A 144,179-nucleotide genomic window follows, 5' to 3' on the forward strand; every position below is an offset into this window, starting at 1 on the left:
GCTCCCTTCTAAACCACTCCTTCCCTTTCGTGCCTCTCAACTCTTATAACTGCCATCTGGTTTCTGTACAAATTGAAAATAGCCTTTTACTCCCTGTATTTTACCCCTGCCACCTTTAGAATTTGAAAGAGGGTATCCCAGTCAACTTTGTCAAAAGCTTTCTCTAAGTTTAGAAATGTAGTTTTGCCTTTCCTTAACCTATCTTCGTCCAGAAGTCATAGGGTCAGTATTGCCTCACGTGTTCCTAGATTTCCCTGGAATCCAAACTAATCTTCCCTGAGGTCATCTTCTACCAGTTTTTCCATTCTTCTGTACAGAATATGTATTAGTATTTTGCAACCAATACTTATTAAGTTGATAGTTTGGTAATTTTCACATGCCAGCACCAGCTTTATTTGGAATTGGAATTATTACATTCTTCTTGAAGTCTGAGGCTATCAGTAGTTGTAACAAAATGTTGTCTACTCCTGGGGCCTTGTTTTGACTTAGGTCTTTCAGTCCTCTGTCAGATTATTCACGCAGTATCATATCTCCCATCTCGTCTTCATCTACGTCCTCTTATTTTTTCATAATATTGCCCTCATGTACATCACCCTTGTATACAACCTCTATATACTCCTTCCACCTTTCTGGTTTCTCTGCTTTGTTTAGGACTGGTTTTCCATCTGAGGTCTTGATACCTTTTCTCCAAAGGTCTCTTTAATTTTCCTGTAGGTGACATATATCTTACCTCTAGTGGTATATGCTTCTACATCCTTACACTTGTTCTCTAGGCATTCTTGCTTAGCCATTTTACACTTCCTGTTGATCTCATTTTTTAGATGTTTGTGTTCCCTTTCACCTGCTTCATTTAATGCATTTTTATATTTTCTCCTTCCAACAATTAAATTCAATATCTCTTGTGTTACCCAAGGATTTCTACTAGCCCTCATCTTTTTATCTACTTGATCCTCTCCTTCCTTCACTGTTTCATCTCTCAAAGCTACCCATTCTTCTTCTACTGTATTCCTTTCCATAAATCTATCAAACTTCCTGGTAGCTGCGTCCATGTTAGCTGACTAGACGGACCTTCTCCACTCTGCAGTGTCACTGTGCATCTAGTTCCCTTGCTGCATGCAACATAGGGTGTTATTTTTCTGGTACCAGGTGTGAGATTAGATCATGGAATTAGCATGCAGTTATCATGCCACGAGTTGTAGGAATAGGTTGCCTCTCTTTGGAATATCGAACCTGCTCAGCTTGACATCATGACGGAATAGCTTCAAGAACTCCTTTTGCAGTACTTGAATAAGGCCAGCGGCAGAGCCAGCAGCCAGGACAGGAAAGAAAGAGGATACCTCTCTTGCTTTCAAGATGAAGAAAAAGAAGTAAGAAGAAGGTGCCCAAAGAAAGAGGAGGAGACTGGGACTAGCCCAGCAACAGACAGCACCTCAGACCAAGGAGGACACCCCAGAAGGAGGCCAGCAATGTGCAGCCTCAGTAGCAGTGGACGACGGCGTGCAGAGTCAATGAGGACATCTGGGAAAGCAGCCAGGGGAGGCTGACAGCACTACGAGGATACAGACAATGGTGCGAGGGCAGCCGGCAGCCACACCAGGCAGCGCGTGTTTGCTGGACAGCGTGCAGAGGCAGTGCATAGGCAGCTGCATTTGCAGAATGCGGCGCAGGATGCAGGCAGTGTGAGGGTACCCAGTAGCAGTGCAGCCACGGCGGGTAGTGCGGAATTGTAGATGCTACAGAGGTGGTGCACTGGCACCACCGTTGACAGACAGCAGTGTGAGTAACACTTGGCATGAGGGCAGCCAGCAGTGGCCACAGCACAGGCAGATGCACCAGGTCCCAGGTGGAAGCATGAGAATTCCAGTGATGAGTGAAAAGACTAGCAGGCACATCAGAAGATGGAGATAATGTTTCTACTGCAGGCTCTGATGTGCCCGAGTCGCAAAGTAGGCAATTTGTTAGTGTGTTAGATGTGCTAAAATCAATGCTGCAATCATTTGATGGCACTAAGAACACTCTAAATGAGTTATTTGACAATTGTGATCTCGAATTTGAACTTTTAGACCCAGAGCAGCATGATACCCTTTTGAAATTGGTTAAAACTAAGTTAGTCAGCTCAGCATGTAGCAAGTTGTTAGTCAGAGATCTAAGTGCCACTTGGTGAGGCGTGTGCCATATTAGTAGAGAACTATGCTAGTAAAAGGACACTTAACTTCTATTCATGTTAGATGTTTGCAATATTCCAAGAGCAAGGGGAAAGTACAGCACAGTGGGCCTCAAGGTTAGATACCATGCAGCACCATTTCAGGGAAGCAATCAGAGGTACCATGTGAGATCTGAAGCTAGGAGGCAGCCTTGGTCTCATTTGGCGGTTAAGCCAAGTAGTGTTTACTCAAGGGATTTACAATGACTTGATAAAGAAAATAGTGCTAGCGCGAGGTGAGCAGCTAATGTTAGCAAGGGCTATAGAGGTAGCTCTGACAGAGGAAAGTGTGATAGCCACAGCCTGAGAAAAGTTAAGAAGCCGAGGTGGTGGTAGATGCTGTGGGAGAGGAAAGCCACCAAGTGTTTCACATGTGGGAAGCCAAGCCATATGGTGCGAGAGTGTCGTGCAGATTGGGTGTAGGAAGAAAAGGCAGGGAGATGGATCTATCATGAGTAGTGAGGTGCTCACAATGTAATTCACCTATTCATAGAGCCCCATGAGTGCATCTAAAGCCGGTAAGGTGTTTTAAGTGCGAACAAAATGGTCATTATATGAGAGACTGCCCAGAAAGCGTTTCCCAAGCAGAGAATGCACATGGGAGAAGTAAAAGCCAGACAAACTAAGTAACAGCATAAGAAATCAGTTGCCTTGTGCCTTACTTGGAAAGATATTAACAGTTGGCTGTGAAATTAAAAATGGGTTTATACAATTGGAATGTCAAGATGGCATTACCAATTACCTGATATTTCTTGTGGATAGCAGTGTGCAGATAAGCCTAGTTAGGAGTAGTAGTTTGAGAAACGGCAGAAAGTATAATACAGCTGAACATTTAAGGATTTGGGAAATCACTAATACAGCTGCAAGGACAGAGGAAACTGTTACTCTCAAATTGCAAACAAGAAACAGAATGCAAGTGAGGCACCATTTGCACGTAACTGGGGAAGATGTGGATCTTCCATTTGATGGGGTGGTGGGCTGAGACTTTTCAAAGAACATGGAGTTTTAATTGATTATGTCAAGTGTGAGCTCAGCCCACTGCGGATTGGTATTAGAAATTGGAAAAATGCTCAGACGGTTGTGCAGGTAAAGAAAGAGAAGGCTCTTTCAGAGAAACCTCAGGTTCAGAGTGAAAGGTGTGTAAGGAAAGGAAGGTGGAGTCACAGGGTGAGCTCTGCATAGTACATTCAAAGAAAATGGAAGCTTCTTGCGAGAGACAAACACACAGCGAGAAACATGTGGAAAAGCGAGAGCGAATAGTGGCAAAAACTCATTAACTGTCTGAATGCAACAGATGCAGACAACAGACAATGCTAGAGAGAAGCAAAAAGAGTGCAAACAAATTGTTTCAGCATTAATAATAGGACCCCAGGAGGAATGGGCGTCTTGAATAAAAATAGAGGTGAGTGAAATGAAAGAGGCTATCATTTCAAAACAGGAAATCACCAATAGCGTGAATACGCCCGGGTTCCCGGGTTTGATTCCCGTCGGGGTCAGGGATTTTCTCTGCCTCGTGATGGCTGGGTGTTATGTGCTGTCCTTAGGTTAGTTAGGGTTAAGTAGTTCTAAGTTCTAGGGGACTGATGACCATAGATGTTAAGTCCCATAGTGCTCAGGGCCATTTGAACATTTTGAATGGCGTGAATTTACCTGAGGCATCAGTAAAAATAGGATCAGGAGAATGCATAGCGAATGTGCTGAACAGTACAGATGAGAGTGTGTCAGTAGACTGCCCATGGGTGGCAGCAGAAGCACTTCCGGAGCAGACATTGTTGCAGCAGTTGTTCAGTGTTGTCAGTAAAAGTAAACCACAGCTGAAATAAGGAATAAGTATACTAAAGGAGACCATGTGTGCGAGTCGTTTGAATATGGAAGGGAAGGCAGCAATAATAAAGTTACGCACCACGTACAGTGACATTTTCCACTTGCCTAGAGACATATTATCTTACATGGATAGTATCAGGCATGAAATTAAACTGCTACCAGAAGCAGAAAGTAGGATGATATATTTGCACCCTTACATGATACTGCAAGGACAAAAAGAGTAACTGCAGTGGGAAACCGAAAAGATGTTGAAGGATGACATTGTAGTACCGAAGTAAAAGTGGTTGGAATTTTCCTTGATTTTAATTCTGAAAAATATGGATGCCAGCGGAAAGCCAAAGTGGTGATTAGTCATGGACTGTAGGTGACTTAATGAGAGCTCTCTAAATTCAGTGTATCCACTTCCAAGAATAGATGACATTCTTGACAGTCTAGGAAAGGGAAAGTACTTCTCGACACTCGACTTAGCGAAGGGCTTTTATAAAGTCTTATTAGATGAACAGGATCAAGAAAAGATGGCTTTCAACATGCCATATGGGCATTACAAGTACAAAAGAATGCCTGTAGGTCTTAAAACAGCTTCTAGTACATTTCAGAAGTTAATGAACTCTACATCTACATCTACATTTATACTCCGCAAGCCACCCAACGGTGTGTGGCGGAGGGCACTTTATGTGTCACTGTCATTACCTCCCTTTCCTGTTCCAGTTGCGTATGGTTCGCGGGAAGAACGACTGTCTGAAAGCCTCCGTGCGTGCTCTAATCTCTCTAATTTTACATTCGTGATCTCCTCGGGAGGTATAAGTAGGGGGAAGCAATATATTCGATACCTCATCCAGAAACGCACCCTCTCGAAACCTGGCGAGCAAGCTACACCGCGATGCAGAGCGCCTCTCTTGCAGAGTCTGCCACTTGAGTTTGTTAAACATCTCCGTAACGCTATCACGGTTACCAAATAACCGAATGACGAAACGCGCCGCTCTTCTTTGGATCTTCTCTATCTCCTCCGTCAACCCGATCTGGTACGGATCCCACACTGATGAGCAATACTCAAGTATAGGTCGAACGAGTGTTTTGTAAGCCACCTCCTTTGTTGATGGACTACATTTTCTAAGGACTCTCCCAATGAATCTCAACCTGGTACCCTCCTTACCAACGATTAATTTTATATGATCATTCCACTTCAAATCGTTCCGCATGCATACTCCCAGATATTTTACAGAAGTAACTGCTACCAGTGTTTGTTCCGCTATCATATAATCATACAATAAAGGATCCTTCTTTCTATGTATTCGCAATACATTACATTTGTCTATGTTAAGGGTCAGTTACCACTCCCTGCACCAAGTGCCTATCCGCTGCAGATCTTCCTGCGTTTCGCTACAATTTTCTAATGCTGCAACTTCTCTGTATACTACAGCATCATCCGCGAAAAGCCGCATGGAACTTCCGACACTATCTACTAGGTCATATATATATATTGTGAAAAGCAACGGTCCCATAACACTCCCCTGTGGCACGCCAGAGGTTACTTTAACGTCTGTAGACGTCTCTCCATTGATAACAACATGCTGTGTTCTGTTTGCTAAAAACTCTTCAATCCAGCCACACAGCTGGTCTGATATTCTGTAGGCTCTTACTTTGTTTATCAGGCGACAGTGCGGAACTGTATCGAACGCCTTCCGGAAGTCAAGAAAAATAGCATCTACCTGGGAGTCTGTATCTAATATTTTCTGGGTCTCATGAACAAATAAAGCGAGTTGGGTCTCACACGATCGCTGTTTCCGGAATCCATGTTGATTCCTACATAGTAGATTCTGGGTTTCCAAAAAATGTCATGATACTCGAGCAAAAAACATGTTCTAAAATTCTACAACAGATCGACGTCAGAGATATAGGTCTATAGTTTTGCGCATCTGCTCAACGACCCTTCTTGAAAACTGGGACTACCTGTGCTCTTTTCCAATCAATTGGAACCTTCCATTCCTCTAGAGACTTGCAGTACATGGCTGTTAGAAGGGGGGCAAGTTCTCTCGCGTACTCTGTGTAGAATCGAATTGGTATCCCATCAGGTCCAGTGGACTTTCCTCTGTTGAGTGATTCCAGTTGCTTTTCTATTCCTTGGACACAACTCCATTTTGACAGGGCTACAAGGTGAATTGTTCATGTATTTAGATGATGTATTTCTATTTGGCTCCTCCTTAGAGAAATATAATGTGCAGCTGACGGAGGTATTCAAAAGACTTAGAATCCACAATTTAGTTCATAACTTGCAATAAAATGGCACATAGGAAAAATAGAAAAGGCACTGTATCTGACTAGTCAGTTGGCACAGCATGAATCCCTGAAAAGGAAACAAGGAATCTTAAGCTTTGTTGGCGAGGTCAGTAAGATTCTGTTCGGAACACTAGAGAAAGGTGACACCAAGTACTTCAAGGTGAAGATAGATGTCTCAGAAGAAGAACAGAAACACATATTCTGACTTAAAAGGAGCAAGTGACAATAGTTAAAGCAATCTTGACTAGTTTCAATGAAATGGTAAGCTCTGTAGCGAAAAATGAAGAAATTATCATGCACAGAATGAAGCAATTAAGCCAGCACACAGTAGAGTTTAAGAACAGTAGTGACAAACAGTTACAGGGAGCCATGATTTTTCTCGCTGTTAACAAACAGCTGATACATTTTAGTGACATAGAATGGGAATACGAAATGTTAATATCAGTGACATTCTGGAGCCGCACCTGATCAATCCAATTCAGATTGTAAAGTCTCTGGAACTAATAAAAGACAAGCAGTTCCTTGTCGACCTTAAGGTAGACAGAGGATACCAGTTAATCAGAATTGTTGATCTGGATGTTTTCATTGTTGGCAACATTTTAAGTTGCATGTTAAATGTCCTGCTAGTAGAGTACGATGTCTATAACCTCTACAAAATACTACCATTAGCATCTGAAGTGGATGGAATGAGACATTTATTTACGTATATTGCCCCAGAGAAACAGCTACTGCTAACTGATGACACAAAATGTGAATATGTGAAGTTAAATAATGAGCAGTTAGAGCATTAGACAGTAGATAAGAGCCTCACAATATGCAAGCAGGTATTTATACTAAAGTCTGTGGACACCTTTATTACTTAATGAATGGCTGTTCGTTGCCACAGTAGACGAAGGCATTGCAGTCACCTGTCATGACAGAAGTCCCACAGATATCATGCTCAGAGCCACAGGGTAGATAAAACTTTTAGGTAAATGTTGTGGGTATGTGGCTTAGATGGTGATACAGTCTGAACTTACAATATGAACAAATGTCCCCAGTGGTGACATTGTGCCAAACTTAGGCATGGAAATAGATAGCTGCATAGTGAATAATGAGAGGAAGAATATAAGTGAAGTTAAAATGGAACTGCCAATACAACCTGAACTTAGGCAATTAGATGACATAACAGACGCAGGTCATAAGTTGAACAAGTTGCAAAGTGAGATTGAAGAGCAAGCAGCTTCAGCAACTTCTCGGTAAGTCCTTTCTTTTTCTGGAGTTTCCTTGGCTCTGGTGTAGTGGTTATAGAAATGTTATGGTATCTGTGCAGATATCATAAAGGTTGCTGAGATTGTTTTAAATTTGTGTTCAAAACAGTAGGTAACGATTGTTGCAGAAAAATATGTGTTAAAAACACTATCGTCAATCAGTGCCCAGAGAGGGATATAGTCAGCTACCGTCCTATGAGGAGTACATCTGAAGACTGTGAAGAGAGAATTTTTAACAGATCTCTAGTGCTGCTACACACGTTAGAAGTGGTGTCTATCATAGTGTGAAGACAAAAATGGACAAATGCTGAAAAATGGCAACACTGGTAGAAAAAAACTAATGTACAGAAATTGTAATTATCTTATGAAGAGTACATCGGTGTATCAAGTGTAGTTCATTGTAAAGTTGATTGTAAAATAGTATATATACCCATCCTATCAGAAAAGAGAACTCATAAGGTAATACAAAATGTCTCACATTGTAAAATAAAATTTATCTTTATTCCACATATTAGAATAGTCTGAAGTGTAAAAGTGTAAATCTTGCTCTTACAGAATATGATTGATTTATATGTGGACGGTTGTAAAATAATTATGTGTGTCTTTTGGACCTTATTGTAAAGTAAATGTGTATGTTTTCCCATTAATGGATTAAAATTTGTGAAAAACTGTGTATAAAAATTTGTAGCTGAGGACAGTACCTACAAATTTTTCCCTAATGGGAGGAGGCATTGTATATTTAAAAAATGTAATCCCTGAAAGGCAACAGAACAGCATCCAGAATGAATAAGTTTTCAAGAAAGTAGTCAGAGTGCAAAGGATGTGCCACAGGAATGGCATTGTTTGGGCACTTGCCAGAAATGTTACGTAGACTCACAAGGTATCATGTGACCTAATGGGGAAAGCTGCAAGGCATGGTACTGCACTGGCAGTGATCACATATGATCACATGAGGCCCCGCAGGGCTGTGTTCAGAAGCGCCAATGGGGAAGGGGCAACACAACCTGACAAGCAGATAAAAGACAGGGGTGGCATATACTGAAAGACAGTTCAGTACTGACAGCGGCCCAGGAGGGACGTGTATGTATGTTAGGTCCAGGGCCTGGACTTGCAACATTCACACTGGCTCTGCTCACACTCATACTTTGCCATGTTCCTCCCTCCATGGGATTTTGCAGTCAGGAGTAGTGAACTGTCATTCGAGACATTATACAATTCTTGGTGAGCAATTAAAGATGGTAGTTATTCAAGTCTTGTCTTTGTTCAGTTTTTTCCCGACCGAATTCCATAACTCTTTTAAACTTTCAGTTAGTCATCTTCACCCTTTCAAACTTCCAGTTAGCCATCTCCACGGACTGGACTGGGCGGACCTTCTCCAGTTTCCAACATTATTAAGCATATAGATTGCTTGCTGGATATGACAAGTGGGCATTAGATGTCTAAGAATTATTATTACTGTTTACTGGTGTTTTTATGCCTGTAGGGTGACCATTCTGTTATATGAGGTGGTTTGCAAATGTAGCGTAGGCCTGGGTGTTTCCACTTTTCATTGCTTTTGTGTCCAGATTATCTTGCTCTAAAATTTATGTTTGACTTTCACACATTTGCTGAACCATAGACATTGAGGGTAAACTGACATGTCTGTTTTGATGAATTTATTTGATATTGTGCAGAGTGTAACCTTGCTTTTGCTATCTTTATGAATCATCTCATAGTATGTAATAAAATTTCTTCTCTCCATCTCATTTACTCTTAAAACTTGCCTGGTTGCCCTAATACCTGAGGATAGTCTGTGTAGCACTGGTCACGTTCTCGAAACAGATATAGCTCATTCACATACATTCAGCACGTTGTTAAAAGCAAAAACCACCATGTCCAAGCACACAGAAGTGTTGTTCCATCCAGACTGCCCAAGGAAGTTAAAATAGAGTCTAACCTCCTTGATAGAAATGATTCCAAAGGGGTCTGCACACATTCAACATTTATTGACAATACAGGTTTGTGAAACCTTGAACATATTGAAGCGACTTCACACCATCAATAATTCTGACAAAAATCGTCAGCTGACAACATGGTTTTAAAAGGCTAAAAGATATCAAACACCCAAAAGAAATCATGCACCGCAGTTGTATTAGCTATAGTTTGCAAGCAACATAAGAAAGTGAAATAGAGGAAACGTGTCCGAAATGGATGGAAAAAAAGTCACTGGCCTTATGATAGCTTACTGGCAATCATAATCGTGCACCCGAAAGATTTTATATTTTTTTCCATTGAGTCCTGCACCATACCAGTACAAGTTGAAATGGTATAAAACAGAGAACCAAGATACAGTAATGAGAGAGGCAATCACAGTCAACAAGAGATTAGGAGTCACTTTGTAATGAGATAAAGCAGAGAAGCAAGATACATTAATGAGAGATGCAATCACACCAAAGAAGAGGTTAGCATTAACTTTGAGATTTCTGGCGACATGTAGATCGTTTGAATGCTCAAAGTCTAGGTCTGTAATATCAGCAAAGACAGTTACTAAAATTCTATGGAAACCTGTGAACCAATTATATCCGCATGTCAAAGATATGTCCAGGCAACTGATATAAAACTTTTTTTTTTTTCGTTTTGTAATGATTTGGTGAAATTGACACACATTTTGCAGACCGCTTTCTAGTCATTGCATCTATATGACAAGTTTTTGAAGTGGAAGCATTTCTTCCAAACTGCTATGTAATTCACCAACCTATACTAAATTAAACAGTGTCATAGAGAATACTCTGTTGACCATCCTGAAGTGGTATATATAATGATTATCCTCACATGGGTCTATTAAAATTGTTTTATGTGAAAAGACCACTTGAAAAATTGGATCTCAGGAACAAAGGTGAATTGACAACAGTGCACACTTATGCCATGTGGCTGATATGTGAAGCTCTGTCAACATCTGAGTAGAGAATATTGTCAAATTGTCACACATTCAGTATGTATTGACAATACTGAGAATGTTTTGAAGGCCATCAGTACTGCTCGACAATATTTCTGCTGTTGACAATACATCAGTACGCACCCTCAGACAGTCAGTATATTGACGGTCGGACAATACTACTGAACATATGGGGGCTGTGGTGAAGGAGATTGGATGCACTTTGACCTAGCTGTCAAGCAATGTTATTGGTTGGCCTGTGGCAACTGCATCTGCCGACCATTGTCAGTGTCGCTCTGAACACAACCTAAAGCTTTGCTGTGGCTGCCAGTAGCCTTGTGGCAGTCAGTTTGTGAAAGACAAATTTTAATGGCTTGTGCTATGTAAATTATCTGCCTTCTGGAAGATAACGAAAATGTTTAACTACCAAATATGCTGCCAACAATTCATGGTTGTAGGTACTATAGTCACATTGTGTGTTGGAGAGAGATGTGCAGAAAAATTCAAGTGGTTTTGGTTTTCTTCTCACAATTGGTGTAAAGAAGCACCTACAGCATAGTCTGAAGCATCAACCATCAAAATTAAAGGATGAGCAAGCTCATTGCGTTAGCTAGTTCCTTTTTTAGTTTCTTGAATGTCTTGTCTACTATGTCAATTTATGTAATAGGGCAATTATCCTTCCTTTTGGTATTCTTGCACAAGTTAAACAAAGATTATTGTAATTCTACAGTAAGTGGTAACAAGCATCTGTAGGAATTTATGGTTCCCAAAAAATGGCGTAGTTCTGCTACTGTGTTAGGATCAGGAGAGTATTTTATTACTTTCACTTTTTCTTCAAATGGTGTACACAATAACCTAAGAATTATATCTTTTTCCCTCGAAAAATGCATTTCCCCATGTTAATGCTAGGCTCATAATCATCCAGCCATTCAAGAAGCTATTACAGATGCATTGTGTGTCCTCACCTGATACTGAAGCTATGAGAATGTCATCTAAGTAGGAATACCTGAAAGACAATTCATTCAAAATGCTTTGAATAAATCGCTGGAATGTTAGTACTGCACTGCAGAGACCAAATGGCATTTTGAAAAAAGTGAAATGTTGCAATCATCTTAGGAACAACTTTTGGCATGACAGAAGTGTGGCAATAAGCTCAATTAAGGTCAGTTTTAGAGCATATCTTTCTGTTGTAGCATTGGCAATTGAAATCTTGTAAATGAGGTACTAGATAGCAGTCAGGCACTATGATAGTATTTAACAAGTTGACTACTTCAAGCCAAGTTTCACCACCAAGCCATTGGGCACAGAGCCTGAGGCATGAGTGTGGCTCTGTTGTGCCTGCTGGTGGGCACTTGGTGTCAGATGTGTTACTCTATAATGCTGTGATATCATTTAATACATCGACATCCACACACGTAATGATGGAAGTTTCACTGCCAGGCCAACAGGAACATGGTGCGAGGCATGAGTGCGGCTCTGCTGTGCCCAGCAACTGGTGCATTGCATCAGGCTCTGCTGTGGCTGCTGGTTGTGCCAATCAACTTGTTAAGGCTCTATGATCTTCACAGGGACCCAGGTTCCATCTTTCATTGGAATGAGATAGAGAAGACTAGACCAGCAGCTTTTAGAAGGATAACAGATGCCAGGATTGATTGTATCTCGAAATCCAAGTTTTGCTTGACCTAATTTTTCTGCTAATATGCATCTGGCTCATGCATGTGCTGGAGGTGTGGTAGTTGTGATGGTGTGTTGCACATAAACTTAAGGATTTCTCTGTGAGAATGTTAGGATATCTCTTCATTAGGTCATTAGGTTCATTAGGCATGAGTGTGGCTCTGTTGTGCCTGCTGGTGGGCACTTGGTGTCAGATGTGTTACTCTATAATGCTGTGATATCATTTAATACATCAACATCCACACACGTAATGATGGAAGTTTCACTGCCAGGCCAACAGGAACATGGTGCGAGGCATGAGTGCGGCTCTGCTGTGCCCAGCAACTGGCGCATTGCATCAGGCTCTGCTGTGGCTGCTGGTTGTGCCAATCAACTTGTTAAGGCTCTATGATCTTCACAGGGACCCAGGTTCCATCTTTCATTGGAATGAGATAGAGAAGACTAGACCAGCAGCTTTTAGAAGGATAACAGATGCCAGGATTGATTGTATCTCGAAATCCAAGTTTTGCTTGACCTAATTTTTCTGCTAATATGCATCTGGCTCATGCATGTGCTGGAGGTGTGGTAGTTGTGATGGTGTGTTGCACATAAACTTAAGGATTTCTCTGTGAGAATGTTAGGATATCTCTTCATTAGGTCTCAATATTTGTGCTTATGGTCAATCAAAAACACTAAACTGTCATTAGGTAAATCTGCTAAGCTTTTACTAGGAATTTAAGTTTGTCAGCCAAGAAATGTTTTAGACTTAAACTCAAACAATAGACCATAATAGCTCATAAACGTGGCACCAGTAATTGGCTGGCTAACATCTACAAGAAGAGTGGACCATGGAATTCTTCTTCAAAGGCCTGTTTCAATGTTCAGTAGGCATTCATCATACATGTTGTAGTGATGCATCCTATTCCTTCAATGAAGGGTATCACACCCTTAAATACATATGTCAGAGAAAAGGTTTTTGTGACAGAGAGTACTCAATAAGTGGTGAGCATCCTCATTGTCGGGAGGCATTTTAAATCGTAGGTGCTGATACCAGAGCTAAGGATCCAGTGACTGTATGGAAGTGAGTAGCATTCAGATACCATACATGCTGAAGTGCAGATAGGAGTTCTGTGGAGTGGGCTGTGCGGAAGAAAAAGCTCCATGAAATCTAAGAACATGAAATGTCAAAGATATTAAATGTGTTATAATTGTTATTCATCAATTTGAATGTCAGATCTGTTGTGTACGTGGTGCAGAGAGGCAGTAAATGAGTTGGTAGCTGTCCTCATTTATCGTGTATTGAGCTGTAATTTTGAAGATAATATAAAAAGGTTATTGAATCTCACTTTTTATTTATGTGGTGGAGTGAATGAGAATGAGAAGTTAATTTTCAGCAGCTTTATCTGCAGCAAAATCTGAGCTAAGTTGGAAGGAGAAAGCACACGGATTCAGGGCACAGAGTAGATGGACCCTGATTAATAATACTTAACAGCAATCAAATATTAAGTAAGCAACATTCACAGAATATAAAAGGAGGGTTCAGGTGGGTACTTATATAAGTGTTTGGTGCATGAGATGAAGTACAACAAACCATCACGCAGCCCAAGCTGAACTGAAACACTTCAGTGTGTATTTCAGAACCGTTTACAGAGTGGAGATGCAGTTTCCAAACATTTTTGCAATGCAGTACGTCTGCTTTGGAATCAACCAAAACTCGAAGATGTGTGTTACTACCAGTTATGAGCCTGCTCATACTGTTGAGAACACAAATGAACATAGTGGTACACCTTTCTCCATGTACTACTTGAATTTATAATATCATTGCATGCCCCCCCCCCCCCCCCCCATAACCATGAAAAGAAGGGTGTCCTGAATGCCTCAGCAATACAGCCAATTGTGGTGCAGTCAAACAGGGTGGTGTCTCTGGCCTTTTCAGTAGCTGTAGAGGCAGCAGTCTAGATGACTGATTGATATAGCCTTGTAATGTTAGCCAAAATGGCCTCACTGTGCTGGTATCGGGAATATCAGAAAGCCAAGGGACACTACAGCTGTTATTTTTCCCAAGGGCATGCAGCTGTTCTGTGTAGTTAAATGATGATAGTATCCTTCTGGGGAAAACATCCCAGATGTAAAATAGTCCCCCATTAGGTTCCTCGGGTGGGGACTACTCAGGAGCATGTCTTCATCAGGAAAAATAGAACTGGTATTCTATGGGTCTGACCATTGGATCGTTGGGTCTCTTTAACAGGTAGGAAGTTGAGAAGAAGTAAACATACAGTGGGAAAAAGTGAAGTGCAGTGGCACAAATAACAAGACTTCTGGTCAGGTGAGTAGCGTGTTATACACACAAAAATCAACTAGTGACAATAATAATGAATAAGAAAATAGAAATGTGGATAAGCTACTATGAGCAGCATGGTGAATTCATTATTGTTTGCGAGGTAGACACCAAACCAACACCAACTGCTGTAATACACATTTGTATGCTAACTAGCTCTGTAGATGATGAAGTGGTTGAAGAAATGTGTCATAGATAAAGGAAATGATTCAGACAGTTAAGAGAGGTGAAAGTGTAATTGTGTTGGGAGACAAATTTAATTGTAGGAAACGGAAGAGAAGGAGAAATATGCTAGTAGGCCAGTATGGACTGGGAGACAGGAATGAGAAAGGAAACACTCTAGTAAATTTTCCGCACTGCATAATTTAACCATCGCTCTAATACTCAATTTAAGAATCATCAAGAGGAAATGGAAGAGACCAGGGGACACTGGAAGGTTTCTGATTAATTATACAGTGGTAAGAAGGATATTTCAAAACCATATTTTAAACTGTAAGACATTTGATGGGCAGATGTGGACTCTGACCATTTGTTATCAGCTGTAAGTTAAAACTTAAGAAATAGCAAACAGGTGGGAAATTAAGGAGACGGGACCTGGATAAGTTAAAAGAACCAGAGGTTATGAAGAGCTTCAGAGGGAGTATTAGCCAATGCGTGATCACAATAGGGAAAGGGAATACTGTAGAAGATGAATGGATAATTTTGAAACATGAAATGATGAAGGCAGCAGATAATTAAACAGGTAAAGACAAGACCTATTAGAAATCCTTGGATAACCCAGGAGATATTGAATTTAACTGATCAAATGAGAAAATATAAAAATGAAGCAGGTGATAGCGAAAAGAGACAGCTAAGAAAATTAAATTGTCAGAAAGTGCAAAGTGTAAGAAGGAATAGCTAGAACACAAATGCAATGCTGTAGAAGCATCTATAACAAGGGGAAAAAATAGATGCCGCCAATATGAAAATTAGAGAGACCTTTGAAGGAAAGGGAAGCAACTGTATGAAATCAAGAACTGAGATGGCAAGCCAGTACTAGGCAAAGGAAGAAAATGTGGAAGGAATTTATATATAGGGACCTTATAACGAAAGTTAACTTGAAGGCAATATTATAGAAAGGGAAGCAGAAGTAGATGAAATATGATACTGTGAGAAGAATCTAAGTCGAAAAAGAGTGCTAGGAATAGACGACATTTCCTCAGAACTACTGATATCCTAGGGAGAACCAGCCTTGACAAAAATATTCCACCTGATGTGCAAGCTGTATGAGATAGGAGTCACACTCTCAGACTTCACGAAGAACGTTGCAACTGAGAATGTAATAATTCCAACTCCAATGAGAGCAGGTGCAGACAGATGTGAATATTACCAAACTATTAGTTTAATAAATCATGGTTACAAAATACAGGCATGAATTACTTACAGAAGAATGAAATAATTGAAAGAACTGACCATGGGGAACAACAATTTGTTTTCCGGATAAATGTAGGAATACATGAGGCAATACTGACACTTTGATTTATCTTATAAGGTAGGTTCATGATTGGTAAATCTACGTTTACAACATTTGTAGACTTAGATAAAGCTTTCACAATGTTGACTGAAATACACTCCTTGAAATTCTAAAGGTAACAAGGGTAAAATACAAGGAGTGAAAAGTTATTAACAGCCTGCACAGAAACCAAATGGGATTTATAAAAGTCAAAGGGCATGGAAGGGAAGCAGTGATTGAGAAGGAAGTGAGACAGATTTGTAGCCCACCCGTGATGTTATTCATTCTGTACATTGAGCAAGCAGTGAAGAAAACAAAAGAAAAGTTGTATAAGGAATTAATGTTCAAGGAGAAGAACTAAAAGCTCTGAGGTTTGCTGAAGACAATGTGTTTCTATCACAAACAGCAAAAGACTTGGGAGAACAGTTGAAAGGAATGGACTGTCTTGAATGGAGGATGTAAGGTGAGTATTAACAAGATTAACAGAATGCAGTCAATTTTAAATCAGCTGATGCTGAATGAATCAGATAAGGAAATGAGACACTAAAAGTAGTTGATGAGTTTTGCTATTTGGTCAGCAAGAAACTGATGATGGCCTAAGTGAAGTGGATATACAGTTTAGATTGGCTATAGGAAAGAAAGCATTTGTGGAAAAAAGGAATTTGTTAACATCAAATATAAATTTAAGTGTTAGGAAGTCTTTTCTGTAGCTACATTTGAAGTGTAGCCTTGTCTGGAAGTGAAATTTGGAAGATAATTAGTTCCGACAAATAAAGAATAGAGATTTTTGAAATTTAATGTAGATTATGTAACTAATGAGGAGATAACTGAATGGAATTGGGAAGAAAAGAAATTTATGGTACAACTTTGGACACATTCAGAAGTGTAGGGGCGAGGGATGGTAGTGGGAGGGGGGGGGGGGATTGTAGAGGGAGACAAATGTATGAATTCAGTAAGTTCAAATTGTTGTAGGTTGTAGTAGTTAGCTGGTAATGAAAAGACTTGCACAGGATAGATCGGAATGGAAAGCTGGATGAAACCACAACCAACACATGGAAGATTTCTTTGCATGCCACAGCGATTACGATCTGGTTCTCGATTATGTCAAAGTTCATAGCTTTGGGATCTGGCCTGGTAGTTCTGAAAGTTGCTTTACCAGATGAAAATTCTGTCATCTGATGATTGTACTAGTGTATAAAAAGTAACTTAAAGGAAATATGTCCTTGTAGGAATATGAGTTCCCTGGATTGAGTTTAAGAAACTAAGGTTTTAGAATTAAGAGTGTAATTGAGGAACTATGTTGTTTGAACTAGATGAAGTGGGAGAGGAACAAGGAACATTATATATAATTATATTCTTTGCATGTCTGTGAAGACTGTTTCAAAGGCTCCTCGGAGAAATCTGTGGTGTATTTCTTAGAGGCAGTTTAGTACAGCAGAATACTGTACTTGGAGCAGCTAGAAAAACTTCAAAGACCTGTCCTAGCAACACACAAAGTAGGGCAAAATGTGTCAATAGCCAAATGGAATACCAGAAAGAAAGGAGCATAGGTGGTGCAGCAGTGAACACAGAAGCTATTGTGACACACTGAAAGAGCCTGGGCAGTCATGCCAGTAACATAGCAGAATGACATCTGGTGACGACATAGTGTCACAAGAAAGCATTAGTTGGATACAATAACAACTTCTCAACGCACTGACTTTGCAGAATACACCCATTGTCACTCGTGGAAGGTGGAGTTGGGACATCTCTCAGCTGCTGACTGAATAAGAACAGCGGAGTGAATGATGTCACTGCTGCCTTGCAGGTGCTGAGCCTCCTTTACATCTCAATGATTTTTTATGTGTGAGCCTGAAGAAAAAGAAGGTAGTGTCACGTGTATCCTCCTTCCTGTCTCAAGGCAGACTCCAGTGGATTCACAGTCAGGTAACAGCAGCACCAATAGATTAAAAAAGCAAGAGGAAGGCTTCTCTTCCTTCCATCAAAATATGAGAGGCCTCTTAAGCAAAACAGACCAACTTCTTATTAACATTAAGGAAAAGGATTGTATAAATAATGCTCAGATTTTGTGCTTAACTGAGCACCATATTACTTGTTAATGTGCCTTGCCATCCATAGTAAGTTGTAGTTTATTAACATACTACTGTAGGGAAAGTAAAGACAAAGGTGGGCAATTTATGTTAAGACTAGTGCAGCATACAAACCTATAGCTGTTAAGAAATATTGTGTGGAACAACAATTTGAGGCATGTGCAACTGAAATAATAACTAATTTGTGCACAATAACAGTGCTGCCACCTTCAGGTGGCATAAAAACTTTTCTGCATATAATGGTACTCCTGCTGTCAGGGTCACATGCAAAAGCAAAGGATATTGTAATTTTAGGTGATTTCAGTATAAACTTTATGACAGAAAATCAGAATAAAATTGACTTTGAGGTTGTGATGACCTTATGTAATCGGATACCGGTAATAAACTTTCCAATAAGAATTACATCTGAGTCTCAAACTACGATAGATAACATTTTTTTAGATGTAAGTAGACATCAAAATTAAACTGTCAGCCAAGTTATAAATGGGCTTTCAGATCATGATGCACAAATTCTCACTCTTTATATGATGTTAATCGGTCCAAAAAACAACTTCCTCAATGGAAGTTCATAAGAGTAATGAACAAAGAGGTAAAGGAAACTTTCAACCATAGGTTGCAGCAAATGGATTGGTCTTCAGTACGCAGCCTTGACAATATTGATACCAGATTTAACTGTGTTATAAATGAATTCTGTGCTCTTTTTGAAGAAATATTTCCAATGAAATGGGTCAGAAACAGTGCATCCAATTCAGTAAGTAAGCCTTGGATTACAAAAGGTATAAAACAGTTGTGTAAAACCAAAAGGGAAACTTATGCTGCAATAAGATTATCTAAAGATGTAGAACAATGGGAACACTATAGATAATACTGTAAAATTTTAAAGAAACTAATACAGAAATCAAAAGTCCTTTATTTCGAGAAGAAAATAGATAATTCTAATAATAAAACAAAGACAATTTGGAAAAAAAAACAGGAAGAGATACAACAAGCAAAGAAGATGTAGATAAAATCAGATGTGAAGGTACCATAGTAGATAACCCCAAAAGTATGTTTGAGATTTTTAATAAACACTTCCTATCAGTAACTCAACAGATTGGTTGCAAGCCCAATATTGATGAAGCCATAACTCTTTGTCATCCTGTATAGTCAAACACAATTCCAGAAATGCACCTTAATCCTGTCACTGTAGATGAAATTCAAAAAATCATCATGTGTCTAAAAATTAAGAACTCTTTGGGGTTGATAATATTTCTAGTAATTTATTGAAATATTCTTGTGTGTGGATAAGGGACATTCTCTGTCATATTCTCAATGCTTCCCTTCAGAAAGGTGTTGTTCCCAGCAGACTTTAAGTATGCCATTGCGAAGCCCCTGTACAAAAAGGGTGATAAAACTGAATTAATTAACTATCGACCTCTCTCTTTGCTGACAGCTTTCTCTAAAATTCTAGAAAAGCTAATACATGTAAGAATTACTGATCATCTCATGAAGGAAGAATGGAGTTCTCAGCAAGATCCAAAAGGGCCATTCAACACTAGACACAATCTATGTACTTGCAAACGAAGTCCTAGAAACCCTGAAATACTAAACGCCTCTTTCCAAAGCTGTTTCACAGAGGAAGACCGCACTGCAGTTCCTTCTCTAAATCCTCGCACAAACGAAAAAATGGCTGACATTGAAATAAATGTCCAAGGAATAGAAAGCAACTGGAATCATTCAACAGAGGAAAGTCCACTGGACCTGACGGGATACCAATTCAATTCTACACAGAGTACGTGAAAGAACTTGCCCGCCTTCTAACAGTCATGTCCTGCAAGTCTCTAGAGGAACGGAAGGTTCCAAATGATTGGAAAACAGCACAGGTAGTCCCAGTCTTCAAGAAGAGTCATCGAGCAGATGCGCAAAACTATAGACCTATATCTCTGACGTCGATCTGTTGTAGAATTTTAGAACATGTTTTTTGCTTGCATATCGTGTCGTTTTTGGAAACCCAGAATCTACTATGTAGGAATCAACATGGATTCCGGAAACAGCGATCATGTGAGACCCAACTCGCTTTATTTGTTCATGAGACTAAGAAAATATTAGCTACAGGCTCCCAGGTAGATGCTATTTTCCTTGACTTCTGGAAGACATTCGATACAGTTCCGCACTGTCGCCTGATAAACAAAGTAAGAGCCTACGGAATATCAGACCAGCTGTGTGGCTGGATTGAAGAGTTTTTAGCAAACAGAACACAGCATGTTGTTATCAATGGAGAGACGTCTACAGACGTTAAGGTAACCTCTGGTGTGCCACAGGGGAGAGTTATGGGACCATTGCTTTTCACAATATATATAAATGACCTAGTAGATGGTGTTGGAAGTTCCATGTGGCTTTTCATGGATGATGCTGTAGTATACAGAGAAGTTGCAGCATTAGAAAATTGTAGCGAAATGCAGGAAGATCTGCAGCGGATAGGCACTTGGTGCAGGGAGTGGCAACTGACCCTTAACATAGACAAATGTATTGCGAATACATAGAAAGAAGGATCCTTTACTGTATGATTATATGATAGCGGAACAAACACTGGTAGCAGTTACTTCTGTAAAATATCTGGGAGTATGCGTGCGGAACGATTTGAAGTGGAATGCTCATATAAAATTAATTGTTGGTAAGGCGGGTACCAGGTTGAGATTCATTGGGAGAGTCCTTAGAAAATGTAGTCCATCAACAAAGGAGGTGGCTTGCAAAACACTCGTTCGACCTATACTTGAGTATTGCTCATCAGTGTGGGATCCGTACCAGATTGGGTTGATGGAGGAGATAGAGAAGATCCAAAGAAGAGCGGCGCGTTTCATCACAGGGTTATTTGGTAACCGTGATAGCGTTACGGAGATGTTTAGCAAAGTCAAGTGACAGACTCTGCAAGAGAGGCGCTCTGCATCGTGGTGTAGCTTGCTCGCCAGGTTTCGAGAGGGTGCGTTTCTGGATGAGGTATCGAATATATTGCTTCCCCCTACTTATACCTCCCGAGGAGATCACGAATGTAAAATTAGAGAGATTTGAGCGTGCATGGCGGCTTTCAGACAGTCGTTCTTCCCGCGAACCATACGCGACTGGAACAGAAAAGGGAGGTAATGACAGTGGCACATAAAGTGCCCTCCGCCACACACCGTTGGGTGGCTTGCGGAGTATAAATGTAGATGTAGACGTAGAATGAGAAAATGCTAGCACATGGTGTCTTCTGTGATTTGTGTAAAGCATCTGATGTGTTGATCACCAGATTCTCTTGCAAAAAGCAAAATTAGTAGGTATAAGTAGTGATGCAGGCAATTGGCTACAGTCGTATCTCCAACACAGAAAACAAAAAGTTGTCTTGAATAGCTCAGTTGGAGTATGTGATGTTTCCTCACATTCTGAATGGAGTTCCATTACATGTGGAGTGCCTCAGAGCTCAATTCTTGGGCCACTATTATTCCCGATTTTTATAAATGATCTGGCAACATGTACAAGCCTGCTGTTATAACTTCACATTATTTGCTGATGATACCACAGTTTTCATGAGCAGTAGAACAGATAGCAATCTTGAGAAATCTATTAATCACATACTCTCAGATGTGGTTAATTGGTTCAAGGTAAATGGTCTCTCATTAAATTCCAGTAAGATCAGCTTTATTCAGTTCTGTACAAAACCAGAAAAAGAGAGAGAGATAAGTGTGACTTGTGGTAATCAGCCAGTAGAATTCTTGGAGTGCACACTGAAAGGAAAATGAATTGGTTGATGCATATTATGGATCTCTGTAAGAGGCTTAGCTCTGCTACGTATGCTTTATGGGTTGTCACTACATGTGTTGAACCTAACACTGAAAAAGTGGCAAACTATGGTTATTTTCACTCACTCATTGAATACGGCATTATTTTTTGTGGCAACCAGCCACTATCAAGGAAAATGTCCATTGCTCAAAATTAAGCTTTAAGAGTTATATGTGGATTGAGCCCTAGAGACTCATGTGGAAATGACTTTCAAAAACTTAAAATATACACAACTACATGCCAATATATTTTTCTCTCATGTGTTTTGTGTGTAAAAATGTAGACATATTTCAACCAAATAGTAATTACCATGAGCATAACACACGGAGGAAGAATGACATACACAGCGAGCACAGAAATTTAAGCTTGGTGCAAAAGTCTGTCCACTACACTGGAATGAAACTCTTCAATGCTCTTCCTCCTGAAATAAAGACAGAGATTCATAAAAAGAGTAAGTTTAAGAAAGCACTAAAAATATTTCAGCTAGAAAAAGCTTTTTACAGTCTAGATGAATTTTTAAGTAAATAAATTGTAAAATTTTAATAATGCCAGTAAGAATGTCATTTAACTTGAGCTCGGTATCTGTTTGTTCTCTGTATCTGTTTTTTTCCGTAGTGCTTTAAATATTCTAAGAAAATATGTACAGTCTTTTTCTGTATTGCTGCTCAAAGAATTTACTGTATACATTTTTATATAATTATGTACTCAAATTGTATTTGTAAAAAACTGACATGTTCCACATCCATGTGAACCCAACACAGTTGGTCCTATGGAAGGCAAAATAAAATCAATCAATCAATCAATAACAGAGCAATCAATTCCATCCCATGTAAATACTAAACTGTAATTTACCTGGAAATGAGCTGCCATATACAAAGGCAGTGCCAGTTACGTGTGATACCTGTAGAAGGGTTGACATGAAGCACAATAACATTCTGAAGCTCGTTGGGCCATGATAATGTGTAAAGATGACCCCTGTAGTGTCTCTGGCTGTATATTTGCAACAGTAATCCCTCACAATTTGTGGATTATCACAGATGGAGTCTACACAAGTACCAGAAACATGTGCAGCATGGACGCATGAAGCAACTGAGCTTCTGAAGGGGCAAGTACCTGCGCTGTTAGAAAACAATACCACATTACAAAAAACAGGTAGACATTTTGCAAGTCAAGAGTAATCAAGTACGATTCAAGGCAGTAGAGACAAAATCCTTATTGAATCTACTTATGCATTCTGTAGGTCTTTTGGCAGCTAATTTAGTAACTACTTTATAAAAAAATGCTACTGAGGATGTGTATTTATTTATTAATTAACTGAAACCTGCCGCTAAGTTAGATAATTCACCAAATGGGACATACTTGCATACGGCTAAGTTGGTAAGTGACAAAAAAAAAGGATATCATGTGTCATGAAGATTTAAATAAAATGCAGACATTGGAGCAACTGGCTGACAGGCTTTACCAACAGTACCAAAAACAGAGCAGTGCAAGACTTTCTAGCGAACAGCTTAGTGAGTTTTTGCGAAAGTGCAATGAAAGGCACTTTCAGATAAGATTAGAAAAATTAGTGCAGGAACATATGAACACCTATGAAACAAAGACAGATGCAGAAACAGGCAGAGTTATTCTGCAAGAGGACAAAAACAGAGCATTGGACGTATTTTTGTGGGGACTTCCAGCTGGCATATTGAAAAGGGTCAAAATTGAAAACTGGAGTGATTTAGCAGCTGATATTAGAGTTGCCATACAACTTGAGCAAATTGTCATTGCTGCCCAAAGATAAAATGACTGAACTGTGTTCTCAAATACTAACAAAGAGATAGAGGGGCTGGCCAGTACTTACCTCAGCTCAGTACAGCCGATAGATACACATAAAACAGAACTGAAAATTTACATTCCTAGCTTTCGGAACTTTGTTCCTTCATCAGGGAGGAGAGAGGGGAAAAAAGGGAAGAAGGGAAAGTGGTTTCAGTTACTCACAACCCAGGTTATGAAGCAACAGGGAAAGGTAAACAGGGAGGGTAGCAAGGATGGAGGCATGGTTGTCAGAGGGAAGCCAAAGATATTCTACTGTAAGTACTGTGCCAGCTTCAACCAAAGAGGATGCATACAGAAGTAAAGAGGTATATAGTATAAAGATAAAGATAAACACAACTATGTAGGATGAAAAGATGCGTGAATGGCTAAAGAGGAAAGGGAAAGAGGAGAAGACTGAAGAGTGAATGGGAGTGAGGTTGTTTAACGTAGGTTCAGTCCAGGGGGATGGCGGGATGAAAGGATGTGTTGGAGTGCAAGTTCCCATCTCCGCAGTTCAGAGGGACTGGTGTTGGGTGGGAGAAGCCAAATGGCACATACGGTGTAGCAGGTTCCTAGGTCCCTAGAATTATGCTGGAGGGCATGCTCCGCTACTGGGTATTGGGCATCTCCTAGGCGGACAGTTCGTCTGTGTCCGTTCATGCGCTCAGCCAGTTTGGTTGTTGTCATGCCGATGTAAAAGGCTGTGCAGTGCAGGCATGTCAGTTGATAAATGACATGTGTAGTTTCACACGTAGCCCTGCCTTGAATTGTGTATGTTTTACCAGTAGCGGGGCTGGAGTAGGTGGTTGTGGGCGGATGCATGGGGCAGGTTTTGCAGCGGGGTCCTTCTGCCACATACTCCACACGGTCAAGTACGACAGTTGTGGAGCCTTTATCCGCCAGGAGGATAACAATAGAGTGGTCTATTTTCAGCTCTTAAATGGCACGGGATTCAGCTGGGGTGATGTTGGGGGTTGTCGGGATGTTCTTCAAGAAGGACTGGGAGGCAACACTGGATGTGAGGAATTCCTGAAATGTCTGCAAGGGATGGTTTTGGGGGAGGGGAGGAGGATCCCTTTGAGAAGGCAGTCGGAACTGTTCTAGACAGGGTTCAACACTGGGTCTAGTACTTGGGGGGGGCTGTGTTTGGGTAGTGAAGTGATATTTCCAGTTGAGGTTCCGGGTGAATGAGAGGAGATCTTTAACCAAGGCAGTGTGATTGAATTTAGGTGTGGGGCTAAAGGTTAAGCCTTTTGATAGAACAGATGTCTCTGGAGGAGAGAGGGATCTGGATGAGAGGTTTAGGACTGAATTGGGACTGGTGATTTGTGGCATTTGACTGTGGTTATAGTTGAGATTTGGTCTGTGTGGGGTATGTGCTGGGATGGGGAGATTGAGTAGGGTGGCTAGGCTAGGTTTGTTGGCTATGAGGGGGGTTTGTTGAAGGTTCTGTTGTGGTTGGTGTTTGTGAGGGATAGGGAGAGGGACCCCACTTCTTAGGTGTTGCACTAGCACTGTGGATAGTTTTTTCAGGTGTTGTGTGGCATGGAACTCAAGTTTGCAGCTGGCTTCTAGGATGATGTTCCTCAGTGTGTTCTCCAAGCAAGGGTTTGAGAGGTGGAGGACTTTGAAGAGAGATAGGAGCTGTTGGGAGTGGTGGTTACATGAAGTAGTGTAGAGATTCAGGACAAGTTGGGTAAGGGCTAAGGATTGAAGGTTCTGGAATTCCAGGAGAGACTGGTGGAAGGAGGAATTGCACCCAGAGATGGGAACTTTTAAGGTAAGCCCTTTAGGGGTAATTCCAAAGGTTAAGCAGGACTGGAGGAAAAGTATGTGGGATTGCAGTTTGGCTACAGTGAATGCATGTTTCCGGAAAGAATGTAAATAATGTGGTATAGGATTAGGGTACATAGTGGGTAACTGGTGGGTAGGGAAATTAAATAACTAAAGTTGAGATAGTAATCATAAGAAGGAGTAAAACACGGAGGGAAGGACGAGAAGGAAAGAAATTGTGTGGGTAACGTTCAATGCCAAAGGAAGACCAGTAAATAAGAAAAATACGGAAAAAGTTGACCAGACCAAGCAACTATGTCCAGATCAGGGAAAAAAAGAACACAAGTAGCTCAAAAACAGAGAGAGCGAGTGGCGAAAAAAGATCGCGCGTGCCGCAAAATCGATCGCGCGTGCCGCAAAATCGATCGCGCGTGCCGCAAAAGCGATCGCGCGAGCCGCAAAAAAGATCGCGCGTGCCGCAAAAAAGATCGCGGGTGGGGCAGAAATGTCCCAAAATTTTTTCTTGTGGCAGAGAAAGATAGCCAATGGCACAAAAGTATCGCCAGCAACAAAAAATCGACGGAAATGGATGATACTGGTAGGTGTGGAAGAGATTGTTGGCAGTGATTGTTGGCTGGGAAACAGCGAATAACGAACGTTAAAACTATGGAATGTTGAATAAATAAATCAATAAATAAAAAAGAGAAGAGGACTATAAACGGAACAAGATAATAGGAGGAAGATGAAACTAGCACAGTTGGTGACGAAAATATTTATTTATGTATATATAAAACACTGAAGGAGAGAAAGTGTTAAGATGACAGACGTAATGATAGCTAACAAAAGGGACAAAACAATGAAGAATGTGGACCATATAGGTGATCTAAATGATTAATGGAAAATCTCATATAAGATGTGAAACAAATACTAACAAAGAGATAGAGGGGCTGGCCAGTACTTACCTCAGCTCAGTACAGCCGATAGATACACATAAAACAGAACTGAAAATTTACATTCCTAGCTTTCGGAACTTTGTTCCTTCATCAGGGAGGAGAGAGGGGAAAAAAGGGAAGAAGGGAAAGTGGTTTCAGTTACTCACAACCCAGGTTATGAAGCAACAGGGAAAGGTAAACAGGGAGGGTAGCAAGGATTGAGGCATGGTTGTCAATACTTCTGCCACATACTCCACACGGTCAAGTACGACAGTTGTGGAGCCTTTATCCGCCGGGAGGATAACAATAGAGTGGTCTATTTTCAGCTCTTTAATGGCACGGGATTCAGCTGGGGTGAATACTTCTGCCACATACTCCACACGGTCAAGTACGACAGTTGTGGAGCCTTTATCCGCCAGGAGGATAACAATAGAGTGGTCTATTTTCAGCTCTTTAATGGCACGGGATTCAGCTGGTAGCGTAATGGTTAATCATACTGTGGTAATGGTTAGATCATACTGTGGTAGCGTAATGGTTAGCAGACCCCGCTGCAAAACCTGCCCCATGCATCCGCCCACAACCACCTACTCCAGCCCCGCTACTGGTAAAACATACACAATTCAAGGCAGGGCTACGTGTGAAACTACACATGTCATTTATCAACTGACATGCCTGCACTGCACAGCCTGTTACATCGGCATGACAACAACCAAACTGGCTGAGCGCATGAACGGACACAGACGAACTGTCCGCCTAGGAGATGCCCAATACCCAGTAGCGGAGCATGCCCTCCAGCATAATTCTAGGGACCTAGGAACCTGCTACACCGTATGTGCCATTTGGCTTCTCCCACCCAACACCAGTCCCTCTGAACTGCGGAGATGGGAACTTGCACTCCAACACATCCTTTCATCCCGCCATCCCCCTGGACTGAACCTACGTTAAACAACCTCACTCCCATTCACTCTTCAGTCTTCTCCTCTTTCCCTTTCCTCTTTAGCCATTCACGCATCTTTTCATCCTACATAGTTGTGTTTATCTTTATCTTTATACTATATACCTCTTTACTTCTGTATGCATCCTCTTTGGTTGAAGCTGGCACAGTACTTACAGTAGAATATCTTTGGCTTCCCTCTGACAACCATGCCTCCATCCTTGCTACCCTCCCTGTTTACCTTTCCCTGTTGCTTCATAACCTGGGTTGTGAGTAACTGAAACCACTTTCCCTTCTTCCCTTTTTTCCCCTCTCTCCTCCCTGATGAAGGAACAAAGTTCCGAAAGCTAGGAATGTAAATTTTCAGTTCTGTTTTATGTGTATCTATCGGCTGTACTGAGCTGAGGTACGTACTGGCCAGCCCCTCTATCTCTTTGTTAGTATTTGTTTCACATCTTATATGAGATTTTCCATTAATCATTTTGAACTGTGTTCTCCTCAGAGGTAAAATGTTATATCTGTGGGCATATGAGCCATGCTCCAAAAAAACCTCAGCGTTGCGAATGCAGGGAAATAGAGCATTTGGTGTGTACTTGTCAAAATAGGAAAAAGTATAGACAACACTGGTACAAGCATTCATTAAGTGGCAAAGGGAATGCACCAACCACCAGACGGTGTACACAGTAAAAGGATATACTGCAGAAACTTATGCAGAGAATGAATGCTGCTTGTGGGACATAGTAAGTCGAATGCAACATAAAATTTTGGCGGGAACAGGGACCATGTATCAGTCAATGTGTCTGGACCTTGTAGACAGGCAAAGACTGAAGTCTCCACATTACAGTTTACATGAAGCAGGTGACAAAGATGTGACATCAGTGGGGACAAGAGTGCTTTGTTTTAGCATGAGAACAAGAAGATTTCAGAAACATATGGAAGTGTTGCTTCATATCAGTGAGTGATACATGTGATCCTAGAATTTGACGTTCTGGATAAGCATCACACAAAAATTGACCTTTCACGGTATACAATTTAGCTCAGTGGGGCATTGTTTCCACTGGTCATGACTACAGCAAATACTACATTGTTATATGGCTTACCAGTCATGAAGGTGATATCAAATAAACAGCAGATGTGCACTTAAGATCAATTTGCATTTGCCGAGTGGTGCATGAAAGTTAGTCTGTGCGATTGTGGATACTGACTTAACAAGTGAGGTATAGTATATTGTACAGTCATTGGACTGCAATGATGAGCTGGATAAGTTGTATTGTTTTGTAAGTAGAAGTGTAGTACGCCTGAGAGAACTATATGCTGAGTATATGGTTCTGGTGAGCAAAGATTATTTTGGTGTGAGTGAGGTAAGCCTGCCAGTGGGTTTACTAGTTGCCAACTTAGATGTCATAGAGGAGGATGATCTGGATGGGTCTACTGGAGACCTTTGCCACAAACATGCGTCTGCATTATGTGTAAAGGTGAAGAATTTGGAAGGAAGAGAGAGAGCAGTGTCTGCATTATGTGTAAAGGTGAAGAATTTGGAAGGAAGAGAGAGAGCAGTGACAGGAACTTTGTTACTGTGGTTTACAGATATTTTTAATCTTAAATGAGATTTTCACTCTGCAGCAGAGTGTGCGCTGGTTTGAAACTTCCTAGCAGATTAAAACTGTGTGCCAGACCGAGACTCGAACTCGGGACCTTTGCCTTTCGTGGGCAAGTGCTCTACCAACTGAGCTACCCAAGCATGATTCATGCCCTGTCCTCACAGCTTTACTTGTGACCAATGGAAACAATGCCCCACTGAGCTAGATTGTATACTGTGAAAGGTCAATTTTTGTGTGGCACTTATCCAGAACGTCAGGTACACACGAAATGCTCTATTTCCCTGCTTTTTAATCTTGGTGGGCCATTACCAGTGACACAAGGCACTCTGCATATAATATCAGTAGGTAATAACACACCATTGTACAGGAAACTGTACAGAGTCCCAAAACATGTACAATCAATAGTGGAGGAATTTACTGATCATCAGTATTGAACATAGTGATAGCCCAAGGGGGATAGCTGTTGCAGTTATTCCCAAAAAGTCATCAGATTGTACAAAACAGTTCAGGTTTTGCTGTGACTACAGGTATCTGAACAAAGAACTATAATTGATGTGTATCCTCTATCAAAAATAATGGAAACTTTGGACAACTTAGGTTAGTACAAATACATTTCTACAGTGGATTTAAAAAATGGTTATCACCAGTTGGAAGTAGTTTCAGCAGACTGCATTTACAGTCCCATGGGATCATTACCAATACTGTAGAATGGTGTTTGGTCTCAAGACTGTGCCAGTCACTTTCCAAAGGTTATTATATGGAATACTTGGAAGATTAAAACCAAAACATAGCATGGTTTATCTCAATGATATAATTATGTTTTCTAAAAACATGGAGGTGCATATACAATGATTGGAGGAGGTGTTCAATAAGCTACTTGCAACACAATATTTTGACACTGAGTGTTGATAAATGTCACTTTGCAGCAACAAAGTGAATTTTCCAGGTCTTGTAACCAGTCAAGATGTGGAAACTGATCGGTGTTTAATTTCTCCAGTACATGATTCTTTACCATCAGAGACAATGTAATAGCTTCAGTCACCTCTTGTTATTTGTAATTATTATTGAAAATTTGTTAGAGGTTTTGTCGAAATGCTGAGCTGTTGAACTATTTGCTTAGGAAGGGACTGAAGTTTCAATACTCTACCAACTAGCAGACTGGATCTGATAAACTATGAAAAAGAGTTTATTTTATTGTGTGATGCAAATAATTGGACAATTGGATGTTTTCTCAGCAGAGCGAAATAATTCTGCTAGAGAAAGGGGTGTTGGTTTTCATGTATGGTGTTACTTACTTCTTTTGCTACGTCTATGAAAAAAAAAAAAAAAAAAAAAATAAGGTAGTGACAAACCATGCTACTTTGAAATAGTTACTGCGATTGCAAGACCTGTCAAGCTGATTAGCATATTGAGCTCTGAAATTAAGTGAATTCAAGTATGAGGTTGCACATAAATCAACAGTAAGCATGACAACACCAATGGCTTAAGAATGTTGGAGTCCACGAACACTAGTTAGGAATGCAGGTTAGCTGCAGCATGCACAGTCTGTCGATGCTGATTGTAAAGTATTTAAGACACAGATGCAGTCTGCAGTAAACTAAGCCTTGCTATACAGAACAACTAGATGTAGACCATGAGTGGTGGTGCCTGCAGCTTTTAAAGATGAAGTTTGAGAGAACTGCATGATCATGTTCTGGCAGGTAATGAAAGACGGGGAACAAATGATAAATACATAGACGAAATTTTGCTGGAGAACGAGGAGACAAGATGTGGAACAATATGTTAGAAAATGTAGATCTCAGCCATCAGTGGGTTTCACTGCAAAAATTGCTGGAAGAGTCCAAACCATTTGAAATAATGGGTCTTTATATTCTCATACCATTCAGCCAAACACCAAGGAGTAACCATTATGAAAGGTGATTATAATTAAAGTTAAACTTTCAAACTGCTGTAGAAATAACACCACTGGTCAGAATGACGTGAAATTGCATTGGAATATTATTGGAGATGGGGGAAAACGAATGGCAGAAGAAAAATAAATAGTTACAAAATGTAGCAATAGACGGCGCTGTAAGCATCATAATTTAATACTGGTCGACTACAAATGACAAATGAATCATAAACAATGCCTAAGGTGTATGTTTGACATTAAACAAGCTGTACTACTCAGTGTGCATGGGTGTACAGGTGTGATACTGTTAGTTATGTAAGCCCATCCACCAAAGCAACGTCATATCACATCAGATGGGAAAAATTGGTTTTTAATTGTCCTCAGGCTAAAAACTGTATAAAAAGCGTCAATCAAAATCAAATTGGATTATTAATTTCCATGTGACTGGTGCAAAATATGTTCAATATGCTGTCCCCCATTTCCTGCAATAAGTTGAAATCAAGAAACAGCATGTTCTACAACTCATTGAAGTGTTTCTGGGGTCATGTTAAGAATGTGTTGCACAATGTGTGCATTCAATGTAGCTAAGTTTGCAATTGGAACACTGAGCACATCATCTTTCAGATAGCTCCACAGCCAGAAATCACACGGGTTATGATCAGGTGATTGGGACGGCCAGACTATAGGGAAATGGTGGCTGATAATTTTAGCATTTCCGAAATGGCGCTTCAGCAGCTGCTTAACTAGATTTGCAATGTGTGGAGGTGCGCCATCTTGGGTAAAAATGATCCCATCCACACATCCATGCTGTTGGAGAGCTGGAATGACATGGCTGGGCAAAAGACACTCATGGCACCTACCAGTGACGGTACAGGTAACAGGACTGGAAGCACCTGTCTCTTCGAAAAAAATATGGGCCTATGATAAATGATGCTGAAAACCCACACCAGACAGTGATCTTTTCAGGAACAAGTGGTACTGGTTGATTTGCACATGGATTTTCCATTGCCCATATTTGACAATTCTGTGTATTGACATATCATATCAGATGGAAGTGGGCTTTGTCTGTCCACAAAATCTTCCATAGCCAATTGTTCACTACCATGCAAGTAAGAAATTCTAACGCAAAAGTTTCTCTTGCTGACAGGTCAACAGGAAGCAACTCGTGCACAAGGGTAATTTTTAATGGATAGCAAAGAAGGATGTTTTGTAGGATTTTACACACCATGCTCACCAGTCTGTCCAATGTTCGAGCAACTCTCTGTGCGTTACATGTTTGCACACCATCACTCGTCTCCTCCTGCTATGCTGTGGCCACTGTTTCCACTGACATCAAATCAATTCATTTCGTCCCTCTACCAGGTTGCACACCTAAAGAACCCTTGTATCTGAATTTCCAAATCCTTTTCTCCAGGCCCACGGCAGTCATCGGACCAATGCCTTTTTACAAACCCTTCAGTGTCTGGACCTTCTGCAGAGTGACATATGCACAGTCATCATTCTTGTAATGCAGCTTTACAAGCAGAGCATGATCTTGTATTGAAACAGTCATGGCGAATGTCGCAGATGTGAAAGGAGGAAAAGCCATGTGCTCAGCATCTTTATATGAACTTCAGTGGGTCATGCACATGACAGGTGTTTCCATTTATGTATTCTGACACATACAGCACCATCTATTGATCAATTTTCACACTATTTTTTTTCTTCTGCCATACGTTTTCCCCCATCTCTGATAATATTCCATCACAATTTGACATCATTCTGACCAGTGCTGTTATTTCTACAGTGTTTTGGAAGTTCAACTTTAATTATAACCACCATGTATATTGACTATGATAGATTACTTTTCACATTTTGCTGGAGTGCTTGCAATCCCACTTCAACAGGCAAATACAGTGGCTCAGGTCCAGGTGAACAATTAAGCTCTTAAAATTCTGTGTTCCTTACACAAAATCACACATCAGAACACTAATTTTACGTTCAGTCTGATGAAACAGCTATGCCATTTGCCATATTTTCCTAAGCTTAGGACTAGCCTTTCCCACCTTCAATTGTCTGGATGAACAGAATGGGTTCATTGTACAATTTCCAAAATCTTATTATTTATGTAAGCACATGTCACAATGACTGGCATGTGAGTCTCCCATTCATTGTATTCATGTATAACTCTAAAATACACAGTGATATTAAACTCTCGCCCTATGAAGCAGTAAATGGTAGGAAGGTGCCGTCACCTTTTGACTTAATAAAGCATAAACTGTGAAAAAAATAGATTCATTCCAGAAATTTGTGAATATGTTGCACGATGTTTGCAGAAAGGCAAAACAATTTTATTTATTTATTTATTTATTATTGGTCCTGTAGATCATACAATTTGTACAGCAAAGCACATCATGATATAGGACAAGTCAATTTGAAAATTATGTTGAGACGATGTATGATGAGAGATGATGGTAATGCTACATAACTCACATAGGAGAATACATATAGGATATATAGACAAGATATAAAAAGGTGGTGTGTGATGAGAGATGACAGTGGTGATACATACTACACATATTTTATTTTAAATTCAGTGCATTAGTATTTGTAAAATGACTCTTAGTGTTCATTAAAAAATGACGATCATTCCACTTGGGACCTGTGGAATGGTACATTTGCTTATTTGTTTTAGTTGTAAATATTTGTCATGTATTGTTGTTTTTCTGACATGTTCCACATCCTGGAAGACCTCCTCACTACGGATCAATTGGAATGAAAGTAAATCTAATCTAATCTAATCTAATCTAATAGCAGAATACATATAAGAGATACAGTCAGAAAATCGATAACGTACAATGAAATTCCTAAGCAATATCAAGGATTGTATCAGGTCATAGAGATGATATTGCCTGTCAACGTCAAGTTGCACCTGCCAATGAAAACCTCTTTTACACAAGTAGGCAGTGTTGCGTTATTTAAAGGAGCTGTAGATGCTTTGCTGTAAGTACCAGTGCCTTCATCAGTGCAAGATGTTAAGTCACAGAAAAAGAAAATAGATCAAAGGTCAATGGTAAAGGTATGACATGGGTTTGGGAAATATTGTTGTCAACAATATGTGAGATAATTATTTTGTGTGTCATTGTTTAGTTAAATTCGAGGTATATTCCGTATTTATTTTGTTATTATGGAATGCTGTGTTTTTGTTTTTCCTTTCTTGATAGCGTCACGTATAAATGTTTATGTAGGGGATTGTGTAGAAATTTTAAGTAAATCAGCTAAGAAATTTTAAAGATTTTTGGTAACAACCTTCCATCCTGAAGAAAATTGTGCAAGATCTACATAAGATTTCATACTCTTGCACACTATATCTTCAAGACAAAAGGAAGACCATTGCCTACATAAGACTTCGTAATTTAACTTGAAACATGCAGTGTATGTATGTAATATATAAAGGGGAAGGGTTGTTATCAAAAAATCTTTAAAATTTCGTGGCTGATTTACTTCAGATTTCTACACAATTCCGTAATGAACATTTGGGCAGTCATAGGCTATATATTTTTTTAATATTCACAATCTGTAAATATAAAAGGCAATGTACTGACTGACTGACTCATTATCGCCCAGCCCAAACTGCTAAGAACAGAAACTTGAAATTTGGAGAATGTGTGGATCTTATACTGTAGGAGTCTTTTAAGAAGGGATTTTTTGAAAGTCCAACCCTAAAGGGGTGAAACAGGGGACATATTGAAGCTAGACCTTTGAAAATTGGTATTTGGTTTCCTGGTCAAAATAAAGAAATACGTGTTTCAGCACTTTTGGAAATTTGGCACTATGGGGCTGAAGTAGTGGGTGAAAGCTCTTTTTGAAAATGTCATTATTAAAGAACTACTAAAATATTTTTAAAGCTACATCTATGAACACTGGTATTTGACTTCTCAGTTACAAATTAAAAAAAAAACCTTGTATTTCAGTGTTTCTGGAAATTGAACAACTATGGGGGTGAAATAGGGAATGAGGTTTTTTATGAAAATATTTTATTATGAAATCATTTTCAAAGCTAGATTTATGAAAGTTTGTATTTGGCTTCTCTGTTAGAAACAAAACATAAGCATGTCACTCTTTTCGGAAATTCAACATCTAAAGGGCAATTCACACTGTCTGTCAGAGCATCATCACATCACGGCACTGTCACATCTAAGTGTGTTCACATTGTCTGTCATGTCATGACACGTCAAGTCAGTTCAAGTCACATGAGTTCAAGTTGCATGGGTGTCCTCAACTGTTGTTCTGCAGGACTTGTGATCTTCGTAAGATCGTTTCCAAATGTTTTTATGAGTGAAGAGCATACATAAAAGACGGTAGGATATACAGGGTGTTACAAAAAGGTACGGCCAAACTTTCAGGAAACATTCCTCACACACAAAAAAAAAAAAAAATGTTATGTGGACATGTGTCCGGAAACGCTTACTTTCCATGTTAGAGCTCATTTTATTACTTCTCTTCAAATCACATTTATCATGGAATGGAAACACACAGCAACAGAACGTACCAGTGTGACTTCAAACACTTTGTTACAGGAAATGTTCAAAATGTCCTCCATTAGCGAGGATACATGCATCCACCCTCCATCGCATGGAATCCCTGATGCAGCCCTGAAGAATGGCGTATTGTATCACAGCCGTCCACAATACGAGCACGAAGAGTCTCTACATTTGGTACTGGGGTTGCGTAGACAAGAGCTTTCAAATGCCCCCATAAATGAAAGTCAAGAGGGTTGAGGTCAGGAGAGTGTGGAGGCCATGGAATTGGTCCGCCTCTACCAATCCATCGGTCACCGAATGTGTTGTTGAGAAGCGTACGAACACTTCGACTGAAATGTGCAGGAGCTCCATCGTGCATGAACTACATGTTGTGTCGTACTTGTAAAGGCATATGTTCTAGCAGCACAGGTAGAGTATCCCATATGAAATCATGATAACGTGCTCCATTGAGCGTAGGTGGAAGAACATGGGGCCCAATCAAGACATCACCAACAATGCCTGCCCAAACGTTCACAGAAAATCTGTGTTGATGATGTGATTGCACAACTGCGTGCGAATTCTCGTCAGCCCACACATGTTGATTGTGAAAATTTACAATTTGATCCCGTTGGAATGAAGCCTCATTCATAAAGAGAACATTTGCACTGAAATGAGGATTGACACATTATTGGATGAACCATTCGCAGAAGTGTACCCATGGAGGCCAATCAGCTGCTGATAGTGCCTGCACACGCTGTGCATGGTACGGAAACAACTGGTTCTCCCGTAGCACTCTCCATACAGTAACGTGGTCAACGTTACCTTGTACAGCAGCAACTTCTCTGACGCTTTCATTAGGGTTATCGTCAACTGCACGAAGAATTGCCACGTCCATTGCAGGTGTCCTTGTCGTTCTAGGTCTTCCCCAGTCGCGGGTCATAGGCTGGAATGTTCCGTGCTCCCTAAGACGCCGATCAATTGCTTCGAACGTCTTCGTGTCGGGACACCTTCGTTCTGAAAATCTGTCTCGATACAAACGTACCGCGCCACGGCTATTGCCCCGTGCTAATCCATACATCAAATGGGCGTCTGCCAACTCCGCATTTGTAAACATTGCACTGACTGCAAAACTACGTTCGTGATGAACACTAACCTGTTGATGCTACGTACTGATGTGCTTGATTCTAGTACTGTCGCGGGTCATAGGCTGGAATGTTCCGTGCTCCCTAAGACGCCGATCAATTGCTTCGAACGTCTTCGTGTCGGGACACCTTCGTTCTGGAAATCTGTCTCGATACAAACGTACCGCGCCACGGCTATTGCCCCGTGCTAATCCATACATCAAATGGGCGTCTGCCAACTCCGCATTTGTAAACATTGCACTGACTGCAAATCCACGTTCGTGATGAACACTAACCTGTTGATGCTACGTACTGATGTGCTTGATTCTAGTACTGTAGAGCAATGAGTTGCATGTCAACACAAGCACCGAAGTCAAAATTACCTTCCTTCAATTGGGCCAACTGGCGGTGAATCGAGGAAGTACAGTACATACTGATGAAATTAAAATGAGCTCTAACATGGAAATTAAGCGTTTCTGGACACATGTCCACATATAATCTTTTCTTTATTTGTGTGTGAGGTATGTTTCCTGGAAGTTTGGCCGTACCTTTTTGTAACACCCTGTACAGGGTGTCAACGGTATAAGGCGCCAAGATTATACAGATGGCACATCTCGCAATGCTTGACAAAAAAGTCTAGTAACGTGTTTGCGTATTTCCTACGGTTGTCCCAGAAAAAAAAAACAGTTCATCTCAGGATAATGCTTTTAGAAAAGTAGATACTTGGCCGTGCACGTGCGTAAGCAATCGGTTCCTGTTATTGCCCACTGCGCGTATTGACATCGCGAGCGTAAATCGTAAACACATAGGCAACTGCGGCCTGAGTGGCTGCGTCATTGTAATACACCGAGCGACGACAGTAGGCGAGTAACTTGTGTAGATGTTATTGCAACTCTGTTAACTGTTAGGATGGAAAGGAGATTTATTATAGCTGAACTATGCGATATGCATTTAATTTATGGCGAGGCAATAGGTGTTGCGAGGGCAGCTGCACGAATTTATCGAGAACACTTCCCACAACGACGACTTCCTGCACGAAAGACATTTTGCTGCTGTGCACCAAAGCTTTGTGTCATTGTAATTTTCTACTTGTATGCGATTATTACGCATTTACATCTTAATAAAGTACGGTAGTTATCTGCACCTTTGTAAATTTTCGTCCGTATGCGAAACGTATCTTCTGTTCTGATATGCTTTCCGTTTTTGTTACATCATGACAGAATACGACTGACGAGTACGTATTTAATTTCCTTAGTTTGAGAGATACTGGCTCTTTACTGCCCCGCGCAGAAGGCAGAGGCCCACAACGCGCCGACCGTACATCGGAAGCTGAGGAAAGAATTCTGGACCGCATCCAGGAGGATCCTTCTCAGAGTACTAGAAGCATCGCCGGCCACGTGGGTATATCGCACACTGTCGTTCATCGCACTTTGCAAGAGGAGCGTCTGCGGCCTTACCACATTCAACGCGTACAAGCATTGGAAGAACAAGATTTCCCTCCACGACGTGAATTCTCAGAGTGGTTTTTGTTACACAGTGCGCAGAATGATTTTGTCAAAATACTCGTCACAGATGAAGCGTGTTTCACTCGCGACGGAATAACTATTTTCCATAACATGCACACGTGGAGTGCACTCAATCCTCGCCACGTAGTGGCAACACATTTTCAGTGATGATTTTCCGTAAAAGTGTGGGCGGGTATGCTCGATAATTACATTATTGGGCCCTATGTTTTACCTGCACGTTTGACTGGTAACTATTACCGAACGTTTCTAGAGGAAACATTGTTATCAACGTTGTTAGAAGACATTCCGTTAGGCATACGTCATAACATGAGATTCCTCCACGATGGTGCTCCATCCCACATTGGTCACAGAGTACGCAGATTTTTGGATAGTCGATTTCCAGGACGATGGATCGGACGTTCGGGTCCACGTCGATGGCCAGCACGCAGCCCTGATTTAAATCCACTGGATTTTTACTTTTGGGCCCATATGAAGGAACTTTTTATGCTGAGCCAATAAATAATGTGGGCGAATTGACGCAGAAGATTTTAGATGCTGCCAATACCATAAAGGCCAATGTGAATGTGTGTGAACGAGTGCGACGAAACTGGGTTCGCCGTAGTAAAGCATGTGTAGAAGCGAATGGTGGTAATTTCGAACATTTATTGTAGTATTGGTGTAAGAGGAAACGAAGTAATGGCTTTTCTTTACGTTACGATGTTGTTGTACAGAAGGAAAATAAAGTGAATTTAGTATTCGTTATGGCATTGCCCTAAAAAGGTGAAACAGTTGACTGTAATTAATGTATAACTATCTACTTGGTGATGATTGAATTTGTACTAACGGAAATGCATTGTGTTTGATATTAGCTTGTCATTACTACTACGACCTACGTTATCGACTTGTTGAGAAACAGACTAGTTGTATTCAATTCACGTAAAGCGAATTACACATTCTTGACAACCCAAAAACCGTTTACATTCCTTTTTTCGGTACCACCTGATTATCACACCACGTCGTTGTACACGTCTAATGATTTCAGTCCTCTGGTCGGCTCCTTGCCTTTCTCTGGCCGCCCCGTCATTGTAGGCAATAAGCTCGGTACGCCGTGTACTGTCGGTTCACCACATAAACAGAAATGCGTATACTACCTATCCTACGAACATTGTTGTTGTTGTGGTCTTCAGTCCTGAGACTGGTTTGATGCAGCTCTCCATGCTACTCTATCCTGTGCAAGCTTCTTCATCTCCCAGTACCTACTGCAACCTACATCCTTCTGAATCTGCTTAGTGTATTCATCTCTTGGTCTCCCTCTACGATTTTTACCCTCCATGCTGCCCTCCAATGCTAAATTTGTGATCCCTTGATGCCTCAAAACATGTCCTACCAACCGATCCCTTCTTCTAGTCAAGCTGTGCCACAAACTTCTCTTCTCCCCAATCCTATTCAATACCTCCTCATTAGTTACGTGATCTACCCACCTTATCTTCAGCATTCTTCTGTAGCATCACATTTCGAAAGCTTCTATTCTCTTCTTGTCCAAACTATTTATCGTCCATGTTTCACTTCCATACACGGCTACACTCCATACAAATACTTTCAGAAACGACTTCCTGACACTTAAATCTATATTCGATGTTAACAAATTTCTCTTCTTCAGAAACGATTTCCTTGCCATTGCCAGTCTACATTTTATATCCTTTCTACTTCGACCATCGTCAGTTATTTTACTCCCTAAATAGCAAAACTCCTTTACTACTTTAAGTGTCTCATTTCCTAATCTAATTCCCTCAGCATCACCCAATTTAATTTGACTACATTCCATGATCCTCGTTTTGCTTTTGTTGATGTTCATCTTATATCCTCCTTTCAAGACACTGTCCATTCCGTTCAACTGCTCTTCCAAGTCCTTTGTTGTCTCTGACAGAATTACAATGTCATCGGCGAACCTCAAAGTTTTTACTTCTTCTCCATGGATTTTAATACCTACTCCGAATTTTTCTTTTGTTTCCTTTACTGCTTGCTCAATATACAGATTTAATAACATCGGGGAGAGGCTACAACCCTGTCTCATTCCTTTCCCAACCACTGTTTCCCTTTCATGCCCCTCGACTCTTATAACTGCCATCTGATTTCTGTACAAATTGTAAATAGCCTTTCGCTCCCTGTATTTTATACCTGCCACCTTCAGAATTTGAAAGGGAGTATTCCAGTTAACATCGTCAAAATCTTTCTCTAAGTCTACAAATGCTAGAAACGTAGGTTTGCCTTTTCTTAATCTTTCTTCTAAGATAAGTCGTAAGGTTAGTATTGCCTCACGTGTTCCAACATTTCTACGGAATCCAAACTGATCTTCCCCGAGGTCCGCTTCTACCAGTTTTTCCATTCGTCTGTAAAGAATTCACGTTAGTATTTTGCAGCTGTGACTTATTAAACTGATAGTTCGGTAATTTTCACATCTGTCAACACCTGCTTTCTTTGGGATTGGAATTATTATATTCTTCTTGAAGTCTGAGGGTATTTCGCCTGTCTCATACATCTTGCTCACCAGATGGTAGAGTTTTGTCATGACTGGCTCTCCCAAGGCCATCAGTAGTTCTAATGGAATGTTGTCTACTCCCGGGGCCTTGTTTCGACTCAGGTCTTTCAGTGCTCTGTCAAACTCTTCACGCGGTATCTTTTCTCCCATTTCGTCTTCATCTACATCCTCTTCCATTTCCATAAAATTGTCCTCAAGTACATCGCCCTTGTATAAACCCTCTATATACTCCTTCCACCTTTCTGCCTTCCCTTCTTTGCTTAGAACTGGGTTGCCATCTGAGCTCTTGATATTCATACAAGTGGTTCTCTTCTCTCCAAAGGTCTCTTTAATTTTCCTGTGGGCAGTATCTATCTTACCCCTAGTGAGACAAGCCTGTACATCCTTACATTTGTCCTCTAGCCATCCCTGCTTAGCCATTTTGCACTTCCTGTCGATCTCATTTTTGAGACGTTTGTATTCCTTTTTGCCTGCTTCATTTACTGCATTTTTATATTTTCTCCTTTCATCAATTAAATTCAATATTTCTTCTGTTACCCAAGGATTTCTATTAGCCCTCGTCTTTTTACCTACTTGATCGTCTGCTGCCTTCACTACTTCATCTCTCAGAGCTACCCATTCTTCTTCTACTGTATTTCTTTCCCCCATTCCTGTCAATTGTTCCCTTATGCTCTCCCTGAAACTCTCTACAACCTCTGGTTCTTTCAGTTTATCCAGGTCTCATCTCCTTAGATTCCCACCTTTTTGCAGTTTCTTCAGTTTCAATCTGCAGTTCATAACCAATAGATTGTGGTCAGAATCCACATCTGCCCCTGGAAATGTCTTACAATTTAAAACCTGGTTCCTAAATCTCTGTCTTACCATTATATAATCTATCTGATGCCTTTTAGTATCTCCAGGATTCTTCCAGGTATACAACCTTCTTTTATGATTCTTGAACCAAGTGTTAGCTATGATTAAGTTAAGCTCTGTGCAAAATCCTACAAGGCGGCTTCCTCTTTCATTTCTTCCCCCCAATCCATATTCACCTACTATGTTTCCTTCTCTCCCTTTTCCTACTGACGAATTCCAGTCACCCATGACTATTAAATTTTCGTCTCCCTTCACTAGCTGAATAATTTCTTTTATCTCGTCACACATTTCATCTATTTCTTCATCATCTGCAGAGCTAGTTGGCATATAAACTTGTACTACTGTAGTAGGCATGGGCTTTGTGTCTATCTTGGCCACAATAATGCGTTCACTATGCTGTTTGTAGTAGCTAACCCACACTCCTATTTTTTTATTCATTATTAAACCTACTCCTGCATTACCCCTATTTGATTTTGTATTTATAACCCTGTAATCACCTGACCAAAAGTCTTGTTCCTCCCGCCACCGAACTTCACTAATTCCCACTATATCTAACTTTAACCTATCCATTTCCCTTTTTAAATTTTCTAACCTACCTGCCTGATTAAGGGATCTGACATTCCACGCTCCGATCCATAGAACGCCAGTTTTCTTTCTCGTGATAACGACGTCCTCTTGAGTAGTCCCCGCCCGGAGATCCGAATGGGGGACTTAAATAAATGTTCAAAGACGATAGTAGGAATAGTTTTGCTAAATGCTTTCTCTTAAAATTATTTTGAGTCATTGGTTCAGTAACCCACTCAAAGTGTAAATGGTTGCGAAAACATACTTTACTTCTTGGCAACAAATAATCCTGAGCAAATAGTGAACATCATGACTCTTAAAGCCCGTCCGCACGCAACGATCTGTCTGCGCAAATGTGTGTGCACATCACATCTCCGCAGACAGAGCGTTGCGTGTGGACAGGAGATTTGCACCGACATGAGGTGTGTGCAAAGCTGGAAGTTGGAGTTGGAGGTTTGAGCGAATCGTCTCAAATCTGTGGGTTCAAACCACATCTGCGCAGACGAGTTGGGGCGTGTGGACAGGAGATCGCCGCATATCTGGCGCGAAACAGCTGCTTTTTCAGTCTAGTGTTTGTGCGCACGGAGCATTAAAATGGCTGACGCTCGTCAGAGTTCCAGATACAGTGTGTTAACTGTAAGACGGCTGAGTTGTGAGGGGAGTGCGGGGAGAGGAGGAAGCAAGCATTGGCTGGCGAGGGGAAAGGAGCCTTGGGGGGGGGGGGGGGGGAGACAAGGCACGCCTACCAGTTGCAGTGCTGGCACTACAAATTGGGCGTCATGCTCACACGAAAGCAGACGAAAGGCTTGGAAGTACAACTCGCTTTAAATGTTGTTCGTAAACGAAACTGAAATCGTCATGTACATTAAAATCTGTATATATGAAAATGAATGTATGTATGTTTGTCTACTATGCACTCACAAACCATTCATCCGATTGCAATGAAACTTTGGTGAGTTGTTCTCCGAACTGGACGCAGTGTTCGCAGCCTTGGCAAAATCTTCCGCACTGAATAAAATTCCGCTATCGTGTCGCGACTGACACGGTGGTTGAAATCATCGATCATTACTTCGATTTCTCCACTTCTTTTCCTAAGTTAAAAGCGAGAAAGATTTATAAGAAAATGCCTTCTGCACTGCATGTATTTTTTTGAATCTGGAAATGTACTGTAATATGAATATCTTTCGAAATAATACAGTAACCAGTGGTGTTTCCATACAAAGCAATACCGTAGCAAGGAAAAATGAAATATAAGGTAATTCGGACGAAATAGGGGGCTCCTTCAAAGTGCTCGCGAACAAAATATCTGAAATGGCAACTCACCTTTTCTTGCCAGGCGTTTGTGGTGATACGCCAGGATGATTCTTGGAAAACTGTTTGAATTTTCCAATGCTACGCATGCTTTGTCCTGTGTATGTAGCAGCTCTCACCGAAGATTTGTAAATGGGGTGAAGCAATTTTTTCTGCTCCCTTTCCCTTTCGCAGCATTCAATCACACGCAATATAATTTTGCGAGCATCGCTACGTAATACTGGTTTCCTTCTAACCGTAGGCCTACCGGTAGGGGTTGTTGGCGACTCCCGAGATGGGCCAGCAACTGCCTCTCCACTCATTTTGATGTTTAGCACAACTGCACAATAAAAACATGCAGAGCAGTACAGCACAAAACAATTACGAAGCAGACGACAATGGCTACCTTGTACAACACAGTCAGCTACGCAATGTTGGCAGCAGTCGAAACTGCGTGCCTACCGAAGCCTTCCGACGTTTACCGACTTCTACCGATTCAGGACTAGGGAGAGGTCTGCCATCTAAAAGTTTACACACTGTAGTTTATCAGTGAATTCATTGAACTTTATAGAAATGACCCATGTTTGTGCATGATTAAAAGTAAAGAGTACAGTGACAGGAACAAAAAGACAGCTCCATACAATGCATTAATTGAAAAATTACGAGAAGTTGACGCACGGACGAACTGAGAAACGGTAATAATAAAAATCGTTGTGGACTGTTTACTGTAAATATTTATCAAAAGTTCAAAAATCTCGAAGATTTGTTGTTGGAGTGGATGAAATATACCAGCTAAGTTTGTGATATTTTGTGATTCAAACACGTCTAAAACAGCAAAAATATTGTGATTGTTCATCAGCAAAAATATTATTTGTAGCTTGACAGAATTAATGTACTTGACTTGCCTTCATGAACTATCCTTCAGGACAGCGTAAATAGCTTTACTTGTGTTGGGTATAATTTCACTCAATGCTTGTTTAGAAATTGCAGTTGAAAATTTAAAGTCCTTATAGCTCCTTCCTGTTACCAGGAATCCTAATGTCACCGTCAGCCGTTCATGGAAAGAAATTGCTCTTCTCATTCAAGTATTATTTCGTATGATATGAGAGGTTACGATCGTTAAGAGACAATTATAAGTTTCGACATCCATCTGTAAATAATTACGCCAGTCGGGGTGGCCCTGCAAGTCTCGCAGTAAATGTATATGCGAAAAATGCTTTCGCTTTAGCAGCCACTACGTATACCATTTTGACAGCTCTCTCTGTTTCCTGCGTTTTGTCTCAATGTTTTTTGCAACACAAGTTGCGAACGCAGACCACAACAGAATTTCTTCAATTCCTAAATTTCAAAATAAATTAATTAAACTTCTGACGTTTTCGGCGAGCGTAGTCGCTTGCCACTGATATTTCTTTTCTACGCCGACAGTTGGCAGGCGAGTAGTAGATTGGAGTTTGTGTCGTGTGAACACAACACATTTGCAGCGATCTTTTGCATGTACAGACATCTGCGCCGATATCTGCGCAGACAGATCGTTGCGTGTGGACCGGCCTTTACTGGGATTAGTGACCACATGGTTGTTACAGTGAGACTGAATACCGTTAACATCCAGACCTATAACAAATAGTTGTAAAAGTCAAACAAATAGTATCGGCAACGACTGAGGAATTTATAAGAAGTGAGTTGATAAAGAGACGGAACTAATCCGTCATGGTGTACAAAGCAGGTCAGAACAGGGTTGCAGAACCATTGGAAAAAGCATGCCAAATTTAAAGAACTCAAAACCCTCAAGATTGACGAAGTTTTAAGACGTTCGAAATTTATTGCAGATTACAAAGCGCGATGCTTGTAATAGTTTCCATAACGAAACTCTCTCACGAAATCTGGCAAAAAAACCAAAGAGATTATGGTCATATGCAAAGTACACCAGTGCCAATGCACAGTCAGTACCTTCATAAGCCAGTCTTCATTCCTTCGTAATGAACTGTGTGATGTTACTTTCGATAGTGCCACTAAAGCGGAGTTACCAAATGCGTTTTTCCGAGATTCCTTCACCAAAGAAGACGAAGTAAATATCCCAGAATTCAAATCAAGAACGGCAACAAACATTAGTAACTTAAAAATATCTGGTCTAGATTGCATACCAGTTATGTTCCTTTCAGAATATGCTGATGTAATAGCTCCATCTTTAGTATTCATATACAACCGCTCACTTGACGAAGCGATCCGTACCTATTGACTGGAAAGTTGCACAGATCACACCAATAGTCAAGAATGGAAATAGGATTAATCCTCTGAATTACAGGCCCATATCACTGATGTTGATATATCCTAGGATTTTGGAATACAGGGTGTCCCAGCTATCTTGTCTACCCAAAATATCTCTGGAACAATAACAGCTATTGGAAAACGACTTTCACCGGTATCAATGTAGGGCTGGGGCCCATGAATGTACATATTTGGAAACATTCTAAAACGAAAGCATATGTGTTTTTTAACACAAACTTATGTTTTTTTAAATGGACCTCCTATATTTTTTCTTCAGCAATCCATAGCATGACAAAGCACATACACAATGACGTCGATTGCATCGCAATATTCCCATTACATCCCGAGATATTAAGACGCGAAGTTGACGCTTGAAACACCCGACATGCGCTGCTACCGCACGTCCTGAGGCTCAGGCGTCAACCCCATGCTGCCCGTAATCGCGATGTGATTGACATGCGTAATCACACTTCCATACTTATCAAGAGGTCCGAAACGAATCATACGGTCTGCTGCCATCCTGCATTAACGTCGTACATTCCAGCAGGTATTTATCCCATAGGCTAGGGGTGATGCGGTTCTGTAACATATCTGTGTACCGCAACGTTAGTCACAAAGCTAACTTCGCTTATCGTTAATCCTTTACTAAAAAGGTAATGCCGTTCAACGTTAAAACTTTACTTTACTGTAGATCTAGCGCAAGTGACAGTTAATCATTCACTCGTAATAGTAAAATTCATGTTGATGGTTTTAGTGAAACGATCAAGTGGACTAAAAGTTTTACCGTTGTTTAGGCAAAAATGTTTTGATTTGGGAAGTTCAGGTAGGACATAGAAGATGAATGTAAACATGTTTAACCAATTATTTTTATTATCACATAATTATCAATGTTATGTTTATCTAATGCGTTAAATGACAAATTGTTGCAAACAAATGTTTCTTAACATCACTGGGTAAAATTGCCCTTTGTAGAAACTTCCACTGTGATACCAGCACTACATACTAAACAGAGCGTTCACATCTCATGCTCAAAGTGATGCCCATTGACTTGCGTACATAGGGTCACTCTGCGGATGCAGGATGCCCTACTTCGTGCTACTGTTTCCTCTTTGATGGCTGTACAAGCATCAATAATGCATTGCTTCATGTCCTCTGGTGTTGTTGGTTCATGTTGGTAAACAGCATCCTTCACTGCTCCCCAAAGATAATAATCCAGCGGTGTAAGGTCCGGAGATCGGGCAGGCCACCTAACTGGGCCACCTCGTCCAATCCACCTACCAGGGAACTTACGGTTCAGAAGTCGTCGTGCTCGTAAGGCGTTATGTGCAGGGCATCCGTCATGCTGATACCACATGACCATTCTCCGGTTCAGAGGTACGGTGTCCAAGAGAACAGGAAGATTGTGTCGTATAAATCTGGAGTATTGTCTGCCATTTTGGATGCCATTTATAAGGAAAGGTCCGATAATGGTATCTCCAATAATCCCACACCAAACATTAACTTTCCACGGACGTCGATGCTCTACCTGGCGGACCCATTTTGGATTGTCTGCGGACCAATAATGCATATTCCTCATATTGACAATTCCTTTGTTGGAGAATAATGCCTCGTTGGTAAGGAGAACATCTGCAAAAAAATTTGGATTAGTCAGAAGTTTTTGCTGAGCCCACCGACAAAATGTTACCCTATTGCGGAAGTCATTTTCATGAAGATCCTGGTGTAAATGAACATGGTAAGGATGAAATTTATGACGTTTAAGAATACGCTGTGCACTTGATTTCGACACACCAACTTCACGTTCAATTTGACGTGTGCTGATTTGAGGATTGACAGCTATGGTAGCGAGCACAGCAACTTCAGCACGTTCATCTGTGCGTGTTCTAGGACGATGTCGAGGTGTTGGATTTAAGCTTCCCGTTTCACGTAGACGAGATGTGAGGCGACCAAACATACGGCGCGAAGGCGATGGCTTGTCAGGGAATCGTCTACTGTACAGTCGTTCTGCCTGAACAGCATTTCGACCACCTACAACAGGGTACAGTACAGGTATGTAGAGTAGGGTAGAAAACAGACATATTAACTTAATAATCATAATGTTCGCTAACAGTACTATCAACAAACAAGCAATCTCATAACGTATTTCCCGTCAACGTACATTCTCCATAGATCAGCAGCATTTATACCACATCTTCATGTGTGAACATTATACTGTACAGTATAAGTTCCACAACACAACGTTTGTTCACAATTTGTACTACCTCCGCGCCGTCACTAGATTACTCTGATGCACGACTACACTGGCAAGCGGTGTACTGCACGCCAAAGCAACAACAAATGGGAAGCTCGGAGGGTGGTGAAGTACAGGAGTTTGCATGGGTTGCAAATCATAAACAAGGCGAAGTGGTAACTGTGGCAGTAGTGGGAACTACGTTGGACACTTGACTAGGTAGAGCCAGGCCCTGCGCGACAGGCACAATGGGTCATATAACGCATTAGATAAACCTTATTTTGGGTATGCAGGATAAATAAGATAACCTGACGGGTGTACACCGATCGGTACTGGTTCATATTGTGTACGTACATACGTAAAACGTGCAAGAGGGAAACCATTATGTGCTTATGAGAGTTGATGGCAGCAGACCGTATTATTCGTTTCGGACCTCTTGATGAGTATGGAGGTGTGATTACACATGTCAATCACATCGCGATTACGGGCAGCATGGGGTTGACGCCTGAGCCTCAGGACGTGCGCTAGCAGCGCATGTCGGGTGTTTCAAGCGTCAACTTCGCGTCTCAATATCTCGGGATGTAATGGGAATATTGCGATGCAATCAACGCCATTGTTTATGTGCTTTGTCATGCTATGAATTGCTGAAGAAAAAATATAGGAGGTCCATTTAAAAAAAAACATAAGTTTGTGTTAAAAAACACATATGCTTTCGTTTTAGAATGTTTCCAAATACGTAAATTCATGGGCCCCAGCCCTACATTGATACCGGTGAAAGTCGTTTTCCAATGGCTGTTATTGTTCCAGAGATATTTTGGGTGGACAAGATAGCTGGGCACTCTGTATATAATGTGTTGGAACATTAGAATACATCGTTCTTGTGAAACACAGCTAGCTATTTTCTCACTCGAAATGTTGAGTGCTATCAACAAGGGATTTCAAATCGATTCCATATTTCTAGATTTCCAGAAGGCTTTTGATGACATTCCTCACAAGCGACTTCTAATCAGATTGTAGGGTATTGTTTTGTTTGTGCAACTGGATTCATGATTTTCTGTCAGAAACGTCACAGGACGTAGTGAATGATGGCGAGTCATTGAGAAAAACAGAAGTGATACAAGGCGTATTTCAGGGACGTGTTATAGGCCCTCTGCTGATCCTAATCTATATAAATGATTTGGGAGGCAACCTGAGCAATAATCTTAGATTGATTGCGTATGATGGTATGTATAATTTTCCGTATAGCAAAGTCTTGAGAAGATCAAAACCATTTGCAAAATGATTTTAAAAAAGTATCTGTATGGTGCAAAAAGTGACAGCTGGCACTAAATAATGAAAGAGTGTTGTCATCCACATGAGTACTAAAAGGAATCCATTATCGGTTACACAATGAATCACAGAGCTCTAAAGACTGTCAGTTCAACCAAATACCTAGGGATAAAAATTACAAACAACTGAAATTGGAATGATGTGGGGAAGGCGAAACAAAGGCTAAATTTTATAGACAGAGCACTTAGAAGATGCAACAAATCCACTAAAGCGACTGTCCACACTACGCTTATCTTGTCCTTTGCTTGAGTATTCCCGGTGGTATGACGTCCTTACCAGATAGGACTGATTGATGACATCGAAAAAGTTCAAAGAATGGCAGTCCGTTTTGCATTATCGCTAAACAGGGGAGAAAGTATTATGGCTATGAAACAAATTGGAATGGGAATTATTAAAACAAATGAGTTCTTCATTGCAGCGAGATCTTTCCTCAAATCTCAATCTTCAGCTCTCTCCCCTGAATGCGAAAATGTTTTGTTGACATCCGCCTACATAGGGAGAAAAAAATCATCGTAATAAAATAAGAGTAATCGTATTTCGCACGGAAAGATTTAAGTTTTTACCATGTGCAGTTGGAGAGAGGAAGGGTAAAGTAATGGTGTGAAAGTGATTCGATGAACCCTCAGCTAGTCTCTTAAGTCTTAACTGCAGAGCAGTTATGCAGATGTGTATACAGGGTGTTACAAAAAGGTATGGCCAAACTTTCAGGAAACATTCCTCACACACAAAGAAAGAAAATATGTTATGTGGACATGGACGCTTACTTTCCATGTTAGAGCTCATTTTATTACTTCTCTTCAAATCACTTTAATCATGGAATGGAAACACACAGCAACAGAACGTACCAGCGTCACTTCAAACACTTTGTTACAGGAAATGTTCAAAATGTCCTCCGTTAGCGAGGATACATGCATCCACCCTCCGTCACATGGAATCCCTGATGCGCTGCTGCAGCCCTGGGGAATGGCGTATTGTATCACAGCTGTCCACAATACGAGCACGAAGAGTCTCTACATTTGGTACCGGGGTTGCGTAGACAAGAGCTTTCAAATGCCCCCATAAATGAAAGTCAAGAGGGTTGAGGTCAGGAGAGCGTGGAGGCCATGGAATTGGTCCGCCTCTACCAATCCATCGGGTCACCGAATGTGTTGTTGAGAAGCGTACGAACACTTCGACTGAAATGTGCAGGAGCTCCATCGTGCATGAACCACATGCTGTGTCGTACTTGTAAAGGCACATGTTCTAGCAGCACAGGTAGAGTATCCCATGTGAAATCATGATAACATGCTTGAGCGTAGGTGGCCGAAACTAAAATGAGCTCTAACATGGAAATTAAGCGGTTCCAGACACATGTCAACATAACATTTTTTTCTTTATTTGTGTGTGAGGAATGTTTCCTAAAAGTTTGGCCGTACCTTTTCGTAACACCCTGTATACATAGATGTAGATGCGTAGAGAGGAACCCATAACATTGTATACATTTGTATTCTCTGCATGTATGCCAAGACTGCTTCAGAGGCACATCAGATAAATCTGAGATGATTTCTTAGTGGCTGGGGAGTGTAGTACAGCAGAATAGTATACTTGGTTCAGCCAGAAAACTCCAAAGACCCTGGCAACAAAAGATGCAAGGCAAAACAGGTCAATAGCCAGGTGGAATTCCAATGAGAAAGGACAGCTGATGGTGCAGCAATGAACAAATGGTTCAAGTGGCTCTGAGCACTATGGGACTTAACATTGGAGGTCATCAGTCCCCTAGAACTTAGAACTACTTAAACTAACTAACCTAATGACATCACACACATCCATGCCTGAGGCAGGATTCGAACCTGCAACCGTAGCAGTAGCGCGGTCCCGGACTGAAGCACCTAGAGCCGCTCGGACACCGCGGCCGGCAGCAGTGAGCAGAGAAGACATTCTCACGTACTGACAGAGCTAAGAGACCAAGCCAGCAACATAGCAGAATGATATCATTGTGACAGTAAGACATCATAATAATGGTCACTGCTCAAAATACCACAAGAGAGCTGAAGTTGGACACTATAACATCTAACCAGCGCACTAATTCTACAGATTACACACACTGCTGCTCCTAAAAGTTGGAATTACAACATCTTTTAGCGGCTGATCGAAAAAGAAAATTAGAGCAAACGATGTCATTGCAACCTCGTAGTAGCAGTGCACACAGGCCCATCCCAAATAAATACTACTTCTATTCTGATAGAGTTCCATTTAGTTACCAATCATCCAGCTGGGAGTAGAGACCTATGTTGGCCAATCCCCTGAACGTCTAGTCACATTCGACCTTCTATGGAGGAGCAAGTTCTTTCTGGAGGGACACAGAAGCTTTGAGCTGCAGTGCCAAGTACTAAACTGAGATCAATGGGGAGCTGTGGCCGCAGTGCCAAGTACCAAACTGAGATTGATGGGGAGCTGTGGCTGCCACCATTTGGCAGTCCTTCTGGGGGCTTACCTAGGAGGGCCTGGAAACAGATCGTCATCTGTCATCGTGGGACATTCTGCTGCTGCCATTCCTGTGCTACCAGTCTCTCTCCTATCGGGAGGCCACAAAACATCTCTGCACTATTTCATGTACTCAGGGCAGAGCTGGTAGATGCCTCCTGCGTGTGCAGTCTGTGATGGGGTCATGAGAGTCCTGGCTATTGTCTCCCAGAAGCGTCATGCAACCTCACTTGGCGTGGACACTGCTGTGCAGTAACTCAGGTGGGTCTGTAGGCATCGCGTTGTCACTGTAGCTGACCATACATGTCATCCCACTGCATGCCACATACTAATCAGTGAATTTTATGGGGGAAAAACACTGCTTTCCGCACCAGCTCCGGCTGCCCAAGCAGAGGTATCTCAGCTGATGCATTTTGTGAACAATATGAGGCGTGTAAGAAAAGTATCTGACTTTTGTTCGTGAAAAAATCTGGATTACCTGGAGTGTTGGACACCTAATCACCGTCAAAGTAGTTCCCTTGGGACTCCACACCCTTCTCCCAGCTATGCCGCCATTGTTGGAAGCATGCTGAAAAAGATTCTTTCGGAATGGAGTTTAGGTCAGCTGCTGTTGCTGTCATAATGTCCTCTCTTGTCTGAAATCACGTTCCTTTCAATGTCCTCTTGACGTTGGGGAACAGCCAGAAGTCGATAGGGGTCAAATCAGAAAAGAAAGGGGCCTGCTGAAGCACAGGAATCTGTTTTTTCGCCAAAAAAGTCTTAATCAAGTGCAAGGAATGTCCTGGAGCATTGTTGTGATGGAGGTGAGAATTTCCTGTTGACCATAAGTCTGGTCTCCTACACCACACAGCATCACGTAAGCGATGGAGGATGTCTTCATAGTACTCTTTGGTGACTGTTTGTCCCCGTGGTGCGTACTCGTGGTGTACCACACTGCGAGAGTCAAAGAAAGTACTCAGCATAACTTTGACATTGCTGTGAACTTGGTGGGCCTTCTTTGCTCATGGTGATGATTAATGCTTCCACTGTGACGACTGGGATTTGGTTTCAGCGTCATACCCGTACAATCAGGACTTGTCACCAGTGATTATGGTGTTCACAAAGTTGGGATCTCTATTTGTGCAGTCCATCATGTCCTGTGCCTTTTCTTGCAACGAAAGAATTGGCACCTAGGTGCCACCACATTCACTCGTTGGTCTTAATAGCTAGCTAGAGAACCTACAACCTGATCATAGGAAAGTTCACTTGGAGTAGCATTAGGGAACAATTTCTGAAAGTGGCGAAAGAGTGCACTTCCTACCGCTGACAAAAAGTAATGTAGTTTCACAGTACCTGATACTTTGTGAGCAACGAAGTGGGCTTCATACTGTTGCAACCAATGGAGCCATTCCTCTTCTTTTTCTTTAAACTGGCGAAAAGGCAGTATGGCATTTGGAGCTACAGTTGTGGCATGTTGGTCACGTGATTGCGCTGCATTTCTTGCTTGGTTGGTGAGTACCGTGTTTAGAAGGGTTGCAATCTGCTGCGCCTGAAACTGAAACATCTGTGTTAGCTGTGTTGCATCTATCGCTTGCAGCTGAGGAGCCTGAGCAGGGGTTGGGAGAGATGGGTTGCTCATTTTGGAATAGGCAAATGCAGTAAATAGAAAATGCAAGCAATAAAAATAAGCACACTAGCAAAGAAAATTTCTGCAACGCCCAGGTGATAACACTGAATAGAAATAACTCTGCAAGAGACACTTTTCAAACATGTAACACACCCCTGCAAAGAAAAAGACTGGGTAGAATCAAGAGGCCAGTAAAACACAAAAGCCCATGACAAAACAAAACAGAAGCAATCTATGGCAGCTGGTGGTTCAGGGTTAGAAGCATTAACGGATTGTCACTGTTATTTGAACAAGTCGTCACCATGCTGTTGTGTCTAGGAATCCTGCATACTTTGTTCGCTAGACAAACAAACAACTCATATTAATGAGTTTTATTACTACAAGACAAGTACAAATACTTAACTTCAAAATAATCGGTCTTCTTCAGAACAGACAAACGCAAGTAACATTTTTGATCCTGGCGACTGCTACAAACAAAAGTCTGTAATTGAATTGCAGTGACTGCTGATCTCTAACTGAGCTACATAGGGATTACTAGTGAAGAGGCTACGATCCATCGGCTAACGTTGAAGCAGTTACCGAAGTGAGCTGCCACCAGTCGGGCACGGCACGTACGTCCTCTTCACCTAGAGCCGCTGCTGTCACATTGTCGTCCTGGAAGGAGGTTGGTCAGCATGCGATTGGCTGACCTCCCAGCCGTCCCTTCTCTGTCGTTCCCGACTGGCATGTCAGCGCTTACTTTCAGCTGAAACAGAGATCTTTGAAGTAATTGTGTTTGTCCTGAAATAATATATTCAGGTAATTAGCATAAAGTAAAGTTTTACCTTTTGAGGTGATTTGGTGAGACACGTGTTTAACAAACCTCTTATCAGTCATTGCTTTATAGGGTGTCCACGAAAGCTTTAAGAATTTTATATAGAAGTTTCGAAAAGCTGCTAACAGATGGCGCTGTAACCGCAATATGTAGTACGATACCTCCAAATACTGCGCCAAAGCTTACAGCGATCCGTTCCACTGCTGAAACGTGAAAGGAGCTTAGTGTACCAAAGGAAGAGGTTAAAATCGTGTATTCCACTGCACAAGGTGTCTTCCCAGAACTGGAATACTATAGGATAGATCACAGTCCTACAGTTTTTTAAACATGATTTAATATTCCAAAAGTGCCCAGTGTAGAAACTATTCACAAGCTCTTTGCCAAATTACAACGGACAGGCAGCATGGGTGATGATGTAGCAGAGAATGTCGGCCGAAGGCAAATGATAGTTACTTCTTAAAATGTCGCCACGGTTTCTGGAATTATTCAGTAAAAATCCAAGCTAATCTGTTTGAAGAATTGCAGCAGAAACTGATTTGAAGCATTCGAGCAAGCAGAAAATACTGAGACAGAGAATGCCCATGTTTCCAATCAAAATCCAAATCTACCAGGTCATACCTGTATGAGCTGTGAGATAGAGGGCCAACTTCGTGAACCAGATGATTGATAATGAAAGGTTTGATGTTGGCTGCATCCGATTCACGGATGAAACACGCTTCCTCTTGAATGGAGCGCAAATAAACAAAACTGGCGATTTTGGGCTTCCAAAAATCCGCATTTGTGTGAAGTGAAACCTCTACATTCTCCCAAAGTCACTGTTTGGGCTGCGATATGAGAGGCATTACTTGCCCTCTTTTCGTGTGAGAAACGATCACCAGCGAATGTTACGTTACAATTTTCGAACAATTTGTCACCACACAGCACATTGTTAGGATCAACCAGGCACCGAGTGGTTCGTGAAGACAGGGCCAACTACATCACACTGAACAGGTGTTTAGCTTCCTTGATGAATACTTCGGTAATAGAGTCATTGCATTGGATTATTACAAATTTACTGTTGCGGGAAAGACCTTGATATTTGCCCGATTTAACTCTTTGTGACTACACTGTGTATCGGAGTCATCCCAACACGCTGAACGAGCTTGAATCGGCGATCTGTGTGATGCACATTTCCGACGAGACACTACAAGATGTGACGGCAAATTTCATTGTTCGTTTGCGCCACCTCTATACTGCGAGTAGTGGACATAAGAACAGATTACGAAATGACTGCAAAGACTACTGCAGAGTACGAGTTTGATTATGCACACTGATACTGTACAAGGTACGCAACGTACAGCGCCATCTTTTAGCAGCTTTTCGAACTATTTCGAATCTGCTATATAAAATTCACGAAGATTTTTCAATAACCCTGTCTTCTGGTGCACTCACCTAGGGATCTTAGTTTTTGAGACATTTAATTTTAAAAACAGGGACGGCTTTGCTGGGCACATAGTATATGACATACTTTTTGACGTTAAGACTTTTTCTACATTGCTGCGTAATTCAGAAAGTTAACAAGCCTACTATGTTTTGAAATTAATAAAGAAAACAATGCCGTAGTGAGTGGTCCATTGACCGCAGCAAAGTGGTAAATACAACGATTACCGCTGTATACCCGAAATACAAATATTTACTGTAGAAAAACTGCTTGAAAATTTGAATCTGAGGAATGACATGCACAAAGAGAACTGAAAACATAAACAGTACACACTAGGGTAAGAAATCACATATCTGTTACAAATCACAGTAATTGGGGATTCACAGTTTTCATAATGACCACTTTACAGTTGCTGGTTGCGATTTGAATCATAATTAGAAATCACAAGTAGCAAGCAGCAACTAGAAGCAGCATTTAACATTCAACACCCTGCCATCTGTGATGGAAGCTTATACTTTTTTCTAAGAACCTTGAGTCTCATGCTGTAAGTTACTTACAGTTGAAGGAATGCGCCAAGAAGATCCTATGTTCTGAGAAAAATTTTACACTTGATGCTTTACCTGGCAACAGCAGTGATATGTTTGGATATATGTGGTTCTGGACATCCTCCCTGAAATCTTGGTTATATAATGTAGCCCGATGTCTAGGTTAGACTGAGAGGTGATACACAGTTGAGAGTTGATGAAATAACGAACGTGTATGCCAGACAAAAGCTGTGGTGACGCACTGAGAATTGGTGTTTCCTAATGTTTACATCTGGGCCATATTTAAACACACTTAACCCATTTTTCATCATAAAAACTAAAACTGCAAGATAAATTCAGAAAAAAATTCATTAGATAATAGACGAAGCTCTGACAAGTGTTCTGATACTTATTATGCACATATATCGTACACGACACTATTGAAAATGTAAGGATGGGTCTACTATGTAACGTGTACAAAATGTTCAACTGTAGGGCATCTACAAGACGGATATTTTTTCAACAGCACAGTTGATAGATAAACTTCCGTGTGTATCTTCAAGTATTGCACTTAAACTCCTTCCAGTGCCAATGCTTAACTGGAAGATCCATACATCCACTCTTTTCACTTGTATATCATGAACCTTAAACACGTAATCCAGTCTTTATCAGTAGCTACGTAACACAAAATTTAGGGGTATGGAACGGTTTTAACAAAAGGAGAGTGGAATTTTCATATTAACTTATAGTGTATTTCACATTTATTTATCATTCCTTTCTTATTACATAATGCCTTCAGTGACGCACTGTTCAAATGCTCAGTTTCCACACCTTACAGGTGAGACACACGTCATTTCCACTTCATTGACACAGTTCTTTTACCAGATACACTAGTTAACAGATACTAGTAAACTCCCGATACTTTGAAGAATCGAATTCCTGTGTACAAAACAGCTTAAAATGTCTGATTACTTTACAATGAGTTAATGAGATAAATATTTTATATTAAGCATGTAAGTGAAAAACAGCTTAGAAAAAATTTGAAGTTAAGCCTAATGTTTGTTGGAAGTCTCTAAATGCTTTCATTAAGAATGAATGTAGTCAGGGTAATTTGCGCTTCGTATTAAGCAACAGCAAATTTTTCACGCACCACAATGTTTATCACTTCATATTTCCTGAACTGTGTGTCGAACAGTGACATAATTTTGCATGTAGATTCTGTGATATACGTAGATAGTATGTTGCGAATAGAGTTGATAGTAAAGGAGTAATAAATTAAAACTTCATGAGTGATGTAGCAGTTATACTGAGCGCTATTTCAAGCAGAAGCTAGTTTATCACTCATCTAAAAGACCGTGACTCATATCTCCTGAACTATGATTAGTACAACGATATAATTTTGCAGGTACATTCAGTAGTATAAGTGGATACTGTGTCACGAACTGCGTTACGAGTAGATTCGGTAGTAAAGAATTAGTGAATTAAAACGTAATGTCTGTCGTTGAAGTTTTACTGTAGGGAATCCAAAATGTTGTAATCGATAAACTTTTTTCCTTTCATCATTTTTTTGATGGCCTCGGTGAGAAAAAGTTTCGTTAAGGGTTTAAATTATGTGTAGGCTTGTTCGAAGACGTTATGTGCTCTCATTCTCAAACACTGGATGAATAAAGTCTGGGTGCTTGTGCACCGTCAGTTAAGCGGCCTCAAGACAAACACACACTTCCTAACTGTAATACTTGTCTTATTGTGTTAAACCTTTAACATAAAATTATGTCTCTTTATAACTTGATCATTACAACATTTAAAATTTTTGAAAGTCGGTCAATAATTATGTGAACTATTGAAAACCAAATTGTTGTTGTCCCTGGAAGCCATTAGATAAACAGCCTGCAGTTGGTACTGGGTTCCAGGTTCGAGGTCCTTGGATAGTCGTTTAGTAATAAAAATATGCCAGTACCTTTAGTTGCTACATGTGACTAATCACAGTGACAAATTGCAGAAATATTATTTTAACGTTGAAGAGAGGTCCAAATTTTCAATTATGCGATTTAAACTGAGACAAATCATAACTAAATATCAGCCACCAAAAGTTGCATTCACAGAAATCGCTGATAGTAGTGAGACAAAGAGAGATTCAGCACAGTCTGCATTGTTGCTAGATCCCCTAAAGATCAAGGGTCAAGGTGACATCGTTGCCAGATCTCCCCCAAGGGTCAATGTCCTCCTTTGTCAATGTCCTGAAGCAATTGTCCTCTTTACCTTCAATGTCCTTGATCAGTGTCCTCGCTGGGACAAGTGATCCATTGTTCCCTACAGCCCCTTGGCCTTGTTACTTTTATTAATGATGTATCATAATTTATTGTCCAATTAGTATAATTGATGAGCTATCACTTATATCACAGTTATTTAATGCCCAATTACTATGATTCATTACCCAGACAAACTCCTCACTCATGTTCTGTCATGTGCCTCAGCCTTTTACGCAATTTCAAGGTTTTTTTTTTTTTTTTTGCAGTTTCAGTGGAGTAATGTACCCAATAATATTTTTGCAATATATGACTGTCTTCTTCCATTGCTATCTACAGTTTGCTGCAATATTACTGATTTTAGAAAATACTTTCTTTTCTGATAGTATAAACGAATGTTTATAAATAACACAATGCATTATTTAAACAATTTACATATGCAAATAATTGAGAGCATACTGCAATCTTGGAAATTAATATTTAACATCGATTAGATGAGTATTAACCTGATGCTTAAATGTATTATAACCAGCGACATCATACAGGTAAAATCAGGTGATGCTGTGCCTCTACAAATCTAGTGTTAACTACTATCAAGGCCATCCAACTACACATTTGTTAGCGATAAAATAGGAACTTTTAGAAATGTAAGGAACTACACCTTATATCACAGAACATTATCAGCACAGGTGAGACCTATATTTCATGTTTAAACAACTGCCACTGCTGTTGGGATAAGATAGAAGTAATTGCAATGTCTTTATTTAAGCAAACAAAACACTATGGAGTTCCCCCACACAGACAGAATCCCACACCACCCCTCAGCATTGTGCTCCTGTGTTGCCAGGACAGTGTGGACCAACTGAGTAGGCAACTCCTTGCACTGCTTGCCGCGGCCTTATAAACCATTTATCATACCCACCTGAATGTCTTGCATAGCAAATGCACTGCAGAAAATGGCTAAAAAATTATGCAGTGATGACACCTTTTTACAATTACTGCAGGTGTTATTTTAATCAGGTGCGAAGTACCATCAGGTGTAGTAGTAGGATATGTTTGGAATGGGTGACTTATAAAACAATCGTAGCAAACACTGCTGCCTCCAGTCCACAATGTGTTGGAGAGGAAATGAAGTAGCACTGAGTAAACTGATGGCCACAGTCATCTGGCTGGGAGCCCCAAATACACACCACAATATGCTGATATTACAAGAGATCATGTTTCCGTCCTGATAAGGTTGGCCACAGTGAGGTAGTAGTACATACACCTCTCCTATTAGTACTGACTGAACAGCTTATTATCTGAGCGAATTTACCACACTCTAGGCAATATGCAGTTGGATCAAAAGTATCTGGACACTTACTACTAACGCTATAGAGCTATCTTAGCGATTGCAGATACATCTCTCTCGTAACAGTTTGTCAGGTGCATTTTATCAGCTGTTCGTCAGACTTTTGCAGCTTTTAGATGGAATCAGCACAGCCAAATATTGCTCATCACGTTTTTGATGCAGCAGGAAGCGATGGTTTGTTTTCCATCACAAATAAAACTATTTTTAAAGTGGAATTTGACATGGTCATTCGATACGGAGGTCGCAAAGTAGTCCAATCCGACTTTCGTTTAACCTTTATGTGTAAACAGGAGCCTGCTTAAGGCTACTCCTAAGTCATATTGTAGTTTAGAGAACCTAGTATGCAACCACGCTCTGATTAAACCATCATGTGGTATAGAAGGGTTTTTCAATAAGTAACGCGACACATTTTTTTCCTGAAAACAGGTTGGTTTTATTCAGGATTCGCATACACCATGTTATTTCCTACTCTTTTGGATACAAAACCCAATTTTTCAAAATAATTTCCATTCAAAATGGTGGCCTTATATCACCTTTCTGGGAGGGCCTGTATGTCTCCATGGTACAGCTACATCTACATTTACATTTATACTCCACAAGCCACCCAATGGTGTGTGGCGGAGGGCACTTTACGTGCCACTGCCATTACCTCCCTTTCCTGTTCCAGTTGCGTATGGTTCGCAGGAAGAACGACTGCCGGAAAGCCTCTGTGCGCGCTCGAATCTCTCTAATTTTACATTCGTGATCTCCTCGGGAGGTACAAGTAGGGGGAAGCAATATATTGGATATCTCATCCAGAAACACACCCTCTCGAAACCTGGACAGCAAGCTACACCGCGATGCAGAGCGCCTCTCCCTGTGACGAAACGCGCCGCTCTTCCTTGGATCTTCTCTATCTCCTCCGCCAACCCGACCTGGTATGGATCCCACACTGATGATCAATACTCAAGTATAGGTCGAACGAGTGTTTTGTAAGCCACCTCCTTTGTTGATGGACTACATTTTCTAAGGAATCTCCCAATGAATCTCAACCTAGTACCCGCCTTACCAACAATTAATTTTATATGATCATTCCACTTCAAATCGTTCCACACGCACACACCCAGATATTTTACAGAAGTAACTGCTACCAATGTTTGTTCCACTACCATATAATCATACAATAAAGAATCCTTCTTTCTATGTATTCGAAATATATTACATTTGTCTATGTTAAGGGTCAGTTGCCACTCCCTGCACCAAGTGCCTATACGCTGCACATCTTCCTGCATTTCGCTGCAATTTTCTAATGCTGCAACTTCTCTGTATACTACAGCATCATCCGCAAAATGCCGCATGGAACTTCCGACACTATCTACTAGGTCATTTATATATATTGTGAAAAGCAATGGTCTGATAACACTCCCCTATGGTACTACTCTACTGGTCAACGTTGGAGCCAATGTCTTGTTACATCAGTAACCACCCCATAATCCATGTACTATTTCCAGTGGAGTACATTTTTCACTGGGCCAAATAGATTGTTGTACCATGAGGGAGGATCTCAAATAGAATAACAGCTTTAGGGTCCCATAAAGCCGTTGCCATGACTTTAGCGGCTGAGGTTGTGGATTTGAACTTTTTCTTTGGAGGAGAGGTGGTGTGGCGCCACTTCATGGGTTGCAGTTTCATTTCTAGTTCAGAGTCATGAGCCCATGTTTCATCACCTGTGACGATATTAGAAACAAATTGTCACTACCAGCCTCATAATGCACAAGCAACTCGACACAGATGGTCCTTCACTGCTCTTCATGGTCTTCTCTTAGGCAGCGAGGAACCCAGCAGACACATCCAGTTGAGCAGCAAAGTGATTGACTGTGATCTGTCAATCACCACGAATGAGAGTATCTGCACGTTCCAACATTCTAGGCGTCGCAACTGTGTGCGACTGGCCGACATCTACACATACTCCGCAAGCTACCTAATAGTGTATGACGGAGGGTACTTTTTGTGCCACAAATTGTGTCGTCCAATTTTGTTCCACCCGCGAATAGCGCGTGGGAAGAATGATTGTTGGTAAGCTTCTATATTGCCTCTAATTTCTCGAATTTTCTCGTGGTCATTACGCGAGATGAATGTGACGGGAAGTAACGTGTGTTCCGACTCTTCCCGAAAAATGCTGTTGCGAAATTTCAATAGTAAACGTGGGAGATCGGAAAGGTTTGTGCAACCTCGTTGCGATGACGACAGATGTCTCACCCAACGACTCACCATGCTTCCATTCACTGCCGGGTCTCCATAGGCATTCTGCAAGCGCCTATGAATATCTGTGGTGCTCTGGTTTTTCGCCAAAAGAAACTCAGTGACAGCTGGCTGCTTGGAACGCACCTCCACTAAAGTAGACATGCAGAAGCTGCATATTACTTCACGCAAAGTGGTATAATTTCTTCTTGTGGCCATTTCGCGAAACTGTATAATTGTTGCTGTTGTGGTTTCCAATCTGAAGACTGGTTTGGTGCAGCTCTCCAGCCTATTCTATCCTGTGCAAGCCTCTTCATCTCTTACTCCTATACCTTTCTTAATCTGCTTACTGTACATGGTCTCCCTCTACGATTTTTACCGCTCGCACTTCACTCCAATACAAAATTGGTGATAGCTTGAAGTCTCACAATGTGTCCTACCAACCGATTCCTTCTTTAAGTAAGTTGTGCCACGATTTCTTTTCTCCGCAATTCTATTCAGTACTTCCTTGTTAGTTACACAATCTACCCACCAAATTTTCGCCGTTCTTCTGCAGCACCACATTTCAAAAGCCTCTACTCTCTTCTTGTCTAAACTGTTTAGCGACCATATTTCACTTCCATACATGGCAAAACTCCAGAAAAATACCTTCAGAAAAGACCTCCTAGCACTTAAGTCTCTAGTCAATGTTAGCAAATATCTCCTCTTCGGAAACGCTTTTCTTGCTATTGCCAATCTAAATTTTATATTTTCTTTATTTCAGCCATCATCAGTCATCTTGCTGCCAAAATAGCACAACTGTACTACTCTTAGTGTCTCGTATCCTATTCTAATTCCTTTAGCCTCATCTGATTTAATTCGATTACATTCGATTACCTTCGTTTTACTTTTTTTGATGTTCAGCTTGAAGCCTCCTTTCAGGACCCCGTCCATTCTGTTGAACTGCTTTTCCATGCCCTTTGGCGTGTCTGACAGAATTACAAAGTCCTCGGCAAACCTCACATTTTAATTTGGTCTTTCTGAACTTTAATTCCTACTCCAGATTTTTCTTTGGTTTGCTTTACTTCTTGCTCAGTGTATAGACTGAATAACATCAGGAATAGGCTACAACCCTATCTCATTTCCTTCTTAACCACTGCTTCCCTTTAATGCTCCTCCTCCCAACTCTTGTAAACACCATCTGGTTTCTGTACAAGTAGTAAATAACTTTTCGCTCCCTGTATTTTACCCCTTTGAAGAGAGTATTCCAGTGAACATTGTCAAAAGCTTTCCCCAACTCACTAAGAGAACTCACGGGGGCAGTTTTGCCTTGTGCGAGCCTACATTGTTCCTGAATCCAAACAGATCTTCCCCAAGGTCAGCTTCTACAAGTATCAGTTTTCCCATTCTTCTGTAAAGAAATCGTGTAAGTAGTTTGCAACCATAACTTATTATACTGATAATTTACTTTGAAGTAACGATTATTACATTCTTTTTGAAGTCTGAGGGTATTTCGCCAGTCTATACATCTTGCACACCAGGTGGGACGGTTTTGTTGGCTGGCTCTCCCAAGTTCTGATGGAGTATCGACTCCTTCAGGGGCCTTATTTCTACTTAGGTCTTTCAGAACCCTATCAAATTCTTTGTGCGGTATCATATCTCCCATCTCACCTTTATCTATGGCCTCTTCCCTTTCTATAATATTGCCTTCAAGTTCGTCTCCCTTGTACAGACCGTCTTTATACTCCTTCCACTCTTCAGCTTTCCCTTCTTTGCTAAGAACTGATTTTCCATCTGAGCTTCTGATATTCATACAGCTGCTTCTCTTTTTTCCAAAGGCCTCTTTAATTTTCCTGTGGTCGGTACCTATCTGTCCCCTAATGAAGTATGCATCCAAATCCTTAAATTTGTCCTCCAGCCATTCCTGCTTAGCCATTTTGCATTTCCTGCCAATCTCATTTTTAGACGTTTTTATTCCCTTGCGCCTGCTTAATTTGCTGCATCTTTATATTTTCTCTTTTCGTCAGTTAAATTCAATATCTCCTGTGTTATCCAAAGATTTATGCTAGGTCTTGTCTTTTTACCTTCTTGATCCTTTGCTACCTTCACTGTTTCGTCTCTCAAAGCTGCCCATTCATGTTCTGCTGTATCACTTTCCCCTGTTTTAGTCAGCCGTTGCCCAACGCCTCATCTGAAACTCTCAACAGCCTTTGATTCTTTCATCTTATCTACGTTCCATCTCCTTAATTTGCTACCTTTTTGCAATTCTTCAGTTGTAATCTACAGTTCATAAGCAATAAATTGTAGTCATCGTTCAATCTGTTCTTGGAAATTTATTACAATTTAAAATCTACTTCCGAAATCTCTGTCTTACAGTTATATAATCAATCTGAAACCTTCTGGTGTCTCCTGTTACTTTTACTTGTTTTAGGTTTAAAAAGAATCTGTCTACTTCACTGAACATTACGTTTATTTCACATTGTACAACCACACAAAGACACATCGTCAAAGACCTAGTTTCTAGTACTTGTCTCTCCAAAGACTCTAGAGCAGAAGTGCTTCCAATTTTTGTCTACCACTTAATTAAATACAAACACATATAACTGTAACATTTTCCCTTATTTAATTAATGAAAAGGGAATACATCAGCATGAAAGTCCCATCTTATGACATAAATCTAATAGTCTTGGTTTTGCCAGCGGCTTCGTCAGTATATCTGCTAACTGGTCCTCAGTTGAAATGTGTTGAATGCCTAATTCTCCTTCCAATACCTTTTCTTGGACGAAGAAATATTTTTATATGCTTAGTGCGATGATGGAACTCAGGGTTTTGTGCGAGCTTTACTGTTGCCTGATTGTGAACCTTAAGGACTGGAACTTCACTCAACTTTCTCATTCCTCTAAAAAGTCTACACAGATAGATTATCTCCTTCACAGCTTCTGATGCAGCTACCAGCTCTGCTTCTGTTTTAGATGTTGCAGTCACTGCCTGTCTTTGGCTGGAGCTAGCTCCACCTGCATGTGTAATAAGTACACCAGATGTTGACCGTCCAGTTTTGTTGCACCCTCCACAGTCTGCATCGCTGTAGCAATCTAATATGCCACTCCACAAATTTGGACGATAGATTATGCCTAAGTCACGTGTACCTGCTACATACCAGAGTACTCGCTTTAGTCGCACTACATCTTCTGTTGATGCCATGTCAAGAGTTCGAGACAGGAAGCTCACGCTATAAGCCAGGTCAGGTCTCGTTCCAAGCATCAGGTACATCAGTGTCCCAACTGCTTGCCGATAAGGAAAGTTACACTTCTCTGCATTCTTTCCTTCTACCTGTAATGTATCTGGTTCCTTTATAATTGGTATTGAGACAGGTTTGCACTCTTGAATACTGAAACGCTCCAGAATCTTCTTTGCATAGGCTTGTTGACTTATCTTGATTGCACCATCATCAAAGCGTTTTATCTCAAGTCCAAGGAAATATGATGCTGGTTTCACAGTGATCATCAACAAACTTTCTGGCATCCAGCTGATCACTTACCATAACTAACCCATCGTCTACATAAAGAGCAATCAGTAGTTTCTTGCCACCTTCTTCTCTGATATGTAAACAAGGATCTGCATCACTTGCCTTGAAACCTGCTGACATGAGAAATGCTCCAAACCGTTTACTCCAACATCTTGGGGCTTGCTTAAGTCCATACAAACTTCGCCTTAATTTGCAAACTCACTCTGTGCCATCATTATACGCTTCTGGCTGTTGCATGAATATTATTTCTTCTAGTTCTCCACACAAGAATGCTGTAGACACATCAAACTGTATTAGATGCATCTTTTCAGCTGCAGCAACACTTAAGGTTGAACGAATTGTGCTCAACTTAGCTACTGGACTGAAGGTCTCACTGTAGTCTACACTGTAGCGTTGATTAAATCCCTTGATGACAAGTCTTGCTTTATATTTCTCAACACTTCCATCAGGGTTAGTCTTTACACGAAGAACCCACTTACATGGTATAGCTCTGCTCCTTTTGGTAGAGTTGTCAGTTCCCATGTCTGATTCTCTTGCAGTGACTTCATTTCATTTTTCACAGCTTGCTTCCAGTAAACACTTTGTGTACTATTTACAGCTTCTTCATATGATTCTGGTTCTTCATTTGTTTCATTAATCATCTCTTCAGTGAACATTACAAAGTCATTTAGCCACGAAGGTTTCATTAATGTTGAACGATTTCGCAGTTGTCGATAAGGCTGGATAAAGATTTCCTCTTCTCTGGTATCAGCACTGCCCTCTTCAGTCTCCGATTCTTCAGACTCTTCCTTGGTGGAGTTTACCTCATCTTTTTCTTCAGCTACATACTTTCTCTGATTACTTTGCTCAACATCCTGCAATGGTAATTTGACTTGTTCTTCACAACTTGCAGGCTTTTCATGGAAGATTACATCTCTGCTGAGAATGACTTTGTTTTCCTCTTTCACCCAAATTCTGGAATGCTCATCTCCATCATACCCCACGAAATAACCCTTGACAGCTTTCTTATCCATTTTCAATCTTCTTTGAACTGGAATGTGGGCATAGCATGTAGAGCCTATTATACATAAATGTTTTATTCTTTGCTTCTTGCCAAACCACAGCTCAAGTGGACTAATTCCTTCCACAGATGATTTTTCAGTTCGATTCAAAATGTACACCGATGCTCCAACGAATTCTGCTCATATGGTTACTGGGAAATTAGCTTCTTTATTTGAATACTTGAAGGTTCTTGCCATTTCAACTATAGTTCACATGTCCCACCCACTTCCACCATTTTGTTGCTGTGTGTAGGGTGCTGTCAGCCTCTTAGTAACACCTTCTGCTTGCAGTATGTCCTTAACTTCCTTACTGTCGAGTTCTCCACCGTTGTCACTCAGCAGCTCGTTGACTGTATGATCCAGCATCTTTCAGTGTTGAAGAACATATTTCAATGCATCTTTAACTTCAGACTCTTGCCTTACAAGGAAGCAATACCGAAATTTTGTGTAGCTGTCTTTGAACACAACCATATATCTCTTCTTCTGAAAAGGTTCATTGAATGGTCCACAGACATGAGCTGACATTAGTTCAGCTGGCCAGGTTGACTTCTCTCTGTGACCAAATGGTAAGCGATGTGCTTTGCCAGAAATGCATGGCTCACAAAGTGACTTCTCCAAGGGAACATTTATGCCTAATTCCCTTTCTAACAATCCTTTGACATGGTGTTTATCCTGATGTCCCCACCTCTCATGATACAGCTGCAATAATGAAGTTTCTTCAATGGCATTTACTTCAGCAATTTCTCTGGGCAAATTTGGTTGAACGTCTGCCTTGTACAAGGTACCAAAGGGCTCACAGGTTCCATGCAGCACTACCTTGTCGTCAATTTTAAGCCAACACTCTCTTGTTGATGACTTAAATTCACTATTAGGATTCTGGTGCTGTGCAGATAACACTGAAAACAAATTTCTAGATAATTGTGGAACATACCACACATCCAACAACATCACATCTTGCCCATCAGTCAGAGATGATAACTGAATATTGCCTTTTCCCACTGCCATTAGAGTTTCTCTTCCGCCTACCTTTACACCACATGGTGTGTCAAATTTTAGAAAGTCTGTAAAGTACTCTGAACAGTTTGTTACATGCCTTGTAGCTCCATTATCAACCCACCACGATGCTGAATCTGCCTCAACTGTATAGGCCTCTTCACACACAGACATTAGCACAGCACAAGCAGCAGCACAACTTTCTTGACTGCAGTTTCGATTTTTATTTGGTCTTCCATCAGAAATCCACTTTTTGCAGTCATTTACCCAGTGGCTCTTACACTTACAATAATTGCAAATGTCACCTTTTCTTGTTTCATTCTTGATGAACTTGCCTTTGCCATCTGGTTTTTGATAACTTACATTCACCATTAATGCTTCCTATGGTTTTTTGTCACTGTTTGGATCCTTCAAGAAATTCTTTTCAAACATACATAACTACATTGTTAACTCATCAAATGTTTTACTTTTTTTTCGTCCTGTGTTAACAACATCCAACTTGACTGAAAAGTTTCAAATTCACTTGGCAGAATATGCGACGTTTTGCACACTAACATAAGGTTTGGTAAAACACTTTCGTTTTTAGCTTTGAGTCCACTGTTTAACTCATTCCACAAACTCTTCAATTTTGCTATGTGGGTAGAAACATCATCACCTGGTATCCAGCAGAAGGAGAAGAAGTCTGTGCAGATTTTGAACAACTGATCCTTGGCTGAAGCTTCAAACTGCTGACTTAAGGCATCCCACATATCACTGTTTCCTTGTCCATTACCTTTTGATATAATTCATCACTGATGGCACTAGTTATCATACACTTTGCATAACTATTTGCCTTTCGATACAAATGAACTGTTCCTTGTGTTTCTTAGCTTGTGCATCTGCTGCGCCATCTTCCAGTGTCTTGGGCTTAACTAACCTCTTGTCAATAACATCCAATGCACCTTCATGGTAATCCAGCAAGTCTCTTATTTTTCGTTTCCAAATTGGCCGGTCCATTTGTCTGCTAAGTGGTTTTATATTTTTTGACATATCCATTTCTGCTGAATCTTTGCTTCAAAATAACAATATATGGCCGAAAGTTACTTACTGAAAACAAATCTTAAAACCTAAAACTCATCTGTCGATGTTTCTGATCTCAATTCTTAGCTGGCTGTACTCCACTCAAAACTCAGTTGACGACAATTTAACCTCAAATTCTGACTACTGTATCTTCTACTGGGCGTAAAAACTCTCGTTTTTGGCGCTTACTTACACTAACACAGTTCAGCAAAAGGTTTTACAACCACGGTTTTCACTCTCAAGCATACGCTATCGTATTTTGTTAACTTTTCGTCACTGTTTCGAGTCTTTAATTCACTTACGACACTTAAGCGAAACTGGATCCATAACCTGTTACTTTTACTTGTTTTAGGTTTAAAAAGAATCGGTCTACTTCACTGAACATTACGTTTATTTCACATTGTACAGCTACACAAAGACACACATCGTCAAAGACCTAGTTTCTAGTACTTGTCTCTCCAAAGACTCATTAGCAGAAGTGCCGCCAACTTTTGTCTGCCACTTAATTAAATACAAACGCATATAACTGTAACATCTCCATGTCTGTTCCACGTGTATATTCTTCTTTCATGATGCTTAAACAAAGTGTTAACGATGATTAAATTATTCTTTCTGCAAAATTCTATCAGGTGGTTTCCTGTTTCACTCCTGTACCCCAGTCCATATTCACCTTTTTTTCTTGTCCTCATTTTCCTGCTATCGAATTCGAGTCCCCCATCACTGTTGGATATCCTTCTCCCTTTCCTGTCTGTGGACCTAGTTGCCATATAAACTTGGGTTACTGTGATGGGTGTGGATTTCCAGTGCATCTTGACTAAATAATGCCTTCACTATGCTGCTCATAGTAGCTTACCTGCACTCCTAATGTTTTAATTCGTTATGAAACCTACTCCTGCGTTACCCCTATTTAATTTTGTATTTATAACTTTGTATTCACCTGACGACAAGTGCTGTTCCTCCTGCCACTGAACTTCTCTAATTCCCACTATATCTAGTTTTTTTTTTTTTTTAATTTTCTAACCTGTGTGCCTGATTAAGGGTCTAACATTCCATGCTGCGATCCATAGAGTGGCAGTTTTGTTTCTCATGATGACGACATACACCTGAGTAGCACCTGTCTGGAGATCCGAATGGCGGACTTTTTACAGCTGGAATCTTTTACCCAAGATATGCCATCATCGTTTAATCATATAGTAGAGCTGTATGCCCATGGGAAAAATCGTGGCTATGGTTTCCTTTGCTATCAATCATTTATAGCACTGGCACAGCTATGCAATTTTAGTTGACATTGAGAGGTGGCACTCCACTCTCCAATGTTAACAACATTGTCAATCAGATTAACGTTCATGTTTTAGGTCATGATCTCGGTGTTCCCCAGTAATACATTTGGTTTGTGTGGTTTATGGCTTTTCTATTTGAGGAAATTGTGGGCAGAATGTTCTTATAATTGCATGTGTAACCTCTAGAGAACTTGTATCGAGGGACTGTAGCCCGGATGATGGAAAACAGGGAGAGATATGGATTGGGGGCCATAAATGCTGAGAGCAGCGACCAGGCTGAGTGAGTGAGTCTGGGAAGCAGCGCTCAGTGGATCGTATCTGCAGAGGGACTTGTGGCAGTAGCACTGTCCTCCTTTCACTTAGGGTCAGACAGGAGGGCATTGGTTAGCAAAACGTTTTACCTGGGCCAGGTGATAATCCACTTCAAAGACTGACAGTTGGCAGAAAGTAGGTGAAGAAAGCCATTTAAGAGAGAAGGCTGTAAACTGAAGCTTTGCGCAAACGGCGAGAAGATGATAAAACTCCGTGTATTCTGATATTAGAAGCAGGGATGATGCAGACAGTGTGGCTGGTGCATCTGTTTATGGAGGCAACGCTGTAACCCCACGGCCCCTAGAAGTTGCCAGGTTCTTTTACTGAGTGGTAAAAGCATATATTTCACGGGGATGACTGTCTGGGAAGCTTAACAGCCTTCTTTCAGAAACTGGGAATAGTCAGCCTGGGAAGATTAGATCTCTCCATAAATGAGGGACTGTGGTCCCATCTAGGTAGATGTTTTTTGCCAAAATGTGTCCATGCTTACGATGAGACTGACGCTTCCTTAATTTAAAATCTTCTTTTTTCAGACATGATGAATTGAAGTCGTTGATTGGCTCATCTCAGACTATGCAAAGTGCAGGCTTGCTACCCCGGCGTGGGAACTCCGGTGCTGTGTCTGGATTGGCTACCAGGCCCACAGAACAGTCAAGAGGGGAAATTCAACGAGAAGAGGGTAGTTCGATTGAGTTGTGTAATGTGGGGACAGTTTTGTTTTTGCTAATTGGACTCCCATGCCGAGGCTTGGTGGAAAGTGGTCGTGATTCTTTGCCTTCTTGGTCTTCTAGTCCTCCCCTGGTGGAGAACCCTAGTGGGTGAGACTTGTGATTTGTATCTTGTGGTGTACTTAGAACCAGTGGAGTTTCCAGCTGTACCAACAGTAGAACTGCATATTGTCTTGGATATATCGTGTGACATTCACAATTCCAGAATTCACCATCGTGCCCGTGGGTCAAATTGGTCTGGCCAGACCAACGAATGGGTGCATCTCACACTGAAATCTGCTGGGATTTCAGTGCTCTGACAATGAAGTTTCTCGCATTCTGATAATCAGAACGCCAGACCGCGTAGTTTTCAAATTTTCCTGGATGCGTCAGAACCGCCGTTTTCTGCTGCCGCCTGAGTCAAGGTGAAAATACTGGAGTAAAGTATTTCTGCACTAGCGTAAGGTTGTTAAATGATATTCACAGCTCCCTGTTCCCAGATGAAACATAGTTTGTGGTATACTTGATCTTCGTTGGGTCTCACAGTGGATTCGTGTAAACAAAGTCAGATTGCGCTGTAAAAGGAGTTAATTCAGGGGAGAATTTGTAAGTTTCCACCCCAATGAAGCCTTTGCCAATCAAACACCATTTCGTTTCTGATTTGTGTTTGTCATTTCTGTGTAAGACTTATAAGCTAGTTGTAGTTATAAAAGGATTAATAAAACTTGTCGTTATTTTGTAATTCGCCACTGTTCTCATTCATACTCCCTCAACTGTTAACTGTTTTTATTATATTGTGGTGGTAAATGGGTACACCAGCAATTTAAGGTTCAGTCTTATTAAATGAGTTATTTTGATTATTAATTTGAGTTCTGAAAGTGACCTTAGGTAGAGGCAACATAAGTGCCATGAGTAAGTTCACTAATTCATAAATAAAAATTAAGGGCGTAGCTCACAATTTGAAGTTAATTGAGAAGATACTTATCTTTATGTAAAAATAATAACATATAGCATCACTCAGACTCATATTTGTGTAACCTGAAGAAAGATCAGTCAATCTGTCCATGCAACTACTGAAAAGACTGCTGCCCCTCTTCAGAAACCACGCGTTTCTCTGGCACCTCAACAGATATTCTTCAGTTGTGGCTGCGCTTACGGTACGGTACGGCTGTCTGTATAGCTGAGGCACGCAAGCCACTCCACCAATGGCAACGTCCATTGGACATGGGGGATATGTATAGTAGGAGATAATATGTGTGTTACCAGGAACGTACTGCCTCGAATTATTTAAACTGTGAAACTTGCCCGTCTTGCAACGTATACCACAGAAGTCCCACAGCCTGAACGAGTACGTTAGTATGAACAAGTACGTATCACCCCTTATCGAAACTTCTGTTAACATGATTTGGTTAAGTGTTCCAAGCTGAGGAGTAATACTTAAAAATCGGTCGAAAAGGTATTTTCTTTCATTGATGGATTGTATCTCCTTTAAAATTCATCCCTACCAGATTCATGTAGCCATTCCACTTTACTCATTCCTAGGTAGTTTTAAAGCAGTTACTGGTTCCAGAAGTTGTATAATAAAAGAGCATTACATTTATTTAATCCAGGCTCTGCACCAACCACCGATCCCTACAGGCAGTGCTATCTTATACTTATAGACAATCACATCATCTTTGAGTAGCTTTTGCGTGTTACGACAATCAACATGCATCTCTTTTGTGCGCACACTGTTACTCTGCACCACCGAAACACCTCTGAAGGTGGCACATTTAGTGGCGTATATGTACTAAAATGACACTGATATTGCGTCTTTACGCAGTTAAGCAGTACATACTGCAAACCACAAAATCTACTTGCAACGTTCCTTTTATGATTACAATCCCATACAGGAATCATTGGCCGACAGACGAAGTGTTCTGGTGGTTCCTTGGAGAATCACACCCCCACTTTTTCCACGCTCGCTCTCCATATCCTGATACAATACACATCGGATAAGGCTCTCCCCTCCAAACGATGCTAATGTAGCGTGTACAGAAAGTCAGATGCCACGATACAACATGTTATTCCTAGGTATTTTACTGTAGTCACTGTTTCCGTCTATTGCGTAATCGTACAGTATAGGATTTCTTCTCCTATATATGCATAATATATTATTTAAGAAAAATCAGTTTCTGCATATACAAGTAGATCTTCGTATGTACTCTGCGAATAACTGTAAACATAGTATCAGCGGACAGTTTTTATTGAACTATACATTAAAGTCTGTTCCTGTTCCATTCGCAGGTGAAGTGTGTGAAGAATGAATGCTTCTGTGCGTCTCTAGTGGATTTGGTGTGTCTGACGTTATCTTGGTACTCACAGAACAATTTTTTAAAATCATACCACCGTAGGTGGACAAAAAATTTGTAGATCTTCTCCACTGTCCCGAAATTAGCGCTATTTTTTGACTAGTCTCTTAGGCTCTTCAGCGTCGTTAAAGAATAAATCTAAATTTTAACCTCTTTTTTCTACAACATTGTGTAAACCACTTGTGACAGATGCTTCATCATAGCCTTGGTCAGAGCACTTGCTTATAGCTAGTTCTATAGATTCATTTAACTGATGTTCAAGTCCTAATATTTGACCTACGTGAAGCAGTTAAATGATTCGCTTATCTTCGTGTCAGAATGATTACCAAAATAATCTCTGATTATTTTAATCTGGTGAAAGTCTTCTCTTGACTGATTTTATTAATTTTTCCGTTTTTCCTTCCCTTTTAATTTTTCTTTTTTTCCCATTTTTTCTTCCAAGGGCACCTTATGCTCAATGGCATTGCCCTTGCTCTCAGCCTTGTTACACCTCTGCTGTTATCACTGATAATTTCCTGATGTCTTTAACTATGTTTGGCAGAAAATCACAGAAAAAAAAGAAACTCAATACAACAAGCTTACTGCTGTCAATATTTCATTAATAGTATGGTGATTGTTTTCCGCTTATCTTCTAAGGCGCCGTTCATACTAAGGCAACGTAAGATGAGCGATATGTAGTAAGAAATATATTGCGACGATATATTGCTAGTAAGGTTCATAACAACGAGCGATAATTCGGCGTGACATGGGCGATAAAAATGCGATGTGAACGCAAGTCTCACTACTTCAGTTAACAAATATGAGCTCAAGTGAGGAAGACGTTGTAGTGGCTTATTGGTTCAGGTGTAGGATGAGAAAAAGGAAATACTGGGTACATTCGTGTAGGATGAGAAAAAGGAAATACTGGGTACATCCCTAAAATCTTACCAATGTACACCACAGCTCGCTGTTTCAACATGAATCAAAATTCTGGGAGTTTTATCGAATGTATCCTGAAAATTTCCATTTTCTGAAGCGCCTAATGTCACAAACCCTCGAAAAAAAAAAAAAAAAAAAAAAAACACACTTCAGGAAGGCTACTTCTCCAGATGAAAAACTTCTGATTTCTATAAGGTAAATAGAAATAAAATAAATATAAATAGTAGTATTACTAAAATTGAGCAGTTTTATTTTTATAATGGTTTATGATATTTTACAAATTGTACCTATTAGTTTCACTTTCTTGTGACAGAGGGGTAATCAGATTGAAACCCGAATTCGTTGCAATATTGCACATGTTAGACTGAGTTTGTAAGATGTCATGATGGGATGACGAACTTCAAATAGAAGGACAGGAACCAGCTGAAACATTCGATTCCACATTCTCTCGTTCGTCCTCTTCCAACAACCAATGTAAAAGAGACAGTTCTTTTCTGATACAAGATTCTAAAAAGTAGACATCAATAGGATTTATTTGAAAATGCGGTTTAATAAAATGAAAACACAATGTTGTTTGTACATATGAAAACACAGTGAGACTTATGCAACTATATACGATTTAAAACCCTCAATTTAGTTATTATTGTAGTGTAAAACTTGTTGAAAACGAAGACACAAAATTTTTTTAGCTTTTTTACATTGTTCATTCGACTTGTGCTGCTGTATTGCCTCACTTACAACCGATGTGTATGCCACAATCAACGGAGGAAACTTGGAGGCAAATATGAAAACGTTATTACGAGTTATGGAATTTACCCAACTGTATTGGTTCTCTCGATGGCAAACATTTCCGTATTCAGTGTTCCACAAATACTGGGTCCACAGATTATAATTATAAGGGATTCCTTTCAATAGTTCTAATGGCTTTGTCTGACGCAGAAGGAATGTTCACCGCAATAGAGATGGGAGACTACGGACGGGATAGTGACGGTACTGTGTTCCGCAGATCAACACTCGGAGAATTATTGCGCAGTAATAAATTGAGAATACCCGGAGCAACTCCCTTGCCAGGCGAGGGAAATGACAATCCTTTTCCGTTCTATGTTGTGGCAGATGAAGCATTCCCTCTCCAGCATAATATAAGGTGGCTCTTTCCAGAAAGTTTTAAATGATGCCAATTTTCGACTGTCAAGAGGCAGAAAAATTATGGAATGCTAACCTCAAAATTTCGTCTATTTGACCGACCAATTTATACCAACAGAAGTAACGCTGTGCACACTATTAACGCAGTATGCGTGCTTCATAATTTTATACGCAGACGAGAAGGTCAACCGTATGTTCCACAACAATTTAATAAGTGTTCTGTGATACCAGCATTACCAGGTAACAGTGCGTTCAGTCAGAGCAACAATTTTAACGAAGCAAATCGCTTACGAAAGAAACTAGGTGAATACTTTCTGAAACCAACTGGTGCAATCCCTACACAATGGAGTTGTGTAGGTTTACAAGAGCCAGCCATTCTTTATATACCTGTAAACAGTTCAAATTAAAATAAAAGAAATACGAAAATTTAAAATAAAACAGTTGGGCGTACTTCATTATAGAACACCATTTGTTAATTTGAGATAATGTTAAGTTCTTAAATTTATCACGTTAATGAAAGTTTAATTTGAAGCAACATTTTTGTAAATGACAATTCTGTCAAATTGAATTACGAGGGTCACTCCAAAAGAAATGCAATCTATTTTTGTAAAAATACAGTTTTCATTCTGCATGTGTGAAAGTTTCACAGTGTGTAGATACATCCTTCCCGCTTGTTTTCAAACTTAGTTCAACCTGTTCCTGTGAGTAGCGCCGTCGCAGCATGTCTTCAAGATGGCTGCTACACTTGACGTTCGTCAGAAGCAACGTGCTGTGAAAACGAGACAGTGGGAAACATCCACAAGAGGTTGAAAAAGGTGTATGGAGATGCTGCTGTCGATCACAGTACAGTTAGTCAATGGGCAAGCAGGTTACATGATGAAAGCGGGCACGGCAATATTGAGGATTGTCCTCGCAGCAGCAGGCCTCGTACTGCACACACTCCAGACAATGTGCAGAGAGTTAACGAAATGGTTGGTGACTGCTGACAGACGCATCACAGTGAACGAACTGTCACGCTACGTTGGGATTGGGGAAGGAAGTGTTTGCAGAATACTGAAAGTGTTGGCGTTAAAAAAGGTTTGTGCCAGGTGGGTTCCCAGGATGCTGACAGTGGCTCACAAAGAAACAAGAAAAACGGTATGCAGCGAACTTTTGGAACAGTACGAGAATGGTGGAGATGAATTACTTGAAAGAATTGTGACAGGTGATGAAACATGACTCCATCAGTTTTCACCAGGGACAAAGAGGCAATCAATGGAGTGGCATCATGCAAATTCGCCCAAGAAAAAAAATTCAAAACCACACCTTCTGCTGTAAAAGTTACGGATACGGTGCTTTCGCTTCCGAAGGGCTCTTGCTTGTGGACATAATGCCAAGTGGAACCACCACAAATTGTGATGCATATGTGACAACACTGAAGAAACTTCGAGCTCGACTGAGCCGTGTTCGACCACATCGGCAAAAGCAGGATGTTTTGCTGTTCAATGCACGGCCACATGTCAGTCAAAAAACCATGAAAGTGGTCACAAAACTCGGATGGACAACACTGAAACACCCACCTTACAGTCCTGACCTGGCTCCATGTGACTATCATCTCTTTTGGAAACCGAAAGATTGTCTTAGTGGATCAAGGTTTGAAGATGATGACTCCCTTGTGCACGCTGCCAAACAGTGGCTCCAACAGGTTGGTCCAGCATTTTACCGTGCGGGTATACAGGCGCTGGTTCCAAGATGGCTTAAGGCAGTTGAGAGGGATGGAAATTATGTGGATAAATGAAAATATTGTTCCTACAGGATGTATCTACACACTGTAAAACTTTCAAACATGTAGAATAAAAGATGGATTTTTAAAAAAATAGTGTGCATTTCTTTTGGAGTGACCCTCGCATAATTAATCTTTGCAATATAACTAAATTACTTATTTCGTGTGAGGGTTTCAAAATATTTACGGTATATGCTAATAATATTACAATTTAATTAATTGCTTGTCTTTTACATCATAAATAAATAAATAAATCACTTACCTGTGTCCTTTATTTCTGATAAAATTTCCCTCCATATGGCATTCGTCACATCTGTCTTCTGTATGTGGCAATGGAATAATTCCGGTTACACCGATTAGCTTTCACTATATTAATGAAACGAAGTTCAGAATTGTCTTCTTCCGTCACGTTAACAGTTCGAAGTATCGTGCGCTACTAATCGCTGCAGAGACCTTTTCTATCGCTTCGTTTTAGACTTCAAGTATCTGTTCGTGCGTGTCGCATATCGTATGTCGCTTACGATATATCACTTATCTTATATCGGAACGGCGCGCCACGCGGTCTGGCGTCTTGTTACGGTTCGCGCGGTTGCCCCCCCCCCCCCCCCCCCCCTCTTCCTACCCCCTCCACTCCGTAGCAGGTTCGAGTTTTCCCTCGGGCATGGGTGTGTGTGTTGTCGTTACTGTAAGTTAGATTAAGTAGTGTGTAAGCTTATGGACCGATGACCTCAGCGGTTTGGTCCCATAAGACCTTACCACAAATTTCCTAAATTTGAACGGCGCCTTAGAGTAAGCAGCATAGCGCCACGTGACGCCGTCCTCAACAGTAGAGAGGCCTCTGTTGCGGACAACACAGTTGCTCAGCATCAGTTTGAGGAGAGCCGATTGACGAGGAACATGAATGTGTCCAACATCGGTCAGCAAAATCTTAGGCAAACCGTGAAACACAGCAATAACGGGGAGCAAAGCTAGCAGTTAGAAGGTAAGCTATAACCACACATCAGAGTTCCGTCAGGCAGTGGCACCCAAAACAGAGGAGTCAAATCGACTACACCTTCCCGTGGAAACATAACGTAACTCCCCACAGGCATGTATAGTTAGTGAATATGGACATCTTAGACACTGCGGTTATATTCAGAGTATTTAATTGGCGAACCAGTCATCCAGACTATTTATCTAGGTGCGCCTGAGGCAGTTTGTGTTGGAGGAGTAAGAATTTTATAAATATTGCAATTACTGGAAAATCAGAATACTGCAAACCACAATATGAAGTTTCTGTGCCAAGCGATATCTGTATTTGGTCTTGTAGAAATTGTTCGACAAGTCGTGCGTCTTACCATGGCGTCTTGAAACAAATATTTTCCATGCGCATATCATAAGAAATAATCAATTTCTGTAAGAATTTCTGACAAATATACATGAATTTCAAACAGTAAGTTGTATTTTTATGAGAAAACGAATTTGCATTTTAACTCAGATTCGTCTTATAATCGGTATTACCTGCAATTTGAAATTGTTGTTTCTGCTTACTTATAATTAAATAAGGTGCGTCAGCTTTCGTCTTTATTTCATTGCAGTTCGTATCCTCAAAGTAGTTTAGTGCACTCATTTTCTTGGCTTCTCGGCCCCCTAGTACTGAACTGGTAGAGAGCGCTGGAATTCGAGCTGCCATCTATGGCCATCAAATGACACCGTGCACTATAGGCTTGATACTAATTCGTCATTTTTTAATGTTGTGGTTCATTTCGATGATACGTAATTTGTAGCAGTGTCATTTGTATACGTCTTCTTTGTCAGTGTGTACCCCCTTACATGACACAAAAAATATCGTTCACTCTAAGAAGATTCTCGGGAGTAGTTTCGATGTTGTTGTTGTTGCTGTGTGGTCTTCAGTCCTGAGACTGGTTTGAGGCAGCTCTCCATGCTACTCTATCCTTTAGAAGCTTCTTCATCTCCCAGTACCTACTGCAGCCTACATCCTTCTGAATCTGTTTAGTGTATTCATCTCTTGGTCCCCCTCTACGATTTTTACCCTCCACCCTGCTCTCCAATACTAAATTGGTGATCCCTTGACGCCTCAGAACATGTCCTGCCAACCGATCCCTTCTTCTGGTCAAGTTGTGCCACAAACTCCACTTCTCCCCAATTCTATTCAATACCTCGTCATTAGTTATGTGATCTACCCATCTAATCTTCAGCATTCTTCTGTAGCACCACATTTCGAAAGCTTCTATTCTCTTCTTGCCCAAACTATTTATCGTCCATGTTTCACCACCATACATGGCTACACTCCATACAAATACTTTCAGAAACGACTTCCTGACACTTAAATCTATACTCGATGTTAACAAATTTCTCTTCTTCAGAAACGCTTTTCTTGCCACTGCCAGTCTACGTTTCATATCCTCTTTACTTCGACCATCATCAGTTATTTTGCTCCCACAAGTCGAGAAACTCTGTATGACTTCACACTGATAATCGGCTGTTTCCAGTCGCTACCAGACTTAGCTTTCAATATTGAGTGGAAAGAGTATCCTCATCGACCTTATCAATTAATTTAAACCACTTTAAATTTAATTACATATAACATTTTTGTGAACTTCAACTGCCCGCATCTCGTGGTCGTGCGGTAGCGATCTCGCTTCCCACGCCCGGGTTCCCGGGTTCGATTCCCGGCGGGGTCAGGGATTTTCTCTGCCTCGTGATGGCTGGGTGTTGTGTGCTGTCCTTAGGTTAGTTAGGTTTAAGTAGTTCTAAGTTCTAGGGGACTGATGACCATAGATGTTGAGTCCCATAGTGCTCAGAGCCATTTGTGAACTTCAACTCAGTGTGTTACGTCTGCTTACGTTCACTAGCACACACACCTGACGAAGACAGCGTCGTCTGCTGGCTGAAGTTGAATGATTCGCATTTCTTTACATCAGTGTTCCAAAACTAACTTTCATTGTTTTAATCTGAAGTAATATTTCACCTGACTGATCGATTTTAGTAATTTTTAATTTTTTTTTTTTTTTACTTTTCTTTCTTTCGAGGGCTAAGGATCCCTCATCTATTGCGGTAGGGGGTAGGGGGGGTGGCTGGGTACTTAGTTGATATGTTGTCACTTAACGTGAGTTTCGTAACATATATAGTTGAGAATAATGCGGCGATAACACATTTTGACGGGCTTTATATTAAACAGGCATAGTTACAAGGAATTACCACAAGAGATTCCTCTAGACGATTATGTATTGTTATCTTAGATTATCGACGGTACAGTGGGGGCAATGCTTGAATGAACGTTTCTAAATGTAAAACATCCAATGAAGATTTTTGGATGTAGATATTTGAGATGATTTTGCCGTGTACCTCCGGAACGCGTAAAATTAGTGTTGTTGCTGTGGGTACAGTTGAGCCTACATTTTATCTTTCGAATTTTTTGTTTAAGAAAATATGCCTTGCTCCAACTAATAGAGCCTTGAGCAAAGTTCATGTATACTGCACAGTCGCTCAACGCCGATTGTGACTGGATGGATCGGACAAAAGACGATCAAACAAACTCTGGAGATATCTCACCTCCTGGACTACTGATTAACACTTCTTCTGGTGTAACATCGTTACTGAATATTTGGAAATTGTTTCATGATGACTGGTTGTTCTTACACTCGTTACCCGATAGTTTTCAGATTTTTTTATGGTGATGCATAAATCTGCTCCAGTTGTACTTGACAAATCGTACACACAACGTGGGTGGGATTCGGGATGTAACTCCCCTCTTCAGGCGCTACAAAAAACAGAGAAAATTAAGATGGATTCTTCATAAAATTAATTAAGGGCCAATACAGATGTGAACATCAGGCTATATCTTGATCGTGCACTATAAAATCATGCCAGTCACGTAAAAAAAGAAAAATTCCAGCAAATATATCAAGCAGCATGCGAGGTCCCGTGGGTGTGGTGCATGAAAATGTTCTCTGAGTCAAACAGTACCGCATCGGGTTAACGGAGCCTAACCGAAAAAAAACATGAAAGTAACAGCAAATAAGCTCACATTGGCTTGGATCAAAGGATTTGTCGAGACATTAACAGTAAACGAGGAAATAAAAAATCGGATATTTGCTGGACTAAATAGAATTAGCTTAATTCTGACTATGTTGAGAAAAAAATTTCTTCTTCAAAGTAAATTTTATTCACTACGTTTTTAACCAAACTTACCAGTACACACTCATATGTGTAGCTTACTATGCAACTTCCTAGCCAGCCGCACATCGTGGAAGTCTAGCCAAATCGGCCGGCCAGAGTGGCCGAGCGGTACTAGGCGCTACAGTCTGGAACCGGGCGACCGCTACGGTCTCAGGTTCGTATCCTGCCTCGGGCATGGATGTGTGTGATGTCCTCAGGTTAGTTAGGTTTAAGTAGTTCCAAGTTATAGGGGGCAGATGACCTCAGCAGTTAACTCCCATAGTCCTCAGAGCCATTTGAACCATTTGAATCCAGCAAAATCGGTCAACAGACTGCTGCGCGAATCGCAATGTGACTCTTGTATAAACATATACGTCAGAGAGAGACTACCACCACCGAAACTAGTATCTGGGCGGGGGGGGGGCACGGAAGATACAACTAACAACACGGTCGCATCCCCACGTTTCTTCCCAAATGCAATCCGCTACTAATAGCGCTAAAACTACCTTACTTATGCATGGCATTCGCTAAAATAGAACAAAATCAAACTAGTGCTTTTCATTAATTATAGTGTTGCTCTACCAAGAACCGACGGAAGATTAAGTTAACATAATAAGATAAGCCTAGAATAGAGCAAACAATAAAAGCAAGATATGCAACTATAATGCATGTTTTAAGATCTAATAAAGCCCCAAGCGCCTAATAGCAGCGCAAAAAATGCCTTTGCATCAGGAACGTGCACGAATTGTGATTCGAAACAATGTTTGAGCCATCACTATCTCCCAAGCCTCGCCCCAAGAGCTATTTTTCTCTTTCTTAACCTCAAAAATGGCTTGAGGCAAAGAATTTATCGAGACATTAAAAGGTCGTCTGTCTAGTAAACGAGGAAATGACAGAACGGACATTCTCTGGATCAAATTGAATGAGCTCAGTTTTCACTATGCTGAGAAATACAATTTCGCTTTCGAAGAAAATTTTATTTACTACTTCTTAACCAAATTTATCAGTCCACACTGATGTGTGGGATTTCGTGTCGATAACATCAACTGTTTTTGGGCCTAACTGTTTTATTGTGACAGTTTATTGCTTTTACCTACTTTCATAGAATTGGAAAGAGTGAAATGTTTCTTTGTGCCACGGTAACACCATGCTATCGTATTTGGATGTCGTGGAAGCTCGCCGTGTCGAACGTGCCTAATCGGGCTGACCCTAAGTAGTAAATACACTTCGTACGATTTCCAATCATCTTGCTTAACACTTAGACACAAAGAACTGCCGTACTGCTTAAGTATTACAGATTACGATTCTTTCTTTCGATGAAAGCTTACGGCAAAGGAAAAGTCTATCCGAGATAAAGTGACACGACGGCGGCTGCAGTTCACCTCGAACAACAGAGGTCGTAGTGTTGTCATCTAGTCATAAATGACTAGACGCATGTAATATTGCCAACGTCTAATTGGAAGATTTCGAGCAAGCCAGCTTTGCCGTATGAGCTCCGTCGCCCCAACTAAAAGCCGCAAGCTCCTCGTCGCGCTCGGTGAGCCAAGCGCGGTGGCCGCTTTTCACTACGGTTTACTGCCTTCGCACATTGAGAACGACGCAGCTATACCGGCTTCCTCATCCGCTGTCGGTTTCTCTCCCAGCGCCTTCCTCACGTAACTTTAAAGTAATTCCGCACCTTGTCTATGACGATTTTTTTCCTCAAAATCAAGTATAAATATCGATCAGGCCCTTTTGATGGTTCACTACCGTATCAAAAAAATGGTTCAAATGATTCTGAGCACGATGGGACTTAACATCTGAGGTCATCAGTCCCCTAGAACTTAGAACTACTTAGACCTAACTAACCTAAGGACATCACACACATCCATGCCTGAGGCAGGATTCGAACCTGCGAGCGTAGCAGTCGCGCGGTTTCGGACTGAGGCGCCTAGAACCGCTCGGCCACCGAGGCCGGCACTATCGTATCGTTTACGGCCTGCATGACATCATGAATTAACTGCTCGTTTCGTGCCAACAATAAAACATTGTACGTTAACCATTTCTCCATTCCATTAATCAACACATTTTATAATCCGTTTTAAATTTCCATCAAAATTCAGTACATTTGGAAGCGTTTTATTCATTGTTGATTCTAATGTGTCATGTGTTCTACAGTCCAGCTAGATTTCATTGCATTGAACAAATAATTTTTTGAATTATTATTTTTGGGATATTTACTTGATTTATGGACGTGACTACACGTGTAGTTCTATGTAGAAGTATAGGGGGAAAACGGTTCATGAGTTTCTTAATCGTTTGGTTCCAGTACTCACGTGTGCGAAGGCCCAGGGGAAAATTAGCTACGATGGCGAGGATTTGAGCTCAGCTTTTATACACTGCCACTGTAGTTAATTAATCACTGTATCATTTCGTTAGGACTAGTTAGCTTGTCCTGTAAAAAGATTTACGGTACATTTTCAGCTAACTGCGAGTGCGTCAGCGTCGATTCATACTGGACGTCACGGAACGGAATGGAACGTAAAAACGTTCGGCAATGGGTTTCAAATAGCAGCGTTCAAACAGCCCGGGACGTCAACGTCAAAGATTCTCGGGAAGATAGTTATGATGTTGACGCTGGTGGGGGGGAGGATAGCGTCGACTGCTGACGTTCATAGTTTACCTGCTCTCGCCGTGCTCATTCGTTTTATAGTACTATTTGTTAACAACATCCTGAAAGGATCCTTCCTAGTTCAGGATCGTTTCAAGCCAGTAGAAGTCGATCGACTTCGGGCCATGAGTGTTTCGTGTCGGCCGCTGTCGATGTTGGCGATCTAATAATAAGGCACCTGTGTGTGTGTGTGTGTGTGTGTGTGTGTGTCTTGTACCGGAAGCGTTACGAATGGAGTTGCGGTTTACCAAAGCTACGGTTTAGTAGTTTTGGTACATGGCGTAGTAAATGATAAGATTACCGGTTTTATTAGTAGCGTTGGTGGGGAAAGAAACATAAATGAATATATGAGGGAGAAAATGTGAGCTGACGATTTCTCTTTCTTCTTTGTTCGTTTGTTTTTCACGTAATTAGAACCGCACATCATTCAGTGTTAGTCAATTGTGTATCATATATTCTTATGAAATACAAAATAAATTTTGTAAATAATAATACCAGAAGATTGGAAATGTGCCCTAATACATCCGTTATATAAAAAAGGGGATAAATCGGATGTGAACAACTATAGAGGAATCTCCTTACTTGCCGTCACATACAAGATATTATCAGCTTGTCTTCTTGAAAGAACACAAAAAATGCTAGAACCCAAAATCTCAGATTTCCAAGCTGGTTTCAGACCAAACAGATCATGTCCAGAACAAATTTTAAACTTGAAATTGATTACAAGGATGAGACAAATGCGAAGGAAGCCTACAGTATATGTCTTTGTCGACTTTAAAAAGGCATATGATTCAATTCACAGACCCACACTATTTAAAATTCTTGAGGAACAAGGACTGGATAAGAAGACACGGAACATCATAGAGCAGACATTAACAAATACAAAATGCAAAGTGAAATTGATGGGAAAACTTTCAAAATCATTTGAGATAAAAACCTGGGTTAGACAAGGTGATGGATTATCACCTCTGTTATTTAACTTAGTTCTGGATAGAGTCATGGCAGAATGGGAAAAAGAACTCAAAAAAGAAAAGTACTGGAAACCAATATCACTGGGAACCAAAAAAGATGACCTACAAATCCCCTACTTAGCCTACGCAGACGATCTTGCAATAATGGCAGATTCTAGTGAAATGGGAGTCAAACAGATAGAAACCTTAAAAGAGTGTGCAGGAAAAGTTGGCCTACAAATATCTTTTGAGAAAACGGTGTTTACAACAACAAATCTAGAAATTTCTAAGTTACAAACCAAATATGGAGAAATTAAGAGGGTACCATACTTTAAATATTTAGGAGAGATAATTTCTGAAAAATACTCACAACAAGAAAGAATATTAAAAGCTCGTAGGGGTCTAGGGCTGGTCCAAAACATTTACAATAAAAAATGTCTATCTATAAATACAAAAATTAAACATTATAAGTCGGTAATTAAACCAATAATGCTATATGCCAGTGAAACCTTGACACTTAAAAGGAAAACAGATATGGAAAACCTGAAGAAAGAGGAAAGGAAAACCATTAGGAAAATTCTGGGACCAAGATGGACCAAAGAGGGGTATAGATTACAGAAAAATTCTAAAATTGAAGAATATTCTAACATAGAGATAGACATGAGGAAGAGGCGTCTAAAATTATATGGCCACATAATGAGACTTCCCGATCACAGACTTACAAAAAAAATAGTAAGATACGTAGCATCCCTTGTTAATGGAGGAGAATGGATCAAAAATGTAAAGAAAGATCTGGAATTAGCCAACATTACTACTGAAGACATGAACAAAAGAAACAATTTCAAACTTAAAGTTGACAAATGGGAGGTCAAACCAGAGACAAAAGCGCCGAGGACTGGAACAAAATGGAGCGAAGAAAGAAAAGCTGAATTCTCGCAAAGAATGAAGACCTGGTGGGCAAACAAGAAGAATAAGAAGCCCCAGAAGTGAACCATCTTTACTTAGCGTCTTCCATGTTGGGAGCTTTACGACTAATAATAATAATAATAAAAACTATTTGATCGTGTAATTTCTGCACTCTTATGTAACCAAAGCAGTTACTTTTGATGCTAGTGTAGTTTACATGCACAAACAAAAAATCTATATAATTATTATTGCTATTTTGTATTCAGTAGGAAGTTCTTCGTTATGTTCAAAGGCAAGAGTACACTGTTATTGTTGACAAGTGCGAAAGTTGCTTATGAATAACAGAAACATGTTTTATATAAGCTCTATGAAATATTGAAGCGATGCTTAACATATTTTTGTTTTACATCTTCTTTTTTAAAATTTTTATTTATTTTGTGGAAATTGCCTTTTCTAGCGCTATATGAGAAATCTGTATTTTTTAAACCTTTTACTGCAACATCCGTCTGTTTCAATCAAATCAATAATTTTCGATTAAAACATGGATTAAACATTGATAGTTTCAGTTTTGCTATAAGTATTGTTAATTTTTAAGTAATATTCAGAAGAATAACAATGTAGAACAAAAATATTCCGTAAGATGGCAGCTCTTTATACATACATCAAAAAAGGTTTTGCATCACCCCGGTTCCCAGAACTTCTGAAGATAGACGTTGACTGTGGGTATTGTATCACAGGCACAGTCCTTTTGACTGTTCAGAGATCTCAGTAAACCCACCCAAAGAGGTAAACAACCATGCATGTGCAACGCCTATTAGACGGAGGGGGCCGACAGCCAATCAGTTCCAGTCATCCCATCAGGAAGGAGGTACACGGCTCGTGGTTTCTGTAGTCCAACCACGCCTAGACGGCCGATACCTCGTCGGTTCGATCGTGTCCGCATTGTTACTTTGTGCCAGGCTCTCAACATGAGAAGTGTCCCGGTGTCTCGGAGTGAACCAAAGCGATGTTGTTCGGACATGGAGAAGATACAGAGAGACAGGAATTGTCGATGACATGCCTTTCTCTGGCCACCCAAGGGTAGTTGTCACTTGACAGGCAACGGGCAGCAGGGCTCCCACCACCAATAAACCAATGGCAGCCAACGCTGTCGGCTGCCACTGCGTTGCCACTTCGCTCTGCTGAGCTGACTAATGCTCGGTTTACACTAGCAAGTTATTGCAGCAATTTACTTGCGCGGAGGAACTTGCCGCGCGATCTGCGAGTGTAAACATATCGCCAAGTCGACTTGCGACCGTAGCAATTTATTGCGGAAGTGACTTGCTGCACTTTTTCCGCTTCCAGTGTGAACACCACGCAAGAAGTATCTGCAAGTAACTTGCAGCTTTTAAGATTTATTTCTATTTCCTGCAAGTAGGAAGCGCAAGTTATAGTAAGTATGTCGTCTGCACAACACTCATATTTAACATTTTACTTAATGTGGTGACTTAATTTTATGCAACCATCTTGCGTATTATACGCAAACAAATTTCGGAAATTGAGGAGAAACGGGAATGGATGAAGCAGGATACAGAACATTTTATTGAAGCTGTGGAGAGCTGCTCCGAAATATGGAACGTGCATAACCGAGACTTTAAGGATAGAGTGAAGAAGATGAGCGCATTAAATGAAATCTCGTCAATATTCGACACATCTGTAAAAGAAGTACATAGAAAGTAGCATAACTTGAAGACACAACCCCTTTGCCACCTGCATCCACTCGCTTGTTGTTTTACGAGTCTAGAAAAAGACGATGTGTAATTATTACATGTTCTATTTAATTAGCTTGTCACTTTCAATTTTGAGCCTTAGAAAAAAAAAACATTTTTATAAGCATATCATTCTGTAAAATGAAGTTTATTTCAATAAAAATTTAATTTCATTGTTGTGTTTTCACATACCTTCAAATAATTTTCCCTTTTCAAGACGTTAAAAATGGCTCTATATACTTCGGGTACGATCAGAGAAATCGTGCTGACGGGAATATATTAAACAAGTACATTAGGGACTTGTATGAGTCTCCTACAAAGAAAAGATTTCAAAATTCAAACTTTTTTGGTTGTATGTTTCACTTAAATAAATAAAATGCCTATTTTATTCGTAGCTCATCGGTAGCTATAAATCATAGAGTGACTAACAAACGTTCCTTTGCTGAAATAGCAGTATGGAAGTTTGTGTCTCGTTTTGATATGACGGGCGCTATTAACATCAACAAATACTCCAGATCATTTGAGGACATTTTACTAGTTCTTGCAAAAGATTATTTTAGGCACCATTTTGTGATCTTCTCATTACCTACTCTCTAACCCAAATACTTCTCTTTTTCGCATTTTGCATTACAATTACAAGAGCTGCAGCATATCTCACCCGCCTGCTTGTCATTTTACACTTCGGCTGAGACTCGTAGTGGTACTGAAACCATATGTAAACAGTATCAGCAAGTTGTTGATGCAAGTTTCTTGCCAAAGAACCTGCGGAAGAATCTTGCTTAATTCTTGCGCTGCTGTGTAAACACAGTTGCAAGCGGCTAGCAATAATTTGCAGCAATAACTTCTGCAAGCGACTTACTAGTGTAAACCAAGCTTAAGGCATTGTGCCAGCCAGTCCTCAGTGAGCCGTTGTAGACGTGCGGGTGAGAGATTTGAGTGACTTGTAGCTTCGCGTGTTTACGATGTCTGATGAAAGCAGATGCAAGAGGGAGGCCGAGGCTGCACACTCCTCGGAAACCTCCAAAAAGTGGCGGACATGGCGTCGTTATACGCAGTCAGGCGAGTGAATACGTGTGTTCCTTAAGGGAGTATTTTGAGAGACAGAGGGATGCAGGAGGGCCTCCCGTTCCTTTTGATAAGGTGGTGGAGCGAACTGCAGCGGCTCTGCAAGTTAGCGAACGATCAGTAATAAGAATCTGCAAGGAGAAATTCACGAAAGAAGGCTCAATGGGTCATCTAAATTGGAGACACCTAGGAAAAAGAGGCGACTAGAGAAGAGGCTCACAAAACGTGACTGTTTTCAGAAAGATGCCATTCGTCGTCAAATACACGCATTTTATTCGAGGGAGGAGTATCCAACACAAAAAACTACAGGCTCACAGCGACTGACCTGTTTCATGGTAGTAAATCGTCTTTGTTACGAGTCGTGAAAATGTTAGGATTCCGCTATAAATCCATCTCTGGCAGAAAGTTACTAATGGAACGCGAAGATATTGCAGCCTGGCGATGCCGCTTTCTTAGAGAATTAGTGGGGACAAATTTTGCTGAAATCGTTTGGCTTGATGGAACGTGGGCGAATGCAGGACACAGTTTAAAAAAAGGCTGGACAGACGGTACCATCAGCGGTAGTATTGCAGCTCCGGTCGGCAGAAGAAAAAGCATAATTGTAGCACATGCCGGAAATTCAAAAGGTTTCATTCCAAATTGTCTGCTGCTATTCAGTTCAAATAAGACCTCCGAGTACCACAAAGAGATGAACCACAATACTTTTGTGAAATGATTTGAAGACTGTGTGCTCCAGAACTTAACAAAAAACTCTGTCATTGTTATGGATAACGCTCCTTATCACTCAGTAATACAAGATAAAGTACCCACAAAGGCAACGAGGAAAAACGACATTGTTAGCTGGTTACAGAAACATAAGGTACAGCTCGACAGTAATTTGAATTTGACAAGGGCAGAATTATTAGAACTTGTATCGCGACACAAGCCAAAGAACCCGATTTACATTGAGGATGAAATAGCAGAAAAGTACGGGCATAAAGTGCTCAGATTGCCTCCTTACCATTGCCATTTCAACGCAATAGAGCTGATTTGGGCTCAGGCTAAACGGCATGTTGCTGCAGAAAATAAGAAATTCACATTAACCGAAGTGGAGCGCCTTTTGAAAGAGGCAGTTGAAATTGTGACATCGGAAGACTGGCAGAAGGTACTGCATCACGTGAGATGGGTGACAGGACGCATGGAACAATGAAGGTATCTTACAACAAAGTGTCGAAGACTTCATTATATCTGCCAATACGAACAGCGACACGTATAGTTCCACTGACTCTGAATTAAGCGGTGTTTTCGCATTGTCTGATTAGTGTGTAGTGTACTTACTGCCATTAAATATTGTATTTGTGAATTTATTTCGATTAATTCTTATTCTTGTTGTGAGACTAAGAAATACTGTTTGGCCAGCTCTCGTCATATCCTTACAGTAAGTTAGACTTAATTTTAATTCTATTTCATTTTGTATATACACTAAGATGTTATTCAATGTGTGTAATAGTTTTCGACATTTGCAATCTAAAGAAGAAAACTTTCCTGGACGCGAAAATTTCTCACACTTCAATAGTTAATGTAACAACGGCCCTAATTAAAATTAAGAAAAGATATTTGATATGCTTATAGATACCACTGAGACCGATACTGTACGTAAATTTCAAAATATTTACATAATATTTATAGGAGATAAAGATTTTAAACGTCATACTTGTTTCGATTTCAGTACTGATAGGGTTGCTTAAAAACGCTGTTTTCAGAAATTTATATACAGGAAACATAATGCACTACGAAAACTTTTAAGGTTTCTTTCCCGAGTGCATTATTTTGGCAATGAATGGAAGAAAAATTTTGCTGTGACACCAATAGTTATTCAGTAATGACGTGATAAGTTAGAGGCTGTTTGCGAAATCGAGAATTTAAATGGTTTCAAACAAACTAAGGTAACTCTTGTCCTAATTAAAATTAGGAATAGATATTTGACAGATTGAGAGACATTGTAGCGATATACATCATATGTGGGTTTGAAATTTTTTACTTACTTTTTGTAGAATATACTGGCTTTAAAACGATTTTCTATCGCAGGGGGTAGCGATGCGCTGAGACGGCTGCCTCCAGCCAGTGCTTGACGTGACAACGCCGCAACTTCGCAGCGCAAACGTCAAGTGACAACTACTTTAAATCAGACTGTACGGATTATGACTCGGAGGAACCCTGACAGCAACGCCACCATGTTGAGTAATGATTTTCGTGCAGCCGCAGGACGTCGTGTTACGACTCGAACTGTGCGAAATAGAGTACAGATGGGCCTAACAACATGCCGAATGGATCACTCGGGATTGGCATCACGTTCTTTTCACAGGTGAGTGTCGCATATGCGTTCAACCAGACAATCGTCAGAGACGTGTTTGGAAGCAACTCGGTCAGGCTGAACGCCTTAGACACGCTGTTCATCGAGTGCAGCAAGGTGGAGGTTCCCTGCTGTTTTGGGGTGGATTTATGTGGGGCCGACTAACGCCGCTGTTGGTCATGGAAGGCGCCGTAACGGCTGTATGATACGCGAATGCCATCCTCCGACCGATAGTGCAACCATATCGGCAGCATATTGGCAAGGCATTCGTCTTCATGGACGACATTTGGCTCCCCCATCGTGCACATCTTGTGAATGACTTGCTTCAGGATAACGACATCGCTCGACTAGTGCGGCCAGCATGTTCTCCAGACATGAACTCGGACATGAACATGCCTGGGATATACTGAAAAGAGCTGTTTGTGGACGACGTGACCCACCAACCACTCTGAGGGATCTACACCGTATCGCCGTTGAGAAGTGGGACAATCTGGACCAACAGCGCCTTGATGAACTTGTGGACAGTATGCCATGACAAATACAGGCATGCATCAATGCAAGAGGACGTGCTACTGGGTTTCAGAGGTACCAGTGTGTACAGCAATCTGGACCACCACCTCTGGAGGTCTCGCTGTGTGGTGGTACAACATGCTATGTGTGATTTTCATGAGCAATAAAAAGGGCGGAAATGATATTTATGTTGATCTCTATTCCAATTTTCTGTGCAGATTCCTGAAGTCTCGGAACTGAGGTGATCCAAAACTTTTTTTTTTATGGGTGTATATCCTGACTCAGATTCTATACAGTTCAACGCTACCGGTTTCTAGGGGAATCCAGAAAGACACTGATTGCATGCGCGGACAAAGCGAACGAAATGAGAGGTAAGCCTGTTACATATGCAATATACCTAACGTACAAGTAACGCATGACGATCTTAACTGACCAAAGCTACTAGGAAAACTACCGCAGTCCACGCATACTTATCTAATCTATGGTAGCCTACGGTAGTTTTACAGATCTAGTTACGAAGCGACCAAAAGTACCGAAATGATTGGCGCGCTGTGGCGTGCCAAAGCGTAAGCGTAAACGTAACGCCAACTCGGCGTTAAAAGGCGCTGCCTGTATCCCACGCACCACCTTCTGCTGCAGTTGTGTTGCGATTCAGTGGACGGAACTTGCTTACCCCGTTCCCTACACCCCATTGGGAATTCGTTCAGTATGTTATCAACAAACTGTCTGTGTTTTAACTTAATTTTATTGATTGCTTCGTTTTCGTTACACTTTCTGAATATTTTACGAGGATTTGGCTATTTATTCTATGAGTGCTCTTTCGCAAAAGAGGCCAAATATTTGCGGAAAAAGATATCCTAATTACTGTACAAAGATAAGGCCTGCAGTCGACCTTAATAAGAATATGAACTAATGAATTTTCCTTACACACTCCTTTTTTTAATATAAATACGTCAGCTCTATTGAAGGCGGCATTTGTGTTACCAAATCTTTTTTAACAATAAATCGACAGCTCTATTGACTGCGGAAAATGCAGTTGCTTCTTATGCTACTCGGTACTTAGAAAAAAATACAAGGGATGAGGTAGAAAACGTTGTATTTATTTCTAAGCGCTGTTTGATGTCTTTTATGTATGTATTGTTTCGAGCAAATATCGATGTTCTGAAATGTTTGAACATCACTTTTCCTCTTCTTTCACTGATCAGTAGTGTGGAAAATTTACCTTGTAACCTGTGTCAAGATCGTCAGAAAGAGGTTTGCTTTCGTCACTAGTAAACTCTATCATTCCTAATTCCTTAAATCTGACATTATATTCCGACTTTTGTATCATGTTTGGTACTTCATAACCTCACTTTCACGGTTTAGTACTGTGGTAATCCAAGTGACGTTGTGTTGACATTCCGCCATGTTTGTGTATACTTCTATTCGACAGTGAAGATGCGTTCCATTCCATTAACATCTAGTGTGAATCGTTATTTACTGTTCACTCAGGCGACAGATGTAGTGACGACCACCAAATTCATGGAGGATGGTGGCACTTAGCAGCTGACAATATAATGTGTAATGAATACAGTGCTGTTCAAAATAAAAATAAAGAGCTCTACATAAGACATGTAACACTTGGCTTCCGGCAGTGTTTCACTCAGTAACCAGAGCGCGATGGAGACCAGTGCACTTTGCTGAGAGACACTTACCGTATTTCTTTTTTCGTATAGGGCGTCTGTATTTTCTACAGTCTTCTGTCCAGTTTTATCCACTACATATGACTAACAGTAAGGATGATGATGAGTTGCACACTTTTAGTTGGCCACTACATATGAGTAACAGTAATGATGATTATGAATTGTACATATTTAGTTGCAAGTCAGATGCCGAGAGCGTGGTGCTGATAGTTCCCTTGTGTTTTGCTTTTCTTGAAAAAATTAAGACACAGTCTGATGACTATAAATTTATCCACTCATTGATATCCTAGGCACGTTTGTGATGTTACCCATAGAAGTATCACAGGGTTTTAACAATGAGTGCGACCTTCCTGGCACTCAGTATCAGTACTTCTGCACAGCAGAATAGTGTATCTGGTGCAGCCACTAAAATATCAACGACCTTCCCCAGCAATGCCAGAGGCAGAGTAGAACAGGTCAATAGCTAGAAAGAATTCCAGCGAGAAAAAATCCTGATAGTGCAGAAGCAAACAAGAAAGCTACTGCAACGCCGTGAATGTGCTGAGAAATCGAGCCAGCTGTGTAGGAGAATGACATTGTGTTGATGGAGGGATGTCTTCGAAATGGCGACTGTCTAACGTGTTGCAAGAAAGTTTGTCATACACGAGAGTTACTATGCAGAATACTGACATGGCGTCAGTGTGTATGAAAGATGAAGCTGTGGAACCTGAAATGGCCAAGATAGCTCGCCAAATGAGAGAGGTGGGGCGCATTATATCATTGCCACCTCACTTTAGCAGGGCACAAAGCCCATCCTTCATAAACAATACTTCTTTTCTAGTGCAGTTCCATTCATTTAGCAGCCATTCTGTCGAGAGGGGAGGCTTATCCCAATTGACCCACTGCTTTTCTAGTTGTCTCTTGTCTTCTATGGAGCATCAAGTCCTCTCTGGAGGGATTTTGTCGCTGTGACTCCAGCAACTGAGTCACAACTGACGGGGAGCAGCGGCCGCCCCCATCAGGCAGGAATCCTGAAGCCTGACCAGCTGGGCCTGGGAACAGATCGACATCAATTACCATGTGGGCATGCCACTGCTGCAACTCGCCTGCGTCCCTGTGGCAGACTTTGATGGTGCCAGTCGCTCTCCCCTGATGGGATACCACGGCACTTCTCCGCACAGCTTCAAGTAATCTGAATAATGTTGGTGAATGCAGCCTATGACAGGATCATGGGACGCTGGTCATCTTCTCTGGGAAGCTGTCAGATGCCTTGAGCAGTGCAGGCGCCAACGTATGCTAACTCTGCAGGGCAACGGCCTTGTGATGACACTGATTCTGACACACTGACTCTACCACTGCAAACGACTCAATCACATCGTTGCTCCTCACTGCACTACTTCAACTGACCTTCTGCTATTAGTTACAGACAGTGCGCATGTCTTGGATATACATCCAGCAGTGCTGCTACTACTTTTTATCAAACCCTTGTACAGTGTATAAATATATAGAAAAATATGTAATAATGGAAAGTTGTTAGCAAGCAGAAATCTTGTATATATAGCTTAGAATACAATTACAGAATCTGAATTCGCAGTAAGAATAAACAAGGCTCAAGTTCGGAGATAGTGGCAGGGGAAGAGTAGATGGATGCAGAGGGGTGGGAGGAAATGGATATAGAGAGTGGAAAGAAGGAGTAGGAATGAGAGAGGTGGCAAGAGGAGATGGAGAGGGTAGGGAGGGGAGAAGATGGACAAGGAAAGGGGGAGGATGTGATAGAGAGAGGGGGCCAGAGAGATGGGTAGCAGGAGGAGACGGAAAGAGAGAGTTGAGGAGAAAATGGACAGAGAACGGTGGAGGAAGTAATGGACTGAGAGAGAGAGAGAGAGAGAGAGAGAGAGGGCAGTAGCAGACAGAGAGAGAGGGGAGAGGAGAAGATCAGAGGAGCGATAAGGTGATGGATAGGAAAAAGGAGGGAGACACAGAGGAGACAGACAAAGAGGGGGAGGAGGATATGGACAGCGATGGGCGAGAGGGAAATTAGGACGTCTATCCACTTCCCACACATATATAGCAATTTCCCGTGTAACCAGATTGAGCCACAGCAATTTGGGGCCACATACAGCTAGTTTTAAGTACTAACAGGGATCCTAGTATTGGTACCATAATTTGCCAATGAGAAGGAATCAAACATAATTGTCAGAGTAGCGTCGACCCACCTGGCTAGCCTTGTGGCCTAATGCGTTGGTTCCTGAGTGGGAAGGTGTGCTGGTCCCCAGCACGAATCTGCTTGTTGGATAAGTGTCGAGGTCCAGTGTGCTGGACAGTCTGTGAATGGTTTGTAAGGCGGTTTTCCATCTGCTTCGCCGAATGCGGGCAGGTACCCTTTATTCCGCCTCAGTCCCACTATGTCGACGATTACTGAACAAACACTGTCTCCACATATGTGTACACCATAATTACTCTACCAAGCAAACATTTGGGGTTACACTTGTCTAATATGAAACGTTCCTGGGGGGAGGGTGGGGGTGGCGGTGGGCTGAGTGGACTGCTGTAGTTTGTTGTGGTTTGGGGTTGTGAACCACTCAGGGCTACAGTGGGGACGAAGCCTCTTCATCATTTCTAGGTCAATGGTAGTATTGGGACAAAGCCAGTTCTGCACCACAGGGTGCCCCAAAAGTTCTGTCACGATGAGGTCATCCAAGATGGTGGGGAATGTGGTGAAACAGAAAGATTACTAGGGCTATCTCTACTAACCTAAGAAAATGGTGGGAAAGAAAGGGCACTTAGGTTACCTCCACTAACATAAATCACCCAACAACCACCTCATCCTAGGAAATAATGGGGAAGGACTCGACCTATGCTGGACATAAGCCTTTATTTTGCATGCTCCAGTCTTTATTCAAACAATTTGATGAAGTACAGCCATCCAGTGTGTTCACCATGAGATTCGAACTCCAAATGATCTAGTACACAGTACCACCACCAGAGGGCACTCTCATCCATGAGGTAATCCAATATGGCGTCACGACATCAGCCAATGACGCAAGTACTGTTATCCAAGACGGTGGGAAACAGTGTGTATAACACAAGATCTGGACCTAGTACACCATAATTGTACCCAGAGCGCACTGTCGTCCATTCTGTGACGTAATCCAGGATGGTGGGGAAAATGGCGGGAAATGGAAAGGTCACTTGGGCTATCTCTACTAACCCAAGAGAATGGCGGGAAAGACAGGGCACTTGGACTACCTCCACTAACCTAAGTCATCCGACCACCAGCTCTTCCTAGGGATTGGCAGGAAGAGGACGCAACCTATGCTAGACATAAGTCTATTTTGTACACATTAAACAATTAGAGGCAATACCACCATCAAGTGTAGTCGCCATGGGGTCTGAAGTCCAACTGACCTAGTACACAGTACTGCCACCAGAGAGGCCTGTGGTCGACATGTGTGTGTGAGTCGCATCTCGTCATCACAGATCGTGCTCTAGAAAAACTATTCCATCACTAACAAAAGGAGTGTGATGCATATACTGACATCACAAATTGTAGCTACATACTGGGCTGCTGGAAAGAGGAAGGACTGTACTTTATTTATTTTGGAACAATTTATTTACCAATCTAGTATATTTATCACACTGATACCAAACGATCGCTCCAACATGCTTAGGTTCTCGCCACACAGCCTACAGACCTGTAAACTACTCCTAAATAATGCACTATAAACAACTCCTAAATTACCAAAATAATTCCAGTACAGCACACAGACCTGCAAACTGCTCCTAAATAATGCAGTACACTGATGTGTAGACATCCTCAGTACTTGTAAACTGTCCAAATAATGCATAGCACAGCCTACAGACCTGCTTCCAAAATAATGCAACAGACACAGGCAGGCACCACCCACTGTCCTCTGTCCACTGGACCGCACATGTTCCCAGAAGTTGAGATGAACCGGCAGCCTCCGCAAAGTGACACACAGGTGCCACAAGCATGAGGTGGCGGCACCCCTTTCATACTTGACACCCCAGAAATTCTTTTGAAATATGTGATCACCTAGGCACCATTGCAAACACAACCTCATGCAAGTGAAGACCTATTTGCAGAATGCAGACACTCCAAGGGCATGTGCACATCAACTCCATCGAAAAGACTCCCCAAACAAAGTTGCTAATCGTCAACTTTCGAGATCATGCACTGCACATCTGTTCCCAAAATAATGCAACAAACATCAAAACAACTACTAAATCCTCAAACCATATTTCATGTCTAACGTTCACAGCGCTTAAACACCAGGGAAAAATCCAGAGCACAAACACTCACTGCATGTAAAAAATGCTTCTGAACTATCATCAACTGCAGCTATCAGGGCCAATAATCGGGAGCGAGTGCAGGAGCACTGCCAACGACATGTGAAAGTTCTTCTGGTGTTATACTGATGTCACATGTCTGACTATCTAGATAAGCGCCAAGTCATCCTCTGGGTCTTGGCGGGGGTTCGGGTCCTCCCTCAGGCATGGGTGTGTGTGTTTGTCCTTAGGATAATTTAGGTTAAGTAGTGTGTAAGCTTAGGGACTGATGACCTTAGCAGTTAAGTCCCATAAGATTTCACACACATTTTTTTTCATCCTCTGGGCCACGCATGCATGTGTCGGCACTGCTGGTATAACCCTCTCTCTACCTGCGGTCCAGCAAAGACCTAATTGCCTAGCGACTCAGCCTCGCAGACACTGCAGAAATAATTACCAGAATATCACAGGATCTTTGTTCCTTGCGTTCCTAACAGAACAAAAAATGGTTCAAATGGCTCTGAGCATTATGGGACTTAACTGCTGAGGTCATCAGTCCCCTAGAACTTAGAACTACTTCAACCTAAGCACATCACACACATCCATGCCCGAGGCAGGATTCCAACCTGTGACCGTAGCAGTTGCGCGGTTCCAGACTGTAGTGCCTAGAACCCCTCGGCCACTCCAGCTGGCCTAATGGAATATGTGAGCTGTGTGTAGCCATGCTTGTGTACCCAATGGGGCTCACACTTCATGATGAAATGTTCGTTCTGCTGTTAATATACTTCTCAGAAACGTTAGACGATCACACAGCTAAAAGCCTGTGCACACTTGCCAAAGCACCCTTAATCGTAGAGGCATTCTCCTTGTTTGGAAATAGATCACTGTCTAAGCACTGATGGGAGCGAATAAGAACAATTACATAAACAGAATTAGAAGCACTGGCATACAGAAGAGAAAAATGTCCTGATTTTTCGGTATCCCACAGCTACAGGTCTGGAGTTGTCTTAATGGTACAGTGGCAGATGAGTGACGGCCTCCTCGCCAGATATGGGTGGTCTGATTCATCCTGTCTTTGAACACTTGCTTTCTCAGAACCTTCCATATATATATTGGATCCATATTTTTCGAATCAGTTTGTACATGCTCCTATGTCCTGGCACAAAGGATGTCTTGTGAATGAATAGAGCATTATGATTGTATTTTGCACAGATCACCATATTGCACCAGCAATTAAACCCTGCAAAGTCCCCTACATCTCGTCAAATACGAAAAGGCTATTACTCAATTACACTGCTCTCCCACTGAGAGCAGGAGCCTGAATATTAGAGCGTGAAACCAATCTCCAACCTAGAAATATATCATCATGTATCATCTCAATGTACTAAACATACAAAATCGCCCCTTTTACATCATTCATACATATTCCACAAAGACAGACAGCACCATATACACTTCTCGCAGCACTAGATATTTCCCTGTGAGGTTGGCGGTCATCCACCCCCGACAGGTGACCAGAGCACCCTCAGTGGACAAAAGTCACTCTCAGAACTGTTCTACAAATTTGGGCTCATTCCCCCTCGGCACAAATGTGTCACTGTTTATGGTTCGGACCTGCTTCCCAGCTTGCTTTTTTCTACACCCATCTCCAGACTCTGGGATTATAAGAACGAATATATTTTCACATATATCCTACCGATCGCTCACATGACATAATTCTGAAGATATAGACTGGGAATTATTTCTCTACAAACCCAAAACTTTAGCTAGGTGGAGCAGGCTCTAGACCACTGAGTTCTAGAAACTTATCCTGTGTGCTAGGACCTTTACGTGAGAACTCGAAACAACTAAGGGAAAATGATATTTCCACTCTCGAATACCGATGTCGGTGATGTAACAGATTCCGGATCATCCCTATAATTTACAACTCAACTAAGGTGTTTCTCATGTCTAGACAACCAGCCAACGTATCTTCCACCTGCTAGATGCACACACCACAATCGATCTTCTCTCAACTAAATAAAGGTGCGAAATGTGAGGAAGCAGTCATCTGAACAATTGACAAGGGAGGGAATAACGGTCCAGTGCAAACAGATCTCCATATTCAATATTGTCAAATTTCCATGTGATCACCAAAGCTATCAGACACATACTAACTATTAGTTCACTATTCGATCATCTACAGGATAACACAGTTAAGTCATCTACATTCACACAGCTCCTACTGTTAATGGAAAATGTGAATCATCTTCACACAGGTCACCAGCACTGTGCGCCAAGCAGGCACAGGTAGAATCACCATACTAAGAAATCAGTCACATATATACACTCCTGGAAATTGAAATAAGAACACCGTGAATTCGTTGTCCCAGGAAGGGGAAACTTTATTGACACATTCCTGGGGTCACATACATCACATGATCACACTGACAGAACCACAGGCACATAGACATAGGCAACAGAGCATGCACAATGTCGGCACTAGTACAGTGTATATCCACCTTTCGCAGCAATGCAGGCTGCTATTCTCCCATGGAGACGATCGTAGAGATGCTGGATGTAGTCCTGTGGAACGGCTTGCCATGCCATTTCCACCTGGCGCCTCAGTTGGACCAGCGTTCGTGCTGGACGTGCAGACCGCGTGAGACGACGCTTCATCCAGTCCCAAACATGCTCAATGGGGGACAGATCCGGAGATCTTGCTGGCCAGGGTAGTTGACTTACACCTTCTAGAGCACGTTGGGTGGCACGGGATACATGCGGACGTGCATTGTCCTGTTGGAACAGCAAGTTCCCTTGCCGGTCTAGGAATGGTAGAACGATGGGTTCGATGACGGTTTGGAAGTACCGTGCACTATTCAGTGTCCCTCGACGATCACCAGTGGTGTACGGCCAGTGTAGAAGATCGCTCCCCACACCATGATGCCGGGTGTTGGCCCTGTGTGCCTCGGTCGTATGCAGTCCTGATTGTGGCGCTCACCTGCACAGCGCCAAACACGCATACGACCATCATTGGCACCAAGGCAGAAGCGACTCTCATCGCTGAAGACGACACGTCTCCATTCGTCCCTCCATTCACGCCTGTCGCGACACCAGTGGGGGCGGGCTGCACGATGTTGGGGCGTGAGCGGAAGACGGCCTAACGGTGTGCGGGACCGTAGCCCAGCTTCATGGAGACGGTTGCGAATGGTCCTCGCCGATACCCCAGGAGCAACAGTGTCCCTAATTTGCTGGGAAGTGGCGGTGCGGTCCCATACGGCACTGCGTAGGATCCTACGGTCTTGGCGTGCATCCGTGCGTCGCTGCGGTCCGGTCCCAGGTCGACGGGCACATGCACCTTCCGCCGACCACTGGCGACAACATCGATGTACTGTGGAGACCTCACGCCCCACGTGTTGAGCAATTCGGCGGTACGTCCACCCGGCCTCCCGCATGCCCACTATACGCCCTCGCTCAAAGTCCGTCAACTGCACATACGGTTCACGCCCACGCTGTTGCGGCATGCTACCAGTGTTAAAGACTGCGATGGAGCTCCGTATGCCACGGCAAACTGGCTGACACTGACGGCGGCGGTGCACAAATGCTGCGCAGCTAGCGCCATTCGACGGCCAACACCGCGGTTCCTGGTGTGTCCGCTGTGCCGTGCGTGTGATCATTGCTTGTACAGCCCTCTCGCAGTGTCCGGAGCAAGTATGGTGGGTCTGACACACCGGTGTCAATGTGTTCTTTTTTCCATTTCCAGGAGTGTATTTTATCGCTGTACTTACAACTAATGTTACAATCACGGTCTCAGTCGAACCACATTCGACAATGAGCAAAGTATAAGAAATACACCCTGTTGATGGCTGTGGGTCTTGGATTAGAAATATCAGTACCATTCTTATGACTTGACATATTCTTCCCTTTGCTATCACAGTACTCGACGTCAAACCTATACCTTCCTTACGAATGAACATAGTCATTTACTTTGCACATGTCAGAACACAAACACATACTTTATAAGCCTGATGCTCAAGGCGAACCTATCACGCACCCCTTACTACTAAGTATAATACTTTGTCAGTAACTGATTGCTGGAGATATTAATACTGAGCGAAAATCAACGATGGATAGACATATCTCATAAGTTTTTCTTGCGAGTGCTACCACCGTGTCTTAGAAAGAGAGGTTTAATTGTCTTACAAACCGCCAGATGTTAAAAAAAACCGATCGCAACGACTACTATAACAAGCGATCTTGGTTCTACATGTGCGCACAAGTACCCATGTTAAAAGTTATATCTACTGTATACATCCATATATGGCATTACTCCAAATGAATTGGTTTTTCCAGACAAATACCGAGACAGTGATCCCTGGAGTGTATATTATCACACCAGAAGTGCAGTTACACGTCGCCGTCGGTACACACTCGTAATGAAATTACCTAATTTTGAAAGTGATTAATCTAAGGAGCATGGTATGGGACTGGTATATGCAATCCCCTCACGCCGCCATAGCTACATATTTCTCCCATATTTTTAGTGCATTCTGTCTCGATGCATTGTCAGAGGGCTGGTGATATATCCACTGGGCTATAGGCAATGGTTGATAGAGAAGGATCACAAACAGTAGGTAGTACGATGATTGAGGTCATAAGAAAGGTACACTAGCTTTTCAGATCTCTGGTGCTACTCTAACTGCTAGAAATACAATCTGGGATTTGGAATCAAGTTCCCCCCCTTCAACCACATACCTGCATTGGATCCTATGAAGAAGTCTTTTAATGATTTCAGCCACTAGAGAATCATATTTCTGGGACTCTCATATCTCGAAACGCGTCACCTTTCTCGAACCTATCTGCTACAATAAAATTCCTGCCTCGTTTTAGGTAGCCCCTCAGACTGTGCGCTACCATCCCTGCAGCTTTGCACATGTGAACATTCCAATGTAAATTGTAACTGACTAGGGGTTGGAGGAAACTACAAGGGGCAATTGATAAGTCCGTGCAAAGCCTGAGAGATGAAACCATCGGCTCATATCGAGGCCATGTTTAGTTAGTGGCGTCTTTGGAAAGAATGCACATCAAGTTATAACCTATTGGTCTATTTCTTTGTGTTTGACGTTTGTGTGAATCAAGGAAGTCGAGTGATTATCAAAAAATGGACGAAGAAGAATTTCGTGTGGTGACTAAACAATACTTTATGAAAGGCAAATCGCTTCAGGAGACTAAAGAGACGCTTGATAAGCATTATGGTGACTCTGCACCTTCGATTAGAACAGTTTATAAGTGGCTTCAAAATTTTCGGAGTGGCCATATGGGCACAAGTGATGCTGAACGTTCTGGACGCCCTGTGGAGGTTACGACTCCAGAAATCATTGATAGAATCCATGATGTGGTGATGGATGACAGGAGAGTTAAGGTGCGTGAGACTGCTAGTGCTGTGGGCATCTCGAATGAAGGGGTACATAATATTTTGGATAAACATTTGGACTTTGAGAAAGCTATCCGCAAGATGGGTTACGCGATTGCTCACGCTTGACCAAAAACGGAATTGTGTGAAGTGTTGCAAGGATGGTTTGCAGCTGTTCAGGAAGAATTCTCAGGACTTTAAGCGTCGTTTCGTCACTGTGGATGAAACATGGATACATTACTATACTCCTGAGACCAAACAACAATTTAATCAATGGGTTACCAATGGAGAATCTGCACCAAAAAAGGCGAAGACCAGTCCTTCGGCAGGAAAGGTTATGGTGATAGTCGATGAGGATTATCCCTCGAGAATCCCAAAAGACAATCTGAAAAAGGGTAAAACTATTACAGGTGCGTATTATTCACCATTATTGGACCGTTTGAAAACCGAGCTGCAAGAAAAACGCCGGCGATTGGACCGCAAAAAAGTCCTTTTCCATCATGACAATGTACCAGCACACACCAAAGCAGTTGTGGTCGCAAAATTAATGGAAATAGGATTCCATCTCTTTTCACATCCCCCCTTTTCTCCAGACCTGGCTCCCTCGGACTACTATTTGTTCCCCAATTTGAAGAAATGGCTGGCGGGACAAAGATTTTATGCAAACAAGGAGGTGATTGCAGCAACGAATAGCTATTTTGTAGACTTGAACAATTCCTGTTATTCGGAAACAAATTAGAACAGCGTTGGACCAAGTGTATAAGTCTAAAACGAGACTATGTCGAAAAATAAAAAAGGTTTACACCAAACACGTAAGTAGTTTTTATTTTTGCACGGACTTTTCAAATGGGCCTTTTATATCTACTATCTTCTGCAGTCCATGTAGGAACAGGCAAAGCTGAGTTACTGCGAGAGAACTGTTTTTTGACCATTTGACGGAAATGAAGCCTGCTCCTGCAACACGAGTTAATATAAAAGACAGTGCGGGAACTGAGGGAAGGATGTGGATTTTGCTACTGCATTGTGGTGCTTCTCCAAACTACAAGCAGGTCCTATACAGGGTGTCCCAGCTATCTTGTCCACCCAAAATATCTCTGGAACAATAACAGCTATTGGAAAACGACTTTCACCGGTATCAATGTAGGGCTGGGGCCCATGAATGTACGTATTTGAAAACATTCTAAAACGAAAGCATATGTGTTTTTTAACACAAACTTATGTTTTTTTAAATGGACCTCCTGTATTTTTTCTTCAGCAATCCATAGCATGACAAAGCACATACACAATGGCGTTGATTGCATCGCAATATTCCTATTACATCTTGAGGTATTAAGACGCGAAGTTGACGCTTGAAACACCCGACATGCGCTGCTAGCGCACGTCCTGAGGCTCAGGCGTGAACCCCATGCTGCCCGTAATCGCAATGTGATTGACATGCGTAATTACACTTCCATACTTATCAAGAGGTCCGAAACGAATAATACGGTCTGCTGCCATCCTGCATTAACGTCGTACATTCCAGCAGGTATTTATCCCATCGGCTAGGGGTGATGCGGTTCTGTAACATATCTGTGTACCGCAACGTTAGTCACAAAGTTAACTTCGCTTTTCGTTAATCCGTTACTAAAAAGGTAATGCCGTTCAACGTTAAAACTTTACTTTACTGTAGATCTAGCGTAAGTGAGAGTTAATCATTCACTCGTAATAGTAAAATTCATGTTGATGGTTTTAGTGAAACGAGCAATGGGACTAAAAGTTTTACCGTTGTTTAGGTAAAAATTTTTTGATTTGGGAAGTTCAGGTAGGACATAGAAGATGAATGTAAACATGTTTAACCAATTAGTTTTATTATCACATAATTATCAATGTTATGTTTATGTAATGCGTTAAATGACAAATTGTTACAAACAAATGTTTCTTAACATCACTGGGTAAAATGGCCCTTTGTAGAAACTTCCACTGTGATACAAGCACCACATACTAAACATAGCATTCACATCTCATGCTCAAAGTGATGCCCATTGGCTTGCATACATAGGGTCACTCTGCGGATGAAGGATGCCCTACTTCGTGCTACTGTTTCCTCTTTGATGGCTGTACAAGCATCAATAATGCGTTGCTTCATGTCCTCTGGTGTTGTTGGTTCATGTTGGTAAACACCATCCTTCACTGCTCCCCAGAGAAAATAATTCAGCGGTGTAAGGTCCGGAGATCGGGCAGGCCACCTAACTGGGCCACCTCGTCCAATCCACCTACCAGGGAACTTACGGTTCAGAAGTCGTCGTGTTCGTAAGGCGTTATGTGCAGGACATCCGTCATGCTGATACCACATGACCATTCTCCGGTTCAGAGGTACGGTGTCCAAGAGAACAGAAAGATTGTGTCGTATAAATCTGGAGTATTGTCTGCCATTTTGGATGCCATTTATAAAGAAAGGTCCGATAATGGTATCTCCAGTAATCCCACACCAAACATTAACTTTCCACGGACGTTGATGCTCTACCTGACGGACCCATTTTGGATTGTCTGCGGACCAATAATGCATATTCCTCGTATTGACAATTCCTTTGTTGGAGAATGATGCCTCGTCGGTAAAGAGAACATCTGCAAAAAAATTTGGATTAGTCAGAAGTTTTTGCTGAGCCCACCGACAAAATGTTACCCTATTGCGGAAGTCATTTCCATGAAGATCCTGGTGTAAATGAACATGGGAAGGATGAAATTTATGACGTTTAAGAATACGCTGTGCACTTGATTTCGACACACCAACTTCACGTTCAATTTGACGTGTGCTGATTTGAGGATTGACAGCTATGGTAGCGAGCACAGCAACTTCAGCACGTTCATCTGTGCGTGTTCTAGGACGATGTCGAGGTGTTGGATTTAAGCTTCCCGTTTCAAGTAGACGAGATGTGAGACGACCAAACATCCGGCGCGAAGGCGATGGCTTGTCAGGGAATCGTCTTCTGTACAGTCGTTCTGCCTGAACAGCATTTCGTCCACCTACAACAGGGTACAGTACAGGTATGTAGAGTAGGGTAGAAAACAGACATTTTAACTTAATAATCATAATGTTCGCTAACAGTACTATCAACAAACAAGCAATCTCATAACGTATTTCCCGTCAACGTACATTCTCCATAGATCAGCAGCATTTATACCATATCTTCATGTGTGTACATTATACTGTACAGTATAAGTTCCACAACACAACGTTTATTGCCCGCATCTCGTGGTCGTGCGGTAGCGTTCTCGCTTCCCACGCCTGGGTTCCCGGGTTCGATTCCCGGCAGGGTCAGGGATTTTCTCTGCCTCGTGATGGCTGGGTGTTGTGTGCTGTCCTTAGGTTAGTTAGGTTTAAGTAGTTCTAAGTTCTAGGGGACTGATGACCGTAGATGTTAAGTCCCATAGTGCTCAGAGCCATTTGAACCATTTGAACAACGTTTATTCACAATGTGTACTACCTCCGCGCTGTCACTAGATTACTCTGATGCACGACTACACTGGCAAGCGGTGTACTGCACGCCAAAGCAACAACAAATGGGATGCTCGGAGGGTGGTGAAGTACAGGAGTTTGCATGGGTCGCAAATCATAAACAAGGCGAAGTGGTAACTGTGGCAGTAGTGGGAACTGCGTTGGACGCTTGACTAGGTAGAGCCAGGCCCTGCGCGACAGGCACAGTGGGTCATATAACGCATTAGATAAACCTTATTTTGGGTGTGCAGGATAAATAAGACAACCTGACGGGTGTACACCGATCGGTACTGGTTCATATTGTGTACGTAGATACGTAAAACGTGCAAGAGGGAAACCATTATGTGCTTATGAGAGTTGATGGCAGCAGACCGTATTATTCGTTTCGGACCTCTTGGTAAGTATAGAGGTGTGATTACACATGTCAATCACATCGCGATTACGGGCAGCATGGGGTTCACGCCAGAGCCTCAGGACGTGCGCTAGCAGCGCATGTCGGGTGTTTCAAGCGTCAACTTCGCGTCTCAACATCTCGGGATGTAATGGGAATATTGCTATGCAATTAACGCCATTGTGTATGTGCTTTGTCATGCTATGGATTGCTGAAGAAAAAATATAGGAGGTCCATTTAAAAAAACATAAGTTTGTGTTAAAAACACATACGCTTTCGTTTTAGAATGTTTCCAAATATGTACATTCATGGGCCCAATCCCTACATTGATACCGGTGAAAGTCGTTTTCCAATAGCTGTTATTGTTCCAGAGATATTTTGGGTGGATAAGATAGGTGGGACACCCTGTAGATCCACATCCCTCAGGGCTCATTCACGTCTATCACCTCAATATTCTATCATCATTATTCTATTCCATTCACCAGAGAAAAATTACAAAGTAGAAAAACTCCACTAACTTCATCCAATAGAAAACTCGATAAGATTTTTACCGCATCTCTCTAATCACATATATCGAAAACAAATACCACATCCTATTAAATAGCCAGGTATTGATCCACTGCACAGACCAGTTCAAAGTTTCATCACCTGTACTGTAGGAGGATGACCATATCCCACAGACCATACTGTAACCCACAAGAGACACTCCCTGTGACCCTGTGTCGTTGTTTGAAACATTGTTTTCTTTCTGCTGTAAGACGCTTTGTACACTGCCATACATTTTGTTTTTCTGCCACGACTTCAACGTCTGTGTCAGGTTCCAAACTGACATTAACACGTTCTGATGCATTGCCTCTTGCATGGTGTAGATAATCTTGTTACTCCAGCTACCATAACACACCACACACATTGAGCGATTTTAAATAAAATCAGGAGACTAAAGAGACGCTTGATAAACATTATGGTGACTATGCACCTTCGATTAGAACAGTTTATAAGTGGTTTCAAAATTTTCGGAGTGGCCATATGGGCACAAGTGATGCTGAACGTTCTGGACGCCCTGTGGAGGTTACGACTCCAGAAATCATTGATAGAATCCATGATGTGGTGATGGATGACAGGAGAGTTAAGGTGCGTGAGATTGCTAGTGCTGTGGGCATCTCGAATGAAGGGGTACATAATATTTTGGATAAACATTTGGACTTTGAGAAAGCTATCCGCAAGATGGGTTACGCGATTGCTCACGCTTGGCCAAAAACGGAATTGTGTGAAGTGTTGCAAGGATGGTTTGCAGCTGTTCAGGAAGAATTCTCAGGACTTTAAGCGTCGTATCGTCACTGTGGATGAAACATGGATACATTACTATACTCCTGAGACCAAACAACAATCTAAACAATGGGTTACCAAGGGAGAATCTGCACCAAAAAAGGCGAAGACCAGTCTTTCGGCTGGAAAGATTATGGTGATAGTCGATGAGGATTATCCCTTGAGAATCCCAAAAGACAATCTGGAAAAGGGTAAAACTATTACAGGTGCATGTTATTCACCGTTATTGGACCGTTTGAAAACCGAGCTGCAAGAAAAACGCCGGCGATTGGACCGCAAAAAAGTCCTTTTCCATCATGACAATGTACCAGCACACACCAAAGCAGTTGTGGTCGCAAAATTAATGGAAATAGGACTCCAACCCTTTTCACATTCCCCCTACTCTCCAGACCTGGCTCCCTCGGACTACTATTTACAACATAAGGAAACTGGAAGAGTTTGGCTGCATTGTGGAGAGTTTTCAAACTGCTGTCCGAAAGTGATTGACGACCTCTACATTTAAACTCATCATTTAAACGCATCTGTCGCAGTGATGGATTTTTTCCCTGCTGTTTAAGCGCTGTGAACGTTAGACATGAAATATGGTTTAAGGATTTAGTAGTTGTTTTGAAGTTTGTTGCATTATTTTAGGAACGGGTGTGCAGTGCATGATTTCGAAAGCTGATGATTAGCAACTGTGTTTGGGGAGTCTGTTATATGGAGTCGATGCTTGCGCGCCCTTGGAGCATCTGTGCTCTGCAAATAGGTCTTCGCTCGTATGAGCTCGTGTCAGCAATGGTGCCTAGGTGATCACTTATTTCGAGAGGAATTTCTGGGGTGTCGGGTATGAAAGGGGTGCCGCCGCCTCATGCTTGTGGCACCTGTGTATCACTTTGTGGAGGCTGTTGGTTCATCTCAACTTCTGGGAACATGTGCAGTCCAGTGGACTGGGGGCGGTGGGCAGTGCCTGCCTGTGTCTGTTGCATTATTTTGGAAGCAAGTCTGTTGGCTGTGCTATGCATTATTTGGACAGTTTACGAGTACTGAAGATGTCTACACATCAGTGTGCTGCATTATTTAGGAGCACTTTGCAGATCTGCGGGCTGTACTGGCATTATTTCGGTAATTTAGGAGTTGTTTGTAGTGCGTTATTTAGAAATAGTTTACAGGTCTGTAGGCTGTGTGGCGAGACCCTAAGCCTGTCAGTGCGATCGTGTAGTATCAGTGTGATAAATATATTATATCAACAGATAAATTGTTCCAAAATAAATAAAGAACACTCCATCCTCTCCCCAGCAGCCCAGTGTGTAGCTACAATCTGTGACATCAGTATGTGCATCACACTCCTGTTGTGAGTGGTGGAATAGTTTTTCTAGAGCACAATCTGTGATGAAGGTATGCGACTCACAGACACATGTCGACCACTGCCCCCTCTGGTGGCAGTACTGTCTAATAGGTCAGTTTGACTCCGGACCCCATGGCGACTACGCTTGATGCCTCTAATTGTTTTGTTGTTGTTGTGGTATTCAGTCCTGAGACTGGTTTGATGCAGCTCTCCATGCTACTCTATCCTGTGCAAGCTTCTTCATCTCCAAGCACCTACTGCAACCTACATCCTTCTGAATCTGTTTAGTGTATTCATCTCTTGGTCTCCCTCTACGATTTTTACCCTCCACGCTGCATTCCAGTACTAAATTAGTGATCCCTTAATGCCTCAGAATATGTCCTACCAACCGCTCCCTTCTTCTAGTCAAGTTGTGCCACAAACTTCTCTTCTCCCCAATCCTATTCAATACCTCCTCATTAGTTATGTGATTTACCCATCTAATCTTAAGCATTCTTCTGTAGCACCACATTCTGAAAGCTTCTATTCTCTTCTTGTCCAAACTAGTTATCGTCCATGTTTCACTTCCATACATGGCTACGCTCCATACAAATACTTCCAGAAACGACATCCTGATACTTAAATCTATACTCGATGTTAACAAATATCTCTTCTTAAGAAACGCTTTCCTTGCCATTGCCAGTCTACATTTGATATTCTCTCTACTTCGACCATCATCAGTTATTTTGCTCCCCAAATAGCAAAACTCCTTTACTACTTTAAGTGTCTCATTTCCTAATCTAATTCCCTCATCGTCACCCGACTTAATTCAACTACATTCCATTATCCTTGTTTTGCTTTTGTTGATGTTCATCTTATACCCTCCTCTCATGACACTGTCCATTCCGTTCAACTGCTCTTCCAAGTCCTTTGCTATCTCGGACAGAATGACAATGTCATCGGCGAACCTCAAAGTTTTTATTTCTTCTCCATGGGTATTAATACCTACTCCGAATTTTTCTTTTGTTTCCTTCACTGCTTGCTCAATATACAGATTGAATAACATCGGGGATATGATACAACCCTATCTCACTCCCTTCCCAACCACTGCTTCCCTTTCATGTCCCTCGACTCTTATAACTGCCATCTGGTTTCTGTACAAATTGTAAATGGCCTTTTGCTTCCTGTATTTTACCCCTGCCACCTTCAGAATTTGAAAGAGAGTATTCCAGTCAACATTATCAAAAGTTATCTCTAAGTCTACAAATGCTAGAAACGTAGGTTTGCCTTTCCTTAATCTAGCTTCTAAGATAAGTCGTAGGGTCAGTATTGCCTCACGTGTTCCAATATTTCTATGAAATCCAAACTGATCTTCCCCGAGGTCAGATTCTACCAGTTTTTCCATTCGTCTGTAAAGAATTCGCGTTAATATTTTGCATCCGTGACTTATTAAACTGATTGTTCGGTAATTTTCACATCTGTCAGCACCTGCTTTCTTCGGGATTGGAATTATTACATTCTTCTTGAAGTCTGAGGGTATTTCGCCTGTCTCATACATCTTGCTCACCAGATGGTAGAGTGTTATCATGACTGGCTCTCCCAGGGCCGTCAGTAGTTCTGACGGAATGTTGGCTACTACCGGGACCTTGTTTCGACTCAGGTCTTTCAGTGCTCTGTCAAACTCTTCACGCAGTATCGTATCCCCCATTTCATCTACATCCTCTTCCATTTCCATAATATTGTTCTCAAGTACATCGCCCTTGTATAGACCCTCTATATACTCCTTCCACCTTTCTGCTTTCTCTTCTTTGCTTAGAAATGGGTTTCCATCAAAGCTCTTGATATTCATGCAAGTGGTTCTCCTTTCTCCAAAGGTCTCTTTAATTTTCCTATAGGCAGTATCTATCTTACCCCTAGTGAGATAAGCCTCTTCATCCTTACATTTGTCCTCTAGCCATCCCTGCTTAGCAATTTTGCACTTCCTGTCGATCTCATTTTTGAGACGTTTGTATTCTTTTTTGCCTGCTTCATTTTTATATTTTTTCCTTTCATCAATTAAATTCAATATTTCTTCTGTTACCCAAGGATTTCTGCTAGCCCTAGTAGTTTACCTACTAGATCCTCTGCTGCCCTCACTACTTCATCTCTCAAAGCTACCCATTCTTCTTCTACTGTATTTCTTTCCCCCATTCCTGTCAATTTTTCCCTTATGCTCTCTGTCAAACTCTGTACAACCTCTGGTTTAGTCAGTTTATCCAGATCCCATTTCCTTAAATTCCCACCTTTTTGCAGTTTCTTCAGTTTTAATCTACAGTTCATTACCAATAGATTGTGGTCAGAGTCCACATCTGCCCCTGTAAATGTCTTACAATTTAAAACCTGGTTCCTAAATCTCTGTCTTACCAATAAATAATCTATCTGAAACCTGTCAGTATCTCCAGGCTTCTCCATGTATACAACCTTCTTTTATGATTCTTGAACCAAGTGTTAGCTATGATTAAGTTGTGCTCTGTGCAAAATTCTATCAGGTGGCTTCCTCTTTCATTTCTTAGCCCCAATCCATATTCAGCTACTATGTTTCCTTCTCTCCCTTTTCCTACTACCGACTTCCAGTCACCCATGACTCTTAAATTTTCGTCTCCCTTCACTATCTGAATAATTTCTTTTATTTCATCATACATTTCTTCAATTTCTTCTTCATCTGCAGAGCTAGTTGGCATATAAACTTGTACTACTGTAGTAGGCGTGGGCATCACGTCTATCTTGGCCACAATAATGCGTTCACTATGTTGTTTGTAGTAACTTACCCGCACTCCTATTTTTTATTCATTATTAAACCTACTCCTGCATTACCCCTATTTGATTTTGTATTTATAACCCTGTATTCACCTGACCAAAAGTCTTGTTCCTCCTTCCAGGGAACTTCACTAATTCCTACTATATCTAACTTTAATCTATCCATTTCCCTTTTTAAATTTTCTAACCTACCTGCTCGATTAAGGGATCTGACATTCCACGCTCCGGTCCGTAAAACGCCAGTTTTCTTTCTCCTGATAACGACGTCCTCTTGAGTAGTTCCCGCCCGGAGATCCGAATGGGGGACTATTTTATCTCCGGAATATTTTACCCAGGAGGACGCCATCATCCTTTAACCGTACAGGAAAGCTGCATGCCCTTGGGAAATATTACGGCTGTAGTTTCTCTTTGCCTTCAGCCGTTCGCAGTACCAGCACAGCAAGGCTGTTTTGGTTAGTGCTACAAGGCCACATCAGTCAATCATCCAGACTGTTGCCCCTGCAACTACTGAAAAGGCTGCTGCCCCTCTTCAGGAATCACACGTTTGTCTGGCCTCTCAACAGATACCCCTCCGTTGTGGTTGCACCTATGGTACAGCTATCTGTACCGCTGAGGCACGCAAGCCTCCCCACCAATGGGAAGGTCCATGGTTCTTTGGGGAGGGGAGGTCTAATTGTTTAATATGTACAAAATAGACTTATGTCTAGCATAGGTTGAGTCCTCTTCCCACCAATCCCTAGCAAGAGGTGATGGTCAAATGACTTAAGTTAGTGGAGGTAGTCCAACTGCCCTTTCTTTCCTGCCATTTTCTTAGGTTAGTAGAGATAGCCCAAGTGACCTTTCTTTACCACCAAAATTCAATCTTTGCTCCAATCCCTAGGAAGAGCTGGCAGTCGGATGACTTGGGTTAGTGGAGGTAGCCCAACTGCCCTTTCTTTTGTGGCATTTCTCGTATGTTAGTAGAGGTTGCATTATTCTGATGGAACTTGAGCTTCCTGCCATTTCCCAGGGGAACGGAGAGGAAGGGATGTTAGGTTAGTGGAGATAGTCCAAGTGCCCTTTCTTTCCCGCCATTTTCTTAGGTTAGTAGAGATAGCCCAAGTGACCTTTCTGTTTCCCGCCATTTTTCCCACCATCTTGGATTACATCATTGTAACGGAACTTTTGGGACACCCTATGGGGCAGAACAGGCTTGCCCCAATACTCCCAGTCCTATACACAATGCACAGTACACGCACAGTAGTGTCCCAGAGTGCCTGGCGTTTAGTTCGACAAATGCAAAATTGTCTTCTAATTAACATTTACACCCCACATCCTCAGATAACACTCAGAGTGAAACCGTCAAACATTTTGTGAATGTAGGACAAGTAAAGGTAGTGAGCAGTAATTTTAGCTGTATTTTCAAAAAGGACGACCAAATTCGGAATTTTAGGTTTTCCAAGAGTTAAAAATAGTGACAGAAGGACTGGAGGTGAAAGACGTTGTAAGGCATGTACTTTAACTTCCATAATCGTATTATAGCACAGGAGAGCATAAAGGGGGAGGTGTAGTAAAATAGCCTGGGCGAGAAAAGTGGTCATTACATATTTTTTGCCCTGAGCAGTGTTGCTGCCTGCCAAGAAATGGTCAGACTAGTTCTAAAGTACACCACCATTGTTGACAGTGAGCTTAACAGAGGAATCTTGTACTGTTATTTTTTAGTGAAAACCTTGTCTAATTTTCAATAGTCTGATCGTTTATATTATCCTTGTTTTCTCAGTTACAAGTAGAGTAATACATCTTTATCATAACAGTGCTGAAATAATGTCTTTTGGCCTACAAATATAGATTCTCTTTATTTCTTTACGATTTGATGGTTTCCTCTATGGACCACTATACTGCCGTCTTGTTCTTTCACGGAAAGTGGCTAAGGTGTTTACCCGAACAAGAGTTAGTTACTTCCAAGTGTTGCGACTAACATGCAAGATCAGATTGGCTTCTAAGCCTTTTCATGTTCAAAGCTGGCATCTGTCATTCTATTCCTTTGTGACAATCCTGAATTAATTAATGTATATTATTTAAAATCGTCTGTTTTGTAACGGTCTTCTACAGCCTCTTGATGGTCTGCGCAGGATGTAGTGGCCGATATGCAGTGCCCAATCTTCATCCAAAGCGCTGGACGAGTTCATTCATTTGTTTGGAAGGGGAATCCAACAATTGTCTGCCACATTTCTTCCAGTCTGCGATTACAGGCTCGAGGCACACACTCTGCAATCTTTCTCAAATTATTTTACAGAAACTATGTGGTAAAAAAAAATTCATTTTTACTTTAATTGTACCTTTATATGTCAGGTTCATTATGATGTGTCCATCGTTTCGTTAATGGTCTTAATTATTGTGATATTTACATAGAAATTTAAAAAAAAACGCGGAATTCGAAAAAGTTTGCAATGTAAAATAGGTATCGTTATAATTTAGCGTTTGGTGCATATTACGTAATATGTTACTGCGTACGAAATTAAGCAAACATACTGAAGTCTTTAGACTTGATCGGAGGTCTCTACCTGCTACCAAACACTAGGAAATTGATCTGACGTAGCACGTTTATTTGCGATCGCACCACGGCAGCGATAAAGCCAGAGTGAAATATCCACAACATTCCTCATAATTCATAAACGGTTTCAGATTTAAAAATGAGATTTTGGCAAAGGATAGCTCGCAAAGAGGAGACTATTTTTCGATATGGTTATTTTGCGAAACTCCATTATCTACCATGTTGTTCCACTAACTGCAGTGTTTTTCGATGAAAGAATGTAATTTTTAAGGGCCATCGGTAACTGGTGAAATTAGAAATGCTATGGGTTTGGGACAATATAAATAAAGCCATTACAGTTTATTTTGTGTCAAGGATGTCTTTTTCATAAGATACTGGCCTTACTTTTCCTCATTTCCTCACTTAATGAACCACTGTTTCAGAATGCTCTCGCAATTGCGTCTGCACAACGTCTTAGTGAGATGAGACAGCGTACACTCCGCTGTGTTTTGGCAAAATAAACATGACGAACAAGAGAAGTGTAGGTTTTACTCGGAATTTGCCACTCATAATACTCATCTGAAAGTTACAAATGGTGAACAAGTTGGGCGAAAATAAATCGCAGCATTTTCGGCGGAATTCTTTTTAGATACTAACCAAGTCAAAGGTGACAGATCTTTTTGAATGGTCACTACGCAAGTGTGAACTTGAAAGGGCCCCACTTAATATATACAGAAAATGTGAGTATATGCTTCGGTTTATATTGGTACTTTCCCTCCAATGCTCAGCATTACCCCTACAGCACCTGCCCGCAGCCCCCACCACTACCACTCTCCCCACATGTGCCCTGCCACCTGTGCATCTATCAGCCACGGTATTCTGCACATACTCTATTGTTTCAGATGCTATGGATTGAAGATACACACAAAATAAGTCCGTAAGTCGGAACAACAAACTTGGTATGCTGTTGTGATGGCACTGGCCACATTAACCCCTTACAGAGGGAAATGTTGTACTATGTGAAGCCTTCAAAAACTGCATAAAGTTCCTACATATTATTTTCTTTTCACTTTGAAATATTTGGCATGATACCCTACAATATGTAAATTCATAATGTATAAGGGACAAGTTTATATCAGTAACCATCGTTTGGTGAAAATTAGATTTCTCTTGAGTAACAACTTTACCTTACCTTCCCCTACATTTATATTGCGACGGAGCCATGAGTGTGGTCACCATTACATGGCATAATAGTCATCTCTGTCCCAGGATGGTATGTGCAGGATAGTGGATTGCGTTCTATCAGCACCACAGCGAGTGCAGAACCAGAAAGGCACAACTAGCAATAATGCCCAACTAGCAATAATATTCTTTATTCTGCAAGCCATCATTACAGAGGTTGATGGCAACCTCTTGGAGCTGCTGGCGGTGTGCATGGTCACCACAGGCAATGGTTGTTTTCTCAGCGTTTTTGTGCAGCAGCACAAAAATGCCAGGCAGCTGTACCGCCTCATCAGAAGAACAGTGGATGGTGTGGCCTTGCAGACGCTAGACTGTTGTCAGGCGTCCAGCAGGTGGCAGTGGCATATGATGGATGGGCGGCTGCTCCCAGTAGTCTGACGAGGAAGCAGAGATGCGAGGGAAAGTGGATGCCGAACACAGGAGCCTTTGGAGGGCCTATAGCGCCAGATGCAGTCACCATAGACGAGATATTCTGTTGGTGGCACTGGCTCAAGAACCAGAATCATCAGGTCTAGAAGTGGCTCATAGAAGAGCAGCTGGCTGAGGATGATGCTAGATGTAATTAAAGTTTCTTGACGCAAATGGGACCACCTTTTCATAATAGGGCCAAACCAAGTGAGTATAAATACTGGACGCTCTAGTCTAGCAGTATCTGTAGTTGAAAAATGCCTCCACTGACAGCTACTGCACGCCAGGCACTGACCCAATGTGGGTCACCTTGGCCTTGTCTACAACTAGCTCTGCCTCCACTAGCTGCTGGTCTAGGGCCGCTCCTCGACTTACTGTTGTCAGGTTTTGGGTTCACAGTCCCTGCACCTTACATCTGACCTACTGCAGGGGTGGCTAGCTGTCTGGTACTTCTTTGGCCTACTGTCGACTGAATGCCTGACATAGTGATACTCTCGCAAGTCTGCTGACTCAGCAGTTCTGCCAAGGCTGCGTTGCTGTCTGCTGGTCCGCACAGTGCCACACCACCTCCTGTTATGCTAACACAAACTCTGCTGCCTGGGTTCGACGCACACCATGGAGATGCCGTCAGTGGTTACTTTGTGAGGTCTTGCTAAATAAAGTGTGTTGTTTATATCTCTGCATTACTGACTCCTCACCGACCAGAGAACTTGTGCTTTGCACCCATAATCATGCTCACCAGCCTGAGTTGTCATTCTGACATTTTATGGTTTCAGCTATTACTGGAGCATTGTGACACTGACACGGCTGCTTGCCCATAACAACTGGCGCCGAAGGTGCCAGCAATGACAACTGGTGTCATAAGAGGCAATCCATCAGGTGACGCAGAGGGTCAGCGTGCAGCTTCATCATCACAGTATGTTGACTGATGACAAACCGTTTTGACTGTTTGCTAATGAAGCGTGCCAAGATGTCTGATCGGTTAGGCTGGGGAATGGGATTCAGGGCGCAGATTGTGAAAAGTGAATTAGCCTGCAAGTTTAGAGGAAACAGAAGATGGAAATATACCTTTATGCACTCAGTTAGAAATACACAGTGTAATTTGCTGAGGCATAGTGCCCTACGTGCTCGGCTGTCACCTGTAACTTGCTTTATATGTAGAAAGACTGGAGACAATGCCAGAGAATGCAACGACTGCAAAGAGTTGGTGCTTTGTCGTAAAGATTAAGTAGCACTTGGGGTCACTACCAGTATTGTCTTAACCTGTTTCAATTAAAGAATCCAACAGCGAAATTTCAGTTTTTGTTGACCAGAGTGTTGAGAGTATTGAAACCAAGACAATTTGTGGTGTATTATGTGATGTAATTGTTTTTATGAAAGATATGGAAGAGCTTACACTACATGAGGTATATTTTTAGAACATTTAATTAGTCATTATGAGGTATGGACAGATCGTTGAACGATGAAGTCCTGGCAAAATTCCCCAACTCCTCAGACATGAAAGGAATTGCGGTCATTTTTAGGGTTAGCAAATAATTATAGAAAATTTGCCTCAAAGGTTGCAGAAACAGCAGAGAGGAGGAAACACCTGGATCCCACGAACTGTGTCAGTTAAATAAAGCGTCATGGAGAAGAACAGTGAAACAGAAAGCTTCCTTACAGGGGAACCTCCCCATCGCACCCCTCAGGTTTAGTTATAAGTTGGCACAGTGGATAGGCCTTGAAAAACTGAACACAGATCAATTGAGAAAACAGGAAGAAGTTATGTGGAACTGTGAAAAAATAAGCAAAATATGCAAACTGAGTAGTTCATGGGAAGATAGGCAACAACAAGAACACTGGTGTTGCGGGAGCGCCGTGGTCTCGTGGTAACGTGAGCAACTGCGGAACGAAAAGTCCTTGATTCAAATCTACCATCGTCTGAAAATTTTAATTTTTTATTTTCAGTTTATGTGACAAACTCTTATGTTTTCATCACTTTTTTGGGAGTGATTATCACATCCATATGAAAACCTAAATCGGGCAAGGTAGAAGAATCTTTTTACCCATTCGCCTAGTGTACAAGTTAGGTGGGTCGACAACATATTCCTGTCATGTGACGCACATGCCGTCACCAGTGTCGTATAGAATATATCAGATGTGTTTTCCTGTGGAGTAATCGGTTGACCTATGACCTTGCGACCAAATGTTTTCGGTTCCGATTGGAGAGGCACGTCCTTTCGTCTACTAATCGCACGGTTTTGCGATGGAGTCGCAAAACACAGACACTAAACTTATTACAGTGAACAGAGACGTCAATGAACGAACGGACAGATAATAACTATGCAAAAATAAAGAAAGTAAAATTTTCACTCGTAGGAAGACTTGAACCAAGGACCTCTCCTTCAGCAGTGGCTCACGCTACCACGGGACCACGGCGCTGCTGAACTCAGATTCTCCTTGATGTTGCATATACGGCCCATGGACTACTCAGTTTGTATATTTTGCTTATTTTTTCACAGTTCCGTGCAACTTCTTCCTGTTTTCTCAATTGATCTGTGTTCAGTTTTTCAAGGCCTATCCACTGTGCCAAGTTATAACTAAATCTGAGGGGGGTGCGATGGGGAGGTTTCCTTGTGAGTGTTTAAGATGCCTCCGATAATCGTGAGTACAGCCGACTGTGAAGTTCTTCTTAACAAAGCAGGCCCTATAATATCGTAATAATGGTTTTAGTCGACTATCTGACTGCCTTCTTCGCCTGCTCCATCGCCAACCTCCAACAGAGAACCACTCGCACACTCCTACCCTGCAGTAAAACCCATTACACCGCCGATCCCATACTTTTAGGGACATGGGGCACTTGATAAATTACTTTAGTTTGGTGGAACCCCAAAACCACACAAATATTTAACTAGCACTTGCTAACATTCAAAAATAGTATGACGTAGATCTTGGATCAGCATCCTCAAGATGAACGAAAGATGCGGCGATGGTTTACTTTTCAGAGCTGTTTTCATCTCGGCTAGTGTGTGAGGTGATTTTTTGTACTGTATAGTAGAGCATGGCTAGGCACTCACGAAAGTGCTCTGACAACATGGTCATGAAGAGGCTTCATTAGAGTACATCTAACCACTATACAGCACTTATATTTGTGCGCGGAATCACTATGAAGCATTCTTCATTCAAAGAACTTACAGGAATGCTGCTGGGTGACGTCTTCGATAACCGCCAATACTTCGACATGTATCACACATCATTTTCAAGGCAAAATTGGGGTGTGTGATGAAATCAACGAAGTGTCAGGTAGTCTACGGTCTTTTTGCCTTAGCAGTTCCAACTAGAGATGGGCAAAACTGTTCTTTTCAGAGATCGGATCAGAACTGTTCACTCCCTGAAATGAATTAGCTCTTTTTCATGACTCACCACTCATTTACAATAGAAAATAAATGGAAGGCACATTGCCCTTTAAACTTGGTTTATTCCAGTACTATACCTGTATTTTGATCTTATTTGATCCTATTTTGAAGTAACACAGATAATGAGTAAGAATTTTGTATTGTTTATTGAAATTTCCACGATATGACAAAGTTTTTGATTATTGATTTATTTTGCACTATCGTGGTTTTTTGGGTGATCGGAAAATGTTGTAACTTGAGATTTACATTAACAATATATTTGGCTACAATGTATTAAAATTTCATTAACCTCATACAAATACATCGCAAGCCATATATTTTTAAAGTGAACGTTTCCTTCCGAAGACGCCTAAAATCGCAAAATCCGTACCAGAATAAGAAAAAAAACTATAAATTTGACTGTAAAATGAAAGTGCTGCATATAGCCTTATGCAGAATAAAACAAGGAAAATATTGGTGTATCACATTTTGCGATACGTTTATCGGTTCGCTCGTAATTAAAGCGTAAATTCGAGTGTCCATAATAAAAATCCTACAGTAAGAGGAGTCGTCAGGAACCTAATCTAATCAGTTTAAACAAATAAAAATAAAATAAAAACAAATGATGTATACATAACATAATAATGTAATACACGTAGCGGTATTACTACGAAGAACAATATCCAGTAGAGACGAACTCCGATACAGAGCCGCTGAGTCGAGCAGGTCGAGCCGCGAGCTGTATTACTGCGTGAGCTGAGACCGCAGAGACCAGAGTGACACCTGAGTCGCTTTGCTCAACGCTCTGGCTAGAGTCGAGACGGTGGGGTGAGCGTTGAGCGGGCGAGTTCCGAGGGTGGGGGGAGCGGTGAACTCACCCGCTCCGAGACAAATCGTCTGTTCTCTTGCGAGCGGGTTGTTGCAAGTAGTTCCTATGTTATCCGCTAGGTGGCTCTCTGTCCTGTTGCTCGCATCAACTGCTCAGAGGGCAGGACGTGCGACTGAAACGATCGCCGACAGAGAGCGATGCGAAGTCAAGCTGCGCCAGACACTGCGCGCGGCAGACGACGCACAGAGACGGCACGGCATATGTGAAACACAAAATCCAATGGGGCACTGCACAATGCAGGCAGCCAAGGTAGAAGCAGGGCAGAGGCCGGCGCTGGCTGTGTTGTGTGGCGTGCACTGTGCTGTGACCAGCAGAGGCGACGCTGATATGCTCTCTCTCTCTCTCTCTCTCTCTCTCTCTCTCTCTCTCTCTCTCTGCCGTGGGAAACGCTTGGAGCTACCGTTCTTTTTTTCTGAATCACTGATTGTTCACTCCTTTGAAAGATTCAACTCTATGAATTAGTTCAAGAGTGCATCCCCCATCTCTAGTTCCAACAGGATGAGTCGTCCATTCCATGGACTGTTGCTTTGATTCTGGTGCGACGTAGGCCACTGATGTTTCATCGCCTGTAACGTCACACCAGAATCAAAGCAACAAATGTGCATGATGAACAACGGAGTGGGCGTCCTTCGGTTGTTATTGAAAGTTTGGTGCAGGAAGTGGATAATAAGGTGAGAGAAAACAGACGCCTTACGATTTGCTCCTTGCAGGATGACTTTCCTAATGGCGGCATTCAGATTCACCCAGAAAAGTGAAGTTTAAGCAAACAATTTCTGCCCGGAAAATCACGTGCACAGTTTTTTGGGACAGGAAAGGAGTATTGCTTGTGGAATGTCTGCCTCGTACTGAGACAATCAATTCAACAGCTTACTGTAAGACATTGCACAATCTGCGCCGTTCAATTCAGAACAAAAGAAGTGGCAAGTTGAGCAGGGGCATCGGATTGCTGCAGGACAATGCCCGTCTGCATGTGGCGAATCACACCAAAGATCTCATCACATCTTCCCCAATCTTGCGCCTAGTGACTACCATCTGTTCTGCACTTGAAGAAACACCTGGGCGGCCAGCGTCTTCAAGACGATGACGAAGTCAAAACAGTGGTGTTGCAGTGGTTAACAAGTCAGACGGCAGACTTCTATGAGGAGGGTATTCAAAAATTGGTACAACGTTATGACAAGTGCCTCAATATTGACGGAAATGATGTAGAAAAGTAGATTAAGGTACAGGCTTTCATGCAAAATAAAATTATTAAGATATCTTAGCACGTCTTTTTTAATTTCAAAACGGTAATTACTTAAAAAGCACGCCTCGTACTTCGAACTTCACCTTTCATTTAACGCCAGTGAGGGAAATGGGCTGTTTTTGTCAGTGAGTGTCCCTTCTACAAAGCGATTTTCGGTTAAATTCATCCCCATCAAATCAGAAAGAAGATGTTTCTCACTTTCCAATGTCTTACCGTGGGCACAAGGGCAGTCACGTCTACTTAAAATGCGAGCTGTGCAATTCATTCTGATTGATTTAATTTTCTTTCCTGTACTCCTTTTTCCTCCATAAATTCAACATTAGCGAGTTATAAATAGAAAAATCGTTCAATGCATGCCCCTTAACTAATGTGCTTTTCAGTAAAACATGAAAGCTCTGTACTCTTCGTTCATTTCCATCGAGAATTGTTCACCTGGCAGTGGAATAATGCGTGCTATTTCGGAAATTGTACTATTTGTACCGCTAATTCCTTCACGTGCTCCATTCTTGCAAATTTAGCAGTTGGGTTTTACTGCAGGGTAGGAGTGTGCGAGTGGTTCTCTGTTGGAGGTTGGCGATGGAGCAGGCGAAGAAGGCAGTCAGTCAGTTGACAGAATACATTATTACAATATTATAGTGCTTGTTTTGTTAAGAAGAACTACGCGATGTTCCTTTGGACATGCGTCCATGTCAGAAGAAACAGACACTACAGCGACTACAGCTGTTATGAATCTTCGACTGTCAATTAAAATGTCCTCTCCTGCATTGAAATTACATAATGTGTGAACGAGTACATGCTGTGATGCAGGAGCAACGACATATGGAAGCATGGGTATAACCGTGGGTTGTGCATAGGTAGCCAAAGCAGTTAAGGCGACCACTCGCATAAATTGGGAAATTCGGATTCGAGTCCCAGTCCGGCACAATTTTTATTGTCGTCACTCCCTTGTACAGCTGATAGTTGTCCACATTCACAACTGTGATTATAATTCACGAACACGAACAGATATTGTTCAGCACACCTGAAACAGACTGACTGCTCATGATGGGAAGCGATCCTCTGACCCCAGCACAGCGCTACAGGCGCGACGACGCAGGCATTTCCTGTGAATGACAGCAGCCTGTCTTCCACAGCATGCTGGTAGACGGCAGCTGACGATTGAGAAGAAGTGCCGCGGGAGCGAGGCGACCTCCCTGTGTGTGGGCTGGATACTCAGGCAGCATTCGTTGTCTGTGGCCGGCAGAGGCTGTGTCATAGATGTGGCGACAACCAACACTGTCTGTGCTTCATGGGATGGCCCAGCTGTGATGACTTACTGACGGGTTGGTCCTGGTGGTTTAAATCCTGTTTCCAAGTGCAGACAGTTCTGGAGGGTCCCCACATCGAGGCCGTGTCAAAACACCTGGAGTGGACTCGATGGCTTGGTGTGGCATAATTGATAGGTCAGTCGATCATGCAGTGGGAGTCCCCTCGACACCTCTCATGCGGTAGCGCCAGCTGCAGAAGCCATGTCAGCTGATGCTGCTGAGATGGCAGGGCATGGGCCAGTAACTGCAGTTTGGTTTCGGTTGCTGCTCTGCTACCCCAGCCGTCAGTCAGTGTTTGAGGCATTACAGCTGGTACAGACCACATATTAACGACCTACATATTCTATTTCAAAGTAGATTATAACATTGTGTGACAAATAACCGCAGTCTTTCCTCAGGTCCGCAGAAACAGAAATAAGCCAGATCATTAGATTGCACCAAGGAAAGAAAATTTATGGACTGTAAAAAGGCACAGAACTGTTGCGGCGAGGTGTGTGGTTAGGTTTCGTTTTAAATTCTCGGTTTTTGTTCTAATACTTTTTGGCCTGTGAACTACTGACATAAGTAACCTGAAAATAACCATAAAAGAGTTACCTGTAGTCCGCACTCAGCTTGCCCAGATTTCCAGCTGTCCATGGCTGCAAAAAATTCTTACTCGGCACTGCGAGGTCGTGACTAAGTAGCTACTGAAATCATATAATCATTGTGACGTAATTGGGAAAAAAGCCATTGCAAATACGAAATGCTGGTAAATTAATGACGGGTGTAACCACTAGAATGGTGAATGCAAGCATGCAGATGTGCATACTTTGTGTCGTACAGGTGCTAGTTGTCAGTTTGTGGGGTGGAATTCCATGCCTGTTGCACTTGGTCGGGCAGTACAGGGACACTTAATGCTTTGTGGATGATGCTGGAGTTGTCATCCGATTATGTTCCATATGTGCTCGATTGGAGACAGATCTGATGACCGAGCTGGTCAAGGCAGCATGTCGACACTGAGCAGAGCATGTTGAGTTAGAATAGCGCTATGTGGGAGAGCGTTCTCCTGTTGGAAAACACCCCCATAGATTAGATAAGTGATTAGAATTGCAAGATCACAGGTTAACGTAAGTGCGAGATAAGCCACTGCGAGTGTGAAATGCTGGTAAATTAATAACAGGTGTAACCGCTAAAACGTTGAATGCAAGCATGCAAATGTATAGAGGTTGTTCGGCTATTGCTCTGGCCAGCAATCTCACCAGATCTTGAAAATATCTGTTCATTGGTTGTCGAAAGACAGGCGCAGGCAGTTGTAATATTACGAAATGACTTTCTCTTAAAAGACTGAAAACAATATTATAGAGTTTGCAAGAAAACACACTGGCAATGTCACGAATGCAAGCATTGTATAAAATCAGAGGTATAGTCTGAGTGGTGGTAATTCTGCAGTGAGTAGGGAGTCTGAAGTTAGGTGTGAAAGAGGTTGGACGCTAAGTGACCGTGAGAAAAGCGCATGCAAATATGTGTGTATGTCGACTACATATCTGACGGCTTCTCACTTGCATACCCTGACAAGTTCTCGGAGTCTCTTAGTTCAATGTGTTAGTGAAACAGCTGAAAACTGCTTTCTATGATCGCGTAAATGTGGTACGCTAGACAGTTACTACAGTTAAATGACTCTTTCCACATTTATTAGCACTGTAAACGATGTGAGGGACAAGTACATTCACACATTTTATATAGGTGGAAACCTGTATCCACGTAAGATAAAGATCGGGGAAAAATTAGTTATTATACGAACATAAACTTAGCAACTCCATCTTAATGAAGTCACACAATAAGCAATGAACACAATAAAGGGCTGACACAGTGGTAACATAATGAGAAGAACACTGCAGACAATAATGTTTTCAGTAAAACAACATCAGTGAAAGAATCAGCTGATGAACCAATCCTTGCACAAATCCAGTTGTTAAGTGGTAGATATTCGAGTCCATTCTTTTTGCGTAACAGTCACACACAGATTTTGCGAGCTGCGAACGCACCTGGGACTCGACGTATGTGTTGCTTGTTTAATCCCTCGACCGCCATTCTCTGTTTTAGATGACGATCAAGTACACTGACGAAAAAAAACCGCTAGAATTTTGAATGCAAGCATGCAAATGTGCATGCATTGTGTTGTACAGCTGCCGGTTGCCGGTTCGAAAAAAAAACCGCTAGAATTTTAAATGCAAGCATGCAAATGTGCATGCATTGTGTTGTACAGCTGCCGGTTGCCGGTTTTTGGGGTGGAGTTCCATGCCTGCTGCATGTAGGAACACGCGGGGCAATACTGATAATACAGATTCTCATACAAGGCAGGATTAGGAAGGATAAACCTACGTTTATAGCATTTGTAGACTTAGGGAAACCTTTTGACAATGTTGACTGGAACACTCCCTTTCAGATTCTAAAGGCGGCAGGAGTAAAAGACAGCGAGCAAAAGGCTATTTAAGTTGGTACAGAAACCAGATGGCAGTTAATTATGAGTCAAGGGCACGAAAGGGAAGGAGTGGTAGAGAAGTGAGTGAGACAGGTCTGTGGTCTATCTCTGATGGTATTGAATCCGTATACTGAGCAAGCAGCAAAGGAAACAAAAGAAAAATTTGGAGTAGGAATTGAGTCCAGGGAGAAGAAATAAAAACTTTAATGTTTGCCAATGACATTGTAATTGTGTCAGAGACAGCAAACGATTTGGGAGAGGAGTTGGAGTAATGTATAGTGTCTTGAAAGGAGGATATAAGATGAACATCAGACAATAATGGAATGCTGGGGGGATTAGATTAGGAAATGAGATACTTTACGTAGTAAATGAGTTTTGCTGTTTAGGAAGCAAAACAACTAATGACTGACGAAGTAGGGAGGATATAAAATGTAGACTGGCAATGGCAATAAAAGCGTTTCTGAAGAAGAGAAATTCGTTAACATCGAGTATACATTTAAAAGTTAGGAAGTCTTTTCTGAAAGTATTTGTATGGAGTGTAGCCGTGTGTGGAAGTGAAACATGGACGATAAACAGTTAAGACAAGAAGAGAAAGATGCTTTTGAGATTTGGTGCTACAGAAGAATGCTGAAAATTACATGGGCTGATCACCTAACTAAGGAGGAGGTATTGAACAGAATTGGGTAAAAAGAGAAATTTGTGGTACAAATTACAGGGACGGTTAATGCTGTTTGTGGATGACACTGGAGTTGTCAACCGACGATGTCCCATATGTGCTCGATTGGAGACTCGTCTGGTGATCGAGCAGGACAAGGCAACACGTCGACACTCAGCAGAGCATGTTGGGCTATAACAGCGGTATGTGGGGGAGCGTTATCCTGTTGGAAAACACCCCCTGGAATGTTGTTAGTGGCCGACCGGTTCTAGGCGCTTCAGTCCGGAACCGCGCTGCTGCTACGGTCGCAGGTTCGAATCCTGCCTCGAGCATAGGTGTGTGTGATGTCCTCAGGTTAGTTAGGTTTAAGTAGTTCTAAGTCTAGGGGGTCTGATCACCTCGAATGCTAAGTCCCGTAGTGCTCAGAGCCATTTGAACAACCATTTTTTTTAATGTTGATAATGAATGACAGCACAACAAGTCAAATCACCAGGGGATCACCGCAAGAGTGCTCCTGTTGTCTTATGAAATCGCGCTGAGACCATAGCTCCAAGTGTAGGTCCAGTGTGTCTAGCACGCAGACAGGTTGGTTGCAGGCCCTCAACTGGCTTCCTTCTAACCAGCACACGGCAATTACTGTAACCGAGGCAGAACCAGCTTTCATCAGAAAACGCAACAGACCTCCATTCCATCCTTCAATGAGCTCTCGCTTGACACAACTGAAGTCGAAAATGGAGGTAGTTTAGGTTCATTGGAATGCACGCTACAGGGCGTCTGGCTCAGAGATGTCCTTCAAGTAACCGATTTTTAACAGCTTGTTGTGCTACTGTGGTGCCAACTAGAGCTCAAATTACTGCTGCATATCAGTACAATGCGCCAGAGCCATACGACGGACACGATGGTCTTTATAATTAGTTCTGTCACTAAGTGCATAAATACCTATTACCCCACTCGATATTTGTTAAGTCATGCCGTAGGAAAAAATTTAATTATTTATGTCTTTCGATTAGCAACACTTTCATGAAAACTACATACATCGGATTAATCAGTGCACTAAAAATAATAACCTGAATGGTGAATTTAAGCGAAATTTAGCCTAGATAACATTGTGATGTATTAATGTATGTACTACATGTATATTATTTAATTAACTGTATCCACTTAAGATAAAGATCGGGGAAAAATTAGTTATTATCAGAAGTTGAAATCATAACAGACGGTAATCCAAACTTGCTACGTCTCACATGGTGACAAAAGTTCAGCAAAGTTTTATGGATGCAGCAGTACAATTCCAATTAAAGAAGAAACTTCAATAAAATTATTAATGGAAGAGTATTGTGTGGCCAATCATATTAAAAATTATCCACAACTGGAAGTAATTTTTGCAGCTGGACTACTATGCCACGCTTGCAGTTTCACCTCAACTAAGACTGTACCATTTCAGACGATTAGAACTCTAAAAGATGTAATAATGCATTAAAATTAGTTACTGGAGAATATATTACATGCGTAAAAGTTTTGTTCTAATCCTACATTAATTATTTACCCAAGTCATTATTAATATAAGGGGAATCCTTTTTCTGTCATACCATAAAAGGCTGTTGCCGGAATGTGTGGGCAAGCAGTTCTGTGTTGGAGGTTGGCAGAGGCGCGGATGATGAATGCAGTGAACCAGTTGATAGAACACTTTATTGACAATCACGGTCAGAAATAGTTCAGGCTATCTGAAACAGATAGTCTGCGTATGAAAGTTGATCCTCGTTCCCGAGCGCACCAGTAGAGATGCGCCGACGCAGGCATTCCCCATGAGACTTAGTGGGAGGGGGGAGGGGGAAGGGGAGGAGGGGGGCGCTGCTACCACAGCATGGTGATGAGTGGCTGCGGCCGGAGGCTGGATGAAGGAGCAGCAGTGACATGGTGGTAGCCAGGGCGGGACAGTCTCGCTCACAGGCACCACCTGGATGATGACTGATGTAGGCTATGCGTCATCAGATGCCCCACCTGCTGGTTCTAAGTCTCATTTATAACTTTATAATTTCCTCCTTTCTATGAGCAAAATTGGCCCTCGAATAATTTACGATTTATTTACTGTTTATTTACAACTGTCTGCAGTTCACATTTCCACCTCTCCTCACGATATCCCTTTGTCCTATGCTATATCTTCACCTTCAGTAGTAATAGCAGCTACCTCACTTCACATTGTGGGATGGTAATGGGAACAAGGAAGGCACTGTATCGTACTTACTTTTTGCACACTAAATTCGTATTTCTAACATTCTCATCTTTCTTATATCTCATTCCTCTAACAGAGGAGTCTCAAATATAACGTTAAGTTACATCCTGCATGTACACAAACAACATGCCGTGCTATCTGGCGCTAACATCAAAATATTGGGCATCCTTTGACCTGTATACTTCTCTTTTCGTTAATCTGTATCATTATTATACTGTTACTTTATCACTATGATGTGGCAAATACTGAAATCTATCAGCGACTTTACGCTAATATCTAACAACTTATACTTATCGACTAACAAGAAGGATTCGTTTACTTTAGGCTACGCTGTACCCTTAACCTATGTGGAACAGACCTAACCTATGCAAGCAGAACGGGTCATACAGTGCCCCATTGCTTATCGATAATGGCCTGTGTGAACTCGGCAGTGCCTTACTTTCTTTTTGCTGCTTATTCTTATATTTTATGGGTTCAGAAAAGTTTATTTACAACAGAAATCCATAATGACCTTGCTTTGGTCGCATTCTGAAAGCCCAGTGACATCTGAACTCATATAAACTATTATTATTCTCACTCTTTATTAGTTCTTCAATTAGTTCTTCTCATTCTGAGAGGTTCAACCAGTGCCCCACTTCAATGGTTCTATGATACCACCCTGACTCAACTATAGGCGCTATATCGACCCAAACTGTTCTGTGCTTTAATCCTATAATCCACATCTACAGGCCTCACTAGCGTCATACAAAAAAAAAAAAAAAAAACCTTTGATTACTTTACCTCCACACAGCCTCCAACTTCTGATAGAATTCTCCGCTATATCACTTCTTTCGTCTGATCAGCTATCGTTGGTGTAATAATCATGATAATGAACAGTGGTTCTTGAGGGGTTTAATCGACGGTATCATGGCCAACGACGTGTCCCCTCACATCCGTGCGGTATCTCAGCACTTTGGCTTCTTTGAGGCAATGCTGGTTGTTGTGAAGACAGTAATACCTAACTTAACAAAAAACAATGTGGCTCTTTAATGTAGTTTTAGCTCTTTGGAATTGTACTACGGTTTAAACTTATCTTAACAAACTAAATAGTATATCTTAACTACTTTGCCTGGGTGTCACATTTCCGAGATTACGTCTCTAATATTCCTGGCTTAGGCATGGCCTTACCCCATCTAAGAATATATATATATATATATATATATATATATATATATATATATATATATATATATATATATATATACTCATTACAGTAGTACATGACATGAGATGCAGAACAAATCACCTAAATCACCTAATAAACCCCAAAATTCCAATCCATTGTCACTTCTGTAGCCTTAATGCATATGGCAATGTGCTTGTTGTTTGCGCAGGTACAGTTTGTTCTACCTTCCTCTTATTATCCCTTACCCACTTTTCTAACAAGGGAACCTCCCCATCGCACCCCCTTCAGATTTAGTTATAAGTTGGCACAGTGGACAGGCCTTGAAAAACTGAACACAGATCAATCGAGAAAACAGGAAGAAATTGTGTGGAACTATGGAAAAAATAAGTAAAATATACAAACTGAGTAGTCCATGTGCAAGATAAGCAACATCAAGCATAGTGTCATTTCAGGAGCGCCGTGGTCCCGTGGTTAGCGTGAACAACTGCGGAATGAGAGGTCCTTGGTTCAAGTCTTCCCTCGGGTTAGAATATTACTTTATTTACTTTCGCAAAGTTATGATCTGTTAGTTCGTTCATTGACGTCTCTGTTCACTGTAATAAGTTTAGTGTCTGTGTTTTGCCACCGCACCGCAAAACCGTGCGATTAGTAGACGAAAGTACGTTCCTCTCCAATGGGAACCGAAAACATTTGATCGCAAGGTCATAGGTCAACCGATTCCTCCACAGGAAAACACGTCTGATATATTTTATACGACACTGGTGACGGCATGTGCGTCACATGACAGGAATATGTTGTCGACCCACCTAACTTGTACACTTGGCGAATGGGTAAAAAGATTCTTCTACCTTGCCCGATTTAGGTTTTCTTGTGGATGCGATAATAACTCCCAAAAAAGTGATGAAAACATAAGAGTTTGTCACATAAACTGCAACAAATGAATGCAACAGTTTCACAATCACACAATTTTCCCTGCGCTCTGTCAAAACATATGTCTTTAACGTTTTCCAATTTTTTCCGTGTGTAGACCGTCAAATACTGCATATGTCCAAGCAAATCTGAACATGTCCTGGAATTTTCGAGAGCGAAGTTGATTGTGTGAGTGCCTGAACTTTGATAATTGACACACATCAATTGCTAGAAAATAAAAAAGTTAAAATTTTTACTCTAGGGAAGACTTGCACCGAGGTCCTCTCAAACCGCAGTTGCTTACGCTAACCACGAGACCACGGCACTCCTCATATCATACGGTCCTTAATGTGGCTTATGTTACACATCGACTACTCAATTTGTATATTTTGCTTATTTTTTTCATAGTTTGACAAAATTTCTTCCTGTTTTCTCGATTGATCTGTGTCCAGTTTTTCAAGGCCTATCCACTGTGCCAACTTATAACTAAATCTGAGGGGGGTGCGATGGGGAGGTTCCCTTGCCAGTACACAACGTAAACAAGGAAGAATCAGACTGTAATGGCGTCAGTGCGTAGACAATAGATGGAGGTACCCAGTGCGCATGCACAGAACGCCGACCACCGCAGCGCTGCGGCCGCGGTGTGACAAAACGGTACTTACTTAAAAAAAACACGCCTCGTATTAATTGTGGTCTTGAAAGAAACGCGAGCACTGCTTTCTAAACGTTCTGACGACAATGCCAATTTTATATATGTTTTCGAGACCGTTTCCCGCTTCAGTTGAAAGCGCCCCTGTGCGTGTGCAGATGTAACTGAAGGATCTGCAAGGTAATTCTCATATAAAAGACAAACCCCTTTAATGTTAAAACTGTCCAGGACATGTACATTGCTATCTTCAGGTAGAGTTTCCACACCTCCATAATAAGGTTGCGAAAATGCTACAATACTTCGACTGACATAAATGTGCAGGAAAGATATTTTTTCAATTATGTAACGCCATAAGTCACGATTACGTGGCAACCTAAGTGCGAAAACTATGAAATTGTCTGCGTCCGTTCATATGCCGACAGTCTGTACCAGGTGAAAATTATATTATGCCTTCAACATGTCAAAAATAATTTTAAAATGCTGAAAATTTGTGATGTATCATGTTGAGAAATGTGAAACATAAAATAAAGTCGTATGCCGTGCGACTGCATTGCCATTTAAATGTGGAATGTTCCCTCTTCCCCCTCCTCGCACTCAGCTTGGTGTGAAAGGGTCGGCGGGCGGGGGGGGGGGGGGAGGGCAGCGTGCTAACCAGGCTGAGTGAGCGAGCCGAATTCTTAGCCACGCCTCTCCTACAGCATATAAAAACAGTGTTTCTGGCGTGCACTTCCAGCTATTGGGATAGTATTATTAAGGAAGCTGTTAGGATTAAATATCAAGTGTCAAATACAGATGGAGGTTTTTGCTTAAATACTGTTTGGAATTGTACTCTGTCACTGGTTAAATGCAACCTGCTGAACCGTTGGTAATTAACCCATTAAGTACCAGTGTCCTGTTTTGAGACAGAGCACATATTTCTTTATAAATACACAATAAATTATTAATTTGCAACTATTACTGTTCTACGTCATTTGTTGATGCTTTTTATAACAAATGTATGCTTACAGGAAATTAAAAGCAATAAATCCTACCATTAATTGATTATTGAATACTAAGGCACACTTTTCGTTACTACAGGTATTTACTATTTAGTAATATTTGAAATATGTGGCAAAGATCTTTTTGTGATTATTTATAGTCAACAATATGTCTTTTAAACTACTTGCATTGTTAGCTCAATTGGAGCTATATTCATTGTTTTTCATTGTTATAAAATTTGGTGTACTCGAAACACGACACTAGGACTTGGTGTTATCATTTCAGTTATTTGTATTGCTGCACGTTCGAATATGAAACTCTGCTACTGCTAATGTATTTTCTTTTTAGAACGTGGTAATTTTACCAGATTTTGTTGCTGTGGTAAGTAACGACCCCTCTTTTATATATGAATCGCTTAGATGCAAAACTGTCCATGTCCACTTTTAAAAAAAATTGAGTTGGCAACTCTGGATTGTAGAGCATGACTTTTTACACATGCTTGAAATGCTATTTATGCTCAAAGCTCTCCATGTCCTATGGAAAACAGCTTACAAAAAGTGTGGTTAGATCCAAAACTGTCCATGTCCATCAGTAAATTGGGTGCAAAACTTGCCTTGTCCCTTTTGACAAATCGCATTGAAGGCTGGGGTCATGTGACTGTAATGCAAGATGGCTACCATAAGCATGTAAACATTGTACTTGTGTGGTCTCTTGCAGCTGTTTATTCTGAAAGTTAAACATATGCAGTTGGCAGATGTTCATAAGAGAACTGATGGGAGACTAAATAGTCAAAGCAGTGCAAAGTACAAATCCATTATAAAAACTATCTTCCATACAGAACATAACAGCAGTGATGGTACTGACAGTCAGGATAAAAGAGTGAACTGGAGGGAACGTGAATCCCTGTCGTGGTACATGACATTACTAGGTTCCAGCAGGTCAGGGGTATCAGTTGAATCAGAATGCCTAGCAGGAGAAGATGAAGACATTGTTCCAGATATGATGTATTAAGTGAATTGCAGTTTGTCAGTTGTTACACCATGTACGTTCAGAAATATTAAAAGAAATTAAAACTGAATACACAGTTTTATGTTCAAAACTGCCCATGTCCATTTCAGTTGCATGCAAATGTGGCCATCTGAAAAGTCAGATGCAAAACTTTTAAGTCCATTTTTATTTTGCTTATATCTTACATGCATTGAGTTCCTGATTTTTTTTCAATAGCCCAAATGGCTTTGTACTAATCCATACTTATGTATACAACATACAGTGTAGGGCAGTGTGTATTTACCCAGTGAAAACAGTTTTTCCACTTTTTCTCAAAACCGGTTAAGGAGGACATGGACAGTTTTGCATCTAGGCGACTCATATGAAGTTACTTTGAAATTTACAGCGTATTATGTAAAGTATATTTATGAATATGTTACCTATTATTAAATAATACAGTTCCTGATGGACAGTGGTATTTACACATTCCCTTTTCTGTAGTTCGTGCTAATGTATTATTCTTTCGTTTCACTTTATTTTATTTCATTTCATTTTATATAGATTATAATGGCCTTCAGACGAGATAGATGCCTCACTAACGAAGAAATAGAAGAAATAATAAACAGTGACGCATTCTATGATGCGGTGTCAGATGATCAGGACCATATTGATATCACCGTATGTCCTCCTGAAGTAGACTGTATGACCGACGAAGAAGAAGGTCCAGACGATGTTACTGGAACAGTGGAAGTCTCATATGTGCCAGGTGCTATTGAATTACATTATGTTGCATCAGAGAATAACGAAGAAACTGTATGTAAAACTTCACTGCCAAGTACATCCCAAGTTTCCAGAAGTAAATCGAAGAAGAGACGTCTTACTGATGAGAAAAGCAATTGGAAAAAGACACCTACAGTTTATACAAAGCTGTCTCAAACTAGTGAGCATGACATAAGCACAAAGAGAGAGGAATTGAAGGAACAACTTTCTTCGTTGAATCCGAAGGAGATGTTTGAAGAACTGATGAACGAAAACATATACGAGTTCGTAGTGAAAGAAACTGTGAGATATGCAGTAAATATGAAGAATATGCAGGATTTTATCCTCACAGTTGAAGAAGTGAAGGTCTTTGTCGGATTTCTTCTTTTTGCTGACTACCATAAGCTCCCTGCTGAGAAGCTATACTGGTCTGAAGATGAAGATGTTGGCATACCAATTATAAAGACAGATATGTCAAGGAATAAATATCAGAAGTTGAAAACATTGCTTCATTTTCAAGATAATGACTTAGCCAATGAAAACAATCGCGATCGCGGATTCAAAATTAGACCTCTCTTGAAAATGATAAATGAATCTTTTCAAAAATTTGTCATATTTGAAGAAAATTTGTCAATTGACGAAATGATAGTCAAATACTAGGGACGAAGTGGGCTGAAACAGTTTATCCGAGGCAAACCTATTAGATTTGGTTATAAGTTGTGGTCTCTTTCTGGAGCAAGTGGCTCCTGTTTTAAATTTGATTTATACTGTGGAAAGAATCCAGAAGGGATGACCTACTATTGGGATCAAGAGTAGTCCGAAACATGCTGGACTGCATTGAAAAAACCGAGAATCATTGCGTGTACTTTGACAATTTCTTCACTAGTAGAGATCTTCTGATTCATCTGAGAAATTTTGATTTTCGAGTAAATGGGACTGTCAGAGGGAATCGAGTTGGTGACTGTCCATTACTGAGCAGCAACGAACTGAAAAGGACAGTTCGAGGAAACTATGACCACCAGTTCGACAGGAATGGTGAAGTCTTATTTGTTCGATGGCACAACAGATGCGTTACAATTGGTACAAATTCCGACAAAGTTGAACCTCTGGGAGCAGCTACGCGGTACAGTAGACAAGCAAGTAAGAAGACACAAGTGCAACAACCTGCCGTTTTGAAGTCGTATAACGCGTACATGGAAGGTGTTGACCACCGTGACTGGTTAGTTGGAAAATATGCCACAGTAATTAGAGGGAAAAAATGGTACTGGGTTCTATTTACACGTATGATGGAAATGGCCCTCGTAAATGCACGGCTCTTTTACAGACTAGTACATGGGAAAAATGCAATGGATTTACTGGATTTCAGACTTGCTGTTACAGTTACATACCTGAAATTGGACACTGGAAGACCGAATATTGGACGTTCAATGGAATACCCATCAATTCAGTTGAGAGTGATACCAGACATCAAGTTTGATGGATTTGGTCATATAATTGACAAACGAAGCACGCAAGAGGATGTGTAAGAGCTAAACGCAACGGGAAACCAAAAACATATTGTGTTAAATGCTGTGTAACACTATGCGTGAAGTGTTTTGCACCATTTCACAAGAAATAAATAGTTAAGACTTGAATACAGTTCAGCATGCTATACGATACTGTTAGATCCCAGCGTGCTATTTTGAGGACAGCCATTATATCAGCATGTATAAATATTTTTTGGCTATTGTTGTACTTATTGTGGTTCATACACTATGTACATTATAATTAAGGAATAAAAAATCAATAAAAAATTAATTTGGGGTTTAATGGGTTAATATTCGTTATCGATAACTTCTGACATTGGTTGGTTGGTTGATTTGATTGACAAGACCAAACATCGAGCTCATCAGCCCCATAGGATTAGAGCAGGATGAGGAAGGAAGATGGCCGTTCCCTTTCAAAGGAACCATCCCGGTTGAAAATGGCTCTGAGCACTATGGGACTTCACTTCTTATGTCATCAGTCCCCTAGAACTTAGAACGAATTAAACCTAACTAACCTAAGGACATCACACACACCCATGCCCGAGGCAGGATTCGAACCTGCGTCCGTAGCGGTTGCGCGGTTCCAGACTGTAGCGCCTAGAACCGCTCGGCCACCTCGGCCGGCCGAACCATCCCGGCATTTGCCTGAAGCCATTTAGGGAAATCACGGGAAACCTAAATCAGGATGGCTGGACGCGGGTTTGAACTGTCGTCCTCTCGAATGCTAGTTCAGTGTGCTAACCCCTGCGACACCTCGCTCGGTAACTTGTCCATCTGTGGTTGTGGGGTGGCGCTCGCTGTTTACGCTGTGTATGTGTGCGTTGTTATTTCTGCATATGCTGTGTTATGGTTCTTGTCTGACGAGAGTTTAAATTTCGTTGCACTGCGCTCTCTCGTTGCATTTGTGCTTTGAAAATACGGTATGTTTACCTGTCGAGATATCGCCAGTTGTCGAAGACGTAAACCGCTTGCCTTCCGTAAGTTATATCAACATTTTATACCCTGGGAAAAACTCAGTTTTCACAGCTGTTCACCTGTACGACGTCTGCAAGTATCGACAGCGACAGGGCGGTCCCTAACCGACAGGAAGACACATATATTGGAAGACACATATGCCTGCGGTCAGCGCTTTAAAACACAGGGAAACAAGCTCTGCGGACAGCTGCAACCGCAGTGTGTTTTTCCAGTCTTATGTCGAGAGAACTGCCTCATCTGCGCACTCTCATTCAGCGCTCGAGAATTCTGTGCATAGCGCCACGCCACTGAAAGCTGGGAAATGAAAACCATTTTCATACACTACATGTTACGACATCACTTCAGTTTCTGAACAAATGACAACCGCTCTAAAGTCCATCAACACACAAACATAATTTCTTGCATGAATTCTTCTGCAACACCTCACAGTTTCTTTTTGCACTGAGTACGGCAGCTTCACACTTTTAGGACCATGCAAGCCTTAATAAATTACGTTCATTTGGCTGAATCCCAACACAAGACAAATACTTATTGGTAATATCGAAAATCAGTATGAAGTATAGACTCTGCTTATTATAATTTTTAAAAAGTAGATTCTACTGTGTGAAGGATCCAGATGAACAGATTGTAGATAAAATAAAGGATTAATTACCAAAAAATTTTTTCAAAGTATTTTCTTATTCTTGGGTTACGTACTCAGATATAAACAGGATATTTAAAAAGAAACATTTTTACAGGAGGTGGTACTGGTAAAAGCTAGAAAAAAGTCAACTACTGTTTTCTTTTTTAGAACTCGTTTCAGCTACCAGCGTACCACGGTTCTCGTGTTTATGCTGTGCTGGTGTCGTCTGCCACTTCTGGTCTTCATGGTGAAGTTTAGTAGCTGTTTTCTTGTTACTACCTTGATCTTTTCTGTTAGTCCAGTATTCCTTAATTTTCCTGCTGAACTCTAAATCGCGTTCCTCAGACTACTTCCTGATCTGATAGTGGTTAACTTCTGTAAGGAATGTTAAGGAGGGTCTTCTTTCAATAGCTAAATGGTAGCCACCGTTTTTGGTTATTATGTCTTGCCTAATATTATATTCAACAAGGTCTTTATTTGTTTGATCCACATGGATTCATTGATTTTATCCTCGTTGGTTACTTTGAAGATCTTGTAGGTCAGCCCACGGGGTCCATTCTCTACAGGTGGCCATAGAAAGCTAGCCATCTTCTTCTGAAGGTATCGGTGACCTTTTCCTGGTGTTGGTTGAGCCCAGATTAGGTTTGTACCATCGTCTCTCATCTGGTAGGATCCTTGGTAGTATCTTTCGCAGGAATTTCCTTTGTTGTAATTCAAGGATTCTTATTTAATTCTTCTTGGTTAAGGATAGGTACTCCGCTGCATAGAGAGCTGACAGTCTGACTTCTGTCTTAAAGTGTCTGCATACATATTTTCCTCGAACATAGTATGCCGTATCTACTCTTACGATTTTGCCTCTCTTGATACGGTTGGTGGCGCTAACTCTCTTCGTCGTAGGGGCGTCTTTAATACTGGTAATGATTTTGGTCCTTCCGATGTTGTTCAATAGACCTGCTTCCCCTGCTATTAAATGCAGTACTCGGAGTTGCATAGAATCGTGTTGCATGTTGTTTTCCGGAAAAGTCACAACATTATTATTTGTGTTAGTAATTATAATTATCCTCACAATAATGTATCCGATGTAGATAACTGGCATAAGCATAGAAAGTGGGAATGTTTTGTAATCTTTTATGGTATGTGCAGTTCCTGGTTCGGTATAAGTGATGGCCTTAATGCTCTAATGTGCTCTGGCTAAATAAGACAGCAACTAAACAAATAAAATATGAGTATATGTCCGAAATCAAATACTTATTGAGATATGGGTCATTCTGCCCTATGATAGAAATCTGTTTGTTAACACTACTTCTTGCAGATACAGATGTAATGTAGGTGCTCAACTTGGTTATCATTCGTTCTTACACTTCTTTTAGTCCACCTCCTCAAAGAATCGTGAACTCATGCAAATACACCTGCTGGCTGCCTTCGGATTTGGTCACACGCGTCAGACACTTCTTCTGGTAATGTGTGCTCGTTGCCCATAGCTGTGAAATAGACATGAATTTAAAGGGTTAAGGTCAGATGAAAGTGGAGACCATTCTACTGCAAGTCTTTGATCAATCCATTGTTCATACACTTTGTGTTACTTACTATTGAATGAGGCGTGTAAAATCAGGTGCTGCTTCCATCGCACATAAAACACGTTCATTGTCTTTCTTCAGGGGTTACGCTCTCCAGTAACAGAGTTAATTTGTCAGGCAGAAATATGTAACAAACAGCATCTTTTAATTTGTATGGGAAAGTGTTGGCCCCATGAGTCTGTCACCCACAATTCCCGGTCACTTATTGACACTAACGCAAACTTGATGCCTTGCTTCTACGATCGCTCGCTGATTTGCCTCTCTCCACTTGTAGTTATGGTGGTAATCTATCATCTCACTCCATGTGAGCCCCACTAAATCCGTAAATATAAGGGGCACGCAAATGAAAAGGAGACAGATGGAAAAAAGTGAGTAAACTGTTCATAATTTCAAAAGTATTCATAATTGTTAACACATTTACCGCACAGCGAGAAAACACGGCCAACGTCTTCATGTGAAACGTATGCTGTTGCCTACGGAACCGTGACTGTACCGAGGCATGCACCTCTTCGTCCACAGCAAATCCACGGCCATGAATATCTTTCTCCACGGCTACAAGAATATGGAAATCGTATAGGAGAGAGATCGGGACTGTACAGAGGCTGTGCAAGGGCTTCTCAGCGAAACTGCAGAGGTTTCTGCAGCGTAGTCGACACAACCTTGTCAAGTATGCGGGCATTACTCTCCAACAGAATGATGCCACCTGTCAACATTTCTGAGCGTCAGGACTTGATGGCACGCTTCAAATTTGCGAAGTGTCCAAATACCGCTGAGAGTTAATTGTGGCGGCGTTTTCCAGTAAGTCAATGAGCAGTGGTCCGTAGCAGTCAAAGAAAAAGGACGTCATGAGTTTCCAGGAGCTGGCGTCCACGGCTTTGGATTTTTTCGGTGGGCGTCAATCTATTGGTTTTCATGGGCCTCCACGGGCTCTGATGCTTGCTATCTGGCTCAGAATGATGACATCATGTTTCATCTCCCTTGACAATGCGATATTCTTTATGATGATAGTGTTCCAGGTGCTGCAGTGATGTCGAAATTCTGCTCAACTCCCGCCCCTCCGTCAGACTGTGGGGAACCCACTGCGCACAGATTTTCCGTAACTTTAGATGCCCTGTCACGATGTCGTGCGCGGTACCGTGAGTGATGCCCAGCATGAGCCGAATACCTTCCGAAGCCGCCGTCAATTGTTTCTGACGGCAGCATCCACCGAAACAATGGCAGAAAGGGTAATGACACGATGAGCTTGTTTTGGCCGATCACTGTCTTTCAGTGACACCCATGCAAACCCACGCACACAAGACATACTGTGTTCGTCAGACACAGTACACATTCGTTCGTGAATTTCACTTCCGGACACTCCTGTAGGCAAAAACCGTACTGCATCTCGTTGTTCCTCTTTCCCGGTTTCCATAATGAAATCGAAGGCACACGCGACTCGTTACTGACGTCGAGCGCTTCAAACGGAGAAATGGCACAGCAGTTAATGCTCGCCTTGTTCCTTTCTGATTCCCAATAGAGGGCACTTTCATAACACACCTGCCCGCGCCATGCTCGTTATTTAATCTGTCTCTTTTTCATTTGACTGATCCTTAAAAAATGCAAGCTGTCAATTCCGGATTCTCAGCTTTCGGTCATAGGACGCTTCATAGAACGGTAATTTGACATGGCAGTCTTGTGGCCTGAACGCTTGTACACGATGTAAGTGATAACGATAAAGTAACGCCTTGTGAAGGTCTGACCCCACAAGATCGTCCTTTATACTTTCACCTTCTTCATTTCTTACAAACTTGTTTCAAGATGGTCTTCTACTTGTCACAACTCTCGCTGCTACACATTCAGAGTGTGAGCTGTGCGATATTTACCTCGATCACCTGCCAAGGTTTTTTTTTCATATCGAATGGGACGTGGAGTATGTTGTTTCGTGTCATCAACTCGTGCCTGTTACCTAAACCATACCAGAATACAGGGAGTGGAGAAAAACAGGGGAACATTAGAAAAACGCAAATGGCTCTGAGCACTACGGGACTTAACATCGGAGGTCATCAGTCCCCTAGACTTAGGACTACTTAAACCTAACTAACCTAAGGATATCACACACATCCATGCCCAAGGCAGGATTCGAACCTGCGACCGTATAGAAAGACACACCTTACCATTCCCAACACGGTACAGCAAAGCCATTAGCATTCAAAACCGCTTCCTGTCCCCTCTGAATGGATAAATACAGGTCTTGTACGGTTTTTAATGGAATTTTATACAATTTTTTCTGCAACTGGTGCTAAGAGAGGTAACGATGATGGAAGTGGATACCCATCACGCAACTTTCTCTACAAAGTAGACCACGAAGGCTCAATAATATTGAGATCTGGTAACTGTAGTGGCTAGGGGAGATGCAGAAGTTCATCCTCGTGCTCACGAAACCAGTCCTGGATGATGCGAGCTGTGTGAACTGCGGTACTGTCGTCCTGAAACATACAATCGCAATTGGGGATTAAACACTGTACCACGAGATTGACCCGATCAGCCAGAATAGTCACATAAACCTCGATCGTGATGCGACTTTGCAGAGTAGCCATGGCACTCATGGAATGCCACGATATGGCTGTGCAAATCATCACCGAACTCCCATCATTTTTCACTCTCGGGGCGTAAACCCGGCCAGAAGTTGAAAACTGTGTGAATCAAAATTCGTGCGACGAAATGCTGTTCTTCCATTGCTCCTTACTCTAGGTTTTAGGGCTTTGGTACCACGTTTTCTGTTTCGGGCATTTGAATCACTGACGAACTGTTTGGAATCCAGCTCGCCTGCAGTTACGTGCTTCTGGAGCTCCCTTCGTGTTGTTTTAGTGTTGACAGGATTCACGGGTGCGACATTCAGCTCTACAGTGACATTTGTAATTGTCGTTCTCCTATTTTTCGTCACAGTCCTCAGCAATGACGGTCTGTCATGATCACTCAACACATACTGTAAGTAGGCTGTTTAGGTTCTTATATTGGTAACGCCATCACCACGTAGCGCTCTGTATGAAAATCACTGGCTGTGCTGTGTGCAGTCTGTGGCTGGGTGGCATTGTTGGAATTTGCTAATGTAGTGTTGGGCAGTTGGCTGTTAACAGCGCGTAGCGTTGCGCAGTTGGAGGTGAGCCGCCAGCAGTGGTGGATGTGGGGAGAGAGATGGCGGAATTTTGAGAGCGGACGATCTGGACGTGTGTCATTAAGAAAGAGTAAATTTGTAATATTGGATATCATGGACTGATATATATTTTATGACTTTTGAACACTATTAAGATAAATACATTGTTTGTTCTCTATCAAAATCTTTATTTTGCTAACTATGCCTATCAGCAGTTAGTGCCTTCAGTTGTTTGAATCTTTTATTTAGCTGGCAGTAGTGGCGCTTGCTGTATTGCAGTAGTTCGAGTAACGAAGATTTTTGTGAGGTAAGTGATTTGTGAAACGTATAGGTTAATTTAGTCAGGGCCATTCTCTTGTAGGTATTATTGAAAGTCAGATTGCGTTGCGCTAAAAAATATTGTGTGTCAGTTTAAGCACAGTCATGTATAATTTTTCTAAGGGGACGTTTCATAATACTTTCGTGCGGGCTGTGTCTTAGCGATTGATGTTTTTTCCGCTTTCTCTGTATGCGGTATAAATCTTCAAAAAGGTGCCTCTTCAAATATTAAACACTTAGTACATCTTGGTTAGGAGGGCACTTGCCATACAAGCACCAACAATTTGCCCATGTTCGAATTCACTTAGCTCCGACATCATGTACTCACAACTACACAAAACACCGTTCTGACCACGACATACACAACGTATTGTGGACATTGCGCAGATGACACTCGTGGTCAAAAACAACAGCACAACATGCAGGCTTGGTTAGCATCTGCATTTATGTTCCGATATGCATTTGTCGCAGTGTATTCATATTTTTGTCAGACCCGTGTGCCATCTCCGCCATCTTAGGCATGGAATTACAGGACTCAGTTTCACTATTTACGCGGTTCTCACTTCACGGAGGCACAGATCTTGAACTGATGTCAGCACTACCTCAAAACGTGCGCAGTGGCAGATGTTGGAGACAGTTATAAGTACTACGTCTGACAATAGCATCTCAATCAGTGGGCTAACTACAGAGACGAGCACAACCAATAAGAAATTAGCAATGGACACCAACAGGGAGGCAGCCCACACCAGTGAGAACTGACTGCTCTTTGCACAAGTATAATGGCCTGTGTCTCTACAAGCAACTGCTTCCGGCCATATGTTTGTAGACCTTTTCTTAGCTTTTGTCAGGATTATCTCTTATAAGAAGATGGGAGACCTTTTTTTTACACATAATCAGCGTCATGTGAGTAATGGAAGACCTAGACCGCCTTCTTAATAATGGTTTTAAAAGTTTTGCTTTAAGCAAGACAGTTGTGGCAGCTTTCAGGCCAATCTTAAAATTCCAGAATGAGATTTTCACTTTGTAGCGGAGTGTACACCGATATGAAACTTCCTGGCAGATTAAAATTGTGTGCCGGACCGAGACTCGAACTTTGGACCTATGCCTTTCGCGGGCAAGTGCTCTAGGAGACGAGGAACTGGCAGAAGTGAACCTGTGAGGACGGGGCCCAAGTCGTACTTGGGTAGCTCAGATGGTAGAGCACTTGCCCGCGAAAGGCAAAGGTTCTGAACTCGAGTCTCGGTCCGGCACACAGTTTTGATCTGTCAGAAAGTTTCAATCTTAAAATTGTTTCCCGTGAAAATATAAGCTGGAAAACCTGTCTCGCGTTGATACGTCAGTACAGAAAACAGCAGGATTGGAGGAGCATACTCAACCACTTATGGGCATTATTTTATAACTCTAGCGCAAAAGTTGTTGAGTGACGTTGAGCCAAATTTGTGCTTGAAGGAAGATTAACTCTGAAATTCTATGGGTGATTCATTATTGCGGATGGCATCTGAGGTATTTTCTATCAGTGAAAAGATTGTGTACCCAGTGAAAGTCATTTGCATCCGGAAAGTTCTCCAGTAAGGAATTTAAGAGAGTCGCCAAATTTTCAGTGACGTTTTCTTTAATATGAATTTATCTCTGCCTCTTAGTTCCACTGCCATAGGAACCAATCACAAAACACTGTTCTGCACATACCTGTTTTGTCCAGGGATCTAAGTTTGTGGCGTAAGCCTGACTGTAACGATGCCGCCCAAGGTAAAGCCTTTCTTCTCTTGTTCAACCGGAAATATCATTTCGCTTGTCAGTCTCAAAAACATTCGAATAGCAAGCTTAGTATTGAGCCTTACCTTAAGAAGTTTCGCTCATTATTCCAGTTTGATCCACCAGCACGATTACAGAACCATCTATTAGAAGGTTTCCTAAAGTTCCTGACGTCCGTTATTGTTTCGTCACTCTTTCTCAGGTCTCTACTGTGCTAGCTCAACCTACTCACAGCGGCATCCGGGGCTTTTCGTTTAATCAAAACTGATCGCTGTATTACTACCTGTCCAGCTGACAACAGCTCACCGCTGCGGTGTTTGACTAGAGGTAGATTTTAAACAAATGTTCGTGCCAACTCTTTGAGGCCACCTATCGTCATAATCAGACTATAACTCTGCGTAAAACACAACTCCAACTGTTCTGTCAGTTTCATGCTCGATGACTGTAAAGCACCTACAGAACGTGTGTCTGCTTGGTGCACCACCGTCAGCATCCTATTATTAAAAACATTTCCTCTTGTATTTAAAGACACTAATCATACCCTGGATTTTCTGAAAACTCTATTTGTCACACGACACACAACTTATTAGTCGTCCAATCGCACCTGAATAAATTCAATGCTTTCCAACAGTTATTTTTTCTGGAGGGTAGACACAGAAACGTATCAGCGAATTTGTCTTCTATACTTCAGTCCATTCCTGGAATATCTATAGTTTCTGTCCTTTGTGTATCTTTGTCATACTGACGATATTTGCATCATATAGACCTAAGGTGAGTCTGAAATTCTGGAATTCTTGGAATCTGTTAAGTCACTACTACAGCTAAATTTATTGTTTTCGAAGTCACATTCAAGTCAAAACCAGTGTTGTAGGGTCAT

Source organism: Schistocerca americana, chromosome 1 (genome assembly GCF_021461395.2).
Source record: "Schistocerca americana isolate TAMUIC-IGC-003095 chromosome 1, iqSchAmer2.1, whole genome shotgun sequence".
NCBI classification, from domain to species: domain Eukaryota; kingdom Metazoa; phylum Arthropoda; class Insecta; order Orthoptera; family Acrididae; genus Schistocerca; species Schistocerca americana.